This window comes from Pseudorasbora parva, chromosome 12 (genome assembly GCF_024679245.1).
Source record: "Pseudorasbora parva isolate DD20220531a chromosome 12, ASM2467924v1, whole genome shotgun sequence".
NCBI lineage: Eukaryota > Metazoa > Chordata > Actinopteri > Cypriniformes > Gobionidae > Pseudorasbora > Pseudorasbora parva.
Window position 1 is genome coordinate 10,512,504 of NC_090183.1, and position 134,653 is coordinate 10,647,156.

At 39.9% G+C, this 134,653-nt stretch overlaps 2 protein-coding genes, 2 long non-coding RNA genes and 1 pseudogene across 5 annotated transcripts; 4 read left to right on the forward strand and 1 right to left on the reverse strand.

Moving 5' to 3' along the window:
- The first annotated feature begins 3,846 nt into the window (after nucleotides 1–3,846).
- On the forward strand, nucleotides 3,847–78,728 carry LOC137093476 (uncharacterized). Of its 2 annotated transcripts, XR_010908468.1 has the most exons (3): nucleotides 3,847–4,093; nucleotides 5,225–6,100; nucleotides 78,629–78,728. XR_010908468.1 is itself a non-coding variant. In XM_067458287.1 (2 exons), the coding sequence occupies exon 2, from the start codon at nucleotides 5,240–5,242 to the stop codon at nucleotides 5,933–5,935; it is 696 nt and encodes a 231-aa protein (XP_067314388.1). In that variant the 5' UTR covers nucleotides 3,847–4,093; nucleotides 5,225–5,239; the 3' UTR covers nucleotides 5,936–6,523. The 2 variants fall into 2 exon arrangements, 1 of the variants encoding a protein (XP_067314388.1); XM_067458287.1 differs by lacking the exon at nucleotides 78,629–78,728 and having other exon boundaries at nucleotides 5,225–6,523.
- LOC137093766 (uncharacterized) lies at nucleotides 9,270–10,021 on the forward strand (annotated as a pseudogene).
- On the reverse strand, nucleotides 14,364–16,297 carry LOC137093474 (uncharacterized). Its single transcript, XR_010908467.1, has 3 exons — nucleotides 16,219–16,297; nucleotides 14,878–14,965; nucleotides 14,364–14,782 (listed from the first exon to the last, which is right to left on the reverse strand). It is a non-coding gene; the product is annotated as an uncharacterized lncRNA (long non-coding RNA).
- On the forward strand, nucleotides 68,862–69,846 carry LOC137093475 (uncharacterized). Its single transcript, XM_067458286.1, has one exon. It carries the CDS (start codon nucleotides 69,010–69,012, stop codon nucleotides 69,775–69,777), a length of 768 nt encoding a protein of 255 aa, XP_067314387.1. The 5' UTR covers nucleotides 68,862–69,009; the 3' UTR covers nucleotides 69,778–69,846.
- A 25,625-nt stretch (nucleotides 78,729–104,353) lies between the features above and the next one.
- LOC137093478 (uncharacterized) lies at nucleotides 104,354–106,311 on the forward strand. Its single transcript, XR_010908469.1, has 4 exons — nucleotides 104,354–104,502; nucleotides 104,789–104,842; nucleotides 104,957–105,010; nucleotides 105,786–106,311. It is a non-coding gene; the product is annotated as an uncharacterized lncRNA (long non-coding RNA).
- Nucleotides 106,312–134,653: the final 28,342 nt, after the last annotated feature.

Genomic DNA, 134,653 nt, shown 5'->3' on the forward strand with positions numbered 1-134,653 from the left:
AAAAATGAAAATTATTTCATTATTTACTCACCCTCATGTCATGTCGTTGGACACCCGTAAGACCTTCGTTCATCTTCGGAACACAGATGAAGATATTTTTGTTGAAAGCTGATGGCTGAGAAAGGCTTCAGAAAGGCCTCCATTGGCATTCAGTACATTCCCACTGACCCACTCACAAGACCCATAAAGGCACTAAAAACATCGATACAAAGTCCATCTCACTACTAGCCTGATGTGGTCATACTCAATTTTAGTCAGAATATGAGTCTGAAACTGCTCCATTGGGCTGTGATTATGGGGCGTGTTTCAACCGAACCAGGAAAGACATAAATTGAATAGAGCTACAACCACTCAGAGCAACGAAGCAACGCATTGTCAAATGTCAACATAGTTCAGCTGCACTGTGTTGCCAAGTCCGCTTTTTCCCCCAGCGGGTTGTTTTCTATGTCTGCGGGTTGAAGCGACTATTATGTGATATATAGACCCATGAGTGCGAATTTTAGCAGGCATCCTAATAACACACATTTTACCCCCCAAACACCATTTTTCCCCCGGAGAACCCCCCGAGAAGCTATTGTTTAGGGCTAGTAGTTGGCGGGTTTTGTTGTAAAAACATGGCAACCCTGTCTGCACGCGCGCTGAAATCAGGCTGGAATACACGATCTTTGCCAGTGTTGGAAAATAATTTAATGACACACAGAGTACTTACCCAGCATGATCATCATTTCTGAGAGAAATTGTGATGGTGAATGCGTATACAAACAAGCTCTCCGTTTAGGATTTGAAAAAAATATAATCCAAGCCCCTTTGATGACGTGATGATTACGTTACTGTTGATCATCTGTCCATCATCGTCTAAAGCCCGCCCTGATGATCTCATTGGTCCGAACAGTTTCTGTTCGGAGATAATTACTCTATGGAGCAAGGCCAGACCGAACTGCCCGACCTAAAAAATTTGTGGGTGGGGCTAAGTTCGGCTGGCCTCCAGGCTATCTCACTACAGTGGCTATACAATAATTTTACAATGCGACGAAAATAAAAGTTATTTTGCACACAAAAATCTAAATAACAACTTTATCCACTAAGTTATTGACGTGAACTCAACGCATGCGCGAGAATATGACGCAGCTCTGCCGTTCAATGCATGACCCGGAAGAGGAGGAGCGCCGTTATATCGTGAGAGTTCAGGTCCGAGACCTACAGGGAAGACAATAACTTGGCAGATATTCATTATTTAGATTTCTTTTGCGCACAAAAACTATTCTTGTCGCTTCGTAAAATTATTGTACAGCCACTGTAGTGAGATTTTTGTAATGAAGTCTTTAGTGCCTTTATGGGTCTTGTGAGTGGGTCAGTGGGAATGTACTGAATGCCAATGGAGGCCTATCTGGAGCCTTTCTCAGCCATCAGTTTTCGACAAAAATATCTTCATTTGTGTTCCGAAGATGAACGAACATGTTACTGGTGTCCAACGACATGAGGGTGAGTAATTAATTAAATAATTTTCATTTTTGGGTGAACTAACCGTTTAAGGTGTAATGCCAGTTTTTTTTTTTACACTATCCAAAAGCTGAAGAGACCTGGATGAGTGGCAAATTGAAAGCAATACAATTTTTCAGTGCAGTAAACTGTTGGCTTCACTTTTATTTTTTTCTCCCCCTTTTTTACATTTATGGTCATTCTAAATCTGACTTGGATGTAGCAAGGGTCTGGTTTAATGTGTTGTATGCAAGATGCAAAAAAAAAATATTGAGTAGACATTCTTCTTGATTATTACAATTTAATTCGCTGTTTTAAGTAAATTTAAATTCAGTTGTGCAGTATTTCCTTTGCATTTTGGAGTTGGTTCACCCTCTGTCTATTCTGTTATTCTTATCACTCTCAGATTAAATGTTAAAAATTCACCTGCTTGTTGCCTCATAAAAGGAATTCCTGGGAATTCCAACAAACAACTTTTGCTGAAAAATGAAACTATTAAGCTTACATGGCCATTTGTTTACAACACTTTATCCATTTACTCTCTACAATGTAATGTTACTTATACAAGAGAGATACGGTGTTTCTCATTTGTAGTGTGTGCAGGGATTTCCTGGAACAGAACCTTTTACTTAAACACTGTTAAAGTATATTTACACTGTTAAAAGTATATCCTAATAACAAACCATGGGTTACTAAATCTGTTAAGTCTTGCTTACAAAATAAAAAGCTTGCTTTTAATCAGGGAACAGCCTCTGATTTGAACATAGTTACAAAAGAGTACAAAATTATAAAGTAGAATTGGAGAATAAGATGGCTGCAAACAGGAGGTCAGCTTGGGCGAGTATAAAAAAGTATAGCGGGCCTTCAAAAGTTTAATAGCACTCGAGTTATGATAGATAGTTTTAACACGAATATTGAATTTGCAAACATTCTTAATAGTTTTTACTGTCGTTTTGATCATTTTGATTTTAGCAAAGAAATTCAGGAATTGAGTTAAACCTTACGGATGACCGGCATTTCAACATTGACCCTCAGAATGTTGTAAAGGTTTTTAATTCAATACATGTTAATGCCGGGTCCCGGGTCCTGATAATATATGTGGCCTGTTACTTAAATCATGCTCATAAGCTTTAAATCCAGTATTTCATGGGTTATATAGTGAGTCATTACAGACTCAACATGTTCCTAACCTCTAAGGGGAGACACTATGGTTGTTCCTATTCCAAAATGTAGTGGTCCTAAAACTATTAATGATTTCCGGCCTGTTGCTTTGACCTCACTTTTAATGAAGATTTTTGAGAAACTTAGGTCAGAGAGGCAAACTGATTAGGCACTATCCAGTATATACACCCTTCCAGTTTGTGTATAGGCCGAGGAGTGAAGGATGCTACAGTAACACTGCTTAATTTGCTTGCCAGACACATGCCAGACTTTTATTTGTAGACTTTTCTTTGGCTTTTAATACAATCTAATCCCACATTTTAACCAGAAGACTCTTAGAACAGTTTGACTTGAGCAGTAATCTGGTGGGTTGGATTCTTGACTTTTTTAACCAATAGGACGCAGAGTGAAAGTCAATATTTTGGCAGCCCCCACAGCCTCGGTCAGAAGCTCATAATTCACGTACAGTACGGTCTGATTGAAATCATACAGGAGCGAAGCCAGTCAGTTGAATTTGTGGTTAAACCTTTTTACGCTGTTTGTATATTGCTGTCTTTCAAAGCATATAATAATTCATATTCAGAAAGTAGAACTGATATGACATTCATTACAAGATCCACTCATGAATTTTGTCACTGAGGATTTCTTAAAAATACTGTGCAAAAATCTTGTCTCATTCACAACAATCTTATGTCTCATCTTGTCTCGTGAGCTAATTGTCTGTCACACTATTCATTATGCGTATTTGACAGAATTAAGTTTATTTTGTGAATGAATTAAAAACGTTACTCAGAGACTGACGTTTGGATGGTCAAAAATGCTACTTTCAGCTGTCGCAAATTTCTTGACTTGTGAAAATCAAGGTCTATGTTTTTTACTAAATGAGTGGTTTTGATGTGCAAAGTTTTTATTGTGAGGTCAAATGACCCAAAAGATATAGTGCATCCCACGATAAAACTATTGCAGAAATTCTGAACAAAACAGATGAACTTGTACTTGACATGAGTGTTTTGCAGAAACGGCAAAGACAAAAAATGAAACCAGAAAGGGGAATTTGGAAATTTTGAATTTTGACAAGCCATGACAAGTAGGAGTTAGTTAAGCTTGTATGTCCAAAAAAGGGGTGGGTGGGTGGTTGGGCTATGATGGGAGGGTTTTAATCCTGTGCTTCTGTATGAACTATAAAATGTGCTGTATATCTGTGTTTGAGGCTGAACCTCGTGGTGAAGATTACTCGTTTTTATATTGGAATTTTTTTTCTGAAGCTTTTCAAGTAAACCATCGTCTTTGAATGGGCCAATTCGTTTACCTCTCTAAAGAAGTCTCAGAGTGATTCTTTTCTTCATACCTATTATCTGAACCTGAACACTGAAACTCCATTGAGGTCCGGACCTTGGCTAAGTTAAGTACGGTCATCCGCTGATATTTCGGGACAGCGCTCTCAAATTTAAAGGTATGGTCAGATCTTCGATTTGTGCTGGGTTTGGAGATGTGTATATATAGGAAATGGTAATAAAATATGACAAGAACTCAAGAGTTAAACTGTGTCAGAACAAAATCATCTTGTTTGTTATATAACTTTGATAGAAAAGTATGTCATGGATTACAATCAGCTGTCAGCTGTTAAATTTAAGAACACAATTAGATAATACCAATTTAGGTCAACCAATTGCCAAGCAATGCTAAACTTGCTAAACCGGTTGAGTGTGTGGTGTAAAAGGTCGCATTGGCAATTAAAGGTGCACTATGTATTTTTGCAGTAAAATATTCAAAAACCACTAGACCATTGTTATATATATTTTGTTCAGTTAAGTTCTTACAATATCCCAAATGTTTCCAACTATTTGTAAATTATGAGAAATTACTATTTTACCCAAGGAGCCCAGACAGCTGAGGGTTGTCACCTGTCAATTGCGTCACATGTAATGAGTAACGTCATGACATAATTTTCAACACACTCAGATGAATCTAATATGATAAACAGAGCTGCGTTACCTCATACGGAAATAGCGCCGGCACCCGGCGACTGTGTCCCGTCATAATAAAAGTCCCGCTGCTCGCGAGGCGTGTGTTGTTCAGCTCATTACCAAACGCTCCAGTGGCCTTTCTCAGCTCCTCAACACTCGGTCCTGGTTCATACTACAGTAACGTTAATAACGGCATCCATCAACATGATTTCTGCCCGAGTCCTATCCCGAGTCTTTTTCACCGGCTGTGAGGTGAAGACCGCACATGTCCCAAGATGCTGCGCTCAAACTTGGCATCATCAAACTACACCTTTGTTTTTAATAGGTGCCCTCTAGCGGATGGAAAAGTTGCATAGTGCACCTTTAAAGAAAAAAACACTTAAATAAAACATCCTCAGGTCAAAATGTCTAAATAATTTTGGTCCCAATTTTTTAAAAATAAATTTAACTGGTAGTCCACTGTATGAAGAATATTTGGGTATAATAAGTCACAGAATGCTTTATTTTACTATCTTCACTTAATGAACTATAGTATTCTGCACCCACTAGTCTTTTTTAATAATGTTTGGTTTGACTGTAACTATAAGAGCAACACTGACTTTTTCCATTGTGTGCAGCCTGCCTGAACCACGATGAACGGAGGTACTACTCTGAAGCCTTACACTGGATCAAACAGATCACTGGATTCTTATACTGTACTCAGTATATATCACCTTTTCACTGCTGCCATACTGTCCCTGAAACTGTTATGTGTAAGCGGTGATGTGGGTTTACGCAATGAGATATTTGTGGACATGGATGAATTCTTCGAACCTCGCTTTGATTTCAATTTCACACATTTAAGTGACGAGTCAGTATGCATGCGGGGTAATGAGCCATATACACGTCCATGCGGATGGTACCGCTTTGCTCTCAAAGTCCTGGACAAGTACCCTGATGGAAACGCCTGGCTGGGCACAGACGGATGGAGGAGTCACTCAGTGGCTGGCGAGTGGCCCATGTCCTATCATGGAACCAGCATTGAAGGTGCTAAAGGTATCATCAAAACCCATTACAAAGCAGGACCTGGACAAGTCTACGGGAGAGGAATCTATTCAACATATGACATAGATCAGGCTTTTCTGTACAGCACGGAATTTACATCTAGAAAGACCGAGAAGAGATACAGAGTCCTGATGCAGAACAGGATTAATCCAAAGATGAGGAAAGCATGTGGCAAAACGGACTACTGGCTGATTGAGATTCCTGACGGCACCTCTGCTGCTAAAGAGAAGGAGATCGTGGAGAAGTCCATTCGTCCTTATGGGATTCTGCTGAAAGAGGTGTGAGAGAGGAGTCAGAACCAGCTGACCACCTCAATGTTGAGTTTCCTGAGATGATTATGACGATTGTTGTAATTAATGTTCATTTTTATACATGAGGATTGGTTGTTTAAACTTTTTGATTAGATTTATTCTACCTTTTTTACATTTCCTCTGCCCTAATTCAAATAGGTTGTGATTTTCAATGAATTATTCAGAACCAGACATTTTTAATTTCATGCACTTAATGTTTCAAGATTTCAAGTATCAAAATTGTGCTTAGTGTTCTGAGTATTCAGTTTAATATCTAATATGTAATTTTTTTTTTTTTAATAATAAAAATAAAATAAAACATAAAAAGAGTATAGTTAAAATGCATATGATTAATCATTGTCAGTGATTATGTAAACCAATATGTGTGGCTTATTGTGTTGCTGTTGCTGTTTTTTCCTAGCCTGACGTGGTCATACTCAATTCTAGTCAGAATATGAATTCTGCCCGTCCTAAAAATGTTGTGGGCGGAGCTAAGTTCAGCTGGCATCCAGGCTAGTTTTTTCCACTTTATAGCCTAATTTGGAATAATTTGTCTAAATGCAAGATGTTTCCTTGTTAATAAACTTGTATAAAGGTGTAAAATGTGCTTTATTTAAAAAAATAATAATTTTATTTTTAGACAGCTATTCAGCATCATGTTAGTGTTGAGAGATCGCACACTCTTGGGTTTTGGGGCCTTCCCCTGGCCACAGACTTGAGACTTTAAATCTTCTCCCTCAAACCACTGCCTGCTGCTGCTTATGACTGCTTTAAAGGCCATATTGCAGGTTACATTTTTTTAATGAATACAAACTTTTATTAAAATACCATATGAAAAGGTAATGCAGGATTTAAAATGTTTTAAAAAGACATAAGACCACAAATTTAGTAGATAAAATGGCTGTTTAGTAAAAAGGAAATGTTTTTTTACGCGTCATATTACGTCAGTTGTTTGCCAGGCTCTGCGTTGTCTCAGTGCAGAATAGGTTGGTATAATATGATATTTTCCACCATTTGAGATCTGATGTGTTTTCAAAGTGTTGCTTTAATTTTTTTTGAGCAGTGTATTCTATTCATGCCATGTATGTACATTCAAGTTCACTCAAATACATACTCATAGTCATTAAGTCATATACATCCGCACACTATCGGTGAATAGACATGAAATAAACCCATAACACAGAATGAATGAATAACGGATAACATGAAGCAAACACTCGGTGTCTGTGGTTCATGCGTATAAATAGTACGAGTGTGAAATCTCGTGGAATGGATACGCCAAAATGAATTTTGCCATGCAAATGCTGCGCAGTTTTTTGCGTGCATATGATACGCACTTGGGTAGGTTTAGGGTGGTGGGGTGGGGGGGTTCGTATGTATAATACGCCAGAAAGTGCGTATCATATGCACGCGAAAAACTGTGTACCATACGCACGCCAAAATTAGTTTTGGCGTATACATTTCACGAGATTGCAAACTCGTACTATTTATACGCATTTTCATGAGATCCGGCTCGTGGTTCGGCCGCCGGAAGGAGATCATGTGACGTCACGGATCTGTCAGAGATGCAGCTTGAAGAAAACATGAACTGTGCATCGTAAGTCTCGTTTTTAAACATTTGCTAACTACCAAATCAGTCGTGATGAGACACCACTAACGTTGTCTCAACTATTATATATGTTATAACTATTATAACATATATAATATATAACTTAGCATGCTGTCACAGGCTGGAGAATCCTTTATTTAAAGTATTCTGAAAATCATAAAAAAAAAAAAATTATGATTAGTTCATCATTAAAAAGTTACTTCAGCGAATTAGAATTAAGCTTTGTATCAGTAGAAACCCGGTAGTATATTTGAATGATCGGGCTTTCCCAATCCCCCTCAGACGAAAGATTTATGTATTTTATATCTGGAAAAAATCCTCTGATGATGCAAATATTGTCTTTTTACGTCATCAGAAGTTTTTTGGCCAGAGGCTAAAGACTACAGCTGGCAGAAGGAGCTATTTCCACATGTTTTCAACCCGAGCATGGGGTGTGGGATTACACTTTCAGCGCTCGGCTCAGGCAGCCGCGGCCATTCATGTAAACGGAGCGGTGCTGGGCAAAGTGAGTGATTTAACTTTTCAATCTGAAAACGCGTCAGACTGAACACACTGAATGTATGTTGCGCCCGCACTCACCTCAGCTCCTCTCAGCTCTTTGCTCTCGTGATGAATGTAATCTGACTCCGGCTGCGTTTTTGCCGTGACACTCGCTCAGCTCACACACATTATATTGAACAGACACATACATTTTTTAAATTGTAATGTCTGTTCTCTAACTGAACTAAATGATTTTATTATTATGAAAATTAACAGAATGGTAGGGGCGCACCGCCTCTACCATTCTGTTAATTTTCATAATAATAAAATTATGAATTTGTGGGCAAGTGATCCATTGATCCAGTAGCGGTGGCTTTGGGAGTGGCCTCGTAGGGCTGCAAAAGGAGTTGTCTTTCATCCACATGAAACAAAAATGCATTTTCCGGCTTTTCTCAAAGTCTGGTCTAAGGCACTAAATTCAAAATTAATTTCACATTTCCACTACATATGACCCAGTTTAAATACACATTCATCTTTCCAGTACTGAAGTCTTTTCTGAAGTTTTTACTGTGGTTGTATATTGTTATATCTTTCAGTGCATATAATTTATACTCAGAAAGTATATATATATATATATATATATATATATATATATATATATATAAAATATACATTTCAACCCATGAAAAATGCAGATTGTGTTGTAAATAATAGTGAAAATCCCTTTTAATCTGTTGTTCCATTATTAACCTGTAGCAGATTTTGACAAGTGTTTAGAATGTTAGTCAAGTGCTCCAAAAACTCAGACACAATAAATACACTCTTTGAGCCAGAGGGAAAATATTGGCTGTGATTTACAGGAAACTGAAGAATGTACAGTAGAACTGAAATACATGCAAATATACAGTTCTGTCAGTGTTTGAGAAGTACTGTGTCAGAATATTGAACATGTCACACCCTCTTTTATTTCTTTGTAATTATGTATAATGCCATTTTTTCTGAAGGCCTAAACCCCCCGAAAATATGATCACTGGTTTCTCTTTTGTAATCTCAGCTGAAACATTTAGTGCGTTATAAACAAGGTCAAGAATGTGTGTCATAATGTTTTATTGCATTGTTGCCTGTTTACAAGCTCTGCTGTAAAACAAATATAATGCATATCAACTTCCTTTTGGCCCAAATAACTATAAGAGCAACAATCAGTTTCACTTATCCCATTGTGTGCAGTCTGCCTGAACCATGTCTACGATAGACAGAGAAGTCGTTCTCGAGGCCCTCTCGGCTCTCACAGGTTCTACCCTGAAGCCTTACACTGGCTTAAAGGGGTCACTAAAGTCTGATCCTGAACTCGATATATACAATTTTATCGCTGCTGCCATATTGGGTCAAGAATTCCTGAAACTGTTAGGTGTAAGCGCTGATGTGGAGAGCACTCTTCAGTACATGAGTTTACGCGATGAGATGTTTGTGGACATGGATGAATTCTTCGAACCTCGCTTTGATTATGATTTCAGACATTTAAGTGACAAGTCAGTATGCATGCGGGGCAGTGAGCCATATACGTCCATGCGGATGGTAACGCTTGGCTCTCAAAGTCCTGGACAAGTACCCTGATGGAAACGCCTGGCTGGGCACGGATGGATGGAGGCGTCACTCAGTGGCTGGTGAGTGGCCCGTGTCCTATCATGGAACCAGCGTTCAGGGTGGTATCGTCAAAACCCATTACACAGCAGGACCTAGACAACTCTACGGGAGAGGAATCTATTCAACATACGACATAGATCAGGCTTCTGGCTACAGCAAGGAATTTACAACTAAAAAAAACGGGAAGAGATACAGAGTGATGCAGAACAGGATCAATCCAAAGATGAGGAAAGTCTGCAAAAGAAAGGACTACTGGCTGATTGAGATTCCTGACGGCACCTCTGCTGCTGAAGGAGATCGTGGAGAAGTCCATTCGTCCTTATGGGATTCTGCTGAAAGAGGTGTGAGAGAGGAGTCAGAACCAGCTGACCGCCTCAATGTTGAGTTTCCTGAGATGATTATGACGATTGTTGTAATTAATATATGAGGATCTCTTTGTTGTTGAAACTATTTGATTTATTCTAACTTTTTAAAATTTGCTCCTTAATTCAAATTAAATATGTATTCTCAATGGTAAAGAAAGGTTGTGATTTTTCCCCAAGTATAGTGATAAGATGAATGATGAAAATGATATAAGCTTTTCAATCAATTATTCAGAACCAGAATTTTTTTATTTGCATTGCTAACACCTCATGTTTCAGGATTTCAAGTGGACTGAATTAACTGTAATTTATCATTTTAAATAATACAATTAAAATGAAAAATAAAGAGTATAGTTAAAATCATCCATGTGATTAATCATTGTCAGTGAATGTCAGTTGTCAGTTGTGTACGCCTAGGCCTACTTTTATTAGTCATATACTGTGCCTTTGTTTCCACTTTATACTTTTTAACAAATTGTCTAAATATATACGTTTCCTTCATGTTAATACAATTGAATTAAGATGAGAATGTGTTTTATTTCACAGAATATAATAAAAAAAATCTAGACAGGTATTCAGCATCATGTCATGTAAGTGTCGAGAGATTGCACTCAGTGACTTGAGACTAGTGTGAAATGTTCTAACTCAAACCACTGCATGCTGCTGCTGGGTCTGCTAAAGAAATGTCTTTTTTGTTTAATGGCAATATAGCAACCTACTGGTGGTTCAGTAACAAGAATTACACTGTTTGTCTGATGCTAAATACATAAATTAAAAAAGAGAGATGGATTTCTTGCCCTCATATGGTCCTGGCATGAGCTCTCTTGTGTTCTGTTGTCATGTTTTCATTGGCTCATTGCCTTATCATTGTTTACAGGTGTGTCTTGTCTAGTCCTTAGTCCTTGTGTATTTAAGCCTCATGTTTGCCTCGGTCCTGATCAAGTGTTATTTGTTGTGACCTGCTAATGGTTAGTTTTAGCAAAGTCAAAGTCTTCATGTTTTGGGATGTTGTAAATGAAACCGCACTTGGGTTCTGCAACTTGCAGCTTGTCTCTAGTGGACTAACTGTTACAGCTATATTGTATTTCAATAATGAATAGACCTGCTTGATGACTCATAAAAAAAAGTACAGGGATTTTCCACAAATCTTTTTTGCTGTCTTGGGGGCAAAGGCTGCTCATTTTGAAACTAAAAATGAAACTATCTAAAATGTGATTTTACTTATCTTATAATCTACTTATCTATGAGAGATACTGTTTCTTATTTGTACTTTTTGCAAGGATTTTCTGTAACATAACCCTTTACTTTTGTTCTGACAATAAATAAAATGTAAAGAAAAATACTGAAATTATTACATACTTTACATTATTGACATACTTAGTCGAGCCAAGATCCCTCACGGTAGCATGGGACGGTTTTTTACATTCTTTATACATTTATACGATTTTATACATACATTATACAATGTTGAAGTGAACTGAATCAAAAGGGAAAATCTCCAATTACTTACTTAACCTCAGTTTTACAAAAAAACTTGACTCACATGTTAAACATAAAATCCAATAAACGATAATTAATTAAAAAAGTCAAGCACATTTTTATCACAGCTGATAAAAGCGTACGTCTCTCCATGCCGTCCAGAGAAAGAGAGTGCGCATGGAAATTGCTTAACCTCACACTTACGCATGAAGCACTGCATGCCTTCTTAACATTTCAGTGCAGTCATTTTGGAACAGGAAGGGGTCATCCCCAAACTGGTCCCACAAAGTTGGGAGCATGACTTTTTCCAAAATGTCTTGGAATGCAGAAGCATTAAGAGTTCCTTTCACTGGAACTAAGGGGCCAAGCCCAACCCCTGAACAACAACCCCACACTATAACCCCCCTCCACCAAATTTTACACTTAACACAAGCAGTCAGAAAAGATCTATTTGGTATCTGCCAAACCCAGACTCATCCATAGGATTCCCTGATAGAAGCGTGATTTGTCACTCCAGAGAACACGTTTCCACTGCTCTAACGTTTTCAAACGTTAGTGTTTTTTTTGTTTTGTTTAAAGACGACAACAGCGCCAGTGTTTGTGTGTGTGTGTTTTATAAAGAAAAATGCTTAAAATATCAATCACACAATTATATTGAACAATTATCTATTTTGTTAAGTAGAATTTAAGATCATAGACAAATTTTCCCACCACATGAAGATTGTGTTTTTGGCTGAACAGTAGCCTACTACTTTTTTTATGTTATAAAAACATTTAATTTAATTTAAAAACTGTTCAGATAAAGAGATAGCTAAATAAATAAGTTGACAAACAGAGTTCGAGAGATAAGGTAGAGAAACAAAAATCGTGCCCCCTGCACTTTTAATAAAATGTATTTTCATCCCTTGCACTTTTACTGGGTCTCACCATAGACCGTCTCACCCATATGGTCTCACCAATCCTTGTCGACCCGCTCCGAGCAGGATTTGAACCAGCGTTATCTGCGTGGGAGGCAGCCACGTTAACAGCCATGTGAACTTTTGTAATCACACGTTTGGCCATTATATTTTAAATGCATCATTATATTTAAACTCCAAACACATGAGTAGAGTCTCTGCATTAAAGACCAACACATGGCAGATTAACGTGCGGCTACATTTCTCTCCGATACGGTAGGAAATGAAACTGAATGTGGAGGATTTGAACTGTGACGAATCTGATGATGATTGACTGGGCAGTTAAACGGACGGGATGCACGTAACTAAGCGACAGCTGAGTCCGTTAAAGATGATGTAGCCTAGTATGTCCCGAAGCTTGCTTTTCTGCTACACACTCAAAAGTATATACTTTTTCTTCACAAAAAGAGTACAAACTTTTAGGACGTAGTATAAGTAGGCGAATTGGGACTCTTGAGGTCACAGTAACGGGCAAGTGTATTGAAACCAATGTGAATACATCTAGATTTAAATTCAGAGACAAAAATAATCTATGCATGACCTGTGGTTTTATTTGTATCTAAATATGAGGCAATCTGAACACTAACGAGTGTTAAAGGTGCACTATGCAACTTTCCGTCCACTGGAGGGCGCCTATTCTAAACAAAGGTGTAGTTTGATGACGAGTTGAGTTGAGCGCAGCATCTTGGGACATGTGGTCTTCACCAAAAAATATGCAGTATGACTATTGTCAACATTGATAATTATAATGATTTCTGAAGGATTATATGACTGAAGACTCGAGTACTGATGCTAAAAATTAAGCTTTCCATCACAGTAACAAATGACATTTTAAAATATATAAAAATGGAAAACCTTTAAAAATGTAATATTGCACAAAATTACAGTTTTTGCTGTATTTTTAGTATAATAAATACAGCCTTTGTAAGCATAAGTGACTTCTCTCCAAACATTTTGAACATGGTGTCTCAGTTTGTTTTTTATGTTGTCCACTAGAGGGCATATTGCCACTGGAGAATGTTCTCAAGACTCGGGGTCCAAGAAGTCAGGCTCAACTAAAAACAGGAAACCAGAGGTGGCCTTATCGATTAATGTGGGAGTGTTCAGGTAACACACCCTGTGGACAGCACCTCAGAGCTGCCCACTGTTCTTCAAAACCATCACTAAGGGGACATATGGCAGAATCTGCTCCGCTGACTCACAGCAAAGAACCCAAACTGAAGACATTGTGACAGTGCTGACCAAGAATCTCACTCTGTGAAAAATAAGACTCTATGGGCACAGGGATGCTGATCCAAAACTTTATCACCTTTAATCATTGAGATTTCATGAAGCTTATAAACTTACTTCAGCCAGAGAGTGTGCTTTTTTCGCCACAAGGATGGGTGATACCACACAGCAAAAAACATGTTGGGAGATTTATCACCACGGGTGTTAAAATTATCACTTTCCGGGTGAACATACAGGTCCGTCTTTGCTAGTGTTAAAACAACACTGACGAAAGTGTTCGTTATACAAACACTGTGTTAGTGTTTCTTTTTAGTCACTCAAGGTGTTAAGAAATGTATTACTCATAAGTGTACATTTAACACTTTATGGTGATTAATCTCACACACCCAGTGTATTTAATGTTTATTTAATGTAAATACTTAAATACTAAAATGGCACTGTGAATGAAATTTAAAACAATTTATATATATTATTTTATTTTTCCCCCCAAAAAATCAAGTGACTACAAATTTATTTGAATATTTATTGAAATTGTAATATATCAATTCCATTACATTTATGTATTTGGCAGACACTTTTATCCAATGCGACTTACACTGCATTCAATACCATTTTTAATAAATAAAAAAAAACATTTTTGTCAGTTCTTGCTTTCGCCGGGATTCGCTACAGTAAAGCCATTGTTGTCACACATACAATTGAATAAAACAATTTCTTGTTATACTCCAATGCTATAACATCTTACCATGATAAATCTCTACTGCGTTTCAAACAAGATTAAACAAAGAAACATTCCTCAAGTAATGTTTTAATTGAAAATACAAAAATTCAACATTGTATATATTAAATCAACCTTAATGTTAAAAAACTGTCTGGTTTGTAATTCATTCTGATAAAAAATACTATTCCTTTATAAATTAATACATTTACATTTGGCAGATGATTTTATCCAAAGAGACTTACATTGCATTCAATGTACGCATTTTTACATTTTGTCAGTTCTTGCTTTCCCAATTCATCGATCCCACGATCTTGGCGTTGATAGCGCTCCTCAAAATGATCCAAACACATAGTATCGTTCCTGTTAAAGAGACACATTTGGTTAAAACAAACACATTAAAAAAATCTAAGATATAAAGTTTCAAACATCTTCAATCAACAAGCAGAGATACTTACATAGCCTGTCTTCCTTTCAGGATCGTTTAGGTTTGTAGAGTAATAATGCCAAGGGCATACATAGATTGTGGCCTTAAGTGGTTTCCTTCTGCAAAAATAAACAATATTCCATGAAACAAAAATCCTCCAAAGCAGAAAGCAAACTAAAAGACTCAAAATAATCAGGTCACTTTGTGTTTTACTTCAGGTTATCTTTATACCAACACATAGCAAGAAAATGTTATATTCAAAACATAAGCACTACTGTTACAGATTTACAATACTACAACTAGAAAAGGCTAGAACTAAGTTGTACAGAAAAAATCGCGCATGGAAGGGCACTAATGCATGTCTGCTCAACTAATACAAAATAAGACGAAAAATGTCAAATAGTATGAGTGTGCAATGTCGTGGAATGTATACGCCAAAACTCATTTCGGCGTGCATATGATACGCACTTTATGGCGTATATATGACACGCTCTCTTGGGTAGGTTTAGGGTAGTGGGGTGGGGGGTTCGTATGTATAATACGCCATAAATTGCGTATCATATGCACGCAAAAAACAGCGTATCATATGCACGCCAAAATGAGTTTTGGCGTATACATTCCACGAGATTGCACACTCGTACTTGATCTTGAGTTTCTATATGACTGAAGCAGTTCATGAAGAAAAGCGTGTCCTACGATGTTTTCGACATTTTGGAGCGCTGTACAGAATGGTCGGCGTATGTTATCAAAGTACAACGAGAAGATTGCTAGAACACACAGAGCATTTCACTCGCAAAATGTTGCAGGCCGATCAGTATGCGCAGCGCCGACAATGATGGACCGTGCTATCCGTGGGTGCTCGGCCAGGGATCGAGCCCCGGCGTCACACAAGAAAAAAAAAAATAAGAGCAATTAATTCATTCGATTAACGTCTGCTTTCTCATTTGAATGACATTTCAAAACACCAGAATTAACTCGTAGTTACGGGGTGAAAGATATAAACGGTCTTATAAAGGTTGGAAGCCCTAAAGATACTTAACGTTATGCCAAATGAGAAGAAATAACTATCCAAGTCCAGTGAGTTAAAAAATGACACATAATGTTAATGCTGCTACATTATTACAAAATTAATACAACGAAATTAAGTCACTTACGTAAATCTCCAATCTCCATATCCATTAACGAATTTAGTGTGTTAGTGGGGGTTATTCAGTTATGTTAAACTGAATGGCGGATCAAAAGCGCGCTAAATTTAAACTGAGGTAAAAAAACAAAACAAAAACGCTAAGAGTTAAGTCATCCACATCGGCTACTCATTATACAAGCTCATTAATAAATCACAAGTTGATAAGATAATAATACTATACTATACCTTGTCCTTGTAACCGTTGTGTGTGCAGGGAAATCCATAAAGATGGAGAGACCGAAGGATGAGCTGGGGGAAATTTAAAATGCTCTGCACATGTGCAGATGTTGATTGTTAACACCCAAAGGAAACACTGTGCTTTATCACCCAAAGGAAACACTGTGCTTTAACACTAAACAAGTGATAAAGCATATAATATTTGTAAATTAACACCAGATTTTATCACTAGATGCCCAACACCAGGTTTTTATCCCTCAGTAATTTGCTGTGTACTTTTAAACATAACCGCCAATAGGGGGGCAGCAAGTGATCGCCTTAATAAGTGAGTCATTGAGTCATTCACAAAAACCTTTTTCTAAAGGCCATAATGACTATAATGTTATATTAAAATGTTAATGTTGAAAAATTTGGGAGGCACTGGCTACCTGTTTCAGCCGCATATATACCCATTGAAAATGAATGCATTTTAGTACAATGGACATATACCATATGTGTACTCTTGAGCATTAACATGTGTTTCCTGAAGCGGAAGATATGATGACTAGTTGCCTATAAGTAATGTTATCAATAACCTTTATTGGAATGTAAATGTAAGCTACATGTGTGATCAGTGTTGCCAGATTGACGACGCATTAGAGCCCTACGGACCCTGACTTTTTTTACACCCCTAAACTCATACCCACTCTCGGCCGCTGACTGCTTGGTTGTCACTTTAAAAAAAAAAAAATTAACAAACAAACAAATTATACAAACATTTTTCTAAATTAACTTTAATAAAGAATCTAAACAAAATATAACTACTTGGACATTACAAACAAAGCTGAACTATTTTAATGACTGCAGGAGTGTGTCATAGGATTGTGCAGGGCCTGTGCAGGGCTCAAAGAATATATAGTAAAATGCAATTTATTCCTGTGATCAAAGCTGAATTTATCATCATTACCCCAGTCTTCAGTGTCACATGATCCTTCACTAATCACTCTCATATGTGGATCTGATGATCAACACACATTTATGATTATTATCAGTTGTGCTGCTCATGGTGATGCTTACATTTTGTGGAAACCATCTAAACATTTGTAGTAAAATTAAAAAAGAGAGAAATTAATACTTTTATTGATCAGACATGCATTTAATTGATCAAAAGTGATATTGTTAATATTACAAAAGATAATAATTGATTTTAAAAAATGCAAATAAATGCTGTCCATTGAACTTTCTATTCATCAAAGAATCCTGAAAAAATAAATGTAGCATGGTTTCCAAAACATTTTAAAGCAGCACAACTGTTTTCAACACAGATAATAATCATAAATGTTTCTTGATTATAAAATCCTCATATGAGAGTGATTAGTGAAGGATCATGTGACACTGAAGACTGGAGTAATGATAAATGCAGCTTTGATCACATAGGGAAAAAGCTGTTTTAATTTGTAATAATATTTCACAATATTACTGTTTTAACTATTTTTGATTAAATAAATGCAGCCTTGGTGAGCAGAAGATACTAAACATTAAAAAAGCTGCATTATTCATATGATAGGCTACTTTATTGTCAATAAATAGGCTACATTCAGTGGTGTAGTCTGCGTGATACGCAGGTATACGCCGTATACCCACTAGGAAAGGATAAGGATTTCCGTATACCTACTAAAAAAAGCTTGAGGATACGTAACAATATCGTTTTGTGACCGAACTTTCTTTCATAAATTTTGACCAATCACCGCAACTTTTCTGCACTTTGATCAATTATTCGCTGCGTCCTGATTTTTACACGAGCACATCTCTGCAGTCTGAGCGCGATGCACGGAAGCTCACTCGCTCCCCAGATAGCAAGCGGATGTGGGCCACTTCAGGCAATGATGCGGCACTGCAGGCCTTCTTATGGCCCGGATAAAATGTATGTGAGCCTGATGTGGCCCACAAGTAAAATGGCAAATATGGCCCAAATATTTTAAATCACATGTGGGCCTTTTTAGGCAAAGATGCGGCACTCATGGCAATGTGTAATTTGAATATGAGCCTAAAGTGGCCCATATGATAATTAATGAATATGGCCCAAATATCACAAACCAAATGTGGGCCACCTATGGGAAAAATCTGGCAAAACCGACAATGACTAATCTGGGTGTAAACCAAATATGGCCCACATATGTTGCAGCAAATGTGGCCCAGTTATGTTATAACATATCTGGGCCAGTTTTGGCACATATGAGGGACAGTAATCACTGGCAAATCTGAATGTGAACCTAAAGTGGCCCACACTTGGCAAAGAAAATAAGGCCCGAATACTTTACATCAAATTTGGGCCACATTTGGCAAATATATGGCAAAGTCAGCACTGGCTAACCAGGGTGTGAGCCTAAACTGGCCCACACATAGTGCAGCAAATAAGGCCCAATTATGTTAAAAACTATCTGGGCCATTTTTGGCAAAGGTGAGGGACAGTAATCACTGGCGAATCTGAATATGAACCTAAAGTGGGCCACACATGGAATTTGCAAATATGGCCTGGATACATTATACAAAATTTGGGCCACATTTGGCAAATGTATGGCAAAGTCAGCACTGGCTAACCAGGGTGTAAACCTAAACTGGCCCACATATAATGCAGCAAATGCGGCCCAATTAAGTAAAAAACACCTGGCCCAGTTTTGGCAAAGATGAGGGACATTGATCACTGACGAATCTGAATGTGAACCTATTGTGGCCCACACATGGCAGAGCAAATATGGGCCGAATACATCACAGCAAATTTGGGCCACATTTGGAAAATATATGGCAAAGTCAGCACTGGCTAACCAGGGAGTGAACCTAAACTGGCCCACATTAAGTGCAGCGAATGAGGCCCAATTATGTTAAAACATATCTGGACCAGTTTTGGCAAAGGTGAGGGACAGTAATCACGAACAAATCTGAATGTGAACCTAAGGTGGCCCACACATGGTATAGCAAATATGGCCCGAATACATTACATCAAATTTGGGCCACATTTGGCAAATATATGGCAAAGCCAGCACTGGCTAACCAGGGTGTACACCTAAACTGGCCCACATTGAGTGCAGCAGATGAGGCCCGATTATGGTAAAACCTATCTGGGCCAGTTTTGGCAAAGGTGAGAGATAGTAATCACTTTCAAATCTGAATGTGAACCTAAAGTGGGCCACATATGGCATAGCAAATATGGCTCGAACACATTACACCAAATTTGGGCCACATTTGGCAAATTTATGGCAAAGTCAGCACTGGCCAACCAGGGTGTGAACCTAAACTGGCCCACATATAATGCAACAAATGTGGACCAGTTTTCTTAAAAAATATCTGGGCCAGTTTTGGCAAAGATGAGGGACAGTAATCACTAACCAATCTGAATGTGAACCTAAAGTGGCCCACACATGGCATAGCAAATATGGCCTGAATACATTACATCAAATTTGGGCCACATTTGGCAAATATATGGCAAAGTCAACACTGGCTAACCAGAATGTGAGCCTAAACTGGCCCACACATAATGCAGCAAATGTGGCCCAGTTTTCTTAAAAACATATCTAGGCCAGTTTTGGCAAAGGTGAGGGATAGAAATCACTCACAAATCTGAATATGAACCTAAAGTGGGCCACACATGGCATAGCAAATATGGGCCGAATACATTACACCAAATTTGGGCCACATTTGGCAAAAGTACAGCAAAGTCAGCACTGGCTAACCAGGATGTGAGCCTAAACTGGCCCACATATAATGCAGCAAATGTGGCCCAGTTTTCTTAAAAACATATCTGGGCCAGTTTTGGAGAAGGTGAGGGACAGTAATCACTAACAAATCTGAATGTGAACCTATGGTGGCCCAGACATGGCATAGCAAATATGGGCCGAATACATTACACCAAATTTGGGCCAGATTTGGAAAATATATGGCAAAGTCAACACTGGCTAACCAGGGTGTAAACCTAAACTGGCCCACATTAAGTGCTGCAAATGTGGCCCAATTATGTTAAAACATATCTGGGCCAATTTTGGCAAAGGTGAGGGACAGTAATTACTGGTGAATCTGAATTTGAACCTAAAGTGGCCCAGACATGGCATAGCAAATATGGCCCGAATACATTACACCAAATTTGGGCCACATTTGGAAAATATATGGCAAAGTCAACACTGGCTAACCAGGGTGTGAACCTAAACTGGCCCACATTAAGTGCTGCAAATGTGGCCCAATTATGTTAAAACATATCTGGGCCAGTTTTGGCAAAGGTGAGGGATAGAAATCACTCGCAAATCTGAATTTGAACCTAAAGTGGCCCAGACATGGCATAGCAAATATGGCCCGAATACATTACACCCAATTTGGGCCACATTTGGAAAATATATGGCAAAGTCAACACTGGCCAACCAGGGCTTGAACCTAAACTGGCCCACATTAAGTGCTGCAAATGTGGCCCAATTATGTTAAAACATATCTGGGCCAGTTTTGGCAAAGGTGAGGGATAGTAATCACTCGCAAATCTGAATATGAACCCAAAGTGGGACACACATGGCATAGCAAATATGGCCCGAATACATTACATCAAATTTGGGCCACATTTGGCAAAAGTACAGCAAAGTCAGCACTGGCTAACCAGGATGTGAGCCTAAACTGGCCCACATTAAGTGCTGCAAATGTGGCCCAATTATGTTAAAACATATCTGGGCCAGTTTTGGTAAAGGTGAGGGATAGAAATGCCTTGTAAATCTGAATATGAACCTAAAGTGGGCCACACATGGCATAGCAAATATGGCCCGAATACATTACACCAAATTTGGGCCACATTTGGCAAAAGTACAGCAAAGTCAGCACTGGCTAACCAGGATATGAGCCTAAACTGGCCCACATATAATGCAGCAAATGTGGCCCAGTTTTCTTAAAAAAATATCTGGGCCAGTTTTGGCAAAGGTGAGGGATAGAAATCACTCGCAAATCTGAATATGAACCTAAAGTGGGCCACACATGGCATTGCTATGCCTGAATACATTACACCAAATTTGGGCCACATTTGGCAAAAGTACAGCAATATCAGCACTGGCTAACCAGGATGTGAGCCCAAACTGGCCCACATATAATGCAGCAAATGTGGCCCAGTTTTCTTATAAACATATCTGGGCCAGTTTTGGAGAAGGTGAGGGACAGTAATCACTAACAAATCTGAATGTGAACCTATGGTGGCCCTGACATGGCATAGCAAATATGGGCCGAATACATTACACCAAATTTGGGCCAGATTTGGAAAATATATGGCAAAGTCAACACTGGCTAACCAGGGTGTAAACCTAAACTGGCCCACATTAAGTGCTGCAAATGTGGCCCAATCATGTTAAAACATAACTGGGCCAGTTTTGGCAAAGGTGAGGGACAGTAATTAATGGTGAATCTGAATTTGAACCTATGGTGGCCCAGACATGGCATAGCAAATATGGCCCGAATACATAACACCAAATTTGGGCCACATTTGGAAAATATATGGCAAAGTCAACACTGGCCAACCAGGGCTTGAACCTAAACTGGCCCACATTAAGTGCTGCAAATGTGGCCCAATTATGTTAAAACATATCTGGGCCAGTTTTGGCAAAGGTGAGGGATAGAAATCACTCGCAAATCTGAATATGAACCTAAAGCGGGCCACACATGGCATAGCAAATATGGCCAGAATACATTACACCAAATTTGGGCCACATTTGGCAAAAGTACAGCAAAGTCAGCACTGGCTAACCAGGATGTGAGCCTAAACTGGCCCACATATAATGCAGCAAATGTGGCCCAGTTTTCTTAAAAACATATCTGGGCCAGTTATGGAGAAGATGAGGGACAGTAATCACTAACAAATCTGAATGTGAACCTATGGTGGCCCACACATGGCATAGCAAATATGGCCCGAATACATTACACCAAATTTGGGCCAGATTTGGAAAATATATGGCAAAGTCAACACTGGCTAACCAGGGTGTAAACCTAAACTGGCCCACATTAAGTGCTGCAAATGTGGCCCAATTATGTTAAAACATATCTGGGCCAGTTTTGGCAAAGGTGAGGGACAGTAATTACTGGTGAATCTGAATTTGAACCTAAAGTGGCCCAGACATGGCATAGCAAATATGGCCCGAATACATTACACCAAATTTTTGAACCTTAAGTGGCCCATACATGGCATAGCAAATATGGCCTGCACATAATACACCAACTTTGGGCCACATTTGGCAAAAGTACGCCAAAGTCAGCACTGGCTAACCAGAGCGTGAGCCTAAACTGGCCCACATATTATGCAGCAAATGTGTTTTTGGCCAGTTTTGGCCAATAGGGACAGTAAATCTGATTGTCACCCTAAAGTGGCCCAGACATGGCATAGCCAATATGGCCAGAATACATTACACCAAATTTAGGCCACATTTGGCAAATATATGGCAAAGTCAGCACTGGCTAACCAGGCTGTAAACCTAAACTGGCCCATAAATAGTGCAGCAAATGAGGCCCAATTATGTTAAAACATATCTGGGGCAGTTTTGGCAAAGGTGAGGGACAGTAATCACTGGCAAATCTGAATGTGAACCTAAAGTGGCCCAGACATGGCATAGCAAGTATGGCCTGAATACATTACACCAAATTTGGGCCACATTTGGTAAATGTACAGCAAAGTCAGCACTGGCTAACCAGGGTGTGAGCCTGTTAATAGTTAATAACATTTACAGCCATGTTTGCCAAATATACAGTACAGTTGACATGTAGCCTGACAAGCCAGACCCACATCAAGATGTTTGGTCTGGAAACTCATAATTGGCAGCTCAATCAGAGGGGCGGATAAATGGCTGTCTGTCAAACTCCCTCTGCACGCGATAGGATAGCGCTACAACCAACCAGAGCAACGAAGGTGAAGCAGAGCTCGTTGATAGATTAAACATTCGCCGTATCCGATCGGCTAAACTCCGAACACATCATCCCTTCTTAAGAATGACTTCAGTGCTGTTCTTTGTTCTTTTCTCAGAGAAAAGCTTAACTCCAAGTCTTCCAGAGTCGCGGTCAAAGCTGATTCGAAAGACCGCCGTTCGCCAGCTTCTGTGTTTACTAGAAGCACGCAAGCGCAACTCTGGCGTCATTATTTTAAGCCCCGCCCACCAACTCTATACACGATGTGATTGGCCTGACCAGAGTTTGGCGTTTACAGCTCAGAAGGGTATTGAGAGTTGCTAGACGACACTCGCGGCAGATTAGATTTGCTGCCGCTAGGGTGTGTCTAGATTTCTAGGCTAGTTGACATGGAAAATATGCCATAAATATAATTACAGTTAATTTAGATGTATAGCTAAAAATGCCCACATTTGAAAATATGGCATAATACTTTGTAACGAAATTGGGCTATGTTTGATAGGATGCAACTCTTAATTGTACAGTTTAATCTGGACAAAAAGACTATATCAGTTGTGGATTGGCCTGCCTTGTGATAAAAAAAAGTACATAACTTTAATTGTGTGTGTGTGTCTGTATGTGTGTGTGTGTGTGAGGTGTGTGTGTGTGGGCATGTTTTTGTTAAATATCAGGACACTGATTAAATGTGTATTATGACATGGGTATGACACATGTGGGAGAGGGTGAAATATGAGCACATTACCCATGACCCCATTTTTCAAAATGCTTATAAATCATACAGGATGAGTTTTTTTTTTTTGTTGAGAAAATAAAAATGCAGAATGTTTCCTGTGATGGGTAGGTTTAGGGGCAATGTGTGTGTGTGTGTGTGTGTGTGTGTGTGTACTTGTTTATATTATATTGTAGGGACCAAACAATGTCATATAAACCTGAGATCACCAGCCAGCGGTCCCCACAATGTAAACGGATTCATAAACATACTATGTTTTTTGAAAATGTAAAACTGTAGCATGTTTCCTGTGATTAGTGGTAGGGGCAGAGTAGGGGGATATAATGTACAGTGTAAAATCCATTACGCTTATGGAAAGTCCCCACAATTCACACAAAAAACAATGTGTGTGTGTGTGGTCTAGGTAAACCCTATGTTATGGGGACACAAAAATGGCAATATTTGAAATCCTTGTCCATGTGGGGATGTTTTTGGTCTCTATGAAGAAAACTAAATTACAAATTATGCTTTTTGAAATTTAAAAAAAAAGTTTAGATTTCTGTGAAGGGTAGAAGTTTTAGGGGTAGGTTTAGTGTAGGGTGATACAATATACAGTTTTTACAGTATAAAAATCATGTTTGTGTGTATACTGTGTACACACAGACAGCTACAGTAGGTTGAAAATGTGTGTGTGTGTGTGTGTGTGTGTGTGTGTGCGTGAGCCTGTTTATGTGGTTTATGAGGACACAAATTTGTATAACTACATGGGTATGACACTGGTATTACACTATAAATGTGGTTTATGAGGACATATCAAATGTCCTCATAATTCGAATGGCCTTAAAAACATACTAAATGATGTTTTTTTGAGAAAGTAAAAATGCAGAATGTTTCCTGTGATGGGTAGGTTTAGGGGCAGGGGCAGTGTAAGGGGATAGAAAATACGGTTTGTACAGTATAAAAACCATTACGCCTATGGAGAGTCCCTGTAAACCACATAGACCAACGTGTGTGCGTGTGTGTGTGTGTGTGTGTGTGTGTGTGTGTCTGATTATGAATTGTTTGCAACAGGTCAAATTTGTGAACTGTTTATAATGTTCCTGACTTGAATATTTGGCTGAGATACATTTTGAGTTGCTGTATGTGAAAATCTTTGTCATGATTTTAAGCAGGACATATTCCTGGGTCAACATATGTATATATTTATCCTGGAACACAATTCCTGTCATGAAACATAGTCCTAACCCCCTAACCCTAACCTAACCCAGAGGGAAATGATAGGTAAATAACTAGCACCAAACCCTGCATTTAAACATAAACTTGACATAAACTTTAAGCTTGTCACTGAAATATGATTTGTTGATTGGAATGCAGGATTAACAATGTTATAAATATCCAGAAACAGCCTTGTTGAAATCACCTTCACCTGTAAATGTATGGAACTAAGGCAGTGTCATCTTATAAACCGCTTCAAGTGACCCTGATATTCTAAATTATTATAAATAAAATACTCAATTTGTCTTTCATTTTTGCTAAATATTGACTTAAATATTGAATATTATCTATATCATATATGTCCTGTCCTATAACCTGTCAGTATATTAATTGAGATATGCATTTAAGAGTAGGCTAAATGAATGACAAATCAGCAAAACCTGCTATGAGAACATTTTATTGTTATTTTGAAGCCAACTTTTTTCAACCCTTTTTTTTTTGTTATGCTTTCATTACAAAAAACATTTTTTATCCCTTGCTAAAATATATATATATATATATATATATATATATATATATATATATATATATATATATATATATATATATATATATAAAATATAATATAATATATATATATATATATATATATATATATATATATATATATATATATATATATATATATATATATATATATATATATATATATATATATATATATATATTTAAAATCAACTGGTTCGAGTTCCTATTTCCGGCCCTTTAAATTTAAAAAATAGCCGCGGAAAAGGCGCCCAAAAGACGGAGCTGCAGAGGGGGATTATTGTTTGGAGATTTGACGGTGGAAAACGGCAAAGAAAGTTAAGGTAAGATTTAATAAAAAAAATATTGCTTCGTTTTGGGGATTGCTTCGTTATATTCAGTTGGAGTAACTTACTGCATGTTATGTGATATTAAAACGTTAGCTAATGAAAGCTACAATTGTTAGCTATCAAACATTAGTTATTTTGTCAATTCAAAACTTTTGCCATTGCCTGAAGGATTTTGTAAGTGACATAACGTTAGGAATTCAAGTTGATTATCGTTAGTTCACCTCTCTTTCATACATTTGTCACGTGATTTTTGATAATTACTAACTGCTAAATAAATGGTGATAAAATATTAATATCTGTCTGTTTCATTGCTGTACTAACGTTAGTCATGACGTTAGTCTATGCGGCTCTCACGTGACAAAAGTATGAACAAGGCCTAACGTTACCAGAATAACCTAAATGAATCATCTGTTTCTCATAATTTGTTATTTTGCCTGCAATATGTATAGTTTTTATTATCATTATTTTATTATTTATTTTAAATATGAAGTTGTTATCAAAGTTTGCGCTACTTGACGTGATTGCTAAATGATTTAAAGATCCAAGTCAGTAAAATGATCTGATCTTCCCAAAAGAAGTCCTTTGAACTGAAAATCACATTGTCTTCTGCTGAAAAAAAAGCATAGACCAGCATAATTTCACTTTCACTCACTGTATACCAACCTGCAGTCAGTTCTGTATGGTCAACGTATTTTCCCAATTATAATGTTATAATTATAATGTATAATTTGAAATTCATCTATGTATAAATTTGACATTAAACTGCACTAACTAGTTGTATTACTTGTATTACAGAAACAACAGGATCACAGAGCAAGCGAGTAAGCTGTAGAATCCCACTTCAACAGATGGCTTCAAATTGCAAGTGAGACAGAGGGAGAAGAGAAAAGGAGTAACGAAAATGGACACGCAAGTAATTTACACGGTCTATTTTACTAATTGTTTGTAATCATTTGGAGTAAATCCGGGACTACACTTCACTTCACTTGTTAGGTCTATCTCATCTATTTCATCTTTGTTAATAAAAATTAGAAGAAATATGCAATAAAAAACAGTAATAGAAACTGTATATATATATATATATTTTAGGGATGCAACAATACAGTTAGTCCACGGTTCAATACATAACCTTACTTTGGTTTTTAATCACGGTTTTCCGGTTCGGTTCGGGGTTTTTTTTTTGCTCTTCTATTCTTAGGTGACAGGAACAGAAAAAGGTTAAGGAGAAAATGGTTTTTATTGCAATACTCTTTCTTTATTTTACTTAAAAGACTTGAAAACCCTTACTTAAACTTAAAACTTTACATAAAAAAATGTATACACATTCCCAGTGTATTGTATTAAATAAAATAAATATATATAAAGATTTACAGTGGCAGCTCAGAGATGTACAGTAGCATTTAAGTATGAAATTGAATGAATAAATGTAGAGTATAAACGTAAATGCGGGTAAACACCCTTAACGTTAGTGCATATGATTGGATATTTGCTCAAATCAGCGCATAGACTCAGGCAAACCATTAAAAAAAGAGCAGAATAAATAAAGAGGAATATTCAAGGGGGTAATCTAGCGCTCGGAAAGCGTTCCACCCATAGGGTGTTTAAATATTTTCTCCCGTTGCTTTTGGCTCACTATGGGCTTCTCCCCATTCTTCTATGTACTGGTACTATGTATCAGGTGGTCTTTGGTTTGAATAACAGTCTATGTGAACTTCTTCCGATCCGCTATCCCCGGCACACTTACCTCACTAGAAACACGCATATCATTACTGGTAAAAAAAGGAGATTAAAAAGCGCTGGTATGAGTGCAGTGTGCCGGGGACCGCGGATCTGGAATGAGCTGGATGAAAATTTGAAAAACTCAAGCTCAATTTCGTCTTTTAAACAAAACCTCAAGAAACATTTACTAAACTTGTATGCATCTTCCTGAATACGTACTATTTTTCACTCTGCATGTATGTCAGCAAAAAAAAATTAAAAAAAAGAAAGAAAAAAATGTTCAACCTGAAGGTATACTGTTAAACAAAATTGCATCTGTTAACTGGGATCTCTTTTCTTTTGTTGTATGAATGTGATGTATGAATTTTTGTTTCTGTATCTTTCTGTTTTGTTTGGTTTGTCATGACCCCCTAGTATAAGCTTTAGATAGCTTCTTTGGGGATCAGTTCACATTATGTTTACTTTAAGTGCATATGAATACATGTATGTATATGTGAATAATATGTATATATATGTATATATGTGTGAATATATATGTGAATGTGAATATAATGTGAATAAACTGTCACTATGTAAAAAAAAAAAAAAAAAAAAAAAAAAAATTTCAGTAAATTTCTCCCTTGACTTGATCAGACCATTGCTAACCAAGCCATCACCTGCTGTTAGCATCCCATTGACTCCCATTCATTTTTGCGTCTTTGACAGTGAATAACTTTACATCAGAGGCGTTTAAAGACTCAATTTGTCCATTGTTTATTTCTAAAGAAACTCGACGATGCATAAAAGGCTCCATTACCTTTATCTTACACTATCGCCCCGCAGAAGCTGTTTTTGTAAAAATAGGCTAACTATTGCGTCATAACCAACACGACTGTCGCACAGTAGAGAAATTACCGTATAGACCTGAGGAGACGCTCGCAGGCAATCTTTACTGTATATGAGGCAGTCGGGGGGACGAGGAGACATAAAGTCTGATAAAGTCAAGGGAGAAGAATGGGGAGAAGCCCATAGAGAACCAAAAGCAATGGGAGAAAATATTTAAACAATGTGATTCAGATTTCACTTTCCACAACTACTAGAAGACTCACAGTGCGATCGCTGCTTTCAGACCTGACCAAACGAACCGCACCAAAGAGGAACCGAACTCTAGTAGGATTCAGCCCAACTAACTACTAGAAGACTCACAGCTGTCAGACAGGAGGCTCACGTCACATCTACGTCCTCAAGCTCAGTCTGAGTCTGCGCAGTTCGCTCAGCCATCAGGAAGTGAGTGCCTCTGATTGGCCTCATTTTTCCGCCGTTGAAGTCAATGGGATAGCTCTGTCCATTTCTTTTACTGTCTATGGGAATATTTCAAACGGGGGGAAATGGAAATAAATAATTAAATGCAAAACTGAAAAAAAAACACAATTCACCAGCGCATATTGAACCATGAATGCCGTACCTAACGGTTCAATATTATATTGAGTATTGTGGCATCCCTAATATATATATATACAGCTCTGAAAAAAATTAAGAGACCACTGCAAAAAAACTAGTCCTCAGAGTTGGGGAACATTGTCAGAGCAGAAGGAAGCATGTTTTCTTCTACACTCTAAACACGCTGGGTTAATAACAACCCAAGTTGGGTTGAAAATGGACAAACCCAGAAATTGGGTTGTTTGAATCCAGTGAATGGACCTTTTCAAACAACTCAATGTGTGGGTTTGTCCATTTTCAACCCAACTTGGGTTGTTATTAACCCAGCATTTTTTAGACTGTAGGACAACCTTGTACGTGGTTTAATTCATGCGTCCTTCACAAAGACAAGTCTGCCCAATTCAAGCATTGCTGAAGCACTCCCAGATCATCACCGATCCTCCACCAAGTTTCACAGTGGGTGTGAGACACTGTGGCTTGTAGGCCTCTCCAGGTCTCCGTCTAACCATCAGAAGACCATGTGTTGGACAAAGCTGAAAATTGGACTCATCAGAGAAGATGACCATACTCCAGTCCTCTACAGTCCAATCCTTATGGTCTCTTGCAAACCTCAGCCTGGCTCTTCTTTGCTTCTCATTGATGAGGGGCTTTTTTCTAGCTTTCCACAACTTCAGCCCTGTCCACTGGGAGCCTGTTTCGAACTGTCCTCGCCGTGAACTTCACCCCAGCTGCCTTTTGCCATTCTTTTTGTAGGTCACCCGAGGTCATCCTATGGTTGTTGAGTGACATTCGAATGAGTTGGTGGTCATTCCAGTCAGTGTAGAGTCGTTTTCGCCCTCTGCCAGTCTGTAACTTTGTTGTCCCCAATGTCTGCTGCTTGACCTTGTTCTTATGAACCGCCGTCTTTAAAATTTTAAGGATGGAAGCAACCCGACGCTCACTGTATCCCTATGCCAGTAAAGCCAGAATATACTTGCAGGCTTCCATACTTGTAGAGATGCTGATTAAAGAAAAAAATTGCAGTGGTCTCTTAATTTTTTTTCCTCCCAGAGCTGTATAGATATATTTTAGTGTTTTACTTACCTAAACTTTTTAGGGAAGAAAAACAAATAATCAAATAAAATAAAAATCAATGTTTAGTCTTTAGTGTGTTTATTACAAATGAATTGATCATTATTAAAGCTACAAATGTAGTTCAGTTAAGAACAGTGAGTGATTACCTTTTTTCTTTTATTGTTTCATTAACATAAATATAAAGACCTAATTCACAGATCTAATATAATGTTAGACATCATTTCCCCAACTGCTCCCCAAATGTTCACTTAAAACTGCATTAAGTTAGCCTGACAAGCCAGAGCCACATCAGGAAGTTAGCTCTGGGAACTCACCATTGACAGGGCTCAGTCCGAGGGGCGGGATAAACGTTGTCTTTCAAACTACCTCTGCACGCGATAGGATAGCGCTACAACCAACCTTCTCGGAACCTTCTCTGCCGTCATTATGTTAAGCCCCGCCCACTGGCTCTACACACAATGTGTTTGGCCTGACCAGAGTTTGGTTTTTACAGCTCAGAAGTGTATTTAGAGTTGCTAGACTAAACTCATGGCAAATTAGATTTGCTGCCGCTAGGGTGCGTCTAGATTTGTAAAATAGCATTATGTAACATTTGCAGTAAGATATCCCAAAACCACTAGGCCAATACTACATATTTTGTTCAGTTGAGAACCTTCAATATCCCAAATGTTTCCAACTATTTGTAAATCGTGAGAAAATTGCTATTTTAACCAAGGAACCGGGACGTGTGAGGGCGTCGCCTAACGATGTCATCATATCTCTTAACCCTCGGTTTCTGGTTTTATTCTGCTGATGCGCTTTACTCCGACTGTAGTGTTAACAAGTGTCACAGCAGCCGCTGAGTGAACGCACAGAGTAACGTCATAACATAATTTAAAACTCACTCAAATGTGTTATATGATAAACAGAGCTGCGTTACCTCATACTCATTACCAGAAAAGCAGAAATAGTGCCGGCGACTATGGCATAATCAAAGTTTTTCGCGCTGCTCGTGAGGCTTGTGTTGTTCATCTCATTAACAATCACTCCAGCAGCCTTGCTCAGCTCCACAACACTCGCTCCTGCTCTGCTTCACACTGCAGTAACGTTAATAGGGATGTAATGATAAATTGTTATATCGCATTAATAAAATGTGACTATATGTATCGTTGATGGAAACGATATGATTTGCAATATAGTTGTTTTATCCAACGCTCAACTTGCTGTAGTAAGCCTATTTATAAGGTACAATTTACCCAGACACAAATTTACAAATGAACCTCAAATGTAAATTCTGTCATAATTCTCACCATAATGTCGTTTTTCGTTTAACTTCCAAACACAAATGAAGATATTCTTTATGAAACCCATTTTAAAGTCCATTACTCTCAAACTTAAACGATGCAAAAAATAAAGTAATCAAGTGGTCTAATCCAAATCTTCTGAAATCTTCAAGTCTTCTGAATAGACACATTGGCCCTCATTTATCAAAAGTGCGTACACCAAATTTCCAGCGTACACCTTGCGTACACCCAAACCCACGGTGACTTTGAGATTTATCAATATGGACGTTGGCGTACGGCACGCTCAAATCCTACGCCAGCTCAGGAGGTGGTGTACGCACGTTTGAGTTAGTGGGAAAATACGCAGAAAAACAATTCCTAACACCACAAAACGCACTGACAAGATATGCTATATGACCCACTGTTAAAAACCACAACAACAACATTCAGTGTTTATTTTTGTGCAACATGAACGTCAATGTTTAATTTGTGTGACTTTACCAAAGCGTTTGATTTGTAGGCATATGTATTCTTCCAGTCGCGAGCCTGAGAGCTTTATCTGACGTTTCAGGCCCGCCTGGCCCGGCAGCTGCGCACGGACTGGGACTAAAATAATTCAGACTGACAAAATAATAAAAATTACCTTCTTCTTTTAAATAATATTAAAATCAATAATAACGACATTCTTCTTCTAAATAACAAGCGTCGTTAAGAATAAGAATAATAAGAATAAGAATCATACTAATTGTCATGTAATTATTAATGTGAATGAATCTGACTCCACATCACATCATCATCACTATTGTACACCCCAATACATGTGCCGTGATACGAAATTAAATGCTAATTGTTTCAAAACGTGCTGTAAAATAATGCATTGTGATGGTGCTTTATCTATCATCGAACAGCTATTTAAACTGCTGGAGTGCGCTTCTCAACCCCCACACTATTAACAGTACTCGTTATTTGTGTCCATATTTTGTTTTTGTAGGTGCCTTTATTCCCACTCTTTAAACTCTCAAATAAAACAATTTCGGGGTTTTTTTTTCCACTTCCCTGGTGATGGTCTCAATGGGCACGTCTCAATCATCTCACTAGTTCAGTAGTCAGAGCACTGATCCGGGAGTCAGCCCCTTATGTCCTAATCAGTGCCCTGACTAGTGGACTCGTGAGATGACTGAGACGCGCCCGATCTCCACGTCGGAGAAGTTTCGCTTCTTTGCCGTCTTCTGTTTGTCCCTGGCGTAAAATGAGGGCGTGGGGGAGGCGGAGACTTGAATATATAGGGGCGTGTTATTCTAATGACGATCGTTTTCAGCCGCCGCATTTATCAAGGGCAGGTATTGCGTACACCTGTGTAACAACAACGAGTTTATGAGTTTAATGTCTCGGGGAATAATTAACTCAAAAGGGGTTCAATATTCAATATTCATGAATTTATGAATATAATTTGCCCGTCATTCATTACGTATCAAAAATTTCCCGATAGGGAAAATTGTTTAATTAAATACAAGTAACCCTTTATGAAATTGCTTGAAATTATCCTACTAAGTTCGTCCACCAAATTAGTTATAGACTTTTCAACTCAATTCTCCATAAGGGATCACTGCTTTACGAGCGCATAAGAAACATTAACTTTACTGATCAGGACAAGTTCAATATTTCAAATGGTCATACAGTTTACTTTACTAACATAGTAGCATAAGCAGTTAGGTAACTTAGATCGCAAGTTTCATTGACTTTGTGTATGTGGGAGAACAACAGACCCAACTCATTAAATGTCTTTCTGGAGGTTTAATAAACACAGACTAAAAATAACACTACGATTCACACAGAGAGTACACACTAAATATGCATCAAGAAAGTAGACATGTAGATATTAACGAAAGAATACATAAAAGAGAATAATGAATAGACTGAGATTAGAGAGAGATAAAAGAGAGAGATGGGGGAGAGAGAGAGATGAGAGAGAGAGATGAGACAAGGCATTTAGAGGTAAAAACACAACTTCCTTCAGTTCAACCACTACGACCTTCACGGAGCTTGTCCCAACGGGACAATACACACCTTCTTTACAGCAGTTTAAATTTTATAAGAAGAAGAATACTTGCATTTCTTTTGGTTTCGTTTTGGCTTCTCGCTTGTGTGTGTGTGTATATGTCTGCGTCTTAGGTAGTTCTCTCCGAGGTCGGGAGGTGACGTAGTTTTCCTTTAGCGGCGTTTCGGGTCTACCTCCTGAAGTAGCCCGTGGCTAGTAAGTTGATGGAACGAGGAACAAAGGATTGTTGAAGACCGGATTGTAGAAACGGAGTTTCTTGAAGAGGAGTTTCCAGAAGAGAAGAGGGAAGTCAAGAAGGGAGTCAAGAGGGCAGATTGTGGTCTCCACTGGTCTTTTAAGAGAATTAATCCACGCCCCCTTCTGGCTAATTCACCCAATCCAGAGGGTGAATTCGGTAGCGGGAAAAGTTCTCTTTGTCTCATTTTATGGCCTATTTTGCATGTTCCTGAGGTGTCGTAAAGGGGTGTTGATTTTGTATGGTTTTACTCCCAAGTCGGCTAAACATATTAATGATACATTTCACAATCCCATTTTGTGCATCATTGAGTAAGTCAAAGAAATAGGAATATTTAGGTATCAAACACCTTATGGCTGGGAGATATTAAAACAGAGATACAATTTTACACAGGAATACAAGCATTTAAAATGAGCTTACATTGTTTCTATGCCATGACTGAGTAGGCCTGAGTCAAGGAGCATGCATATACACACCAAGCTACCTCGTATACAGTCTAGAATAGTCTTAATTAAAGCTTCATAAGGAATGTGTGTGTGTGTGAGTCCTTGTGTATTGACAGGAGCCTTGGCGCCTTTCGGTCTGGGGAATGAAAAGGGGGGGGAAACAGGGTTCGAGTCGTGTGACCCGATCAGGGCCTGTGTTATTGGACGGGGTCGTAAAACTGCCGAAGTTGTCACTTCCCCCAGACTCTGTGGCGTGGCTCTTAATTTACATGCGGCTAAAAGCTATCCCCCCCTTTTTACAATCAACATAGGGTTCCTCTTTGATCCTCATTGTAAGAGACCACAGACGCTACAGTTCCCCCTTTTCATCTGACGAAGTCCGTATGACATCGTCGGATGACAGTTATCGTTTTGGTCGGATGACAGGTGGATCATGAGGGTCAAGTGGCTAGTGGTTTCTTAATTGTTGTTTTTCTTCAGCCTTCGGTTCCTGAGGTTATTCTCGGACAGCCTCCCATCACGATGGATGGATGGTAGGTGAGTCGGGCAGTCGGGAGCAGGTGTTTGTTACGGCTGGGGCGCCAGCTCGATGAGGTCCGTCTCTGCTCCGGGCGTTGTAATTTCCCTCCGGGGTTTCCATCGGAGACCCCCGGACACGGCCGTTGTGAGCTTGGCTGTGGAGGTTCTCATCTGGTTGAATTTTCTGTACAGGAGGAAAGCGATGCCCAGGGTTAGGGTATTGCCGAAGATCATAGAGACACATAGCGCAGTGTCAGCTGCGGTCCAGGTTTGGACCACAGGAGAGTTATTCAGGATGGGTATTCGGGACAATGCTTGGAGGGCTGTATCAAGGGGAGCAATGTCAATGAGCTGGGGCCCCCCTTTCTCAATCCACAATTCTAACTCGGGAGCGAGGGTGAAGTTGTGGTCCTTGAAGAAGGCGGGGATTTCCAGTTCCGACTGGTATTCTTCGCTCGGGAGGTGGTACAAGGCCAAGTCGTCCAGGTGGAGGATGGCTCCTCGTGGTACTTGGACCCACATGCTCTGATCCAGCAGGTTGATACGAGTCGCAGTGTCGTGTTGGTCGTAGATCAGTGTGGCGGTGCGCACGGGAGTGTTGACGAGCCACCTATCACCTACGATCTCTGCTTGCGTCTCGGTGACTAGGGTACGAGGCGTTGCGTCGGTGGGGCAGCGGGTATTGCTGAGCATAGGTTGCAACCCGCAGATTCCCTCCGTGTTGTCTCGGAGGAAAGGTTTGCTTGGGCAGAGATAATGAATGTCTTTGGTCAGGGTGCACATGTGTAGGTTTGGGGCTAGGTACAGCTGTGTGTCGCTGTCATGGTACGCGACTACCTGAGGAGTGCGCACCTTGAGGTGGGTGTTACCTTTCCAAAAGCCTACATTAATAATGTCTTTGAGTCGGTAGATTCGGCTCGACTCGATGATGGGTAAATTAAGGAGGAAACCCATTTCTTTCTGCTCGGGATCCACATACAGGGGAATGGCGCTTCCCAAGGAGTAGGCCAGGTGTATCTGCAGCGGGTCAGTGGGTGCGTTGATCGCAGATGCCAACACGTTTTGCACCAGGCTTAAGGGTATCAGGTACGGTGGGATTCTACCCATGGCTAAGCTGTCGATGGACGAGCTTATTTCCCGTAACATGTCCGTCATTAAGGCGGTAACTAGCTGTGTTTGGGCAAAGTCATTTTGGAAGACGGTGAATAACTGTTTCATGGAGTTCACGGTCTGGTTCAACAGGACACTGTGGGTGTTTAGAATTACCACAGTTCCTCTCAACGTCTTGCCGATAGTCTGTAGAGCGGCACTCTGTGTGGTGAGTTGCTCTTTGAGCTGTGGAAGTTCAGTTTGGATTTCAGCCACATGTCGTCTTACTGTGGCGATGTTCACTGCGTTGACACTGGACATACCAATGTTAAACAGAGTTCCGACGGCGGCAGCGGCTCCGAGCAGCGCTCCCAGGAACCGTTTGGGGCGGCGGTTGTGTCCACCTAATTCTGCCTGGGTGACGGTCATCTTCTCTAGTTGTTTTAGCATGTGCGTGACATCAGCATCGGCGTGGCGGAGAGAGTCCTCTGTCCAGCGAGCACCGGCCCAGCTGTACTGGGCTACTGCACGGGGGTAGTGTGCGTTGTAGACGTTGCGGGGGTCAAGTCGGACATACACCTTCTGAGTGTGGGTTCGGCAGTTGGTGATCAGAAGTCCAGGTTGCTCTCTCAGTACGATGCCCGAGGCTGGACCCGGTGTGATGATGTCTGGTGGTGGCTGGCCTCTGATGGTCTGGAGGCACAGGAGCAGGATCCACAGTGGCATCCTGTTACAGGCAAGAGAGAGAGAGAGAGAGAGAGAGAGAGGGAGAAAGAGAGAGTGTGTGTCAGTGAGATTTGTCCCAGGTGGGTGGGACAGTCTTCTCGTTTCGGGGACGGCGGTTGTGTTCAGCTTGCATTGGCCCCTAACTGTCTTTCTCTGTTAGTGGCCACATGTCTCTTGATCTGGTTCCTGTGAACCCATTTGAGAACTGGTTCTCTTTGTCCCTGGTTTAGCTGAATCTGGTATGCGACGGGAGAGAGTTTGTTCATAATCTCATGGGGTCCCGTCCAGTGGGGCAGAAATTTCTTTGACAATCGTCGGGAGCCTGTCAAAGGTGGCGGGTTGAAGTTGTAATACCAGACCTTGTTGCCCACCTTCAGTTCTTGGTGTGAGGCTTTGCGGTCGTAGTAGGCTTTCTGACCTTCAGCGCTCTTTTGCAAGTGTTGCTGAGCAAAGGCAAAAGTTGTTTTTAAATGTCTATGGAGCTCATCGAGGTACTGGAATGTGGTGTACGCGGTGACCAGGTTGGAGTCGCCGGGTTGGTACAGCAGGTGTAGTGGCAGAGTCATCTGCCGCCCAGTCATGAGTTCAAAAGGGGATACCCGTGTTGATTCCTGCGGGGTGGCTCTGAGGGCCATCAGCACGAGGGGGAGTTTCATATCCCAGTCTTTTTGGTTAGCAGACACGTACTTTCTCAGCATGGCGACTACTGTGCGATTCGATCGTTCAACTTGCCCTGATGCGATTGGATGGTAACTGACGTGCAGTCTAGCCTGTATCCCCAGGCATTTCCAGATTTGTTGCATGATCTCGGCAGTGAAATGGGTGCCTCTGTCTGAGTTGACTTTCAGTGGCAATCCGAACCGTGAGAAAACGTGGTTTAACAGGAGGTATGCTGTGGTCTGGGCGGTGTCGTTGGGTGCTGGTAGACACTCCACCCACTTGGTAAACTGGCACACCACTGTAAGAAAGTACTTGTTGCCTCTTGTGGACCTGGGCAGGGGTCCTACCCAGTCGATTTGTAGGTCTGACCACGGAAACGTGATTCCTCTGCGTTGCAGTGGGGCTCTGTGGTTCGGGTTTGCCGGTTGGAACTGACAGCAAACCAGACACTCTCTGACGTACTCCGCAACATCTTGCTGCATGCCGGGCCAATATGCCACCTGTTTCAGTGTGTCATACGTGGCTCTGGTGCCGTGGTGTCCCGCACATGGTGTGTCGTGGGCGTACATTAGCATCACCCCCCTTTGCGATCGTGGCACCACAAGCCGTGGCGTTGTGCTGCCATCGGGTGCAAACCACAGAATGTCGTCCTGTATACGCATCATGTGTTTGGAGTTGTATAGTTGCTTGAGGCTTGAATCCTCAGAGAGGTCAGAGTCAGAGATAGGGTGGTCGGAGGGGTCAGAGAGGTGGTCGAAAATTGTCTTAATTGCCGTGTCAGAGGCTTGCATGTCCGCAATGTCGTTGTGTGAAATCTGCGGCGTGAGCGCCAGTGACTGTGCGGCGGCCATCGTGGCGGGTGCTGGTCGCTTGCTGCGGGTTAGCACTGCCACGGCGGGGCTGGGTGTGGGGTTTGGAGGTTCCCACATCTCGCCGTGTAGTGCGCCCATCTTTGCGAGGGCATCGGTCTGGTCATTTAAGTCTTTGTCGGGGCCGGGTAGTTTCGAATGGCCTTTGACCTTTTTCCAGTACACCGTCAGTTCATGTGTACTTGTGATGTTGTCACATTCCTGGAACAGGTGTTGGTGCTTGACTGGCTTGTTGTTAGCGGTCTTGAAACCATTTTGTTTCCAGGTTGGAAGGTGGCAAATGAAACTGAGCCTGGCGTAGTTAGAGTCTGAACAGATGAGTAGTTCTTTGAAGTTATGGGCTGACGCGATCTGACAGGCTATGAGAATGGCTGCTATTTCTGCATATTGCGATGACTGGGGGCCCAGCATGAAGTGTCGTGGTGGGCACGGCTGATCGTTCACCCATAGCACACCTGCACCTGCTTTGAGGGTGCCGTCGTGGTTGTAGGAGCACCCATCGACGTAGGCCGTGGGCATGTCTTGGCACGCGTTCAGTTCAAAGTACCTGTGACAGGTGAGTTGTTGTTGTTGGGGTTCTTGTTCATCAGCGGCAGCTGTAGGCGTGTCATCAGAGCAGTTCTGGCATGCAGCCAGGCCATTACCCAGCGCAGACTTGTGGTTCTGTGCATATCGTGCCTCAACGTTGCGGCCTTGGAGGGCCATCAGCCATGTGGCGATACGTGAATTAGTGACTACGCCATCTCGGATGCGTTGGCTATTGAGGAACATTACGGGCTGGTGGCAAGTCTCTATGATAACCTTCTGCGCCCCAATGTAGTTGGAGAACCGCTGTATGGCCCACACCGTGCAGAACAGAGCTTTTTCACAGTCCGAGAACTTGCACTCCGGTGGGAGAAGCGTTTTGCTGGCATATGCGACCACCTTTTTGTCTTGGTCATGTCGTTGATAAAGGCCAGCACTAAGACAGTGGTCGGAAAACCCGGCTTCCAGGTAGAATTCCTTCTGTGGATCTGGGTAAGCAAGGCATGGGGCTGTGCATAAATGTCTTTTTAGTGCTGCCATGGCATGTTCCTGAGCTTCGGTCCAGACAAACGGTGAGTCTTTCTTTAGCAGGGCTGTGAGCGGTCTGGCAATGTCTGAATAGTTCTCGATGAATTGTCGGGAGTAATTGCATACCCCAAGAAAACTGCGTAGCTTAGAAACATTAGAAGGGGGCTTGATGTTTTGAATGGCATGAATTCGGTTAGATTGAGGTTCAATGCCTTGGGATCCGATGAGCAGGCCAACGTAGTTGACCTTGGTTCGGCACCATTGTCCCTTGTGGAGGGCAATCTTGGCACCGGCTGCGGATAATTGGTTCAAAACATAGTCTATTTCTTTCAGGTGGTCGTCCACCGTGGCGCTCTTCATGAGAACGTCGTCTACGTAGATTAAGTTGCCTCTTACTCTGGCATCCGGGCAGGCTTTGTTAAGGAAGATGTTGAACTCAGCTGGTGAGTTAGCATATCCGAACGGGCACCTGTTGAAGGTGAATTGTCGGTTGCCAAATGTGAAGGCCAGCTTGTGTTGATCTTCTGGATGCACAGGGATGGTCCAGAATCCAGAGGCCACATCAAGTGTAGAGAAGATTGTGGCCCCCCTTATTCGGGGTATTTCTTGTTCCAACTGAGTCATTGGCCACCTTGACAGCGGCACCTGTTGATTCAATCTCCGGTAGTCTATTGTTGGGCGCCAAGTGCCGTTGGGTTTGAGCACGGGCCAAATTGGGGCGGAGTAGGTGCTGTTACATGGACGGATGACACCTTTTTCGAGCATGGACTCGATAATCTTCTGCACTGGTTCGTATGACGCGATTGGAATCTTGTACTGCTTGACAAACGTGGGCGGCGCACCAGGTTGTGTTGGGATGCGCACCGTGTGGAGGTTTGTGAGACCGCAGTCTAATGAGTCTTTGGCAAAGGATTCTTTAAACTTATAGAGGACTCGTCTGAGTCCCTGACGTTCTGTCTCATTTTGGAGCGCGTTAGCGTCTCGTAGAATTTGTTGCACTTGAGACTCAAAACCGGGGTACGGTTCCTCCACCTGGGTGTCATCAGGCAGTTTGGTATGGAGGGGTGCAGCTAGTTCATCCGTTTCCATGACAGGCTGTTGGGAGACTGTGTATATTACAAGGTGACTGTCCTCTGTCAGCTCCGTTCGGCAGACCTGGTCTTTGGCCGCCGGCATGACAGATGTTATGGCGATGAACTTGAAGGGTACAGTGAACAGGGTGTTGTCTGTACATTCTGCTGGTATCAGTGCGGGCGGAATGGGCCCAATGATGGGTAACACAAGTTCAAAGTCATGAAAGTCATTGCTGATTAGCCATCCCAGTCGAAAGGCTTTTGGGATGTTGATGTCCATTGCTGTGCAGTTGTTGAACAGGATGTAAACAATACGAGATGACACTTCAGTGAGGGGTGTGGCTTCAAGTGTGAGTCCGAGTTCCACACACTCGGGTGAGGGTTGGAAGAAACTCAGTGTGTGGTTTAAGGTTTGACCACATCGCATGTTGAGCCGCACAGCGACCCCTTTGGTGTATGCTGGTATTGCAGTTCCTTGTTCACTGACAAGCGTGCAGACTTCAGGGATGGTCTGTCCCGACATGAGATTGTCAAGGCTGATGGGAAAGGGTGGCCGTGACGTTAATGGAGCCCATACCATTTCGTTACATACGTCCACATGAGCCTGGAGGCGAATCAGAATGTCTGCTCCGATGTAAACATCGTGGGGCGGGTCCGGCAGGACCAGAAAATAATGGGTAAGGCACCTGTGGTTCCATTTCAGGTGTAACGCACAGACTCCTTTGGCGGACTCCATAGAGGAGGGGTATGAGTTCAAAGGAAAGCGGGTGCGCTTGCTGGCGTAAAGAGTGTGTGGTGCCTTTTCACTGAGTGACTTGAACAGTGAGAGACTAATGGCTGAGTTATCGGCCCATAGTGCGAGAATAATGTTTGTGGTGGTGATGTCATTCAGCTGTAGGTCATTCATGACCCGGGGGCAGAAGGCATCAGAGTTTTTGGTTAGCTGAAATGTGCAGAGTAGCGAACTTGCACTTGGCTTTGGGGCTGAGGCTGGGTTGTCACAGTGTGCTGCAGGGGGTCCCGTGACCTTTGTGACCTGGCAGTCTGGCTCTGCGGGAGTTCCCGTGACCTCTGTGACTTGACAGTCTTGCTCAGACGATGTGTGTGTCTGAAGGGGCAGAGGGTCACGCACTTGAGCCCAGACTTTCAGCTGTTTGAAGTCCAGTACGGGTTCGAAGCGGTCCAGCAGGTCTTTTCCGATGAGGAAAGGATAAGCGTTCATAGGGGAGACATAGACGGGATGTATCAGGCTCATTGGTCCAATTGTCAGGTGGATGGAAGCTACGTGCTTGAGCTGGATGTCGTTTTGGCTATACGACTGCACATTTAGCTTACAAGTGTGAAGGTTAAGGGTGCGATTTTGCCTCTGTGCTTCAAATCTGAGTCTTTCAAACAGTTGGGCGGATATAAGCGTGAGGTCGGAGCCAGTGTCAACTAGGGCTTCGAGCTTAAATTCCCTTTCCATAGTGATAGTCAGATAGAGTTTTCGAGCCATCCCCTTCTCGATTAGGTTTCCCAGGAGTCTTGGTGTGGGGACCTGTGTGTTGCTTAATAAGCCGTCTGGATATGTGTCAAGTGTCTCATTATGCGTGCAAATAATCAAAACAGCGCTTTCTGGTACGCTGGCCTGCCCCATGATGCTGTCTTGATCAGAGGCTGTTGCTGTCAGCTGTTGTGTGGGTGTGCTGCTGACGTGTGGGGGTGCAAAAGTTAGTTCATTAGTCTGTGGTTGGGGAACAGTGTTCAGGGTGGATGATTCAGTTGCAGGAGGGTCAGGCAGGTTGATTTCAGGTATCATGTCTAGTCATGCTGTGCCTGGTCCGTCCTTCTTGTCTTCCTTGTGAGGTTTCTGTCGGAGGAACTCTTTCAGGGTTTTTAAGAGCTCTGTAACCTCAGAAGCAGCTGCACTTTCTTTGCCAGACGTGGGTTCAGGTCTGGGCCTGCCATTGTCCCGTCGAGGGTGGCCTCGTCGCTGGCTTTCTGGGCTGGGTGGACCCGGAGGTTCGTTTCGGCTCCGTCTGGGTTGTCGGCCAGCTTCCCAGGTGCCCACCCCCTTTTGGTTGTGAAAGGGGCGAGGCGGTTCCCAGGATCTTTCAGGGCGATCGCTCTGATACCGTGGCCGGTCGCCATTATGACCACGCTGCCCTCTGCTGGCGTGGAGTGGTTTGGACTCTCTGTTGACGGGTCGGTAACTGTGGCTCTGTTGGGCGCCCTCTAGGGTTAGCTCTGGGTGGTGCTCAGAGACAGGGCAGATGGTGGGCTGTTTTACAGTCTTTTCAGAAATGGTTTTCTGTTTGACATAAGCTTTGTGAGCCAAGTCTCTTAACTGTTGCATGTCCATGCTGCGCGGGCACGCCAGTACCCCCAGGTGGTGACTGATGGTGGGGTGCAGGTTTCGGAGGAAAAGAGTTTTGAAGTTGATGTCCTCCTCCATGCCTGGGTCGTTACGTGCCCCGAAGTAAGCACGTCGCAGTCTGTTATAAAAGTTCTGTGAGGTCTCGAGTCGGGCTTGCTTGAGTTCCATGGCAGTGATGAGCCCCTGGTCTGACTCGGGATCGGAGTACTCACGAATTAGAGCTTGTCGTAGATGCCAGTAGTCCGCTTTGATGGCCTCTGGTTGTCGATCCAGAAAGCTGCGTACGTCCCGATTAGACGTGGCCCTGAGCAGGTACAGTCTGTCCCAGTTGTTCGCGTGAGCGACAGTTTGCAAGTAAAAGTCAATGTCTTTTAAGTATGCGTGGATGTCGTGTCCTCCTGCCGGGTCTGGGCTGAAGGTAGGAATATTTCTGGCCAGCTTGTCAAGGTTCTTTGAGGCTTTGTGGCTGTCGACCTTGACTTCCTGGAAGGGCGTCCTTTCCTCTGCTGCTGACGGGGATTCGTGGAGACTGGCAGGTGATCTTTTACACAGGGGGCTGTCATCCCCCTTCGTAGTTCTTGCTTCTTGGTGCAGAGGTGCGGAGTAATCGGTCAGGGGAAACTCTGTGTTGTGTGTTTCCCCCTTCCGGTCACGTTGCACTTTATATGATTGTCTCAGTTCTCTGTGCACCATGTCAAGTTCATCTTTGAGCTCGTGTCTTTGCTGGATGAGCTCGTCAATCTCGGCTTGTGCCGACTGCAAATGTTTTGCACAGACTTTAGCGTTAATGTCTCTGTCTTTAAGTTCATCATGGGCTCTCTCCAGGAGGGCTTCGCCACGCCGAAGCTTTTCGTCGAGGTTTTTCCTGGCGTCTTTCTCTGACTGCATTCGTCGGTCGGTGTCACGACGGAGCTCCTCCAGGGTCTCTTGAAGTCTTTCTATTTCTTTTCTTTGTTCTTTGTCTGTTTCGTCATCTTTCTCTGTGTCCAGAAGCTGATCTAGACGAAGCTGGGTGAGGGCTTGGTCTCTCCGGGCCTCCTCGGCTTGAAGCTTTAGCGTTGCTGCCTCCTGTTCCAGGTTGGCGTAGCTCCCTTCGCTTAGCCGTGCCTGTGCGATGAGGACGTGGGCGAGGCTTCCGAGGATCTTGGCCACTTCCTTGTTGGAGTAGTTCTGCGTGGGGTCGTGTGTCATCAGCTGGTCTAGCTCTGTGTCCAGTTGTCCCTGGTTCAGCTGCCCCAGACTTCCTTGACTGGTGGCCGTTAGCGCTTCCAGCCATGTCGTTAGGCGGTCCCACGGGACGGCAGGGCTGGGGGCACGGGACATTACTGCGAACGAGAGAAACACAGCACACACACACACACACACAGAGAGAGAGCCAATGCAAGCTTGTTCTAAGCTAACGAGCTATCGTACGGATAGCTGGGAATTTTGGCTAACTGATGTAGACAGTTAGATAATTAGACAATTCAGACAATTAGGTGGGCGGTAGCCCTGGTTGTCACTTGGTGAACTGCTGCTCGGTCGTCCCGGGACTATCTAATTCTCCTTGGGGTCTCTTGGTGAACTGAAAGAAACACAAACGTGATAGTCCAACAGTGAGGATAGGAAAGAGCACAGTGGAAACAAACACAAGATGAATTGGTCTGTAATGAAAGGAATGTCAGCGTGCGCGCCGGGAGTGTTAGGGAAAATTAATAGGCTTAATGCTCAAGATATACTAAAATTCGGCTTGTACTATGGGTTGTCCCATTTAGCTCATCCGGGGTGAATTGAGGTCGCTCAAGTGGAAACCCAGCGGTGTGGTTGGCCTTTCAAACGCTTCCAAACACCCACTGCCGTGTCCCCGGTCCCCTGCCACTCTGTGTCGCGTTGCGCCCACTCAAACAGCTTATGACTTTAAACACAACCCGACACACCAGTCCATCAACCGCCAGCCCGCGCAGCAAAATCGGAACGTCCCCAGAACCCTCTTTTTCAAGAGTGGCCCCGCTCAGGCCCCGGTTTAGGGATTAGTCCCAGAGATTGCCTTGCGTGCGTGAGCTGAACTGGTTGACTTCTTTGGAGTGTCGAATTGCTGATGTCGCCACTGCGTGCCACAGCCGCGGACAGAGATACAAGAAACCGAGACTCACACACAGCCGGTGCCGGTTACGTCGGTCGGGCCACCCCCCCTCTGGAGACCAGCCTGTGACGATTCTCAATGCACCTCGGACGCGTGAGCCCTACAATGGATACACACAGAGGGTAAACAGGTGGAATTAAAAATGAATTAAAAGCTCCCCTGTTCACCGGATCAAAGGCCTTTTGATTGTAGGTGAGAAGGAAGTGGAAGTTTAAATATCAAGAGCAATTTAGCAAAAAGGCAAAAGTTTCTGTCAAGTAGTGATAAAACAAAAAGCACCTTTGATACTGTTTGTAATTACCAGACTGAACTTTGTTCCCGATGGGAGGGGAAAAGAAAACTTTTGCAGAGAGGGAAAAAAAAAAAAAAAAAAAATTAATAATAATAAAAAATAAAAAAAAATAAAAATAAAAAAATTAATAATAATAATTTTTAATTAAAAATTAATTAAAATTAAAAATTAAGATTAAAAATTGAAAATTAAAATTAAAATAAAGTCATAAATTAAATAAAAAAAAAAATTGAGATAAAAATAAAAATTAGAAGCTCAACTTAATTCAAATTAAATTCAAAGCAAGTTTAAATGAAATTTAACTAAGCCTGTAAGGAAAATCAAATAAAAGAAAGCCAATCAAAAATCCTACCCTATAACGATTAATCTCTAAATGGGAGTTATCCAAATAAAAGAATTAATCAGGAAGGGCGTAGGGATTTAGTGTTGCGCTGACTTAACAGGGTATAGCCACACGGTGGCGTCCTTCCTTCCAATTGGACTGTCTGTGACTTAAACCTAATTTCACTTTGGGTTAGAGGAAGTTATGTTTCTTTTTAAACTTCAGATTCGAATAAGGGTGTTTAATCAGCGAGAAAGGAGATTTGGTTGTTGCTAGAAAAATTGTATAAATGAAACTGTGTACAACAGTAAGCAATAAACAATTTATAGGCTCAAACTTATTTTGTTAAGGCAGAATGAAATACGGAGAGTGAAACTATCCGAATTTATCCACACGATGGCGCTATTGCGCCCGCCCTAGACTAGAGTTAGTTAGGCGGAAATGCTCACCAGATGGCTTTGTCTGGTTCTTGAGTCGCCCTCTGGCGGTTTGCAAGCGGCGTTGCAATTTCTGAGTCGCCTTCGCGTTTTGCAAGCGGCGTTGCAATTCTTGAGTCGCCCTCTGGCGGTTTGCAAGCGGCGTTGCAATTTCTGCGCTTTACTGGCTCTTGCAAATCATTTACAAATGACTGGTGCTCTAGATGCACGTAACAAGACGGGTGAATGCAGGAATCTTCCGTCTGCCTATTCACGCATTTTACATGGACTCCAATAGACATTTATCAATATGGCTGACGGTTTTCAGCATCTCTGATTCAAATGTTTTAGGTCTCAAGTCTTTGGTTAGCTAAGCCAGACTTAAACCAGGAGTTATCGTTTATCTTAACGATCTAATAATTATTCTGAGGCCCCTTATATTGTACAGGAGAGTCTCGCCCTGTCCCAATCTTCCGCACAGATAGAAACTTTTTGTAGTTCAGATCAAGCGGGATAACGCAACGTACGTGTCTACAGACATCATCAAAATCTCATTATTTTGATGGAACACATAATATATTGCTCGAGTCAAATGTATGGGTTTCCTACAATACATTTGTTTGGAAATCACGCGGATAAAACCTATTGCGCCTACGGCTGCAGGGGGTTTCGGAGATCACGCGGATTTTCGTACCGTTCATATTTTTATTAATATAATCCGGCTACTTCAACATTTCTCAGCATCTGTTTATGCTTGGGTTCGCCTTGCGCGTACCGTTCAATTCACAAAACAACACCAAAACAAAACGAAACAAAAACGCGCGTGCAGGTTATTAATACTCCAAAAATACACAATGAATAGAATATGAATATCATTCACACATACACAAACGTTTGAAACTTGCCCGCATTCTCCACCATATAAATGTAACAACAACGAGTTTATGAGTTTAATGTCTCGGGGAATAATTAACTCAAAAGGGGTTCAATATTCAATATTCATGAATTTATGAATATAATTTGCCCGTCATTCATTACGTATCAAAAATTTCCCGATAGGGAAAATTGTTTAATTAAATACAAGTAACCCTTTATGAAATTGCTTGAAATTATCCTACTAAGTTCGTCCACCAAATTAGTTATAGACTTTTCAACTCAATTCTCCATAAGGGATCACTGCTTTACGAGCGCATAAGAAACATTAACTTTACTGATCAGGACAAGTTCAATATTTCAAATGGTCATACAGTTTACTTTACTAACATAGTAGCATAAGCAGTTAGGTAACTTAGATCGCAAGTTTCATTGACTTTGTGTATGTGGGAGAACAACAGACCCAACTCATTAAATGTCTTTCTGGAGGTTTAATAAACACAGACTAAAAATAACACTACGATTCACACAGAGAGTACACACTAAATATGCATCAAGAAAGTAGACATGTAGATATTAACGAAAGAATACATAAAAGAGAATAATGAATAGACTGAGATTAGAGAGAGATAAAAGAGAGAGATGGGGGAGAGAGAGAGATGAGAGAGAGAGATGAGACAAGGCATTTAGAGGTAAAAACACAACTTCCTTCAGTTCAACCACTACGACCTTCACGGAGCTTGTCCCAACGGGACAATACACACCTTCTTTACAGCAGTTTAAATTTTATAAGAAGAAGAATACTTGCATTTCTTTTGGTTTCGTTTTGGCTTCTCGCTTGTGTGTGTGTGTATATGTCTGCGTCTTAGGTAGTTCTCTCCGAGGTCGGGAGGTGACGTAGTTTTCCTTTAGCGGCGTTTCGGGTCTACCTCCTGAAGTAGCCCGTGGCTAGTAAGTTGATGGAACGAGGAACAAAGGATTGTTGAAGACCGGATTGTAGAAACGGAGTTTCTTGAAGAGGAGTTTCCAGAAGAGAAGAGGGAAGTCAAGAAGGGAGTCAAGAGGGCAGATTGTGGTCTCCACTGGTCTTTTAAGAGAATTAATCCACGCCCCCTTCTGGCTAATTCACCCAATCCAGAGGGTGAATTCGGTAGCGGGAAAAGTTCTCTTTGTCTCATTTTATGGCCTATTTTGCATGTTCCTGAGGTGTCGTAAAGGGGTGTTGATTTTGTATGGTTTTACTCCCAAGTCGGCTAAACATATTAATGATACATTTCACAATCCCATTTTGTGCATCATTGAGTAAGTCAAAGAAATAGGAATATTTAGGTATCAAACACCTTATGGCTGGGAGATATTAAAACAGAGATACAATTTTACACAGGAATACAAGCATTTAAAATGAGCTTACATTGTTTCTATGCCATGACTGAGTAGGCCTGAGTCAAGGAGCATGCATATACACACCAAGCTACCTCGTATACAGTCTAGAATAGTCTTAATTAAAGCTTCATAAGGAATGTGTGTGTGTGTGAGTCCTTGTGTATTGACAGGAGCCTTGGCGCCTTTCGGTCTGGGGAATGAAAAGGGGGGGGAAACAGGGTTCGAGTCGTGTGACCCGATCAGGGCCTGTGTTATTGGACGGGGTCGTAAAACTGCCGAAGTTGTCACTTCCCCCAGACTCTGTGGCGTGGCTCTTAATTTACATGCGGCTAAAAGCTATCCCCCCCTTTTTACAATCAACATAGGGTTCCTCTTTGATCCTCATTGTAAGAGACCACAGACGCTACACCTGGATTGCAGAGGTGCGCACAGCTTCATAAATCAGGCGGTGAGAGGAGTGTACGCATAATCTTACACCAACATATACACCCGTTTCTACGCAAGATTGATAAATGAGGGCCAATGGCTTTATGTGGTGAAAATATTTAAAGCTACACTGTGTGATAATTTCCCCCATCTAGTGGTGAAAAGGTATTTGACCAACCAGTGATTATTAGTTTCTGTTCCTCTCAATTCCGATTTTGTTTTAACTCCTACAGTGGCCGATTTAGTCCAAGATTAACATGGCATCCAGTTCAACCTCGTCCATGAGTGCCATCGAGTGTTAAAACGCGAAAGGCGAAGCTTGAATTTACGGGTATGTCCCTCTTTGGCTAATGTACTTTCAAGATGGAGGGGCAACATGGCGACCGGCATTCGAACCCCTCACCCGTATGTATTTTCAATGGTATATTATAAACTTACGAGAATACTTTATTACTTGAAAGAAGTGCATTACATCACATTACATACATTAATTAGCACATATTTTTGAAAGAACTAAGTGTTTTTAGCTAAGAATAAACTAAAAAAGTTACACAGTGTAGCTTTAACACAGTGAACATTCTGTAGTAAACACAGACGTTCAAATGATTGCGTGACGTGCGAAAACAACATGAAAGTGAGGTAAAATTCTTGGATGAGCTAAACATTTACAGTTTGAGAGCGGCCATTTTGACACACTTTCTTGCGATTAGAACTGTGATTGATTGCATTGATCATCTGAAATGCATGCACTGCTGGAATGACCCTCTTCAAAGTGAGAGCGCAAACATTATTTAAAGCGGCACTCCTCCAAAGTCAAAGCGCAAACACCATTTAAAGCGGCAATCCTTAGTGAAAGCGCAAACATAATTTAAATCACCAGATCACATTTAGTTTTAGTAGTATGATTATTCAAAGCAGTTTAGATGGTTCATTCTTATACTGCATTAATAGCAGGAACAGCAGGACATAGCGAGCATGAGCAATGCTGCCTGCATTTAAAGTGCGAGTAATTCGTGAGGGATTTTTGTTTTTTAATTTACAGAGTTTCAGTGACACTATTACATTAATAATCTCATTACATAGAATCATACAATGACAAAACATAATGTTAAATATAATTAATAATAATGCAATGGGGGAATATTTGTGGGTCCTGATAATAATACACAAATAATAATATAATAACAATAAAAAAGTACAAAATAAAAATAAAAACTTTATTTCGGCTTATCGGGATACATATCGTATCGGGATACATATCGTGTCGGGAGTTCAGTATCGAGATACATATTTAATCGTGACACGAGTGTATCGTTACACCCCTAAACGTTAATAATCACTTCCATGAACATGATTTCTGAGTCCTATCCCGGTTTTTTTCCTACCGGCTGTGAGGTGAAGACCACATGTCCCAAGATCTTTCCCAAAACTGACCTGATTGTCGCTTGTGCAGATTAATATTAAGATCTGTTTGATCTTTCTGAATTGTAGAAATTAACCAAATGATACAAGGATCAGTAGTTGTTTCTGCACTGAAAGTAAATCCAGACACGATTAAAATCAACGTTTGGGAAGCCAAATTTTCAGTATTTTTTGCACAAAATAATAAATCATGTCAATAAAACCCTAATTTTAGTGTTTAGGATGTTATAATCTATATACATAAAAGTGACATACACATTTTTATATAAATATGGCAGCGATAAGGTACAGTAATGGTTTTATTTGGTGTATTCTTTGCTAACAATCTTTCATTCTTATCCCGAGGTTACCATTGTCAGCTGGATCTGCTCCAAATCCAGATCAGATGGTGGACCTGCACCTAGACATCAACGCAGCCCTAAATGTCAACAGATAACATGTCAACTAGACAACTCCTAGAGACGGATCCCCTGTGAGGAACTTGCTAACAGCCATCAACACAGATCCTCTGTCCTCTGCACAGACCCCTAAGGCCAGCTTCAACTCCATGTCGGCATGTTGTATCCTGATCTTCAAGCTGGTGGATCTAGATGAAATATTCTGAATTATTGCAATCCATAGTCTGACTTGTAATGCAGCCTGAATCATATTCACACCATGTTCGTTGGCCAGAGACAACTGGTCCCCCAACTCAGCCTGGTTTCTACCAAGGTTTTTTCTTCTCCATTTCTGTCACCTGATGGATTTTGGGTTCCTTGCCACTGTCGCCTTAGGCTTGCTTAGTTTGGGACGCTTAATATTCTACAATAGGGGTGGGCTATATATACTGGTAGATATGATTAACTGGTAGAAATGTATCAACTGCTACTGATTTTGGACCATCATCTCTATCGTAGTTACGTTGCTGTTCTGCTTGTGTGGTAATGAAATCTTATCATCTGCCTGCATTTTTAAGCATTATGGTTAAAAAACAAGGGATTTTAAACTGCTAAAGTGCAGTAAGCAGTGAAAGACACCTCATTTGACGACATGTGCACGCTGTCAGAGAGACTGTTTCTAAGCACAATTTTTTTGTATCATTGGCAGCAAGAATTACAAAATGTCTATGGTATTTCTAATGTCTATATAATATTGATTTAATTGCACGGATGCTATTGGAGGAGAACTGAACTGCGCTGGATCATGTTTTCTGCAAAGCTGCTTTATAGCAGATTGAACTGATTTCATAATTGATGAACCTTACACAGTTATTGAACAGAACTGAATCAACACTGACCTGACTTCAGCTGTGACACTATTTTCTTTTTAGGGCTGCTTTACTGCAGAATTTAACTCTGTTTGAATAATTAAATAATTATTTTCATGTTTATTCCTGTAAATCTGCTTTGAAACTTTATAAAGCATTAACAAAGAAAGGTAACTTGAATTGTGCAATGGCCCGATTGTGGACCAGATTTGGCAAACAGCATGTGGGCCACATGAGGATTGTGTAAAAGACCAACTGTGGCCCACATTAGGGTCAGTTCTGGTTTATATCGGCCAAAGCAAGGTATTAGATCTGGGCCAGACCTGGGCCAGAATTAAATTTAACTGTGAGCCATATGTGGGCCATTTCTGCTTCATGTGTTTTGTTCATGGCTGACATGTGGCATTGCTATTGCTTGATTGTGGCTCAAATCTGGGAAACAAAAGTGGACCACTCAAGTGCCATCATTTCACACGGTATGTGGGCCAGAGCAAGGTATTAGATATGGGCCAGAATTAAATTTAACTGTTAGCCAGATGTGGGCCATTTCTGCTTCATGTGTTGTGTTCATGGTTGACATGTGGCATTGCTATGGCTTGATTGTGGCCCAAATCTGGCAAACAAGAGCGGACCGCCCAAGTGCTATTATTCCATGTGGTATGTGGGCCAGAGCAAGGTATTAGATCTGGGCCGGATCTAATACCTACACATGAAGCAGAACTGGCCCACATCTGGGCAACAGTTGTGGGCCAGTTCTGCTTCATGCGTTTTGTTCATAGCTGATATGTGGCATTGCTATGGCTTGATTGTGGCCCAAATCTGGCAAACAGGAGCGAACCGCCCAAGTGCCATCATTTCACACAGTATGTGGGCCAAAGCAAGATATTACATCTGGGCCGGATCTGGGCCAGATTTCAAATAAACTGTTGCCCAGATGTGGGCCATTTCTGCTTCATGCGTTTTGTTCATGGCTGACATGCGGCGTTGCTATGGCTTGATTGTGGCCTAAATCTGACAAACGGGAGTGGACCGCCCAAGTGCCATCATTCCACGCGGGTAGTGGGCCAGATGAAAGTGTCAAGTGTGGGCCGGATCTGGGCCAGAGCAATTTTGCTATCTGGGCCAGATGTGGGCCAGTTCTGCTTCATGCGTTTTGTTCATGGCTGACATGCGGCGTTGCTATGGCTTGATTGCGGCCTAAATCTGGCAAACGGGAGCGGACCGCCCAAGTGCCATCATTCCACGCGGGTAGTGGGCCAGATGAAAGTGTCAAGTGTGGGCCGGATCTGGGCCAGAGCAATTTTGCTATCTGGGCCAGATGTGGGCCAGTTCTGCTTCATGCGTTTTGTTCATGGCTGACATGTGGCGTTGCTATGGCTTGATTGTGGCCTAAATCTGACAAACGGGAGTGGACCGCCCAAGTGCCATCATTCCACGCGGGTAGTGGGCCAGATGAAAGTGTCAAGTGTGGGCCGGATCTGGGCCAGAGCAATTTTGCTATCTGGGCCAGATGTGGGCCAGTTCTGCTTCATGCGTTTTGTTCATGGCTGACATGCGGCGTTGCTATGGCTTGATTGCGGCCTAAATCTGGCAAACGGGAGCGGACCGCCCAAGTGCCATCATTCCACGCGGGTAGTGGGCCAGATGAAAGTGTAAAGTGTGGGCCAGATCTGGGCCAGAGCAATTTTGCTATCTGGGCCAGATGTGGGCCAGTTCTGCTTCATGCGTTTTGTTCATGGCTGACATGCGGCGTTGTTATGGCTTGATTGTGGCCTAAATCTGACAAACGGGAGTGGACCGCCCAAGTGCCATCATTCCACGCGGGTAGTGGGCCAGATGAAAGTGTCAAGTGTGGGCCGGATCTGGGCCAGAGCAATTTTGCTATCTGGGCCAGATGTGGGCCAGTTCTGCTTCATGCGTTTTGTTCATGGCTGACATGCGGCATTGCTATGGCTTGATTGTGGCCTAAATCTGACAAACGGGAGTGGACCGCCCAAGTGCCATCATTCCACGCGGGTAGTGGGCCAGATGAAAGTGTCAAGTGTGGGCCGGATCTGGGCCAGAGCAATTTTGCTATCTGGGCCAGATGTGGGCCAGTTCTGCTTCATGCGTTTTGTTCATGGCTGACATGTGGCGTTGCTATGGCTTGATTGCGGCCTAAATCTGGCAAACGGGAGCGGACCGCCCAAGTGCCATCATTCCACGCGGGTAGTGGGCCAGATGAAAGTGTCAAGTGTGGGCCGGATCTGGGCCAGAGCAATTTTGTTTACATTACAGGTTTTATTGAACTAAATACATTGCAATCGGCCAAAACGAATACGCAGTTTACTTTTCTAAACAAAAGCGCTCCAAGTCAGTGTTTCACTGTTCGTGTGAATCGCGTCACAGTTCTGCACACACACACAAAATACAGGCAGTTCAATGGGGGACGGGGACGCGCATGACAGCTTTCACATTACCAATTGTTCAAAAGAACTGTGCCCTGTTCTGAACTAAACTGCCAGTGTAAAAACTCCGAAACTCAGAAGACAACAATCTTCAAGATAAAGTAAAGCTCCCATGTATAACGGATTGGCACCTCAAAATAATATATGTGTGTGTGTGTGTGTGTGTGTGTGATGGGTAGGGGTATTTGTGTGTCTGTGTGTGATGGGTAGGTTTAGGGGTAGGGGCATTGTGTGTGTTTGTTTGTGTGTATGTAATGGGTAGGTATAGGGGTATTGTGTGTGTTTGTGTGTCTGTGTGTAATGGGTAGGTTTAGGGGTAGGGGCATTGTGTGTGTTTGTTTGTGTGTATGTAATGGGTAGGTATAGGGGTATTGTGTGTGTTTGTTTGTGTGTGTGTAATGGGTAGGTATAGGGGTATTGTGTGTGTGTTTGTTTGTGTGTGTGTAATGGGTAGGTTTAGGGGCAGTCTAAGGGGATAGAATGTACAGTTTGTACAGTATAAAAACCATTATGCCTATGGAGAGTCCCCACAAAGATAGTGAACCAGGTGTGTATGTGTGGTAAACAGAATACAATTTTATATCTCCTTGTTATTTCAGATGATGAGAGAAATGAAAACTTCTGACCAGGGGTAGAGAATCACAGTATACTCACTACAAAAATCTAGACTACACCACTGGCTACATTGAGATGGCTTGAAAAACACACATAAAGCATATATTATCGCACTCGTCTGATTGTCTTCGTCACGTTTCATCACTCATAATGATTGTTTTCCTTCAGCATGACAGGGTATTACTTCTACGAATCCGCTTTTGGAATTTGGACTTTCTGTGAGCGCGACCTCCACATATTTAGATGCGAATAAAATGACAGCAGGTCATGCATAGATAATTTTTGTCTCTGATTTTAAATCTTAATGTATTCACATTGGTTTCTATGTAAATACACTTGCCCGTGACCTCAAAAAGCGCTCTATCAACCGAGATTAGAGAAGGCTGTCTTTAGCGTCCCTGTTAATTTGGCCGTTGTCGCGCAGGGTAACGCTGGTTCGAATCCCGCTCGGAGCGGGTCGACTAGAATCGGTGAGACCCAGTAAAAGTGCGGGGGACGAAAATACATTTTATTAAAAGTGAGGGGGACACGTACCCCCCGTCCCCCGCGTAATCTACGCCCATGCCACTGCCAAAATGCGTAATTCATTGATACTGTACAATAATCCGCCGACAAAAAAAATTACAACAATGCGCTTAGCTCTGACAAAACTACAGTACCCTTGTGAAGTTCATAGAACATGCACTTAGCCCAGTCAAAACTGATTCAAACCTCTTTCAGCAGCTGTTGGGGTTGCTAGTTGCAGAAGTCCTGAGTGTATGATGGACAGGAATCATGATTATATTTATAAAGAGTCTTCGAGTCACAGGTGTAATCCACGTTTGAGAGTTGGTTCACTCTCCCACTCCTTACTGTAGAAACGGGTTGTGTATATATATATACTGTATGTATGCCACTTTAGCATAGCGATCACTTGAATGTACATCTACCACGAGTTATCGCGCTAAAAACCTGGCTGTCATGAATGAGCGCGTCTGCTGCTGATCGCTGACTGACTGAAAGTGCCGTGCTCGTCCGCTGAAACCCGCCCAATCTGGCAACACCGTGTGTGATTTGTGCTTTGAATCATGTGCAGGCGCGATGGATCACGTAGTAACCAATAGGGTGTTGGAATGGTATATGTTTACACTTCTCATCCAACCACAATCAAATTCACACTATCAGGATGACGCGATTTATCTGCATTTTTTTTTTAAACTAGATGAAATGAAAGAGGAGAAACGAGGCTATTTTTAAAAAGTAAGGAGTAGAAAGTACAGATAATTGTGTGAAAATGTAAGGAGTAGAAGTAAAAAGTAGGCAGAAAAATAATTACTCTAGTAAAGTATAGATACCCAAAATTTCTACTTAAGTAAGGTAACGAAGTATTTGTACTTCGTTACTTGACACCTCTGCGAACAGGTCATTGAATCTTTGATTCAACCGATTCATTCAAACGCTGAATCATTCATTAACACACTATTGCTGTGAGATGCGTTGTGGTTCTGATGTGGAAATATGATCTGATCTTGGAATTATTTTCGCTGCTTTAATAGAACAAAAGCAGTTTATTTTGCATCTAAAATGTAAGTGACTAATTTTAATTAATTGTTTATGGAACTTAATTGTCATGAAATCAGTGTCACATTTTCAGTCGTGATGGTAGTCAGGAAAACAGCACTCTTGGTTGTCATGTGATGTTTTTTTTTAACTGTATTATACGTTATAAAATATAAAAACCTTCACATTTTGAATATTTACTGCCGTATGTTACTGAGTTTCTCTGTATGAGCAGCGTTGGTTTGTTTCCATTTCTCCTCGAGAGGCTGTGCGATTGACAACAGCACAACCGTCAGTTCATATATTAGCCTATTATTATCCATTAATTATCTGAACAAACCTTATCTCGAGCCCTAAAACCGATCAGAAAATGTAATGAAAATGTAACGAAACGTTGTAGAAATGTAGTGGAGTAGAAAGTAAAATATTTGCTGCAAAATGTAACGAAGTAAAAGTAAAAAGTAAAGTACAGATATGTGAAAAATGTACTTAAGTAAAGTAACAAAGTATTTGTCCAATATAACTGGGATATTGGTTTATTTCGAGTCAGAGAGAGAGAGACATCAAAAAGTGAAAAACTTGTGGATTAGTGCTTACTAGAGATGCAAACTGTTTGGAACGGTTCAGTCCGATTTGGTGAACTGATTCACTAAAAAGAACCTGTTCAAATTAACGATTCGTTTGCGAACCGGTCATCACTAATGTTTAAACATGCCAAATTAAACATTATCCTTCCTCAGTGTGTGTGGAAAAGCAGACGCGAATGTACTGATTGAATGCTGCATGAGATCGCGCGCAAATATCTGTCAGCGAGGCGCCACGAGCCAGCGCCCAGGAAGAGGCCACACCCCTGGTAGAGTGGGCTCTAACCCTTAGTGGACAGGGCACGTCCTGGGATTCATACGCCAAGACGATGGCATCCACTATCCAGTGGGCTATCCTCTACTTGGAGACAGCCTTTCCCTTCTGCTGGTCTCCATAACAGACAAAGAGCTGCTCTGAGGTCCTAAAGCTTTGCGTTTTGTCCGCGTTCTGTCCACGTTAGTCCGTAGGGCACGGACGGGACAGAGAAAAGCCAGGGCTGGGTCTGCCTCCTCTGAGGGCAGTGCTTGCAGGCTCACCACCTGGTCCCGGAAGAGAGTGGTAGAAACTGTGGGCACATATCCAAGTCTCAGGATCACACAAGAGTTGTCCGGCCTCGAATTCCAGGCCCGATTTGTTGACTGAAAATTCCTGCAGGTCCCCTACCTTCTTGATAGAGGCCAATGCAGTCAGGATTACTGTCTTCAGGTACAGAATTTTTAACCCAGCTGACTGCAAAGGCTCAAAGGAAGGTCTCTGCAGTGCAGTCAGCATCAGAGACCAGTCCCAAGAGGGTATAGAGGGAGGGCAAGGCAGATTTAGTCTCCTCGCCCCCCTCAGGAACCTAACGATCAGGACGTGCTTCCCTAAAGACTTTCCACTTACCAAATCATGATTAGCGGCAATTGCAGCAACATAGGCTTTAAGGGTGGCAGGAGACTGCCTTCTCTCCAACCAATCTTGTAGGAAAGAAAGTACAGCACTGATCGAACAACTTCGGGGGTCTTCTCAATGAGAAGAACACATGTCGATAAACAGGTTTCACTTTAATGCATAGAGGTGCCTCGTAGAAGGCGCTCTAGCGGAAGTGATAGTGTCTAGCAAAGCCTGTGGTAGGTCACCTTGAACCTCCGTGTCCTATCCAGGGACCAGACATGGAGTTTCTAGAGGTCTGGACGCGGGTGACAGGGTGCTCCGTCTCTGAGTCAGGCTGTCCTTTCTCAGAGGAATGGGCCAAGTAGGTGCTGTTGCGAGGAGCACTAGTCCCGGAACCAAGTCCTGTTGCTCCAAAACGGAGCGACCTGCTTCTCGTCCTCCATGACCTTGCACAGAGTCTGTGTGAGAAGTCTCAATGGGGGAAACGCATACTTGCGTAGGCCCCAGGGCCAGCTGTGTACCAGGGCATCTGTGCCGAGGGTCCCCTCGGTCAAGGAAAAGAATAACTGGTAATGGGCTGTGTCTGGGGCGGCAAAAAGGTCTACCCGTGCAGTCCCGAAGTGGCTCCATATCAGCTGGACCACCTGGGGATGGAGACTCCACTCTCCCGGGAGCACTGGCTGTCGTGAGAGCTTGTTGGCCGCACAATTGAGCAGGCCCTGAATGTAAATGGCACGAAGAAACTTCAGATGCTTCTGACTCCATAACAGGAGGTGGCGGGCGAGTTGTGACATGCAACAGGAGCGTAGACCACCCTGTTTGTTGATGTACACAACGGCCACAGTGCTGTCCGTACGGACCAGAACGCGCTTGCCATGTAGCGGTGTTTTGAAGCGGCCTACAGCAAGACGAACTGCTTACAACTCCAGGCATTTGATATGCCATTGCAGTTGAGGCCCCATCCACAGACCTGAAACTGCAAGCCCGCATGCCTGGACACTTGTTCTAGAGGCACTCCTGCCTATAGAAATGAAGGGTCCGACAACGGGCTGAAGGTTTGGCGGCACCTCTGCATCACTGAGACACAGAGGGAACAGCTTTGCCATGACCATCTCGAGACTCAGTTGTGTAGCCAGCGTTGAATCAGTGTAATATGGAGCAATCCAAGTGGTGTTACTGCGGATGCCATATGCCCAGAAGCCTCTGAAAATGTTTCAGTAGGACCGTTGTCTTGCATTTGAACGAATTCAAGCAGTTCAACACCAACTGGACATGCTCCTCAGTGAAGCGCGATGTCAGGGCGACTGAATCCAGCTCCAACCCGAGAAAAGAGATCCTCTGCGTGGGGCAGGGTTTACTTTTTCCCAGCTGACCCGAAGCCCCAACTGGCTAAGGTGACTGAGCAACATGTCCCTGTGTTCGCACAACTGCTCTCGCGACAGTCGCCACAATGTCTCACACCCTATTTTATTTCTATATAATGTATATAAATCATTATTGAAATACATCCAAAAAGTAGCCTAGAAATCTAGACGTACCCTAGCGGCAGCAAATCTAATCTGCCACGAGTGTCGTTTAGCAACTCTCAATACACTTCTGAGCTGTAAACGCCAAACTCTGGTCGGGCCAATCACATGGTGTATAGAGTCGGTGGGCGGAGCTTAACATAATGACGGCCGAGTTGCGCTTGCGTGCTTCTAGTAAACACAGAAGCTGGCGAACAGCGGTCTTTCGAATTGGCTTTGACCATGACTCTAGAAAACTTGGAGTAAAGCTTTTCTCTGAGAAAAGAACAAAGAACGGCACTGAAGTCATTCTTAAAAAGGTAAGATGTGCTCAGACTTTTGCCGACCGGATACGACAAAAGTTTAATCTTTCAACTAGCTCTGCTTCACCTTCGTTGCTCTGGTTTGTTGAAACGCTATCCTATTGCGTGCAGAGGGAGTTTGAAAGACAACCGTTTATCCCACCCCTCAGATTGAGCTGTCAATGGTGAGTTTCCAGACCAAACATCTTGATGTGGGTCTAGCTTGCCAGGCTAACCAAAAAGGTGATAACTGGCTGAAATTATTTTTATTTAACTCTTCAGACTCTACCTGGCATTTCCCAGATCACAGTGTGGCAAATATTAAAATATAAAAATAAATAAAAAATACAGTGAATAAAGATGCCAGCAGTAATTGGAAATTAAAGGGTTACTTCAGCGATTAGCATATGGCTTTCTATCAGTAGAAACCCTGCAGTATATAATTGTGCTCCCCCCTCTTATATCCCCATGAGACGAGAGATTTATGAATTTTATTTCTGGAAAAATTACTCCGGTGACGCAAATATCATCAATTTGCGTCATCCGTAAAATGCTTGGCCAGACGCTAATGACTACAGCCAGCAGAGGGAGCCATTTCCACATGTTTTCAACTTGCACGGGATGGGGTCGCACTCACAGCTCAGCTCACAGCCTGTAAACCCTAATGTTGTCTTTACTTAAACAAATCAAGTAAACTTGACTAAATATTACTAGTTTAGTCCAAAAACTCAAAAATATAAGTTAGTATAACTTATTAACCTGCAAAATACATAAACTTAAGATTTCAAGTTGAATGAACTCAAAATCATAATTAATTAAAATAGCTTACTCTGGTCTTGCTTTGATGTGATTGGCCATGCAAGGAGTTCTGTCTGGCAACAAGAACTAATTCACTGATTGGAGGACATTTACAAAAGGTGATCCTTTTTTGTTGCTGATTCAAATTAAGATGGAGACTTTTTCATTGTGTGCAATCTTAAAATCGGTAAGTAAAAATTCGTAAGTACTAAACATAATAATAATCTGTGAACTAACTTATAACTAACCAGACTGACTTTATTTCTTTTTTAATGGAAATAATAATTTTGTTTGAAGTCACCATGATTGAGATAAGTGTTTGCTTTAGTTGGGCTCTTGACCCTTGACTATGTAATATTAGTGTTTCTTTGGCTGCTTTGTGTTTGTGAGGCACATTTGCTATGGAACACAAAGTCAAGAGAAAATATAATCAAGTGATGTTGTTTATTTATTGATTATGATTACATCATCCCTGATCTCATGCAGAGTCTAATGCTCTGGTTGTCAAATCAGTTTTGTAATATTAATAAAAATATCCATGAGATTCTTTACTCTCTAGTGGCAATTGAACAATTTATTATTTTATTTTTTGTGCACAAAATGTTTAAACCTACGGCATAAGTTAGACATGCACAGACATCAAGAATCCGCATATGAATCTACAATGGTGACAAAAAAAAAAAAATCCGATAAACAGGTCAACTCTGAACATAAAACAAGATACAAAAACATCAGAACAAATGAGCAAAAGTAAAAGCAAATAGTAAGAATCAAAGAAAATGTGTCACAATTCAGATGTATAATTTATTCATGCTGCAATGCATGTTGAAGTTTTGATTGGTTGTACCCAGCATGATGTACTGAACTTCTGGTTTACCCAGTTTGGTGAACTTAACAATTTAAGTACAGTGAACGTGAGCACCAAGTTAAGTGAGCTTAAATATACAAGTTTTGGGAGACTCCATTACTCAATTCAATTGAGGGAACAAATTTACTCAAATCAATTGAGTTCAGTCAACTTATTATGGTTTTCATATTAACGGTGCGGCCAGCAGAGCAAAGTCGGTATTTTTTCTTCTCAAGTTAATTCCAATGAAAGTTAATCTTTCAAAGGCATGAACTGAAAACGTGCCAGACTGAACACACGCTGAGAACTACTGCCGCGAGCGTGGACGCGTTTACTTGCCCTCTCATCACGAGAGCTCATTCAGCTCATCACGAATGTATTTAATTTGACTCACGAATGTATTTGTTTGTGACACTTCCTCAGCGGCTAAATCACAATATATTGAACCGAAACGTTCAGTTTTTAATTGTAGTGTCTGTTCTCTAACTGAACTGATTTTATGAAGATGAACGCGGTGGTAGGAAAGTAAAAGTGATTCAGCAGCGGTGGCTTTGGGAGTGGCCTCACAGCTAGGGATGCGAAGCATTCTGGGAATTGTAGTCTTTCATCCCCATGAGACAAACACATTTTCTGTCTTTTCTCAGTCTGGAAAGCACCAAATTCAAAAATAATTTCACATTTCTACTACATTAATGACCCAGTTTAAATACAGATTCATCTTCCCAGCGCTTAAGTACCCCTTTAAGGAATTGAAATAGCATACAAATACACTGTAAAACAAATTAATGTTGCCAATTGAACATATTCTAGTGACTGATCACATCTAAATTGGCCAAATTGAATTTCTGTGAATTGATGCACTTTAGTTCAAATTCAATTTGGCCAACTAAAAAATGTATGTGATCAGTCACTAGAAAATGAACAAAAAAAAAAAAAAAAAATTTTGTTCAAAAGTGTATGTAAAGAAGATTAAACCCAAGCCCTGTTTGCTTTCATTTATAAAGATATAGCCTAAATGAGCTCCTTCCTTATTGTAACTCATTAATGTCTAGATTTAATTTAGCACATACACAGTAAAATCCCCAGTGTTAAATCAACACTGCTCAGAGTGTATTTGGTCCCACTCCACAGAGAGTTAAATTAACACTGAAGCGGTGTTAAAGTTAATGAGATAATTAAGAGATGAATTAAGTGGTGATTGAACAATTAGTGATGAACACCTGATGATAACGAGCATAATCACTGAAGGAAAGAGAATCACAAGATCTACAAGTGACTTCAGCCACAGCTTTAGATGATACTGAAGATAAAAGAAGACATTAAATCTCTGAAGATCTCATCAGAGGATTAAACAACTGCACAGTTATTCCTGTCATACTGTTCGTCTACATAAGCTCTTATTGAGAATTAACAGGTTTAGATGTTGATGTTTTATGGAAAATATTTGGTCACCATTATGCTGATCACTGTTTCCTTTAGTTGGGCAGTTTGACTTGGCTTTTTGAAGAGCGGTGTTGCTAACAGTGTTTTCTACACTTACTTAGTTACAATGGAATCCAGAAGCAAATCAGTTCATATGGTTTTCATAATGAAATGGAATGATATACTAATCTCATCAGTGACCAAATGTGTGAGTGTATATATATATATATATATATATATATATATTTGCCACGGGTCAGATTTTGAATTTAGATTTTATTTTATTTTTTTCAAAAGTTACAGAACCAATTATTTTAGCAAGACATCAAGAATCAGCATATGATTCTCAACAATGGTGATATGCTTCATGCTGCAATGCATGCTGGGAGCCATGAGTTTTATAATTGGTCGGCTCCCAGAAATGCATTGTGGCATAAAAACATGTCACCATTGTTGAGATTCATATGCTGATTCTTGATGTCTGTTTCCAAATACCCCCCCCCCCCCCCCCCAATTAAGTTATCTAAATTCTGTTTAATTTGTGCCAAGATTTTCACATTGATGATCAATTTACTTAAAAACAAACAACTGCTTTTGTTCAGTATAAGATTGGTGAGCTTGATCTTTAAAACTTGACAACAAACTGTAACAGATGCATGATGCATGTAACAAGATCACATTTCTTTGCAAAAAAATGTGTTTTGGCAAAACACTGTTACAAAGATTGAAATGTTAATTTAAAGTCAAACTGCTCAACTAGATGAAACACTACCCAGATAGCATGGTGACATTGATTCAATGTTGGAATTCCATCAGAATCATCATTTTGGTTGAGGTTGAAACTTCAATGCTAAGTAATATTAGATCAATGTTGAAAATTCAATGCTAACACCATACTGGGCCAATGTTGAAAATTCACTGCTTAATAATATTGGATCAATGTTGATAATTCCATGCTATTCAGTGTTGAAAAGACAAACATTGAATCAATGCTGATGTTTGGTCATCTTAATTCTCCACCGGTGAGGCTTACGGTCAATCTATCTGTCCCATTATTCAACATGTTAAGGCAAGTCCAAATCAATTGGGTACATTTGTGTGAATGTGAGCACATTTATTATCCTCAAAGGATACGATGAATACACCAACGAGTATGTGGATTCACAAAGAATACATAAATGTAAATTTTGTAATTGTAAGCCTTTCTTTAATTTTTTCTGGAAGAGTTAAAATTGTATGCGTGTTTGATTTCTGACTCTTCCAATAAGAAAGCTGTAAAAACTATGAATCTTTTTAAAAGGTATATTATTTTCCTGCTTACTGGCATGTAATGTCATTCTGTGTTTCATGTTATTATAATAAAAAATGTAAAAAACAAATAAAAAAACAAAACAAAGAACTTCTACCATAAATTTAGTCTATCAGTTTTAAATAAATTAAAATTTAGCCTATTATTATTATTTAAATCATGTAGAATGTACATGTATTTCATTATTTATCTAAAGAATACAGAGTTAATAAAGAATTTAGAATATGTGTCCCTATCGAATGCGCCACAATCCAATCCAGCAGGTGGCGGTAATGCACCTTAAAGACATCCACCAATCAACCAAAGCAAGCGCAGCTGAACAGACTTCAATCGCGAAAAAGGGACACAGGACAATGACCATCTTTTTTAGAGGTAAGTGGCCTACAAAAATATAATTATAAAATTCATCTCAATTTTAATTTAGTGTTTTTATTCATCTTTATGTTTTACAACTTGTGTGCTTCTCCTCAGCGAGTTAGAGTGAACTGCAATGTTAATAATAGTCACATGAGCGCCCTCATAAGTTACACAACCACCGGCCAGGATAATCTTAATACATTGAGTTTCAGTTTGTTTTTCACCAAACCATATCATATTTGTATTCATTTTTTTTTTCTTTCTTAAGATTGGCATATATACTGTGAATTGCGTCCGAATTCTGACTCGTGCAACTTTTTTTTGTCATGCGTCGTTTGTTGTGAGGTGTTCATCTATTTTATGAGATGATTTTAGTATTAAGATAATTCATCTGTGCGAGTAAAATGTGCATCTGTGGAAACGGTGCTGCACATGCAGTCATTGACTTGTGAGTAGATCCTATTTGATTCATTTGGATTTTGAGGCCATATAGGATCGACTCACAAGTCAATGAATGCGCTGCGCGGATCCACAAACGTATCTTACTCGTTGCACACAAAGATGAATCATTTAGAATCATCCTATATTCGTCCAGTGTATAAACGAGAGGCGATCGGAAGGTTAGATGAATTTCTGGCTTGTCAGTGATTGTGTTCGCCACTCGTGAGAGTATCTCACAGCTGAAGCAGAACTAGAACTGATTGACCTGTTAGCGCGGTGAGGGGAAATACAATTAGTTCAGCTTCAGCTGTACGATATCATCACGAGAGCAGATCACAATTACATCATTAGCTACAGTTTAATCTTTAATGCAGCAAGAAAAGAGTGAGATCTTTAGGCAGCTATATCAAACTACAGAAATTTAGTAAACAGTTGTCCCTCCAGTTCGTGTTGTAAATGGAAAAAAAAAATCTCTTCCAAACCACCATGTAGCCTATACAGCTCCTCTTTTATTTTCTTAATTTAGCTATTTAGTCATTCATTTACTTGTTTCATTTTCACACTTTATTTATGTACTATTAAATACAATAATATTATTAGATAAAACACCGGATATAGTCACTTTGCTTTTTCATTCATTGTGTGTCCTCTAAAGGTCCTCTAAAGTCTATTTTAAAATGCATTAAATAGTCCTGAATTTAATGTTACCGTTTTAACTGGGATATCAAGATTTTGATAAAATTTCAAGTTTCACTTCATTTTGTAGTAGGCTATATTTGTAATGTATAATTAATCACATTTCCAAATATTTACTAACTTCTTGTTGTTTTAGATGCTGTGAATGCTGATAAAAAGAAGGCATCAGAGTTTATTTTTGCTGGGACGGTGCATAACTGGCTCCATTACAACCTGAAAGGCTTCGGGGCATTGCCCAGATAGCATGGTGACATCGATTCAATGTTGAAATTCCATCAGAATCATCATTTTGGTTGAGGTTGAAACTTCAATGCTAAGTAATATTGGATCAATGTTGAAAATTCAATGCTAACACCATACTGGACCAATGTTGAAAATTCACTGCTCAATAATATTGGATCAATGTTGATAATTCCATGCTTTTCAGTGTTGAAAAGACAAACATTGAATCAATGCTGATGTTTGGTCATCTTAATTCTCCACTGGTGAGGCTTACGGTCAATCTATCTGTCCCATTATTCAACATGTTAAGGCAAGTCCAAATCAATTGGCTACATTTGTGTGAATGTTAGCACATTTATTATCCTCAAAGGATACAATGAGTACACCAACGAGTGTGTGGATTCACAAAGAATACATAAATTTAAATTTTGTAATTGTAAGCCTTTCTTTAAATTTTTCTGGAAGAGTTAAAATTGTATGCGTGTTTGATTTCTGACTCTTCCAATAAGAAAGCTGTAAAAAATTATGAATCTTTTTAAAAGGTATTTTCCTGCTTACTTGCATGTAATGTTGTCATTCTGTGTTTCATGTTATTATAATAAAAAAATGTAAAAAAAACAAATAAAAAACAAAAACAAAGAACTTCTACCATAAATTTAGTCTATCAGTTTTAAATAAATAAAAATGTAGCCTATTATTATTATTTAAATCATGTAGAATGTACATGTATTTCATTATTTATCTAAAGAATACAGAGTTAATAAAGAATTTAGAATATGTGTCCCTTTCGAATGCGCCACAATCCAATCCAGCAGGTGGCGGTAATGCACCTTCAAGACATCCACCAATCAACCAAAGCAAGCGCAGCTGAACAGACTTCAATCGCCAAAAAGAGACACAGGACAACGGTCGTGTTTTTTTAGAGGTAAGTGGCCTACAAAAATATAATTATAAAATTCATCTCAATTTTAATTTAGTGTTTTTATTCATCTTTATGTTTTACAACTTGTGTGCTTCTCCTCAACGAGTTAGAGTGAACTGTAATGTTAATAATAGTCACATGAGCGCCCTCGTAAGTTACACAACCAACGGCCAGGATAATCTTAATACATTGAGTTTCAGTTTGTTTTTCACCAAACCATATCATATTTGTATTCATTTTTTTTATTTAAGATTGGCATATACACTGTGAATTGCGTCCGAATTCTGACTCGTGCAACTCAGTCATTGACTTGTGAGTCGATCCTATTTGATTCATTTGGATTTTGAGGCCATATAGGATCGACTCACAAGTCAATGAATGCATGCGCGGCGCGGATCCACAAACGCATCTTACTCGTTGCACACAAAGATGAATCATTTAGAATCATCCTATATTGTCCAGTGTATAAACAAGAGGCGATCGGAAGGTTAGATGAATTTCTGGCTTGTTAGTTATTGTGTTCGCCACTCGTGAGAGTATCTCACAGCTGAAGCAGAACTAGAACTGATTGACCTGTTAGCGCGGTGAGGGGAAATACAATTAGTTCAGCTTCAACTGTACGATATCATCACGAGAGCAGATCACAATTACATCATTACAGTTTAATCTTTAATGCAGCAAGAAAAAAGAGTGAGATCTTTAAGTTCTGTAGGCAGCTATATCAAACTACAGAAATTTAGTAAACAGTTGTGCCTCCAGTTTGTGTTGTTAATGGAAAAAATCTCTTCCAAACCACCATGTAGCCTATACAGCTCCTCTTTTATTTTCTTAATTTAGCTATTTGGTCATTCATTTACTTGTTTCATTTTCACACTTTATTTATTTACTATTAAATACAATAATATTATTCGATAAAACACCGGATATAGTCACTTTGCTTTTTCATTCATTGTGTGACTGCTGGTCCTTTAAAGTCTATTTTAAAATGCATTAAATAGTCCTGAATTTAATACCGTTTTAACTGGGATATCAAGATTTTGATAAAATTTCAAGTTTCATCTTTTTGTAGAGGCTATATTTGTAATGTATAATTAATCACATTTCCAAATATTTACTAACTTCTTGTTGTTTTAGATGCTGTGAATGCTGATAAAAAGAGGCATCAGAGTTTATCTTTGCTGGGACGGTGCATAACTGGCTCCATTACAACCTGAAAGGCTTCGGGGCATTGCTCATGGTGGAACCCCCTGAGTTTATAGTATTATTCTTTCTTCTACCTTCTTTCTTTCAGTAGTACTGTGTCATTTCTGTATTTATTGGCAAGTTTACATTTGTATTTACTTCCATTTTGCAGATGCACGTTGTCATGTTTTTCCAGGCTCTTCTCATTTGTGTCATAAATTCAGATGTAATTGTTTCAAGTCAATGTGAGATTTCCTGTTGTAACTGTGGGGGCATAAATAAATACATTTGCATCTAAACTGAAGGATGTTATTTACTTTGAGTGACTTTTTGATGCAAAATCATATCGACTGCAGCCACACATGGTCTCTGATTAAAATGAATAAAATAAAGAGACAAATGAACTGGCATAGAATCCTGCTGTACATAAAGCAAGATTGATCTATTTGTCATTGTTGAAATAACATTATTTCACGGTGCAAACCTGATGAAAAATCAATGTTAGATTTCAATATTGATTCAATGATATTTTGATTGATGCATTAACATTGATTCAACATTGATTCACTTAAATAAGTGGTTTAATTTTAGTTGGAAAACTATTGATTTTAAGCCCATCTTGATCTATTTTTCATCGTTGAAATAACATTATTTCAGGGTGCAAACCTGATGAAAAATCAACATTCTCAACATTGACATCTCAACATTGATTCAATGATATTTCAGTTGATGCATTAACATTGTTTCAACGCTGATTCACTGTTTGTCTGCTATCTGGGTGCTCATGGTGGAACCCCCTGAGTTTGGAGTATTTCATTCTTTCTTCTACCTTCTCTCTTTCAGTAGTACTGTGTAATTTCTGTATTTATTGGAAAGTTTACATTTGTATTGTACTTCCATTCTGCAGATGCACGTTGTCATGTTTTTCCAGGCTCTTCTCATTTGTGTCATAAATTCAGATGTAATTGTTTTAAGTCAATGTGAGATTTCCTGTTGTAACTGTGGGGGCATAAATAAATACATTTGCATGTAAACTGAAGGATGTTGTTTACTTTGAGTGACTTTTTGATGCAAAATCATATCGACAGCAGCCACACATGGTCTCTGATTAAAATGAATAAAATAAAGAGACAAATGAACTGGCATAGAATCCTGCTGTACATAAAGCAAGATTGATCTATTTTTCATTGTTGAAATAACATTATTTCAGGGTGCAAACCTGATGAAAAATCAATGTTATATTTCAATATTGATTCAATGATATTTTGATTGATGCATTAACATTGATTCAACATTGATTCACTTAAATAAGTGGTTTGATTTTAGTTGAAAAACTATTGATTTTAAGCCCATCTTGATCTATTTTTCATCGTTGAAATAACATTATTTCAGGGTGCAAACCTGATGAAAAATCAACATTCTCAACATTGACATCTCAACATTGATTCAATGATATTTTAGTTGATGCCTTAACATTGATTCAACGCTGATTCACTGTTTGTCTGCTATCTGGGTAATCACCACAATGGTGAAAATGATTTCCATAAAACATCAGTATCTAAACCTCTGTTCATTCTCAATAAAAACATATGTAGAAGTACAGTATGACAAAAGTAATTGTGGAGTTGTTTAATCCTCCTTCAGAGATTTGATGTCTCCTTTTATCTTCAGTTGATTTCATCTAAGGCTATGGCTGAAGTTAGTTGTAGATCTTGTGTTTCTCTGTCCTTGAGTGATTCTGCTCGTTACCATCAGGTGTTAATCATTAATGGTCAATCATCACTTAAATAATCTCTTAATTATCTCATTAACTTTAACACAGCATATTTCAGGGGTAGACAATCTTCTCCGTCTGTTTTGATCTGCTTGGAAAAAAAGCATTCATTTGAAACGTGTTTGACCTGTATTGATACAAAATTTCTCATTTCTTTCCATATAAATAGAAAACTTTTTGAAACTTATGCATTGTGTGCAGTCTGCCTGAACCATGTCTACGATAAACAGAGAAGTCGTTCTGGAGGCCCTCTCGGCTCTCACAGGTTCTACCCTGAAGCCTTACACTGGCTTAAAGGGGTCACTAAAGTCTGATCCTGAATTTGATATATACAATTTTATCGCTGCTGCCATATTGGGTCAAGAATTCCTGAACCAGTTAGGTGCTAGAGGGGATGTGGAGAGCGCTCTTCGGTACATGAGTTTACGCAATGAGATGTTTGTGGACATGGATGAATTCTTCGAACCTCGCTTTGATTTCGATTTCAGATGTTTAAGAGACAAGTCAGTATGCATGCGGGGTGACGAGCCATATACACGTCCATGCGGATGGTACCGCTTTGCTCTCAAAGTCCTGGACAAATACCCTGGTGGAAACACCTGGCTGGGCAAGGATGGATGGAGGAGTTACTCAGTGGCTGGTGAGTGGCCCGTGTCCTATCATGGAACCAGCGTTCAGGGTGCTACAGGTATCGTCACAACCCATTACACAGCAGGACCTAGACAACTCTACGGGAGAGGAATCTATTCAACATACGACATAGATCAGGCTTCTAGCTACAGCACGGAATTTACATCTAGAAAGACCGGGAAGAGATACAGAGTCCTGATGCAGAACAGGATCAATCCAAACATGAGGAAAGTGTGCCAAAGAACGGACTACTGGCTGATTGAGATTCCTGACGGCACCTCTGCTGCTAAAGAGAAGGAGATCGTGGAGGAGTCCATTCGTCCTTATGGGATTCTGCTGAAAGAGGTGTGAGAGAGGAATCAGAACCAGCTGACCGCCTCAATGTTGATTTTCCTGAGATGATTATGACGATTGTTGTAATTATTGTTCATTTAAATACATCTCTTTGTTGTTGAAACTATTTGATTTATTCTACCTTTTAAAATGATCTGCCTTAAATCTAATTGAATATGTATTCTTAATGGTAAAGAAAGGTTGTGGTTTTTTTTTTTTTTTTTTTTTTTTGAAGTACAGTATTAATAAGTTGAATGATGAAAATACATCTGCTTTTCAATCAATTATTCTAAACTAGAAAATTGTAATTTGCAAAGTAAAATTGTAAGTTTATTTTTCTCGGAAATCAGGTTAATATCTGCAATTTTATAATTTTAAATAAAATGTTTTTTTTTTTTTGTAAAATGAAATATGGTAAAAATGATTAATCTCTGTTTGATTGATTATGTAAAGACAAATATTTGCCTGATTTGCTTTTTTGTGTACACCTATAGCCTACTTTTATTGGACATATAGTTGCTTTTGTTTCCACTTTATACTTTTGAACAATTTGTCTTATACAATATGAATTATCTTCATATTAATAAACAAATTGAATAAAGATAAAAATGTGGTTTATTTCAAATGAGGCTATGCTTCCTGAAAGTTTCCTCTGTTTGCAACTAAAATAAGACATGATCAAAACTTAGTAACTCCGTAACTTAGTATGTCACATAACCTGCTTTCTCCAATACTGAGTCTGGAGTCACTTTGTAAAAATCACACCAAAATTTTCACTTTATAAAACTTTATATGATTTCACCATCTTATAAAGGCCTACACACAGAAGAATGGACTTCACAATAACCTGTCAAAATACAGGTTTGGTTTCAAAAACACAGAGGAATGTTCTTCTTAAAGTAGTAGTAAACATGAGCATTTATGCTGGAATGTGCAGTACCTCCTTTGCATTTTGCAGTTGGTTCACCCTCTGTGTATTCTGTTATTCTTATCACTGTTAGAAACGAATGAATGTTAAAAATCGACCTGCTTGTTTCCTTATAAAAGGAAATCCTGGGTTTTCCAACAAATGACTTTTGCAGGCTTGAGGCCAAAGGCTGCCCGGCTGCTCATTTTGAAACTAAAAATGAAACTATTAAGCTCATGTGGCCATTAGTTTATAACACTTTTTCAATTTACTCTTAACGCAATTTTACTTATCTATCATACAAGATAGATACTGTTTTTTTCCTTTGTGTGCCATGATTTCCTGGAATATAACCCTTTACTTTTTTCTGACTAGAAAATCTAAAAATAACACTGAAATTAAATATAAAATTCAAAAATGTGGTGTCTCAGTATAAAACTGAGAATGAAGCACTAAAGAGATTGATCCTTCAGCTCCATCCACTTGTTCCCTCTCACCTGAGTATTAGCACTTCATGAGAACACTGCACACACTCCCCTGTTGTCCGTTCTCCTCAGTCCCTGCAAGAGAGTGTGCCGACCTGACTACACACCTGTGACTCCTGAACTCCCCAGTCCCCACAGCCTCAGTCAGAAGTTCTGGAAGATTATACTTCACGTACAGTGTCGTCTGAAGAGACTGTGAAATCATACATTAGAGAAGCCATGTCAGTTGAATTTGTGGCTGAACCGTTTTACGCTGCTTGTATTGTTGCCTTTCAATGCATATAATAATTCATATTCAGAAAGTAGATCTGAAATGACATTCATTACAAGATTCAGTTATGAATTTCGTCATTGAGGATGAGCGAATAGTCTCATCACATCTATTCATTATGCTTATTTTAACGGAATTCATTTTATTTTGTGGATTAAATAAAGGACGTTACTCAGAGACTGATATTTGGTTGGTCAAAAATAGTTACTTTCAGCTGTTGCAAATGTGTTGACATTTTTAAAAATTAATGTGGTGTTTTTTTAACTAAATGAGTGGTTTTAATGTACATTTTTTTTATTGTGAGGTCAGATGACCCAAATGATATAGTGCATTCTCACAATAAATCCATTGCAGAAATTCTGAGCAAAACAGATGCATTTGCATTTGACATGAGTGCTTTGCAGAAACAGCAAAGACAAAAAAGAATACCAGGAGGTAGTTGGAAATTTTGACTTTTGACAAGCCATGACTAGTAGAAAGTAGTTAAGCTTGTGTGTCCAAATAAGATCTATGATGGGAGGGTTTTAATCCTGTGCTTCTGTATGAACTATAAAATATCTGTGTTTGAGGCTGAACCTTGAGGTGAAGATTACTTGTTTTTATGTTGGAATTTTTATTCTGAAACTGCAAGTAAACCAAAGCCTTTAAATGGGCAGGTTTTTTTTTTTTTTTTTTTTTTTTTTACATCTTTAAAGATTATTTTCTTCATACCTATTATCTGAACCTGAATACTGAAACTCCATAGAGGACCGGACCTTGGCTAAGTTTGGTACGGTCGCCCCCTGATATTTCGGGCAGCGCTCTCAAACTTAAAGGTATGGGCAGATCTTTGATTTGTGCTGGGTTTGGAAATGTGTACTGGATTATTTAGTCATAGAAAATACTACAAAACCAACAACCCATGAAAATTCAGAACTGTGTAAAAATAATAGTGAAAAAAAAAAACTGAAATGAGAAGTGTTAGAACATTGAACATGTCACACCCTCTTATTTTTTTTATATATATATATATATATATATATATATATATATATATATATATATAGAGAGAGAGAGAGAGAGAGAGAGAGAGAGAGAGAGAGAGAGAGAGAGAGAGAGAGAGAGAGAGAGAGAGAGGAATGCATTAAAAACCATCCCCAGAAAAATATGATAATTAGTTTCTCATTTGTAATCTCAGCTGAAACATAGTCCATCATAAACAAGATCAAGAATGTGAGTGTCATAATGTTTTATTGCATTATTGCACATTTACAAGCTCTGCTGTAAAGCAAACGTAATACATATCAATTTCCTTAACTTCCTTTCAGTTAATATACAGTAAAACCAAAATGTATTCGGTCACCTTCAACATCACTGTTTATTCGCTATAGCTTAGAAAATGATAAAATATGACAAGAACTCACGAGTTAGACTGTGTCAGAACAAAATCATCTTGGCTGTTAGATAACTTTGATAGAAAAGTGTAATTTATTACAATCAGCTGTCAGAAGTTAAATTTAAAGGGTTACTTCAGCGATTAGCATATGGCTTTGTATCAGTAGAAACCCTGGAGTATATTCAAATGATCGTGCTCCCCCGTCTTATATTCCCCTGAGACAGATTTATGCATTTTATTTCTGGAAAAGTTCCTCTCCTGACGCAAATTGATGATATTTGCGTCACGAGAGGAATGATTGCCCAGAGGCTAAAGACTACAGCCAGCAGAGGGAGCCATTTCCGCATGTTTTCATCTCGTGCATGGGAAATGGAGATCACACTTACAGCACAGCTCAGCTACAGGCATTAATTTAAACGGATGCTAAGCAATGTAAGTGTTTTAACTTCTCAAATTAATTTCTATGAAAGTTAAGCTTCCAAAGGCATGAACTGAAAATGCGTTGTGAATGTATGCCGCGAATGTGGTCGCGATTACCTCAGCTCTCATCATGAGAGCTCATCAACTCATTTATGACGTTAAATGTAATCTGACTCCTAATCTGAGTCTGCTGTGAGACTCACGCGGCAACTCGATCGTTATATTGAACACACGTTCAGTAGTTAATTGTACTTTCTGAACTCAGTCACTGTAATCCAGTAGCGTTGGCTTTGGGAATGGCCTCACAGGGCAGCGAAGCATTCTGGGAATTGTAGTCTTTCATCCCCATGAGACAAAAATACATTTTCTGTCTTTTCTCAGTCTAGAAAGCACCAAATTCAAAAATAATTTCACATTTCTACTACATTAATGACCCAGTTTAAATACAGATTCATCTTCCCAGCGCTGAAGTACCCCTTTAAGTACACAATTAGATAATAGCAATTTAGGTCAACCAATTCCCAAGCAATTCTAAACTCTGTTCAGTCTGTGTCAGCCTGGGTGTACGGGAAAAATACACAGAACCCAATAGCGATTTAGAATGTTTATTGACAAGTCTCACAAAAAGGAAGATTAACAGGAAGTCTCAAGCAGCAGGTCAGACAGGATCTCAGGCAGGAGATGCAGGCGTGCAAGGCTGTGACGCAGGGACGCAATTGGCAATTCAACGACGAACAAGCCTCCAGGAAAGAAGAAGACCAGACCAAGAACCTCAGAGATCAGGAACGTGCGCACGCGCGCGCACAAGGGAAGTCTGTAACGATGTGGCAATGATAATGAGAGAGAGAGGTGAACAAATAGGGGAGATAATCAGGTCCAGCTGGGGATGATGAGGAGATGAGCAATCAGTAGCCACGCCTCCAACACCACCACACAAACACAAGGGCCCTCATTTATCAATCTTGCGTAGAAACGGGTGTATATGTTGGCGTAAGATTATGCTTACACTCCTCTCACCGCCTGAATTATGAAGCTGTGCGCACCTCTGCAATCCAGGTGTACGCAATACCTGCCCTTGATAAATGCGGCGGCTGAAAACGATCGTCATTAGAATAACACGCCCCTATATATTCAAGTCTCCGCCTCCCCCACGCCCTCATTTTACGCCATGGACAAACAGAAGACGGCAAAGAAGCGAAACTTCTCCGACGTGGAGATCGGGCACGCTCAATCATCTCACTAGTCCACTAGTCAGGGCACGGATAAGTCAATGGGCTGACTCCCGGATCAGTGCTCTGACTCGTGAACTAGTGAGATGATTGAGACGCGCCCATCGAGACCAAGCCTGCAGTCTCCCTCTTATTTACTGAAGCTTTCGCGCCTCGATCGCCCCCCGGTGACCGGTCCCAGTATAGCCGCGCCTCTGTGATTTCTAATGGACGCGAGGCAAACTAAATAATAAAATTACACTTCAAAAATTTTCCCCCAAAGGTAGTTTATGTCACTGAAGGCAGTTATCATCACGATGATTTCATTTCAGGTGTTCGTTTTTAAAATAAGTTTAGTTTTAGTTAGTTATTTGATGCTATAAAAACGGGGGTGTGACGTCATGATTGAAAGCTGAGACTGACGTCTTCTCTGAGTGAAGTTGTCACTGAGGCACTAACGGACTTTTTTCGAAATTTTTGGGAGCAGATTAGAGCTTTAGCTTTAATTTCTACATTTCCATAACTGTTTATTTCACACCAACATAATTAATTGTTCTGCATCTGCGAGAGTGTGGGCGGGCTTTTGATATCGCGACTGTACTTCCTGCTCTACTTCCTGCGCTCTACTGCGCAACTCCGGTCCCGAAATCGCTACTGCGCAGACTCGGTCCCAAGATGTCCGCGCCGTGCAAGGCTGCCTGAAAGCTTCAAATATGGCAAGCGGAAACGGATGATGTCGAGTCGTCCATATTTTTTTACGGTCTATGATCGAGACCATCACCAGGGAAGTGAAAAAAAAAAAAAAACGAAATTGTTTTATTTGAGAGTTTAAAGAGTGGGAATAAAGGCACCTACAAAAACAAAATATGGACCCAAATTACGAGTAGCCTACTGTTAACAGTGTGGGCGTTGAGAAGCGCACTCCAGCAGTTTAAATAGCTGTTCGATGATAAATTACCATCACAATGCATTATTTTACAGCACGTTTTGAAACAATTAGCATTTAATTTCGTATCACGGCATGTATTGGGGTGTACAATAGTGATGATGATGTGATGTGGAGTACCATTCATTCACATTAATAATTACATGACAATTAGTATGATTCTTATTCTTATTATTCTTATTCTTAACGACGCTTGTTATTTAGAAGAAGAATGTTGTTATTATTGATTTTAATATTATTTAAAAGAAGAAGGTCATTTTTATTATTTTGTCAGTCTGAATTATTTTAGTCCCAGTCCGTGCGCAGCTGCCGGGCCAGGCGGGCCTGAACCGTCAGATAAAGCGCACAGGCTCACGACTGGAGGAATACATATGCCTACAAATCAAACGCTTTGGTAAAGTCACACAAATTAAACATTGACGTTCATGTTGCACAAAAATCAACACTGAATGTTGTTGTTGTGGTTTTTAACAGTGGGTCATATAGCATATCTTGTCATGTGCGTTTTGGTGTTAGGAATTGCTTTTCTGCGCATTTCCCCACTAACTCAAACGTGCGTACACCACCTCCTGAGCTGGCGTAGGATTTGAGCGTGCCGTACGCTAACGTGCATATTGATAAATCTCAAAGTCACCGTGGGTTTGGGTGTACACAAGGTGTACGCTGGAAATTTGGTGTACGCACTTTTGATAAATGAGGGCCAAGGAGAGAATGAATCACTGAACCCATAAACCGTGACAGTCTGTGGTGTAAAACGTCGCATTGACAATTAAAGGTGGATTATGTAGTATTTTTGCAGTAAAATGTCCTACTTACAACATTCCAAATGTTTCCAACTATTTGTAAATTGTGAGAAAATTGCTATTTTAACCAAGGAGCCGGGAGGTCAGATGACGCCTGTCAATTGCGTCATATCTGCGTTACCCTCGGTTTCCGGTTTTATTCTGCAGAATGCTTTACTTTTAGCAGTGTGCAACAAATGTCAAAGCAGCTGCCGAGAGAATGCACAGAGCAACGTCATAACATAATTTTCACCACACTCAAATGTATCTAAACAGAGCTGCCTTACCTCATACGGAAATAGCGCCGGCGCTCGGTATATGTTGGATTGACTTTGTTTACTTCTGTTGTAAAGATGATCAAAACAGACAAAGCAGACTAGCTGACAGCCTGCCATGTACCCAATCGGAGGAGAGCCCTTCTAGCCAATCATAGACAAAGGATCGGTACCTTCCCCTACTAGCCTGGAAATCTAGACACACCCTAGTGGCAGCAAATCTAATTTGCCCGCGAGTGTCGTCTAGCAACTCTCAATACACTTCTGAGCTGTAATCGCCTAACTCTTGCCGGGCCAATCACATCGTGTATAGAGTCGGTGCGCGGGGCCATAATGACGACGGCCGAGTTGCGTTTGCGTGCTTCTAGTAAACACAGAAACTGGCGAACGGCGGTCTTTCGAATCAGCTTTGACCACGGCTCTGGAAGACTTGGAGCTAATCTTTTCTCTGTGAAAAAAACAAAGAACGGCACTGAAGTCATTCTTAAAAAGGGAAGATATGTTCAGAGTTTTGCCGACCCGATATGGAGAATGTTTAATCCATCAAGAGCTCCACTTCTCCTTCGTTGCTCTGGTTGGTGTAGCGCTATCCTTTCGCGTGCAGAGGGAGTTTGAAAGACAACCGTTTACCCCGCCCCTCTGATTGAGTCCTGTCAATGGTGAGTTTCCAGACCAAACATCTTGATGTGGGTCAGGCTTGTCAGGCTATTCCCCTACTATCCATAGAATATCTCTGCCCGGTGACTGTGTCCCGTCATAATAAAAGTCCTGCTGCCCGCGAGGTGTGTTGTTCAGCTCATTAAAAATCGCTCCAGCAGCCTTGCACAGTTCCACAACACTGTCCTGCTCTGCTACAGTAATGTTAATAACCGCATCTGTCAATTTCTGCCCGAGTCCTATCCCGATTCTTTCCCACCGGCTGTGAGGTAAAGACAACATATCCCAAGATGCTGTGCTCAAACTTGGCCATCGAACTACTCCTTTGTTTTTAATAGGCGCCCTATAGCGGATGGAAAAGTTGCATAGTGCACCTTTAAAGAAAAGAAAAACACTTAAATAAAACATCCTCAGGTCAAAATGTCTAAATAATTTTGGTCCCAATTTTTTAAAAATAAATTTAACTGGTAGTCCACTGTATGAAGAATATTTGGGTATAATATGTCACAGAATGCTTTATTTTGCTATCTTCACTTAATGAACTATAGTATTCTGCACCCACTGGTCTTTTTTAATAATGTTTGGTTTGACTGTAACTATAAGAGCAACACTGACTTTTTCCATTGTGTGCAGCCTGCCTGAACCACGATGAACGGAGGTACTTTTCTGAAGCCTTACACTGGATCAAACAGATCACTGGATTCTTATACTGTACTCAGTATATATCACTTTTTCACTGCTGCCATACTGTGCCTACATTTTTTTTGGTTTTAGCGGTGATGTGGGAAGCTCTCTTCAGTACATGCAGAGTTTACGCAATGAGATGTTTGTGGACATGGATGAATTCTTCGAACCTTGCTTTGATTTCGATTTCAGAAATTTAAGTGACGAGTCAGTATGCATGCGGGGTGATGAGCAATATACACGTCCATGCGGATGGTACCGCTTTGGTCTCAAAGTCCTGGACAAGTACCCTGATGGAAACGCCTGGCTGGGCACGGGTGGATGGAGAAGTTACTCAATGGCTGGTGAGTGGCCCATGTCCTATCATGGAACCAGCATTCAGGGTGCTACAGGTATCGTCAAAACCCATTACAAAGCAGGACCTGGACAAGTCTATGGGAGAGGAATCTATTCAACATACGACATAGATCAGGCTTCTAGCTACAGCACGGAATTTACATCTAGAAAGACCGGGAAGAGATACAGAGTCCTGATGCAGAACAGGATCAATCCAAAGATGTTGAAAGTATGTAGCAAAACGGACTACTGGCTGATTGAGATTCCTGACGGCACCTGCTGCTAAAGAGAAGGAGATCGTGGAGAAGTCCATTCGTCCTTATGGGATTCTGCTGAAAGAGGTGTGAGAGAGGAGTCAGAACCAGCTGACCGCCTCAATGTTGAGTTTCCTGAGACGATTATGACGATTGTTGTAATTATTGTTCATTTTTATACATGAGGATCTCTTCTGGCTACATTTTGATTTGATTTATTCTTCCTTTTTAACATTTTCTCTTCCTTAATTCAAATAAGGTAAAGAAAGGTTGTGATTTTTTTCCAAGTCTGATTTTCAATCAGTTATTCAGAACCAGACATTTTTAATTGCATGCACTTCATGTTTCAAGATTTCAAGTATTACAATTGTGCTTAGTGTTCTGAGTATTCAGTTTAATATCTAATATGCATTTTTTTTTTCATTTTAAATAATAAAAATAAAATAAAACATAAAAAGAGTATAGTTAAAATGCATATGATTAATCTTTGTCAGTGATTATGTAAACCAATATGTGTGGCCTTGTGTTGCTGTTGCTGTTTTTTTCACTTTATAGCCTAATTTTGAATAATTTGTCTAATTGCAAGATGTTTCCTTGTTAATAAAATTGTATAAATGTGTAAAATGTGCTTTATTTAAAAAAATAATAATTTTATTTTTAGACAGCTATTCAGCATCATGTCATGTTAGTGTTGAGAGATCACACACTCTTGGGTTTTGGGGCCTTCCCCTGGCCACAGACTTGAGACTTTAAATCTTCTCCCTCAAACCACTGCCTGCTGCTGCTTATGACTGCTTTAAAGGCCATATTGCAGGTTACATTTTTTTAATGAATACAAACTTTTATTAAAATACCATATGAAAAGGTAATGCAGGATTTAAAATGTTTTTAAAAGACATAAGACCACAAATTTAGTAGATAAAATGGCTGTTTAGTAAAAAGGAAATGTTTTTTTACGCGTCATATTACGTCAGTTGTTTGCCAGGCTCTGCGTTGTCTCAGTGCAGAATAGGTTGGTATTGTAAGGCCGCCCAAATCGTCCCAATGGAGGCTAACGATCGGCGGTTGAAGGTCGCTGCGCGTTCGTCTTTTCAGCGGGGCAAAGGGGGATTTTATTCCAATTCCTCGTTAATCTGACTCCATTTAATCATAATTTAGAATTTAGGTTGGAATGCCAATTGGTTATTTGGTCATTTATATTTAATAGTTTAAGTACACATTTAATTATTCCGTTTAACCCTTTGTTGAAATTATGTCTGTTCGTAACCTGAATAATTCCAGAGCAAGTCAGAAAGAATCAAAGTGTAACAATAAATTTATTAACAGTCAGGTAAATGTATAATGCCAATTACATAATAAATTCAAAGGTATACTTCACATCAAATACTCTGAAGTAAAGAATGAGATGTATACCTGACTTATCAAGGTTACATAATGCTGCATGGGTTAAAACGTCCAGCATTACGGGCTGACCTGAGTACAGTATCGAGCCCTGAGCTCTTTGCAACATTTCCTTAAATACCCAGAACCAGATACCTACCCAGAACCATTTGAAACTCTTTCAAATGGAAACACGAGTTCACAATAGGAATTTGCATTGATCAGGTCCTATAGACCTGATTAGAAGAGAGGCCAAATGGCTGAAAGCCACACCCACCATACACCAAGGAAATATATCTTTAAACCCTTAACACATTTATGATGTTCTAGTTTACTTCTGTGGAGTAGAGATATTTGTACCAGTCGCACTGAGACATTTCAAATGATATCAAACACATATAATACTGTATCGTGAGGATTGACATTGTAACAAAGAGATTTCTGGTGCATTTCAGGTGATCTCAAGTTTGGGGGAGCAGTAGTTTGGGGGAAGTTTCATGTGAAAGGAAAGGCATGTAAATTAGAGTCATTCATAGATGGTTCACTCAGTGTGATGTCGTCTCGGACAGAGACTCTAACTGTATGAATGAGTTCAGATGCTAATGTCCTTTGTTTTCTCAGAGCGATTAGAAATTTCCAGCATCTACTAGTTTTCTCCAGCCTTACAGATTCCACCTCTTGATCCCGTTGGGTCAAACTCTGGTGGTCCTATGGGATCATAGTTAGATGTTGGTTTGTAATCCTTGAGATGTAGAAATTGTCTTTGTAATGTTAGCAGCTGTAGAGACCGTCGGAAGGCTCTTTGTTCACCTGCAGGACACCGTCTCACCAGGTGTGTGTAGCTTGAGTTTAAGCTGGTGGGTGAATGTGTTCAGGTGTTCTACCTGTAGTCCAGCACAGCATATTCATAGAGTCAGTCTCGGACCTTGGTGAATGTTCAGTTAACGTGTCACTTCTTCATGGGGAAGCTTCTGCTTCTGTAGCACCTTCCCGATAATCTGACTCTCCTTGTGTAATCCTCACACCTCCAATGGTGTGGTTCACTGGGTAGCCTTCAATAGGTGGAAGGCTTCTCCGTAGTTGACACCTGAAAAGAGTCTTAATGGCCACTTAACGACTGAACACTGATGAACTTGAAGCCGTAAAGAAATGCCTAAGAACATATAATGCAAGAAAACATAAAAGAAAGAACAATGTGGGTTCACGTCAGCAGTGCGATTGGTACACCTTCTCTCAAATGTTTTTTAAGGTCATAATTGGTGGGGTGGATTAAATATATTTAATCACCTAATTCTTCACTGTCACTGGGATAAAGTGATAGCGGAATTTAAGTATTCTTGGTCTGAATTACTTAAGGAAATGCAGCAAAAAGTCAGTGCAGTTTATATATTTAAATAGATGATATGCATATATAATAACATCAATAATATTCAATATTCAATCACAATTATGAAGATATACATATATATATAATAACCACTGTGTTTGTTCAGGAATCTTCCAATGCAATTAAGGCAGATCTAAATATGTTTAGTCATACAATAATGGAGATTGTGTATTCCTTGTCACAGTGTGTGTGTGTGTGTGTGTGTGTGTGTGTGTGTGTGTGTGTGTGTGTGTGTGTGTGTGTGTGTGTGTGTGTGTGTGTGTGTGTGTGTGTGTGTGTGTGTGTGTGTGTGTGTGTGTGTGTGTGTGTGTGTGTGTGTGAGCAGTCCTATGAGTTGGTAGGATGTAGTGAATAGCGTTTGCTATGTGTGTCTTTAATAGACTGTCATCATGGGACCAACTATACTGTCCTGTGTGTTTGAAGCTATTTGGATCTGTTGGTGTGAAAAGATGGACAATAGATCTTTAGTGAAGTAACACTTTTGGACTCTATGCCATCTTTGATGTGTAGTGTACAGCCTGGATAGATTTGATCTGTTTCAGGTGATATGAGGGTGTAGTAAAGAAAGTGTGTGTTCCGTGTTTGTTTTTGGGAGATGGGTGGAGTCTTATCAATAACAATCTGTGTTGCAAAATTTAGTTCCAGTGCTACACTGGGAGGTCATATATACATTTTGTGAAGTGTGAATGACCCCATCAAGTGTATTCGCACCCATCTCCCTCATTTCAAGTTGCTCTGACAATTCCATTGTTGAGTTTGCCCACTTTGGGGTGTTAGCCCCTTTCCAGCGTCCGTTCTCCAAGGAATTGCAGTTGTAAACCTGAGACAAAAATAATGCAGAGAATCACAGTTAATTCTGACATTATCAACAGCTTCACAGTCAGGTGTGGATTTATTTGAATGGCACTATTATGCCTGATGCAATTTTCATCCTGGCTGTCACATGAAACAGAGTTTCATCGGCCAGGTCTGAATTGCTGCTGTTGTTTTAGTAAAGTGTGTGACACCTTAAAACTGTTCTTACAGTCGAGCCTTCACAGTCTGCTGTGAGCATTAGAAACCCCAGTTCTGCTGGAGAATTTTTCTGGATTAATCAGAGCTTTTATCGCTCATACTGTCTCGAATTCCGATGGGTTGGTTCCCATGGTTTTATTTCCAGTTGCTCTCATTACAGTCAGATCTGTGGGCAGAAATTAATTCACCTGTTTTGGTGTTGTCTGCTTACGATGTCACATACACATTTGATTAATTAAGGTCTCTGTGACCTGTAAAAAAAAAAAAAAATAGGTACTTCTGCATTTTAGGTGTTGCACCTCGGTGACGGTGAATTGGTTTGCTATTATCAGTGCCACACATGTAGCTCTAGCTGTGTTCTTGTAAAGGCAAAAGATAACAGCACAACCCCTCCCTTTTGGCACTGGGAATTGAACCAATGCAACACAACAATATTAAATCCAATACATGTATTTATATGTATTACCTCGTTATTTCATCTGACTCCATAAAATGAACAGGTTTTAAATGATTATGTTAATCATTAACTTTAGGTTTCTATTTTCTTTCAATTCAATTCTTATACATTGTGTTATACTCAGTAATCAAGATTCCGATAACATTGAGTCTCGCACCGGTCAGAGTACAATCTCTTTCGCAAACTCGTCAGTCTTGGTCATTCAGTAGAGGCCAGTGACTGATATCTTGGACGCCCGTGCTACACGTTGATCATTCCAAGATATTTTTTTTCAGTCCCCTTGGATTTGAATTCTCGTAATTAATGTAAATTGCTTTAAATCAGAGGCCCATGACCACAACCACAGAATCAAGTGACCAACTTACTATCTCTAATAGTGACTTTCTATAATCATGCCGTGGTTTTCCACGTCTACGTAATTAGAGCAATATTACAACAATCAGGAATTAGGGTTGCCCTATTTAGATTGGTCTAACAATTTGTTATTGTTCTAAACGGAAGACGTCTTTAGTCTTTCAACCCGCAGTCCAAGTCTACGTATCTGAACGCCAATGTGCTAGTCGGAGCTCTAAAACATCAGCCTGGTGTGCTTTAATGCTCCACCGAAAAACTGTGTTCTAGTCCGTGTTACTAACCTGAGCGTAGTCTTGTGGTGTCATGGATGTACATGATCACCTGAGTTATTAACACAACATACGTTATAGTATTTTCATGGTTAATGCAATTGTAAATAACACTGTAGCCACATGGCAATCCTATGCTCCACTTGGGAGACAAACAAATTCAACAAAGAAACACATTTATTCTGTTTTTACAAGATACATGGTCTAGAATGCATAGCATCTACAACCTTTATCCTAAGTGTTTCATGCACTTACAGTAAAGCAATCTTGTTTTTAAAGAATAAACTTAAATAGCCTAGGTGTTTTTATTAACACAAAAAACTATAATGTGTGTTCAATGCGCACATGTTTATTTACAATTACAAATTTGAAAATACAAGCAGGATCACTGCAATTTGGATGTTTTATCTATTAAACTCATTGCTATTAGGCTACTAGCCCACCAGCAAGTGAGGTTAATAGGTGAAGGCCTTGCATGACCAATGCAGTTAGCTCACTGAGAGTTGTACCTTCAAATAAGCGATTATCTTTACCCTTAGAAAGGAATTTCCTGTTTTTCTGAAAATAAGGTGGCGGTCTACCCCTGCCCAATGACCAGCATGTTACCTCTGAATGGCCTATTTTCTGACAGGAACTGCAAAACCTGTTCTCTTTGCCATAGGTTTGACTGCTTTGTTCTCCTGGAGTTTGAGGATTTTCATGACTCTCTAATGCTTGAGCACCATGCGGTCTGGTACATGACTCTGGGCTATTGCAGTGCTGCATCACCTTAAGAACTGAAATAGGCACACTTCCTCGAGTTGCACATGCATTTTCTGAACTAAACATTTCAGATTCATTAGAGCAAGTCACCTCATCTAAGAAATGAACATGCTTTTTAGTCCCATCACTGTTAAGCGTTTTGGGAGGCATGAACTTTTTAGCTACTAGTTCAGCCTTGAGATCTGCAATGGTCTCCTCCTGATTTTTACACTTCTCTGTCAGGGCTAACAGCTCAGTTAGTAATTTATTTAGCTGTGTTTGAAGATCTTGAATCTTTGCCTTAGACTTTTCTGCTTCTGTGTTTTTAGAATCCACTTCTTTACATCTAGCATCTAGATTTAATAATTGAAATGGTTCCACATTACGTAGACTTTTACAATCTCTGAAGTTTAAAGTCTCAGTTTCTGCAGCAGGTTTTGACTTCTTTTGGAGTTTGTCATTACACTTTGTGCGAGTCTTTACCGGGCATTGTTCTTTTGGTTCATCGTGCCTTAACACAGGAGCTCGGTTACGAGTTTCTCTCTGTGGCTTGAATGTTAATGCGGCATCATCATCATTTTGATTCTCAAGATCACAAATGTCATCCAGTGCTGCTTGTTTAACTGCGGCTACTGGAAATCCTACATTATCGCAACAATCTTCGAGAGCAGATATGTAGTTATTGCCGGTTTTCAGTTTTCTTTGGAGCTGAGCGATTTTTGTTGCCATTTCTTCGCGCTGTCTAGCCCAGCCTCGTTGCTCATATGTTGCCGCTTCGACTTTTGCTCTTAACATTTGTAATTCGTCCGATCGCAATCTTTCAATTTCTTTGATATTTGTTATCGTTCGTTCATTCTCGGCCATTGTTTTGAGGTCGTTACGACGAAGCAAATAAACAATTGCAGCGGGAATTCTCTTGTATTTTGATTTTGATTTTAGTTGCGCGCCCTTAGCAGAATACCAGGATATAATTTCGTTATTGGTCCACTTCATGTTAAATCCTTTGTCGCTTAATTGAAAGAGGAGATCTTGTAGTTGTACGCCTAGTATTCCCATAATTTCCTCATCTACACTACAGCTGTGCTGTCCCTGGAAAGTCATGTTTCACGTCTAATTCTTACACAATATCGGATTTCTACGGTTCCGATCTATAGTGGGTATACCGACCCGTTCTATAAATATGTCTATATGTGAGTTGCAGGTAAACTTTCCCTCAACAGTTCTAAAAGGCAATGAAAATGTACTTACCACAGCAGTTGAAGAAAGAGAAGCTCAAACCTCTTGTTGGTTTTTAAAATCCAATACTTCACTGAAAAGACGTTGCTCGTAAGAGAGTTGCAACATCACGTCGCCGGGTCACCAAATTGTAAGGCCGCCCAAATCGTCCCAATGGAGGCTAACGATCGGCGGTTGAAGGTCGCTGCGCGTTCGTCTTTTCAGCGGGGCAAAAGGGGATTTTATTCCAATTCCTCGTTAATCTGACTCCATTTAATCATAATTTAGAATTTAGGTTGGAATGCCAATTGGTTATTTGGTCATTTATATTTAATAGTTTAAGTACACATTTAATTATTCCGTTTAACCCTTTGTTGAAATTATGTCTGTTCGTAACCTGAATAATTCCAGAGCAAGTCAGAAAGAATCAAAGTGTAACAATAAATTTATTAACAGTCAGGTAAATGTATAATGCCAATTACATAATCAATTCAAAGGTATACTTCACATCAAATACTCTGAAGTAAAGAATGAGATGTATACCTGACTTATCAAGGTTACATAATGCTGCATGGGTTAAAACGTCCAGCATTACGGGCTGACCTGAGTACAGTATCGAGCCCTGAGCTCTTTGCAACATTTCCTTAAATACCCAGAACCAGATACCTACCCAGAACCATTTGAAACTCTTTCAAATGGAAACACGAGTTCACAATAGGAATTTGCATTGATCAGGTCCTATAGACCTGATTAGAAGAGAGGCCAAATGGCTGAAAGCCACACCTACCATACACCAAGGAAATATATCTTTAAACCCTTAACACATTTATGATGTTCTAGTTTACTTCTGTGGAGTAGAGATATTTGTACCAGTCGCACTGAGACATTTCAAATGATATCAAACACATATAATACTGTATCGTGAGGATTGACATTGTAACAAAGAGATTTCTGGTGCATTTCAGGTGATCTCAAGTTTGGGGGAGCAGTAGTTTGGGGGAAGTTTCATGTGAAAGGAAAGGCATGTAAATTAGAGTCATTCATAGATGGTTCACTCAGTGTGATGTCGTCTCGGACAGAGACTCTAACTGTATGAATGAGTTCAGATGCTAATTTCCTTTGTTTTCTCAGAGCGATTAGACATTTCCAGCATCTACTAGTTTTCTCCAGCCTTACACTCTAAAAAATGCTGGGTTAAAAACAACCCAAGTTGGGTTGAAACTGCACCGACCCAACAATTGGGTTGTTTTAACCCAATGGTTGAGTTGTTCTTACCCCGCAATTGGGTTGTCTTAAGCAACATTTAACCCAACCACTGGGTTAAAACAACTCAACCATTGGGTTAAAACAACCCAATTGTTGGGTCGGTGCAGTTTCAACCCAACTTGGGTTGTTTTTAACCCAGCATTTTTTAGAGTGTACAGATTCCACCTCTTGATCCCGTTGGGTCAAACTCTGGTGGTCCTATGGGATCATAGTTAGATGTTGGTTTGTAATCCTTGAGATGTAGAAATTGTCTTTGTAATGTTAGCAGCTGTAGAGACCGTCGGAAGGCTCTTTGTTCACCTGCAGGACACCGTCTCACCAGGTGTGTGTAGCTTGAGTTTAAGCTGGTGGGTGAATGTGTTCAGGTGTTCTACCTGTAGTCCAGCACAGCATATTCATAGAGTCAGTCTCGGACCTTGGTGAATGTTCAGTTAACGTGTCACTTCTTCATGGGGAAGCTTCTGCTTCTGTAGCACCTTCCCGATAATCTGACTCTCCTTGTGTAATCCTCACACCTCCAATGGTGTGGTTCACTGGGTAGCCTTCAATAGGTGGAAGGCTTCTCCGTAGTTGACACCTGAAAAGAGTCTTAATGGCCACTTAACGACTGAACACTGATGAACTTGAAGCCGTAAAGAAATGCCTAAGAACATATAATGCAAGAAAACATAAAAGAAAGAACAATGTGGGTTCACGTCAGCAGTGCGATTGGTACACCTTCTCTCAAATGTTTTTTAAGGTCATAATTGGTGGGGTGGATTAAATATATTTAATCACCTAATTCTTCACTGTCACTGGGATAAAGTGATAGCGGAATTTAAGTATTCTTGGTCTGAATTACTTAAGGAAATGCAGCAAAAAGTCAGTGCAGTTTATATATTTAAATAGATGATATGCATATATAATAACATCAATAATATTCAATATTCAATCACAATTATGAAGATATACATATATATATAATAACCACTGTGTTTGTTCAGGAATCTTCCAATGCAATTAAGGCAGATCTAAATATGTTTAGTCATACAATAATGGAGATTGTGTATTCCTTGTCACAGTGTGTGTGTGTGTGTGTGTGTGTGTGTGTGTGTGTGTGTGTGTGTGTGTGTGTGTGTGTGTGTGTGTGTGTGTGTGTGTGTGTGTGTGTGTGTGTGTGTGTGTGTGTGTGTGTGTGAGCAGTCCTATGAGTTGGTAGGATGTAGTGAATAGCGTTTGCTATGTGTGTCTTTAATAGACTGTCATCATGGGACCAACTATACTGTCCTGTGTGTTTGAAGCTATTTGGATCTGTTGGTGTGAAAAGATGGACAATAGATCTTTAGTGAAGTAACACTTTTGGACTCTATGCCATCTTTGATGTGTAGTGTACAGCCTGGATAGATTTGATCTGTTTCAGGTGATATGAGGGTGTAGTAAAGAAAGTGTGTGTTCCGTGTTTGTTTTTGGGAGATGGGTGGAGTCTTATCAATAACAATCTGTGTTGCAAAATTTAGTTCCAGTGCTACACTGGGAGGTCATATATACATTTTGTGAAGTGTGAATGACCCCATCAAGTGTATTCGCACCCATCTCCCTCATTTCAAGTTGCTCTGACAATTCCATTGTTGAGTTTGCCCACTTTGGGGTGTTAGCCCCTTTCCAGCGTCCGTTCTCCAAGGAATTGCAGTTGTAAACCTGAGACAAAAATAATGCAGAGAATCACAGTTAATTCTGACATTATCAACAGCTTCACAGTCAGGTGTGGATTTATTTGAATGGCACTATTATGCCTGATGCAATTTTCATCCTGGCTGTCACATGAAACAGAGTTTCATCGGCCAGGTCTGAATTGCTGCTGTTGTTTTAGTAAAGTGTGTGACACCTTAAAACTGTTCTTACAGTCGAGCCTTCACAGTCTGCTGTGAGCATTAGAAACCCCAGTTCTGCTGGAGAATTTTTCTGGATTAATCAGAGCTTTTATCGCTCATACTGTCTCGAATTCCGATGGGTTGGTTCCCATGGTTTTATTTCCAGTTGCTCTCATTACAGTCAGATCTGTGGGCAGAAATTAATTCACCTGTTTTGGTGTTGTCTGCTTACGATGTCACATACACATTTGATTAATTAAGGTCTCTGTGACCTGTAAAAAAAAAAAAAATTAGGTACTTCTGCATTTTAGGTGTTGCACCTCGGTGACGGTGAATTGGTTTGCTATTATCAGTGCCACACATGTAGCTCTAGCTGTGTTCTTGTAAAGGCAAAAGATAACAGCACAACCCCTCCCTTTTGGCACTGGGAATTGAACCAATGCAACACAACAATATTAAATCCAATACATGTATTTATATGTATTACCTCGTTATTTCATCTGACTCCATAAAATGAACAGGTTTTAAATGATTATGTTAATCATTAACTTTAGGTTTCTATTTTCTTTCAATTCAATTCTTATACATTGTGTTATACTCAGTAATCAAGATTCCGATAACATTGAGTCTCGCACCGGTCAGAGTACAATCTCTTTCGCAAACTCGTCAGTCTTGGTCATTCAGTAGAGGCCAGTGACTGATATCTTGGACGCCCGTGCTACACGTTGATCATTCCAAGATATTTTTTTTCAGTCCCCTTGGATTTGAATTCTCGTAATTAATGTAAATTGCTTTTAATCAGAGGCCCATGACCACCACCACAGAATCAAGTGACCAACTTACTATCTCTAATAGTGACTTTCTATAATCATGCCGTGGTTTTCCACGTCTACGTAATTAGAGCAATATTACAACAATCAGGAATTAGGGTTGCCCTATTTAGATTGGTCTAACAATTTGTTATTGTTCTAAACGGAAGACGTCTTTAGTCTTTCAACCCGCAGTCCAAGTCTACGTATCTGAACGCCAATGTGCTAGTCGGAGCTCTAAAACATCAGCCTGGTGTGCTTTAATGCTCCACCGAAAAACTGTGTTCTAGTCCGTGTTACTAACCTGAGCGTAGTCTTGTGGTGTCATGGATGTACATGATCACCTGAGTTATTAACACAACATACGTTATAGTATTTTCATGGTTAATGCAATTGTAAATAACACTGTAGCCACATGGCAATCCTATGCTCCACTTGGGAGACAAACAAATTCAACAAAGAAACACATTTATTCTGTTTTTACAAGATACATGGTCTAGAATGCATAGCATCTACAACCTTTATCCTAAGTGTTTCATGCACTTACAGTAAAGCAATCTTGTTTTTAAAGAATAAACTTAAATAGCCTAGGTGTTTTTATTAACACAAACAACTATAATGTGTGTTCAATGCGCACATGTTTATTTACAATTACAAATTTGAAAATACAAGCAGGATCACTGCAATTTGGATGTTTTATCTATTAAACTCATTGCTATTAGGCTACTAGCCCACCAGCAAGTGAGGTTAATAGGTGAAGGCCTTGCATGACCAATGCAGTTAGCTCACTGAGAGTTGTACCTTCAAATGAGCGATTATCTTTACCCTTAGAAAGGAATTTCCTGTTTTTCTGAAAATAAGGTGGCGGTCGACCCCTGCCCAGTGACCAGCATGTTACCTCTGAATGGCCTATTTTCTGACAGGAACTGCAAAACCTGTTCTCTTTGCCATAGGTTTGACTGCTTTGTTCTCCTGGAGTTTGAGGATTTTCATGACTCTCTAATGCTTGAGCACCATGCGGTCTGGTACATGACTCTGGGCTATTGCAGTGCTGCATCACCTTAAGAACTGAAATAGGCACACTTCCTCGAGTTGCACATGCATTTTCTGAACTAAACATTTCAGATTCATTAGAGCAAGTCACCTCATCTAAGAAATGAACATGCTTTTTAGTCCCATCACTGTTAAGCGTTTTGGGAGGCATGAACTTTTTAGCTACTAGTTCAGCCTTGAGATCTGCAATGGTCTCCTCCTGATTTTTACACTTCTCTGTCAGGGCTAACAGCTCAGATAGTAATTTATTTAGCTGTGTTTGAAGATCTTGAATCTTTGCCTTAGACTTTTCTGCTTCTGTGTTTTTAGAATCCACTTCTTTACATCTAGCATCTAGATTTAATAATTGAAATGGTTCCACATTACGTAGACTTTTACAATCTCTGAAGTTTAAAGTCTCAGTTTCTGCAGCAGGTTTTGACTTCTTTTGGAGTTTGTCATTACACTTTGTGCGAGTCTTTACCGGGCATTGTTCTTTTGGTTCATCGTGCCTTAACACAGGAGCTCGGTTACGAGTTTCTCTCTGTGGCTTGAATGTTAATGCGGCATCATCATCATTTTGATTCTCAAGATCACAAATGTCATCCAGTGCTGCTTGTTTAACTGCGGCTACTGGAAATCCTACATTATCGCAACAATCTTCGAGAGCAGATATGTAGTTATTGCCGGTTTTCAGTTTTCTTTGGAGCTGAGCGATTTTTGTTGCCATTTCTTCGCGCTGTCTAGCCCACCCTCGTTGCTCATATGTTGCCGCTTCGACTTTTGCTCTTAACATTTGTAATTCGTCCGATCGCAATCTTTCAATTTCTTTGATATTTGTTATCGTTCGTTCATTCTCGGCCATTGTTTTGAGGTCGTTACGACAAAGCAAATAAACAATTGCAGCGGGAATTCTCTTGTATTTTGATTTTGATTTTAGTTGCGCGCCCTTAGCAGAATACCAGGATATAATTTCGTTATTGGTCCACTTCATGTTAAATCCTTTGTCGCTTAATTGAAAGAGGAGATCTTGTAGTTGTACGCCTAGTATTCCCATAATTTCCTCATCTACACTACAGCTGTGCTGTCCCTGGAAAGTCATGTTTCACGTCTAATTCTTACACAATATCGGATTTCTACGGTTCCGATCTATAGTGGGTATACCGACCCGTTCTATAAATATGTCTATATGTGAGTTGCAGGTAAACTTTCCCTCAACAGTTCTAAAAGGCAATGAAAATGTACTTACCACAGCAGTTGAAGAAAGAGAAGCTCAAACCTCTTGTTGGTTTTTAAAATCCAATACTTCACTGAAAAGACGTTGCTCGTAAGAGAGTTGCAACATCACGTCGCCGGGTCACCAAATTGTAAGGCCGCCCAAATCGTCCCAATGGAGGCTAACGATCGGCGGTTGAAGGTCGCTGCGCGTTCGTCTTTTCAGCGGGGCAAAAGGGGATTTTATTCCAATTCCTCGTTAATCTGACTCCATTTAATCATAATTTAGAATTTAGGTTGGAATGCCAATTGGTTATTTGGTCATTTATATTTAATAGTTTAAGTACACATTTAATTATTCCGTTTAACCCTTTGTTGAAATTATGTCTGTTCGTAACCTGAATAATTCCAGAGCAAGTCAGAAAGAATCAAAGTGTAACAATACATTTATTAACAGTCAGGTAAATGTATAATGCCAATTACATAATAAATTCAAAGGTATACTTCACATCAAATACTCTGAAGTAAAGAATGAGATGTATACCTGACTTATCAAGGTTACATAATGCTGCATGGGTTAAAACGTCCAGCATTACGGGCTGACCTGAGTACAGTATCGAGCCCTGAGCTCTTTGCAACATTTCCTTAAATACCCAGAACCAGATACCTACCCAGAACCATTTGAAACTCTTTCAAATGGAAACACGAGTTCACAATAGGAATTTGCATTGATCAGGTCCTATAGACCTGATTAGAAGAGAGGCCAAATGGCTGAAAGCCACACCTACCATACACCAAGGAAATATATCTTTAAACCCTTAACACATTTATGATGTTCTAGTTTACTTCTGTGGAGTAGAGATATTTGTACCAGTCGCACTGAGACATTTCAAATGATATCAAACACATATAATACTGTATCGTGAGGATTGACATTGTAACAAAGAGATTTCTGGTGCATTTCAGGTGATCTCAAGTTTGGGGGAGCAGTAGTTTGGGGGAAGTTTCATGTGAAAGGAAAGGCATGTAAATTAGAGTCATTCATAGATGGTTCACTCAGTGTGATGTCGTCTCGGACAGAGACTCTAACTGTATGAATGAGTTCAGATGCTAATTTCCTTTGTTTTCTCAGAGCGATTAGACATTTCCAGCATCTACTAGTTTTCTCCAGCCTTACAGTATAATATGATATTTTCCACCATTTGAGATCTGAAGTGTTTTCAAAGTGTTGCTTTAATTTTTTTTTGAGCAGTGTATTCTATTCATGCCATGTATGTACATTCAAGTTCACTCAAATACATACTCATAGTCATTAAGTCATATACATCCGCACACTATCGGTGAATAGACACAAAATAAACCCATAACACAGAATGAATGAATAACGGATAACATGAAGCAAACACTCGGGTGTGAGCATGGGGTGTGGGATCGCACTCACAATGCTCGGCTCAGGCAGCCGCGGCCATTCATGTAAACGGAGCGGTGCTGAGCAAAGTGAGTGATTTAACTTTTCAATCTGAAAACGCGTCAGACTGAACACACTGAATGTATGTTGCGCCCGCACTCACCTCAGCTCCTCTCAGCTCTTTGCTCTCGTGATGAATGTAATCTGACTCTGGCTGCGTTTTTGCCGTGACACTCGCTCAGCTCACACACATTATATTGAACAGACACATACATTTTTAAATTGTAATGTCTGTTCTCTAACTGAACTAAATGATTTTATTATTATGAAAATTAACAATGGTAGGGGCGCACCGCCTCTACCATTCTGTTAATTTTCATAATAATACAATTATGAATTTGTGGGCAAGTGATCCATTGATCCAGTAGCGGTGGCTTTGGGAGTGGCCTCGTAGGGCTGCGAAGGGAGTTGTCTTTCATCCACATGAAACAAAAATGCATTTTCCGGCTTTTCTCAAAGTCTGGTCTAAGGCACTAAATTCAAAAATAATTTCACATTTCCACTACATATGACCCAGTTTAAACACACATTCATCTTTCCAGTACTGAAGTCTTTTCTGAAGTTTTTACTGTGGTTGTATATTGTTATATCTTTCAGTGCATATAATTTATACTCAGAAAGTATATATATATATATATATATATATATATATATATATATATATATATATATATATATATATATATATATATATATATATATATATATATATATATATATATATATATATATACACACACATTTCAACCCATGAAAAATGCAGATTGTGTTGTAAATAATAGTGAAAATCCCTTTTAATCTGTTGTTCCATTATTAACCTGTAGCAGATTTTGACAAGTGTTTAGAATGTTAGTCAAGTGCTCCAAAAACTCAGACACAATAAATACACTCTTTGAGCCAGAGGGAAAATATTGGCTGTGATTTACAGGAAACTGAAGAATGTACAGTAGAACTGAAATACATGCAAATATACAGTTCTGTCAGTGTTTGAGAAGTACTGTGTCAGAATATTGAACATGTCACACCCTCTTTTATTTCTTTGTAATTATGTATAATGCCATTTTTTCTGAAGGCCTAAACCCCCCGAAAATATGATCACTGGTTTCTCTTTTTTGTAATCTCAGCTGAAACATTTAGTGCGTTATAATCAAGGTCAAGAATGTGTGTCATAATATTTTATTGCATTGTTGCCTGTTTACAAGCTCTGCTGTAAAACAAATATAATGCATATCAACTTCCTTTTGGCCCAAATAACTATAAGAGCAACAATCAGTTTCACTTATCCCATTGTGTGCAGTCTGCCTGAACCATGTCTACGATAGACAGAGAAGTCGTTCTCGAGGCCCTCTCGGCTCTCACAGGTTCTACCCTGAAGCCTTACACTGGCTTAAAGGGGTCACTAAAGTCTGATCCTGAACTCAATACAGTATATACATTTTTATCGCTGCTGCCATATTGGGTCAAGAATTCCTGAAACTGTTAGGTGTCAGAGGGGATGTGGAGAGCGCTCTTCGGTACATGAGTTTACGCAATGAGATGTTTGTGGACATGGATGAATTCTTCGAACCTCGCTTTGATTATGATTTCAGACGTTTAAGAGACAAGTCAGTATGCATGCGGGGTAATGAGCGATATACACGTCCATGCGGATCGTACCGCTTTGCTCTCAAAGTCCTGGACAAGTACCCTGATGGAAACGCCTGGCTGGGCACGGATGGATGGAGGAGTTACTCAGTGGCTGGTGAGTGGCCCGTGTCCTATCATGGAACCAGCGTTCAGGGTGCTACAGGTAGGCTATCGCAACCCGTTCTCACTCCCAAGGCGTCAAAATCCGAAGCATAGTCAAGTGCCTTCCGCGTCACAATTAAGACGCTAAAGGTGCCCCTGGGCGTCATTTTGCGACGCGCTGGGTGCTCCATTCATTACAATGATAAACCTTTGGCGTCATAAACAGACGCATTTAATTATTTGCGTTTATAAAAGCAGACATGATTTTATTAATATTTAAAGGCTACTTTTATATTTCGGAGCAACTAACTCCACTCCTACCCTAAACCTACCCATATCTAAACAATATAAAACATATAACAGGCAAATAAATGTACAGACACAGGTATTTATTGCAAAAACTGACCAAAGCAGTATAAAAGTATTAACTCATGTTGCATTCCAAGTCTTCTGAAGTCACACGATATCTTCATGTGAAGAACACAGTCGATCTTGATGTTTTAATCGCTGAAATGAATGATGATCCCGCTGCCCCGTGAACGAACTCATTCATTTCTCATTCAAATAATTCAAAAGACTCCTGAGCATGACGCAATCGGTCACAAGACACACGAGAGCCAATGACATTTTACAATCAATGCTGACGTAATGACGCAATTGGTCACAAGACATACGAGAGCCAATGCAATTTCACTATGAAATCTCACGTAACCGGCGCCAATATTTGAAATTTGATTGTGTTTGTTGATGATCTTCTGCGGATGGAGATGCTGATCGCTTTTGGGGATTTTCTTCATACAAATCAATCGTTTGGCCTCGGAAAACTTGGATTATTTAACTTTTTTGAATAACTTGTGTATGCAGTCGTATATGTCAGGCTATATCCTGTGTTTTATATCATGTTCAGACAAATGGGTAGGTTTAGGGATGGGATGGGGTTGGGTTACATGTTAAGCATGTCTAAATAGCGTAAATAAAATAAATGTAAATAAAATTATGCTTGCTGATTAAATTGAAAAACACACTCCAACATGTCATAATAGCAAAATTATAAACTAATACAATTTCACCATGACGATAACATTACTAATACCCAGCGCGTCTGTGTATGACGCCAAAGGTTTCTCACTGAAATGAATGGAACACCCAGCGCGTCGAAACATGACGCTTCGGGGCACCTTTAGCGTCTTTATTGTGACGCGGAAGGCACTTGACCATGCTTCGGTTTTTGACGCCATCGTCAAAACCCATTACACAGCAGGACCTAGACAACTCTACGGGAGAGGAATCTATTCAACATACGACATAGATCAGGCTTCTGGCTACAGCAAGGAATTTACATCTAAAAAGACCGGGAAGAGATACAGAGTCCTGATGCAGAACAGGATCAATCCAAACATGAGAAAAGTGTGCCAAAGAACGGACTACTGGCTGATTGAGATTCCTGACGGCACCTCTGCTGCTGAAGGAGATCGTGGAGAAGTCCATTCGTCCTTATGGGATTCTGCTGAAAGAGGTGTGAGAGAGGAGTCAGAACCAGCTGACCGCCTCAATGTTGAGTTTCCTGAGATGATTATGACGATTGTTGTAATTAATATATGAGGATCTCTTTGTTGTTGAAACTATTTGATTTATTCTACCTTTTTAAAATTTGCTCCTTAATTCAAATTAAATATGTATTCTCAATGGTAAAGAAAGGTTGTGATTTTTTCCCCCAAGTATAGTGATAAGATGAATGATGAAAATGATATAAGCTTTTCAATCAATTATTCAGAACCAGATTTTTTTTATTTGCATTGCTAACACCTCATGTTTCAGGATTTCAAGTATTAACTGTAATTTATCATTTTAAATAATACAATTAAAATGAAAAATAAAGAGTATAGTTAAAATCCATGTGATTAATCATTGTCAGTGAATGTCAGTTGTGTACGCCTGTAGGCCTACTTTTATTAGTCATATACTGTGCCTTTGTTTCCACTTTATACTTTTGAACAATTTGTCTAAATACATACGTTTCCTTCATGTTAATACAATTTAATTAAGATGAGAATGTGTTTTATTTCACAGAATATAATAAAAAATGTAGACAGGTATTCAGCATCATGTCATGTAAGTGTCGAGAGATTGCACTCAGTGACTTGAGGCTAGTGTGAAATGTTCTAACTCAAACCACTGCATGCTGCTGCTTATGATAGCTGTCAGAGCAGGGGTTGGGTTCTGCACTTGGGTTCTGCAGCTTGTCTCTAGTGGACTAACTGTTACAGCTATATTGTTTTTCAATAATGAATAGACCTGCTTGATGACTCATAAAAAAAGTACAGGGATTTTCCACAGACCTCTTTTGCTGTCTTGGGGGCAAAGGCTGCTCATTTTGAAACGAAAAATGAAACTATCTAAAATGTGATTTTACTTATCTTATACTCTACTTATCTATGAGAGATACTGTTTCTTATTTGTACTTTTTGCAAGGATTTTCTGTAACATAACCCTTTACTTTTGTTCTGACAATAAAATGTAAAAAAAAATACTGAAATTATTACATACTTTACATTATTGACATACTTAGTCGAGCCAAGATCCCTCACGGTAGCATGGCACGGTTTTTTACATTCTTTATACATTTATACGATTTCATACATACATTACACAATGTTGAAGTGAACCGAATCAAAAGGGAAAATCTCCAATTACTTACTTAACCTCAGTTTTACAAAAAAATTGACTCACATTTTAAACATAAAATCCAATAAACGATAATTAATTAAAAAAGTCAAGCACTTTTTTTTATCACAGCTGATAAAAGCGTACGTCTCTCCATGCCATCCAGAGAAAGAGAGTGCGCATGGAAATTGCTTAACCTCACACTTACGCATGAAGCACTGCCTTCTTAACATTTCAGTGCAGTCATTTTGGAACAGGAAGGGGTCATCCCCAAACTGTTCCCACAAAGTTGGGAGCATGACTTTTTCCAAAATGTCTTGGAATGCAGAAGCATTAAGAGTTCCTTTCACTGGAACTAAGGGGCCAAGCCCAACCCCTGAACAACAACCCCACACCATAACCCCCCTCCACCAAATTTTACACTTAACACAAGCAGTCAGAAAAGATCTATTTGGTATCTGCCAAACCCAGACTCATCCATAGGATTCCCTGATAGAAGCGTGATTTGTCACTCCAGAGAACACGTTTACACTGCTCTAACGTTTTCAAACGTTAGTGTTTTTTTTGTTTAAAGACGACAACAGCGCCAGTGTTTGTGTGTGTGTGTTTTATAAAGAAAAATGCTTAAAATATCAATCACACAATTATATTGAACAATTATATATTTTGTTAAGTAGAATTTAAGATCATAGACAAATTTTCCCACCACATGAAGTTAACAGCCATGTGAACTTTTGTAATCACATGTTTGGCCATTATCTTTTAGATGCATCATTTAAACTGCAAATACATGAGGAGAGTCTCTGCATTAAAGACCAACACATGGCAGATTAACGTGCGGCTAAATTTCTCTCCGATACGGTAGGAAATGAAACTGAATGTGGAGGATTTGAACTGTGACGAATCTGATGATGATTGACTGGGCAGTTAAACGGACGGGATGCACGTAACTAAGCGACAGCTGAGTCCGTTAAAGATGATGTAGTATGTCCCGAAGCTTGCTTTTCTGCTACACACTCAAAAGTATATACTTTTTCTTCACAAAAAGAGTACAAACTTTTAGGACGTAGTATAAGTAGGCGAATTGGGACTCTTGAAGTCACAGTTACGGGCAAGTGTATTGAAACCAATGTGAATACATCTAGATTTAAATTCAGAGACAAAAATAATCTATGCATGACCTGTGGTTTTATTTGTATCTAAATATGAGGCAATCTGAACACTAACGAGTGTTAAAGGTGCACTATGCAACTTTCCGTCCACTGGAGGGCGCCTATTCTAAACAAAGGTGTAGTTTGATGACGCCAAGTTGAGCGCAGCATCTTGGGACATGTGGTCTTCACCAAAAAATATGCAGTATGACTATTGTCAACATTGATAATTATAATGATTTCTGAAGGATTATATGACTGAAGACTCGAGTAATGATGCTAAAAATTAAGCTTTCCATCACAGTAACAAATTGCATTTTAAAATATATAAAAATGGAAAACCTTTAAAAATGTAATATTTCACAAACTCACAGTTTTTGCTGTATTTTTAGTATAATAAATACAGCCTTGGTAAGCATAAGTGACTTCTCTCCAAACATTTTGAACATGGTGTCTCAGTTTGTTTTTTATGTTGTCCACTAGAGGGCATATTGCCACTGGAGAATGTTCTCAAGACTCGGGGTCCAAGAAGTCAGGCTCAACTAAAAACAGGAAACCAGAGGTGGCCTTATCGATTAATGTGGGAGTGTTCAGGTAACACCCTGTGGACAGCACCTCAGAGCTGCCCACTGTTCTTCAAAACCATCACTAAGGGGACATATGGCAGAATCTGCTCCGCTGACTCACAGCAAAGAACCCAAACTGAAGACATTGTGACAGTGCTGACCAAGAATCTCACTCTGTGAAAAATAAGACTCTATGGGCACAGGGATGCTGATCCAAAACTTAATTTTAAGCGGGAATATCACCTTTAATCATTGAGATTTCATGAAGCTTATACACTTACTTCAGCCAGAGAGTGTGCTTTTTTCCCCACAAGGATGGGTGATACAACTGTTGTCTTCATTTTATTTTTTTAACAGAAATCATCACAATACTGTATGGAAAATTACACGGATATTCTTAATTATGTGCAGTTATTTTATAATTCTTTAATTCACTCAAAAATAAAATCCTGCGATTACTCGCCCTCATATCATTCCAGACTGTAAATGAGTTGTTCACATCTAATATTCCTGTTTTTTGAAGCTTCCATCTAGCTTGTGTTCCCATCCAGGTACAACATTCATAATTAACTGAACTAAAGTTCACCCAAAAAGGAAGATGTTATGTTTATCTCCTTACCCCCAGGCCATCCAAGATATAGGTGACTTTTTTTTCCAGTAGAACACGAATGAAGATTTTTAACTCCAACCGTTGCAGTCTGTTCGTCGTAAAATGCATGTTAATGGCAGCAAAATCTATGAGAGTAAAAAAAACATTCACAGACTAAGCCATAATAAATGCTGCGGCTCACATTGATGTCTTCTTAAGACATGAAACAAACTGTTTGTGCAGGAAACCTAACAGTATTTATACAACACTGCACTCTAAAAAATAATTCAGTGGCTTAGTAATTATCACAGTAATAATTAACTTTATTAACTTAATAAAATCTCTCAATATCATTTACTTGATGGTTTTAGTTAAACATACCAAAATAATTGACTAAAAATCCAACAGTTAATTTTGTCTAAAATGTATAGTTATATTTAAGTTTTTTTCACTAAAATAATTTAGTATTCAAATAACCAATTATTTATTTTAAATATACTTAATACATTTGTGAAATTTATTTCAAAATATTTGAGAATGGAGAATTAAACCGATATGTTTTAAGAACCACAAATATTACTTAATTAAAATCAAGATTATTAATATTTAACACACACTGAAGAAATTGAGTAAATTTACTCGATTAAAACAATGCACCCCTCCCCCACCCTCTGACACGAGGACAGCTCGACGGTTGAGTGAGTGCAGATATTTGAATTCTCCTCAGTCACCAGAGCAGTTTCTTCTTCTCAGCGTCGCAGAATTGGGGCATTTCCTCTGTGAATTCAGGTTTGTATGTTTTGTTTTATCTATATAATCATTACTGTGCTAAAAGGCATTTTGTTTCATTCAAAACAACATCTAGGGACGCAGTGTGAGTCACCTTAAGTTAACGTGTGGCGTTGGTCTTTGAAACGCCTGCTGTGTTGCTCAAAACACACAACTTTATTCGTAAAGATAATGAATATAATGAATTTGGATGATAAAATCTTATTTAAACTGGGCACTGTTTGTTTATTGTCAGGTTATGGAGTCTGGCGCCTCGCAGCATCTTTCAGCTACGAATGAAACCGGTCTCAAGTTCAAAGTCCACCCGCAGACCGTAACGTTAGTCCATCTCAGGCTCGAGAAACAGCGCTGATACGGTGGAAATGGGATAACAGACCGGTTGATTACACTTGAATTACTTTTAAATGTTTCATTTTTACTTCTAAAATGTCTGTTACATGAGTTTAAATGTTGTAAAATAACTTATTCTTAACATGTCAAAACAGTATATGCTGTAACGTTATTGCTGTAACTTAAGTTACTTGTCGACAATAAAGGCCATGTCATGTATGTGTTTGTGTGGACTGTGGAGTATTTTACAAAGGTTTAGAGGAAATTAAAGTTATACTATACAAGTTAGTAATACTTATAAGTAAAAACTTCATATTAGTCATAAATATTGGTTTTTAAATGCTTTTTACCCATTTTTTTCTACTCAATTGAATTTGTTAATGTAACAAATGCCGTTACTCAGATCTACTTCATTTTTTTTACTTACATTTACTCAGTTTATATGGTGTCTATAATTGATTTCACTGCTTTAAAATTTACTCAATTTTTTTAGTGTAAAAATGTTTCACCAAAAAAATTGAGTAAATCATAGTATTAGTTTTGTCCAACAGTCTTCAATACCCGATCATTTTCAGTGAGTGAGTTCAATGTACAATGTACCGATCTGGCGTAATTTACACAGGCGCCGGAAGTGATCTCTCACGCGTATCTCTAAGCCAGGTCGTGTTCTTTGACCTCACAAACATAACATTTTCATTTTTGTGTGAACTATCCCTTTAATGCACAATTTAGGTCTGGATGAAAGCGTGAGCAAGATGCATGTTTCAGTTCAGATTATCAGTGAATAGCCATGTACATTTTCATCAGTTTCTCATCAAGCAAGTTTATATTTCTGACTTTATTTCTGAGAATTGCAACTTTTTTTAAATCTCACAACTCTGAGGAAATAATTCGCAATTTTTTAATATTTTTTTTCTGCAGATGCAACTTTATATCTTGCAATTCTGACCTGTTTTCACCAAATTATGAGAGATAAATTTGCTATTGCAGTTATACATTTAAGTATGGAGAAAAATTATTCTCACAATTGCAAGAAAAAAGTTATCTTGCAATCTGACTTTATTTCTCAGAATTGCAACTTTATATCTCACTATTCTGACTTTATAACTTGTGATTTCAGGTTTATATCACAGTTCTGAAAGAAAAAGTCACAAGTCAATGAAAGTGAGTGAATAATGATGATGATGATCTCCTCAAATAATATTTGAGGTTTCTTTTTCCATTTGAGGTTGTTTAACTAAGAATGGTTTCTTGCTGACTGTGTGCTAATAGTTTACAGAAGTCTTTAAGCCTGTTTGACCAATCACCTCTGCCGCCTCCTCTCCCACTACCACCTGCAGGAAATAACGCAGAAAAGAGAATGAAATACTCAAAATAACCCAAAAACTTTAGCCCTCTACATTCGAGAATTCAACAAGGCTATAATACTGCATATCCCTGTTACTGTTGGTGCACAAACAAGCAAAAAGAAAATCCTCTCCTGAATCATGGAATCATGTTTGTTTCTGTTGCCAATTTGGTTCTGAGCACAAACGCAACTTTAAGTGCTTAAAGAAACCATGAATTAATGAATTAATGAATTGCATGTTTAGTTAAATATTGGTTGCCTTGTTTCCAATAAAACTTTTTTTTTTTGCAATAGGAATGTATTTATAAAATGTCAACCAGTTTAAAAAGAATTGAGTGTAAATGCCAAATTAGGTTTAACTAATCATTTTCATGTTTTATTTTTTTCTTCACATGAATCAAATTAAATTAAATTGGTGGTAAACATATATTGATTCTGTAGTAATATTCTCATCAGTGTTCAGTCAGCTTTAACAAAGGCCTACTTAAATCTGCATATTTGTGATATTCACCCCAGGGCGTTATTTAATTTTATAAAGGCCATTTTTTAAAATCTTATTAAATGCATGCATCATGTTAATTTCTTACATTTGATTAATAAATTCAGTTATAATAGTAAAAACACTAAATAAAATAAAACTTTTTAAATAAAACATGCAATCATACTTTTAAACATAACCGCCAATAGCAATAATAACCAACTGCAGAACCGCAGAACCCATATACGTCACTCACAACGCTCTGAGGACGACAGTGCCATGCCACAGTCTCATGCCGGAAGTGGGCGGAGTTCACGAAAACTAAACAATCGGCACGGCGGAAGAAGAGAACACGGTAAACAGCTGTTTTGTGTTGTGGTTTTAATCTATCAAGTTTATTTGTGTTGTGTATTTGATCCATCGTTGTTGTATTAACACTTTATACAGAACGTGGCTCTATTTTTTTCTAATGTGCTCTGCTTTACGATGTCTATCGCGTCTGTTGATATGGTCTTGGTTTAAGTAACAATTGTTTGTGATTTTATTTTGTTGTTGGCGCCGTATTTTTTATTTGCTTTTATCTGATACTGACCAGTAGCGATGGGCAGACCGAGGCTTCGTGAAACACTGAAACAATTGAAGCAAATGTGCCGAAGCTTCGAAACAACACCCGACACTCGTCTCTATGACGCCATCTAGTGGACACTTGCGTGTATTTATCTGAAATAACCTTGAAAGTGATCTACTACTAACAAAACAAAAAACACGTTTTTAACATCTGTCTGACAACTACTTGGCTTTGTAACCTGTAGCCTCCTCATTGTTAATAACTTTAGTCTTTTGTTTTTGTTTTTTGTCATGAAAAAATAAGATTATTAAAAAAATAGAATGTGTCATTTGTTACATGTATACATTTTTATTCAAAAATATGAATTGCTCTGCTGGTGAAGGATTTAGTCAACTTGTGTGTGTGTATATATATATATATTCCAGCCTTTGAAAAAATTGGAATTATTAAAAAGATTATTAAAAGAAATAAAATGTGTCATTTGTTACATAACATTTTATTCAAAAATATTAATTGCTCTGCTGGTGAAGGATTTAGTCAACTTGTGTGTGTGTATATATATATATATATATATATTTCAGCCTTTGAAAAAATTCTCTCACAAGACGGGACACTTGTTGCTGGCATGCACAATTTTTTTTTTTTTTTTGCAAGTACATACAAATGAGGGAAAATTACTGAAAATTAAGTTAATGGATCATGCATTCTGGGCTAATAAAATACACACTACACACATCTCACTTTATGTGGTGTTTCCAAATGGAAACGCTCCCACACCAGATGTAGTGTCTGTGACATCTCTTATGTGGAGCCTCCATATCCAGACTATCTATATATATATCACTTAAGAATATCTTCTAAATCTATATATTCTATATTATATATCTATAAGTCTAACGTAGCAGACTTATAGATATATAAAAACCTATCGTAACCTATCAGTCAACATATCTCATTTAAATCTAGCTTAAATATAACTAACCAAAGTGCACTATAAATCACAAAATCTCTCTTCTCTCACAAAACCCATGAGGTGAAGATGGATTATCTTCACTTTTAAACTGTGGGAATGAGGTTCATTTAGATGTGTGACTGTGTGGTTTGTTCCCGCCCCTTTTAATCAAAACAGTTTCGACAGGCGCACCTGATGAAACACTTCAGTGCTTCGTTTAGCGGTAGTCACGTGACATGGGTGTGTCGAATCACAGCTCGGAGCAGCGTTTCGAAACATCTGCGCTTCGGGATCTCGACACAGTGTCGAAACGGCAGGTTCGCGTCAGCCATCCCTACTGACCAGTGTTTTATGTGTTTTTGCCACTAATTTATTGAGGCATTACGATTTGGAGAGGATCAGCTTTACTGCATGTACATCAATGCAAGACATTCTGCAACAGTTTCTACTGCCCAGTGTTTTAAACTGACCAGATGGCACAGTACACCTTCAAAGTCACTTCAAAAAGCAGCTGTCCATGGAGGTATGAAGGTTTTGAGTTATTTACACAGTAGCAAGAAATAGTATTTATTTGTTGTCCCTTTTGAATTAGTTGGTTATAAAGTTTCAAGTGTGTGTGTGTGTGTGTATATATATATATATATATATATATATATATATATATATATATATATATATATATATATATATATATATAGTGCTTAAGCTAACAAAATGCAAACACTATTTCATGTGTTTGAATGTGTCCCATTAAAATTAAATTAAGTACACAACCAAGCATTATATATATCTGTTTGATTTTGTTGCAGTAAATTGACAATCAGAATGTCACCCCAGGATAATGGAAGCTGATCAAAAACAAGGTTAGTTTTAAAAGGCTCTAATAAAGACATAAGCTACTTATACAGATAGTGTGTTGTTATATGTCACATTTTCCAGGAATGTTCTTCTATTCTATAATGTTCGAATTGTTTTAGACTGTTCCACAACAGTTGGATGGCTCTATTGACAGTAGGATCTTCATGTTAATGGTAAGAAAAAGAAGGAAAAGGTCTTTTTTTTTTAAATACAAGCTTCCCTTCATTAGGATAAAAAACATGAGGGCTTTTCACACTTGAAATAGTAAACTCCGGGTATACAGAATCTTGGGTTATCTGGCTTCATGTTTCACACTGATCATCATTTACCCGAGATGAACAATCAATCCTGGGTATTCATACACTGCCGTTCCACATTGTACTTTAATAAACCATGGGATAACATATGTGCAGTATCAGGGTCACTGACAGACACTGCACTGCACACAATATGTTTTCATAAATGCTCAAGCTTTGCATGTCCTTGTATTACAAGTTTATCCTGAATGGACATTTCAGACTATACATTAATTTAAATGGTCTCTTCTTCGCTGCAATTGCGTTTTTTGTTTGCATTTGATGTTTTTCCTCTTCGATGCTGACTTTATTATTTATATAGAGTGCACAGTGTTTCAGTGACTGTCCAAAGCACGTAAATATAAAAGTGTGAAATGTTACTTTACCCGAGGTTAAAAGTGTGTTTAGAATGACGATAAGCTCAGTGTGAGAAGCCCCATGAAGTGCTTGCCTTTAATTTCTGTATACATTTTGAACTGAAAATGGTTAATTAATTTGATTGTGACAGGGTATCATTTATGTCAGAAATTTAGACATGAGAAACTGAATTTCACAACTTTATTATACATGCTACATCCTGACTTCAACACACGATATTGTTAAAGCACTTCCAACATTTCATCCTATTTTTTTGTACCCTTGTCTCATGAAGGAGCCACGGATCACAGAAGACCTCTGCACTGCAGTGTAAAGACTGTGGAACAACCAAAAGTTTTCAACAGTTTAGTGGAAGAGCCCTGATTTCTGAAATGTGAAAGTGGAAGACTAGGAAAAAGCCCTTCAACTTTCACAGGCTGAATGGTTGACCGACAACTGGCTAAAGAGACAGTTGTCAATGTTTATAGAGGTTACATTTATTTTAGATTTAATTTGTCATGTACCTGCTGTGCAATAACTTTCAACTTAGTTCAATTTATTCCCCTTGGTCTGATTGTGTATTTTTTTAAAGCAAACCCAAGCTAGTATATGATCCCTTTGCTACTTAAGGGGATTTTTAAGGAACATTTTATAAAATTAAACAATTTCTGTGTGTTTTGGGGTTTGATTAATCTGAATCATGCATAACAGTGTAGAATTGTGTAATATATATTATCTACTTTGAATAAAAGGTTTATTCTGAGATGCTTGAGTAAAAAACAAATATATTGTGTCATAAAAATAAATGTTCAAATGCTCAATCTTTGTTTTCATTTTGTGTGTGTTAAGATTTGTGTTCAGTTTATCTAATATAATATTTAAGACATAATATAAATAAATAAAAAATAATAGCAACTTTTTACTTTAAAAACGTTACAAGGTTTTTTTTATGAATACATTTTTTAACGTAAATTATTTTATTTTGTATTAATATCCAGTATTGTTTATTTTAAAACATATTTATATGATTTAACTATGAGTGAGTATATCTATCTAGCCTATCTATCATCTCTCTATCTATCTTCAATTAGAACTTATTAATTAAATACTTGACATTATTAACCGTTTAAACTTTGGGCTTGAAACGCTCCAAATAGAGCAATGTATGCGAAGATAAATCAGCTCCGCCCACTTCCGGCATGAGACTGTGGCGTGGCGCGGCGCTGTTGTCGCCCTCAGACTGTTGTGAGTGACGTATATGGGTTCTGCAGTTAGACCTGTCTCGCCAATAGGGGGGCAGCAAGTGATCGCCTTAATAAGTGAGTCATTGAGTCATTTATTCAAATGATTCATTCAAAACGCTGAATCATTTAGTAACAAAACACCGCTCTGAGTGTTGCTTTCCTCTGGAACTATTTTCATCGGTGAAATCATGGGTGAAATGGAACAAAAGAAAGGTTGTTTGGATCTAAAAGTAAGTAACTTAAAAAGTAACTTAAAATTTATTAGGCTACTTGTTTATTGAACTAGGCTACACCATTCATGCTACACAATTCACGATTGCAAAGTCGACTCGTGTTATTAACAATATCATAAATCATAAATATCAACAACTACAAAAAACTCAGTTTTACCCCAGTATGTTTCTTCTATGAGTTTATATTGCTGCTCAATTGTTTTGATTTCTCCACGAATGTCTCTCACAAAGAGACAGGCAGCGCGAGCATCAACGCGACTTGTTAACGTACCAGAGGCAGAGATACACTCATCAATCACTGTTTACATTGAATATAATAAAAACAACAAAAAAATCTGAATCATTCTCACGTTTCTGGTCATTTTTATATTTTATTTGTCCCATTTGTCCCAGATAAAAAATGTCAAGCCCTTGGCTTAGGCTACAGACAGCCCTGTATTCTCCTGTGACCAATGGTTTGTCTGTATGTGTATTCAGAGGCAGTGAGCAACGGCCTTTCAATATAATAATAAATAACTACGTTAATGTTCGATAAAATAATTGTCGGCGTTAATTAATTAAAGGTAGGGTAAGTAGGAATTGGTTAAAAAACTTTTTTTCCAAATTTGTTTAAACTTTCTTTAACTATCAATACATAATTAAAATGTAAGTACTCTGAAAAAGAAAGTATAAAATTTGAGTGTCTGTAGACCTCTCACGACTGTTTTAAAGACAGCTCATTATTTCCATTCACTCCACCTTCTCCCTTCTGGGGTCTTTCCAAAGCCACGCCCCCAAAATACATAACCATGCCTCACCGACCGCTCAGCTGGAAGACGCATTATTTACCTCAGACGAGCAGTGTGCATGTAGGGAAATCATGTCAGAATCACATGTAATAAAACATCTAACTTTATCAGTATGAATATAAACAAATAAGATGTCTTTTAGTTCTCACTATCAAGCTAGAATACCGATACTGGTAAAGTTTAAAATATATTTTTGTTTGATTTGCTAATGAGCTAGTTATATTTATAAGGCAAAGAAAACGGGTAGCATAATGTTTTTCCAATAACATCAGTTAAACTGTGATGAAGATGAATTTCGTGTAAGGTTCATAACATATACTGTGTTTTGCAGGTAAGAGTTTCTATGATGAAAGCATTGTTGATTAGTAGCAGCTAAAGCTAACTTAGTTCTAAAAAAAAGTTCCTGGATGCGGTGCACTAGATTTTACACATGCATTTTGTTATCTAAAGTTAAATTTTGCGAAATTCAACACAACAGCGATCAACTTGAGCTAAACATATTGAGTATTTATCATGTCTACTAATGGCTAAGTGTATACAATTGTAACTTTATGCTAAGTAATGTTATGTTAGCTATATTAGGCAGCTTCATGTGCTAGTTGAACATGCTTCATGAAAACATAAACCAAATTTTTTTTTTATAATCAAAATGAAAGATTACCTGTCCAGCAGAAATACAGCCAGCAATTAGTCGTTTTTCAGGTCCCTCAGTTCTCACCATTGTTGAAAAGCCACGCAGATATTTACTCGCGTTTGATTTCTTTGTTTATCCAAAGACTTTCTGTGCATTGCCTTTTCTCGTACTGTCTTCCTTTTTTTCTGACTGTAAAACCCTGCACTGTGAATTTTGAATGCTCTTTCTCTGCCATTATTTTGCCGAGGTTTCTTGCCTCTTGAACTGCTTAAATCAAACGAGCGCACACGTATGTGGGCAGATCCTGTAGCGAAAGCGGTGGTCGCCATGGTAGCGTGAGAGAGTGACAGTCGCCCAAGCCAATCATGTGTTTCGTCCCGACTGAAAATAATGAGCAGTGTTTATTGCAGATTAAAAAGTCAAGAGTCACTCGATTTTTATACTCTCCTTTTCAGAGTACTTACATTTTAATTATGTATTGACATATAAAGAAAGTTTAAACAAATTTGGGCAAAAGTGTTTTAGATCAGTCCTACCTACCCTACCTTTCATGTGTTAACGGGATAATAACGCATTAACTTTCCCAGCCCTAAAAAAATGTAAATAACAACAAGCATATTTTTTAAAAATAAAATGCAAAATTAACTCATTGGACAAACAACAAATATTGAATTGAGAGCAGGAATTCCATCCAATGAATTTGTATATATAGTGCCCACAGCCTAAACACAGGCACCAGTCTTCTGCATAATGGTAACCACATAATTACAGAAACTCCTCAATGTCCAACATAACTAAACATTAAACACTAACATAAACTAATAACATCTTTCCCTTTACTGAAAAACATAAAATAACACTTTATTGCAGACATTTTCCCTTGCAAAGCATGCTGGGAACTACAGAGCCATTGCCCAGTTAGTTAGGTCAGCACAAATATTTCATGTAGTTTTAATGCAAATGAATTAAGTAAACTTTAGTTTTAAATATATTATAGGCTGATTGAACACATTTCGACACAACTTAATTTAATTAGGTACAGTAAGGTAAAGTAGTCTTATCTATGAAGGGCCTGAATATTTTTTTTTTTTGAGTGTGTGTGTGTGTGTGTGTTAGGGTGACCACCCGTCCTGCAAATTGAGACAGTGTCACGCATGATTAATGCTTGCTCAAAACAAAGTTGGTCACTCTACATCCTCGTGCCTCAGGCAGCCAAACCAACATTACTTGACAGTTCAGCACGCTACTGTTGCCACACCCACCTCTCAGTTGAACTGCTATTGTCAACTTTTTCGTTATTGTCATGACAGTGCACGCACGTGCATACCAGACACACTCTGAACTTTTTAGATGCGCACTTTCCTATTCGAAAAATGGAGTCTGAGGCACCGCAATAATCACTTAAAAAGAGAAGGAGTGGGTACAAGAAAGACTGGGAAAATGAATATTTGTGACTGAAATGTTGAGGTGTAGCCTAGAAATCTAGACGCACCCTTGCGGCAGCAAATCTAATCTGCCCGCGAGTGTCGTCTAGCAACTCTCAATACCCTTCTGAGCTGTAATCGCCTAACTCTTGCCGGGCCAATCACATTGTGTATAGAGTCGGTGGGCGGGGCCATAATCACGATGGCCGAGTTGCGTTTGCGTGCTTCTAGTAAACACAGAAACTGGCGAACAGCGGTCTTTCGAATCAGCTTTGACCGTGACTCTAGAGTTAAGCTTTTCTCTGAGAAAAGAAAAAAGAACGCCACTGAAGTCATTCTTAAAAAGGGAAGATGTGTTGGGAGTTTTTCCGACCGGATACGGCAAAAGTTTAATCTATCAACGAGCTCTGTTTCACCTTCGTTGCTCTGGTTGTTGTAGTGCTATCCTATCGCGTGCAGAGGGAGTTTGAAAGACAACCGTTTATCCCACCCCTCGGATTGAGCCCTTTCAATGCTGAGTTTCCAGACCAAACATCTTGATGTGGGTCTGGCTTGTCAGGCTAGTTGAGCTGGATACCGAGAGAGCTTTTTGTGACCTTTGCAAAACGTCTTTCTCAATCGGACATGGAGAGTAAAATACGATGTCAAACGACACAGACTCACACTTTAAAAAATGCTTTTCTTACCCCATTGGCATATTATTTTGCAGTTAATTTTTACCAAAACAAGGCAATAATTTTTACATGTCTAGTAAATGATTCTTAATGTAAGAATTTTTAGATATTTAGACTTGAAACAAGACAAAAATACGTCCCTCCAGCCGAGATGAAGTCCGGCTTTTACAGGCCTTACTTCATTGTACCGAAGAAATCCGGTGGGTTACGACCGATCCTGGACCTTCTCGTCCTGAACCGATCCCTGTACAGGCTTCCGTTAAGGATGTTGACTGCGAAACGCCTTTTTGAATGCGTTCGTCCATGTGATTGGTTTGCAGCGATCGACCTGAAGGACGCGTACTTCCATGTGTCCATCCTTCCACGACTCAGACCGTTCCTACGGTTTGCGTTCGAAGGGCGGGCATATCAGTATGCCGTACTACCATTCGGGCTAGCTCTGTCCCCTCGCGTCTTCACGAAGATTGTCGAGGCAGCCCTGGCGCCACTCAGGCAGCAAGGGGTTCGCATCCTCTCGACGACTGGCTCATACTGGGCCACTCTCAGGACCGGGTGTGCAAACACAGAGACCTGGTTCGCCACCACTTAGCTCGTCTGGGCCTTCGGGTCAACTGGGAGAAGAGCAAACTCTGCCCAGTGCAGAGGATCGACTCGGTCGCCATGTGTGCGCAGCTTACCGGCGTGCGCGCGCAGTCACTGCTGACTTGCCTCCGTCAGAGCAAGAGTGCGGTTCCATTAAAACTGTTTCAGAGGCTCCAGGGGGATATGGCATCTGCAGCCGCGGTGACGCCGCTCGGATTGCTTCATATAAGACCGCTTCAGCACTGGCTTCGCGATCGAGTCCCGAGATGGGCATGGCAGTCTGGCACGCTCCGGGTCCCAGTGACTCGGGCCTGCAGACAGACACTCACCCAGTGGTTGAACCTCAGCTTTCTACGGGCAGGTGTGCCCTTAGAACGAGTTTCCCGGCATGTTGTTGTGTCAACAGATGCGTCCACCACGGGCTGGGGTGCCATGTGCAATGGACATGCAGCCGCCGGCTCTTGGTCAGAGAGCCAGAACCGCCTGCATATCAATTGCCTCGAGTTGCTGGCAGTACGGTTCGCCCTGCACCGCTTCCTAGCGTTGTTGAAGGGTCAACACGTTCTAGTCAGATCGGACGACACGGCCGCGGCCTACGCTCCCGCCGCATGTCTCAACTCGCCTGTCATCTCGTTCTATGGAGTCAGAAGCGCCTGAGGTCCCTTCGTGCTGTCCATATCCCGGGGATCCTGAACCGTGCAGCCGACGAGCTCTCATGGTTTCAGCCAATCCCTGGGGAGTGGAGACTCCATCCCCAGTCGGTCCAGCTGATCTGGGATCAGTTCAGGGACGCACAGGTAGATCTGTTTGCCTCCCACGACTCGTCCCATTGCAGCCTGTACTATTTCCTGACCGTGGGCACGGTCGGCACGGATGCACTGGCGCACAGCTGGCCGCAGGGCCTACGCAAGTATGCGTTTCCCCCAGTGAGCCTTCTTGCACGTGTTTTGTGCAAGGTCAGGGAGGACAAGGAGCAGGTCACGTTGGTCGCCCCGTTCTGGCACGGCCGGACCTGGTTCCCAGAACTAGTTCTCCTTGCGACAGCCCCTCCCTGGCCGATTCCTCTGAGACAGGATCTCCTCTCTCTTAGAGACGGGGCACCCTGTGGCACCCGCGTCCCGATCTTTGGAACCTCCACGCGTGGCTCCTGGATGGGACGCGGCAGGTTTGAGTACCCTACCACCTGCGGTGGTGGCTACCATCACTTCCGCTTGGGCCGAGTCCACGAGACAGGCCTACGCGTTGAAGTGGACCTCTTCGTCAATTGGTGCTCTTCTCGCCAAGAAGACCCCTGGAAATGCCCCATCGGGTCTGTGCTCTCTTCCTCCAAGAAGGGTTGGATCGAAGGCTGTCTCCATCCACCCTGAAGGTTTATGTGGCCCCTATCGCCGCTTATCATGACCTCTTGGACGGTAAAATGGTAAGTAAGCAAAACCTGGTCATCAGGTTCCTGAGGGGTGCAAGGAGACTACATCCTCCTCGTGCTCCTCTCGTACCCTCTTGGGACCTCTCAGTAGTTCTAAGTGCTCTGCAGAGGGCCCCATTTGAGCCTTTGCGGTCAGTAGATGTTAAGTTCTTGTCTATGAAGACAGCGCTCCTGACCGCATTGGCCTCCATCAAGAGGGTTAGGGGACCTGCAGGCATTTTCGGTTGATGAAGCGTGCCTGGAATTCGGGCCGGCTGACTCTCACGTGATCCTGAGACCCCGGCCTGGATATGTGCCCAAGGTTCCCACCACTCCGTTCAGAGACCAGGTGGTGAACCTGCAAGCGCTGCCCTCGGAGGAGGCAGACCCAGCCTTGGCATTGCTCTGTCCAGTACGCGCCCTTCGCGCTTACGTAGACAGGACGCAGTGTTCAGGACCTCAGACCAGCTCTTTATCTGTTATGGTGGGAAGCTGAAAGGGAAGGCTCTCTCAAAGCAAAGGTTGTCTCACTGGTAGTGGACACCATTGTTTTGGCTTACCAGCAGCAGGGACGTCCATGTCCCCTTGGGGTCAGGGCCCACTCCACTCGGAGTGTGGCCTCCTCTTGGGCTTTAGCACATGGCGCTTCGCTGACAGACACCTGCAGAGCTGCAGGCTGGGCGACACCAAACACATTCGGCAGGTTTTATAACCTCCGAGTGGAGCCTGTATCCGACTATGTACTCGCCTCTACAAGTGGCCGGTAATGGATTGGCTCAGGTGTCTTTGCTTGCTCGCCATTCCACTCCACGGATACGTGCGATATTCTTCTCAGGTGAGCTCCCCGAGAGCCCTGAGCTCCTCCAGCACTGACGACGCCGATGCCAGTAAGTCTGCCCTTAGCCCAGACACTCGTGTCTGGCCAGGTGCCCCGTGTGCATGGTTCCCCTCCGGTGACCCCCACATGTGTATTCCACCTTAAGCCTCCCTGAGCGGGTGTATTCCCTTGGCAACTTGCCACCCCTGGGGTTAAAAATCCACCTGCGGCTGGTACCCCAGTGATCTTCCATATGCAGCCCCTCGGGTCATACGTGTATTCTTAAGTCCTCCCTACGGGTAGGCATCTTGGCGCATATCTCCTTCTGGAATATGCCTCCCAGTGTACCTTGGTATTCCTGCGTTAAGTAGAGGCCTTTGACCGTCCTAACTTGCATCAAGGCTCTCACGCTTGCGCAGGGCACTGGAAGACAGCCGAGTGGCGTTATTTCATTGGGACCCCCATTCGTCAGTCACTGACATTACGTCGGAGTGACTGAACGAAAGGGAACATCTCGGTTACGTATGTAACCCTCGTTCCCTGAGGAGGGAACGGAGACGTAACGTCCCGCTGCCACTTCCGCTGTACCGCTGGAACGGCCGAGAGTTCAGTCTTGGCTCCTCAGCAGGTAACATAATGCGATTCATGCCAGCTACTTCCTTATATACCCAGGTGGGTAGGCGGAGTTACACATACAAATCTCGCATGCCCATGGCATTGGCACTGCCATTGGGCGTTTTCTAAGATCTCGAAGATGATTGGCTTCTAGGCATAACCCCCATTCGTCAGTCACTGACGTTACGTCTCCGTTCCCTCCTCAGGGAATGCGGGTTACATACGTAACCGAGACGTTTCATGTTTAAAAGTATGATTTAATTTGATTGGTAACAGCCCTATGTGTCTTTACTATTTTATCTGAATTTATGAATCAAATGTAAGAATTTAACATGAAAGATGATTAATACGATTTAAAAAAATTGCCTTTATAAAATTAAATAACACCCTGGGGTGAATATCACAAATATGCAAATTTAAGTATATATAAAAGCTGATAAAACACGGAAGAGAATATTACTTCAGAATCAATATATTTATAGCACCAAAAAAAAAAAAAAACACATTGTACAGTACATACAATTTGATATGAACTCTACCTGACAGGCCTGAAGTTAATCAATATAAAATCAAATTTTGAAATTTGTGACTGCCCAGCGCTTTAGTGTAAATGTTTTTTTACTTGAAGCAAATGTTATCTTTTACCTTTATTTTCTTGTCAGAGTGCACCAAAATGTTTCTGGACTTTATATATATAAGTGCTGGGCAATATAGTATAAAATTCATGGCTCCCAGCATGCATTGCAGTATAAAGCATGTCCCCTTTGTTAAGACTTATATGCTGATGTGTCTCCCCCCAAAAATAATCACAATGATCAGTGATGAAATTTATATATCGAGTTCAGGATCAGAATTCAGTGATCCCTTTAAGCCAAAGGCTTTAGAGTAGAACCCGTGAGAGCCAAAAGGGCCTCCAGAACAACTCTGTCCGTCGTAGTTCAATCAGGCAGGTTGCACACAATTAAATAAAAAATCTGCTCATGTTATGGACAAAAATAAAGTTGATGTTTGTTTGTGCCTTCTGTTTTGCAGACCATGAAATCAAGGGTGTGTGTCAAAAAGGCCATAGGGATTTCTAGTGAATTTTCTCCATAGGTAGAGCATGTCACCATGCAAGAACATGAACAATGAAACAAGTCACACACATTCTTGAACTAACACCACACCCTGCGCTAGAAACAAAACTGAAAGTTAGAGAAAAAGTCACGCAGAAGTCACTGCACTTGCTAAACAGTGGACAAAGCCAACAAGATGGAGAAAACGTATAGATGATCCAAGCAAACACTTACTCATAACAAAGAACTTTGACCTTCAAAACAAAAATTGACATTTTCATTGTTTAAATTAATGTTTAAGTTGATATTTACAAGAACTATTGTAACTGTTACTAACTTTTAACTGCTGTAAAAAGCACCTTATTTGTTTAATTAAAGTGTTTGCAAACCATATGTTTTTGCACTTTTGTTCATTTAGCAGCACTTTTGTATTCATTATTGAATTTTGCGCATACTGCGATTAATCACGATTAATCACAGAAACTCATGCGATTAATCATGATTAAACATTTTAACCGTTGTCCAGCACACAATTTTTTTAACGGCAAATTAAAATGATTACAGTGTTCACCTTGCATAATAAACTTTTATAATTTGATACATAACATAATTAAGTAAATGGCACATAAATATTATGTAACCAATTTTTTAAGTAAATTCAACAAGTCATTTTTTTGAGTGCCAAATCAGTGCAATCAGTAAAATGTTGTGAGATGTCTCATCATTTTTCCGTCAATTCATTCCCATGTTACTAATGCTACTCAGATTGCTGAGAAAAATGCCTCTTTATATTCATCAGCAACAATCTTTGCACAACCGTGTGATCTTTGCAGAACCTGCTCTCACAGCCGTCATTTTGGTCCACCATCCGTTAGCCTAAGAACTCAATCTAATGGCCTGGTGAAGGACTTCAGCCAGACCATTCAGAAATGCAGATTATCCCGAAATGCTCTAGCTCCAGTCACTGAGTCAGAGCCAGTGCTTGTGCCAGTTCGTAGTTGGTTCGACTAAGGAGCCTTCTAAGAACCGTTTGCTTTTCCACACGCTAAAAGCCACAAGAGAGCCAGGTCTTGCGTCACTGTATACGTCTCCTCTTTCTCAGCAACGCTAGCGAGCTTTCTGGGAAGTTTTCTGGGCTTTCTTCCTGCCCCAGAACCCCTGTCCAAAGGACGGAAGGTTCCTGCTGTAGGGTGTCCCCCTCCCGTGGCTGCCCAGCCCATGTGTTTAGTGGACGATGTGTGTTCCCCCCTGTTCAAAGGGATTGTCGTGAGGAAAAGTTCAAAAGCAGTGTAACCACACCGCACATACTGTGTTCCCCTCACCCAAATAATAAAGGCTTCGGCCCCAGTGTTTCCCAGAAAACACAACACACACAGAAACACAAAAACACAATAAATCTAACGAATCAAATGAATTCGTCACAGCGAGATACCCTCTTAATGTAGGGAAATACCCTTTCTCTCGTAATGGTGAACCTGCACGTGTCGTCCCTAGTTTCTCCACTAGAGGGCGCCATTGCATCACAAATAAGCCAGCTAGGCATGATCGAAGCCAGCACGGCCCGGACGAGCATTCACACGAGCTGTGTGTCAGCCTGGCTTACTGTATTACGCATGATATTACAGGGCTATCGCCTGCAGATTGCTATGAAACATCCACGTTTCAGCAGCGTTCTCTTTTCTCACACAGAAGACACCCCGAACTTTCTGTTTGCGTGTGGAAGCGGGCTTCACTCCCCTAAGAATGTCTGGTCTACGGATCCTGACATACATATGCGATTGGCTCATCATAGCCGATTCGAGGGAAAAGGTGTTGCAGGACACCTCCCGTGTGCTCGTGCACACCCGATCTCTGGACTTCAGGGTGAATGTGAACAAGAGCAACTTTACACCCAGTCAGAGGGTGATCTTCCAGGGCATGGAGCTCAACTCAGTCTCCATGCGAGCACGTCTCTCTCAAGAGCGCGTTCTCTCTCTGACGAACTGTCTGTCACAGTTCAGAGAGGGGGCGAGGGGGCGATATCGCACATGTCTCAGGCTACAGGGTCTTATGGCTTTAGCTATCCAGTTTTTGCCAACTATGACCCCCGAGGATGAGGGCGTTCATGAAATGGGTTTTGTCACTACATTTCAGCCCGTTACACGATCTTTGCCGCTCTGTAACAGTGACGCGCACCTGCGCTGCAGCTCTGCGCCACTGGAAGAGCGCAGACTTTTACGCACAGGGTACCCCTCTGGGGACTGTCATGTTGCGGAGAGTCGTGACGACGGACGTGCCACCCAGGAGGGCAGAACTGTGAACGGTTTGCGGCCGAGCAAACTACGTTCAGAGCACATAGATTATTTAGAGCTTCTAACCAATTAGAAGGCTCTGAATCATTTTCTGCCTCGTCTGCAGGGACATCATGTGCTCGTACGCTGCGACGATACCACGACAGTGGCTATCAATCGTCAAGGCGGCGCGCGCTCGCCGAAGCTTCATGCCCTAGCTTACAAGCGTTTGGTATGGAGCGGGCGAGTTTTCCTGTCGTTACGCGCGACTCATGTTCCGGGAATTCTGAACAGAGGCGCGGATCTTCTATCGAGGGGGAACCCGCTCTTCGGAGATTGGCACCTCCACCCTCAGATAGTAGACATGATATGGATGAGACTACGGGCGCCCGTAGATCTGTTCGCCTCGCGCGAAAACAGCCATTGTCCTATGTTCTTCTCGCTAAAGGACTTGGACGCGCCCCTCGAGGTGGACACACTGGCCCACCCGTGGCCCAGAGTGCTGCTGTATGCCTTTCCTCCCCTGTGCCTGATAATTCTCACACTGGCCAGGGCGAGAGAGGGGGGTTTTTCTCTCATCCTGATAGCACCCAGGTGGCCCAAAGCGCCGTGGCTGGCAGAGATAATCCCTCTGTTGTATGCCCAGCCGTGGTGCCTCCCCCTCCGCATAGACCTATTGTCTTAAACGAACGGGGAGATTTATCACCCACACCATGGTAGCTCTCTGGGCTTGGCTCGTGAGAGGACGAACCTAAGCGCGTTAGGGCTTCCCCCGCGCGTGGTGGCTACTATACAGAATGCCAGGGCCGTTTCTACACGGTCCTTGTATGGCTGTAAGGGGCAGGTGGTCGATGAGTGGTGTGATGGGCGGGGTCTCACGTCATATCAGTGCTCAGTCGCTGATATCTTGTGTTTCCTCCAAGACCTTATGGATAAGGGCAGGTCTTTTTCCACTATTAAGGTCTATCTGGCAGCTATCTCTGCTTGTCATGTGGGTTTTGAGGGCTCAACGGTTGGGCAGCATTCTCTAATCCGCAGATTTATGAAGGGCGCCCGTCGCTCCTTGCCAGTCATTAGGAGAACGATCCCTGAATGGGACCTCTCCATGGTGCTGGAAGCTCTGTCTCAATTCCCTTTTGAGCCTCTGGGGAATATTCCCCTTAAGTTGCTGTCCTTCAAAACAGCCTTGCTCTTGGCCTTGGCGTCAGCCAAACGTGTCAGTGAGTTACATGCACTCTCGGTCCACCCCTCGTGCATCAATTTCTCTCTGGGTGGAGATAAGGTTTTCCTCAAGCCTAATCCAGCATTCATGCCGAAATGTTTCCCTGCGTTCACATCGGAGGTGTTGGAGCTATCCGCTTTTCACCCTCCGCCCTTTTCCTCCGCGGAGGATCAGAGGCTAAATGCCCTGTGTCCAGTCCGTGCGTTACAAACGTATGTGTCTAGGACCAGCGCGTTCCGGAAGAGTGACCAACTCTTCGTTTCATGGGCTCCTCCTCGCAAAGGGGATCCCCTGTCTAAACAACGCCTCTCACATTGGCTTGTGGACGCTATAATCTTGGCATATGAATCAAAGGGAGTGCAACCCCCAGGGAACATCAGAGCTCATTCCACGAGGGGCTTGGCCGCCTCTTGGGCTCTGTTCAGGGGAGTATCACTGCAGGATATCTGTTCTGCGGCCAGTTGGGCTTCTCCCCATACGTTTGTGCGTTACTACAGGCTGGATGTCACCAGAACCTCAGTAGCACATTCGGTCTTGGGGGTGGGGTCTTCCTAACCCTGCCTTCTTTATGTGTGACACACATAGCCTATGTTTCATGTCCTGCTTCACACCGCAGTTACGCGGTTGCGTCGGTGTGGCGAGTTCATGATTATGAGACGCGTCGTGCACCGCCCCTCGGGGTGACCGTCTTTTTCTGGCTAACAGGACCTCACTGTGAGTGTATTGGGCAATCGGGGAGCTGTCCATGTCTCTCCCATAGGTGGATCTCGAAACGAGATGATGAAAGAGAACAATAGGTTACTATCGTAACCCCGGTTCTCTGAAACATCGAGTGGAGAGATCCACCAGCGTTGCCCCGCTTACCGCACGAGAAGCGAATATACTTACTGATGTACAGTAGCGTATGCAGCCCATATATGCCCGCTGGTAAGGGGTGGGGCCTTACTGGGCATTGGCTGCGCACTCCTGCCTGTCTTGTCAGACTTGGTGCAATTGGATGCTTCTGCAGAGGTCAGGTACGGATGCCCTTCCCATAGGTGGATCTCTCCACTCGATGTTTCAGAGAACTGGGGTTACGATAGTAACCTATTGTTTTGAGTTAGTGCAAAAATTCGCAGAAAAACAATTCCTAACACCACAAAACGCACCGACAAAGATATCCTATATTATGACCCACTGTAAAAAAACAACAACAACAATCGTAATTATAAACTTCAGTGTTTATTTTTGTGCACAGACTTCAATGTTTAATTTGTGTGACTATACCAAAGCATTTGATTTGTAGGCCTGTATTCCTCCAGTCGCGAGCCTGTGCGCTTTACCTGACGGTTCAGGCCCTTGGCTTACAGACAGCCCTGTATTCTCCTGTGAATGGTTTGTCTGTATGTGTAGCTATATATATATATATTAGGGCTCTCAATAGATTAATTTTTTTAATCGTTAATAAACATGTACTGTGCGATTAATCGCATCCTTATTATGAAATTAAGCAGTCGCCATTTATCTTATTAAACACATTAATTTTGGCATAATTGGCTATAGCTAATGTAACCATTACACAAAACTGTATTTTCTGCAAGCTTCAATGATCATTGGAGACTCCAAAAGGAAACCAAATAACCAAATATAAGGAGTCCATGTAATTCTATAATATAGTGGCGAAACTGGCGAAACTGGCGAACAGCGGTCTTTCGAATCAGCTTTGACCGTGACTCTAGAGTTAAGCTTTTCTCTGAGAAAAGAAAAAAGAACGCCACTGAAGTCATTCTTAAAAAGGGAAGATGTGTTGGGAGTTTTTCCGACCGGATACGGCAAAAGTTTAATCTATCAACGAGCTCTGTTTCACCTTCGTTGCTCTGGTTGGTGTAGCGCTATCCTATCACGTGCAGAGGGAGTTTGAAAGACAACCGTTTATCCCACCCCTCGGATTGAGCCCTGTCAATGCTGAGTTTCCAGACCAAACATCTTGATGTGGGTCTGGCTTGTCAGGCTAGTTGAGCTGGATACCGAGAGAGCTTTTTGTGACCTTTGCAAAACGTCTTTCTCAATCGGACATGGAGAGTAAAATACGATGTCAAACGACACAGACTCACACTTTAAAAAATGCTTTTCTTACCCCATTGGCATATTATTTTACAGTTAATTTTTTACCAAAACAAGACAATAATTTTTACATGTCTAGTAAATCTTTCTTAATGTAAGAATTTTTAGATATTTAGACTTGAAACAAGACAAAAATACTAAGTAACAATGCTTTTTTTTTTTTTTTTGCAGTGCAGACTTTAACATGGAAGTTCACCATCCGTCCTCCCCTTCTCGTTCCGTGAACCTCTGGAGTTAACTTTACTTTTAGTTTAACTTTAACAATTTTTTTTTTACTGTTCCTGTGGTGTTGAGCAACTACAATTTCTGTTAATCCTATAATTTTATATTATAATTTATTTAAAGTGAATAAATTGTAATGAAAAATAAGTAAAGTAAAATAGCTAAAGTAAATCGTAAGTGGAAATGCATTTGTCAATTCATTGAATGTTCAAAATATTATGTTATAAATACACATTGGTTGGCCTATTCATGAGCATACATCAGCAATTAGCCTACACATGATTAGGGGAATAGGGCATTATTATTGTACCATGTAAGATGCTATGTGCTAAATGGGTAAACCACTGCCCATCTGCCCGTGGGGTGGGGCACCGCCGCGCCAGGCAGTGTCCCACATTGTCCCTCAGAAACATACCCTTTTTTCCCCCTTGGGCTTATTAGCAGGTGGTCACATAGCCTCTGGTAACAAAGTCACGTGGAGGCTCGCGCTTTATGAGAGACATTCGTGGAGATAACAAGTGAGCAGCAATATAAACTCACAGAAGAAAGGGGTAAAACGGATTTTTTTGTAGTTGTTGATATTTTTTATGATATTGTTAATAACACAAGTCGACTTTGCAATCGTGAATTGTGTAGAATGAATGGTGTAGTTCGAACTATGATACATATGATTGATCAATAATCAAGCCTAATACATTTTAGACCCAAACTACTTTTTGTTCAATTTCACCCATTTCACAGACGGAAATAGTTCCAGAGGAAAGCAACGCTCAGCGCAGTGTTTTGTTACTGAATGATTCAGCGTTTTGAATGAATCATTTGAATGAACGACTCAATGACTCACTTATTAAGGTGATCACTTGCTGCCCCCTATTGGCGGTTTAGTTTCATGTTTAAAAGTATGATTGCATTTTTTTTTTATAACTTTATAACTTTTCTTTAAACATTATTTCTTGCAGCTGTATTTTTTACAGTTTACATTATTTAATTTGATTGGTAACAGCCTATGTGTCTTTACTATTTTATCTGAATTTATGAATCAAATGTAAGAATTTAACATGAAAGAGGATTAATACGATTTTTAAAAAATTGCCTTTATAAAATTAAATAACACCCTGGGGTGAATATCACAAATATGCAAATTTAAGTATATATAAAAGCTGATAAAACACTTGAAGGGGGGAGTGGGCCGACACCCTTGCCTCTTCATCATATGCATCTTCATCATATGCATCTTATCCTTTTGAATGATTTCGACTCTATGTCTGCTGTATGGTGTCTAATTTGCTTTCCAGAGATGGGCTGACAAAGACAGTCTAACCCCTATCTATATGCCCTGACATAGATAGCCTGACCTCTATCTCTGGGTCCTGACCAACAGGGCCTTGGAGAGAAAGTTAGAACTTCCAAGAGGTGAATCCTGCCTGTTGTTAGTAACCCCAGAACAGGAAGGGGTGGGAGGATTTGAGTCTCCCAATTGTGATTTCTTCCCATTTATATAGTGTGATTTTTCCCACTGATAGAAGTACATTTTTGTCTTTATATTTCTTTATATTTCTTTATAGAATGAGGTAGATGATATAACTCATACTTTTCTTTCTGGAGATCTGTTTGTCATGTGGTGTTGATATCTTGTTCTGTTGATAAGCTCACTGCTGCGCTAACCTTGGAGGAGAGATGTGCCCTAGAGTCTTGTGTGTGTGTGTGTTACATGTTCTGTGCAGGTCTATGGAATGGATTGGACCCCTTTTCTCACACCCTAGACCTCTTGGCGTCTTTCTAGGACTCCCCTGAAGTCAACACTACCCCAAATCTTGGGATTGTCTGATGTATACATCCTGATTAACAACAACAACATCTCCTATCTATTCTCGCGTGACACATTGTTTAGACTTTATGCCAATCAGTAATATTCCATGTGTTTGTAATGATGTAAATCATGCCCTTGAAATTGGTATAACTGGTGTGGTAATTTTGTGGAGAGTCTGGCCTGACACCGCCCTGAGAGACTCTAAAGCTGACTCAACTGATGAAACTGCAAACTATTCTTCAGTAAAATTCTCTCCGATGATTGAACATCCTGACTCCTGGTCTTCATTTCGCATATCTGGTCTATGGGTCAAAACTGTAACCCCTAACACACTGAAGAGAATATTACTTCAGAATCAATATATTTATAGCACCAAAAAAAAAAACACATTGTACAGTACATACAATTTGATATGAACTCTACCTGACAGGCCTGAAGTTAATCAATATAAAATCAAATTTTGAAATTTGTGACTGCCCAGCGCTTTAGTGTAAATGTTTTTTTACTTGAAGCAAATGTTATCTTTTACCTTTATTTTCTTGTCAGAGTGCACCAAAATGTTTCTGGACTGAGGCTCTAGACATAACCTGTTTTTTTTTAAATACCAAACCAAACAGAACATTAATGCCATGGCAGTGGCAAATAGTTTTGGTTTTATATTTAATTTGATTAAATTAATGTTTAAGTTGATATTTACAAGAAATTTTGTAACTGTTACTAACTTTTAATTGCTGTAAAAAACACCTTATTTGTTTAAAGTGTTTGCAAACCATATGTTATTGCACTTTTGTTCATAGCACTTTTAAAATAAAATTATGCAATAAGCTTGAATTATATATATATATATATATATATATATATATATATATATATATATATATATATATATATATATATATATATATATATATATATATATATATATATATATATATATATATAAAGTTCATGGGCAATATAGTATAAAATTCATGGCTCCCAGCATGCATTGCAGTATAAAGCATGTCCCCTTTGTTAAGACTTATATGCTGATGTGTCTCCCCCCAAAAAATAATCACAAAGATCAGTGATGAAATTTTATATATCGAGTTCAGGATCAGAATTCAGTGATCCCTTTAAGCCAAAGGCTTTAGAGTAGAACCCGTGAGAGCCAAAAGGGCCTCCAGAACAACTCTGTCCGTCGTAGTTCAATCAGGCAGGTTGCACACAATTAAATAAAAAATCTGCTCATGTTATGGACAAAAATAAAGTTGATGTTTGTTTGTGCCTTCTGTTTTGCAGACCATGAAATCAAGGGTGTGTGTCAAGAAGGCCATAGGGATTTCTAGTGAATTTTCTCCATAGGTAGAGCATGTCACCATGCAAGAACATGAACAATGAAACAAGTCACACACATTCTTGAACTAACACCACACCCTGCGCTAGAAACAAAACTGAAAGTTAGAGAAAAAGTCACGCAGAAGTCACTGCACTTGCTAAACAGCGGACAAAGCCAACAAGATGGAGAAAACGTATAGATGATCCGAGCAAACACTTACTCATAACAAAGAACTTTGACCTTCAAAACAAAAATTGACATTTTCATTGTTTAAATTAATGTTTAAGTTGATATTTACAAGAACTATTGTAACTGTTACTAACTTTTAACTGCTGTAAAAAGCACCTTATTTGTTTAATTAAAGTGTTTGCAAACCATATGTTATTGCACTTTTGTTCATTTAGCAGCACTTTTGTATTCATTATAGAATTTTGCGCATACTGCGATTAATCTCGATTAATCACAGAAACTCATGCGATTAATCGTGATTAAACATTTTAACCGTTGTCCAGCACACCATTTTTTTAAAGGCAAATTAAAATGATTACAGTGTTCACCTTGCATAATAAACTTATAATTTGAACATAACATAATTAAGTAAATGGCACATGTAAATATTATGTAACAGTGAAAAATTCGAATGGTTTGCATTTACTCAAAGAAATTATGCAAGTTTTGAATTTGTCTGTTCATATAACTAAATTGTTATTTGTAAAAATTGCTCAATATAGTTGTGTGCAACCACTTACCACATATTTTTTAAGTAAATTCAGCAAGTCATTTTTTTGAGTGCCAAATCAGTGCAATCAGTAAAATGTTGTGAGATGTCTTATAATTTTTCCATCAATTCATTCCCTTGTTACTAATGCTACTCAGATTGCTGAGAAAAATGCCTCTTTATATTCATCAGCAACAATCTTTGCACAACCGTGTGATCTTTGCAGAACCTGCTCTCGCAACCAACATTTTGGTCCACCATCCGTTAGCCTAAGAACTCAATCTAATGGCCTGGTAAAGGACTTCAGCCAGACCATTCAGAAATGCAGATTATCCCGAAATGCTCTAGCTCCAGTCACTGAGTCAGAGCCAGTGCTTGTGCCAGTTCGTAGTTGGTTCGACTGAGGAGCCTTCTAAGAACCGTTTGCTTTTCCACACGCTAAAAGCCACAAGAGAGCCAGGTCTTGCGTCACTGTATACGTCTCCTCTTTCTCAGCAACGCTAGCGAGGCAGCGGGAAACACAAACACACACACACACACACACACACACACACACACACACACACACACACACACACACACACACACACACACACACACACATACACGTCTATATTACCAAGAGGGGACTATCACTCTACACTATCCAAGAGGGGACCTGTGTTTCTAGTCATTTTGAAGAAACAAAAATCACATACAAAATTTTCTTTTAAGGTCCTTATTCACAATATAACTTCAAATAAGCATTTTTTTATTTTTTAAAAAACATGCCAAGAGGGGACCTGAACGATGTCTACCTATCCAACAGGGGACCTCCATAGACTCTAATGGAGCTGTGTGTGTGACCGATGTCTACCTATCCAACAGGGGACCTCCATTAGTCTGCAGTGGAGCTGTGTGTGTGTGAATGTGAAGTGAGCTGGCAGTCAAGTCTGTCTTCTATATATATATATATAATGGTGGAGATGGCATATATATATATATATATATATATATATATATATATATATATATATATATATATATATATATATATATATATATATATATATATATGTCTTTACAAATAAATAACATTGTTTTTTAAATGATAATAAATGCAGTTAAGCTTCGTACAGACTATATAATGTCTCAAGTAATAATATGTCTTTTTATAATAACTGTGTTCTTTTGAATGTACTGAGAAGTATTTATTTGTAACCTAAAATATACTTTAATGCCATTTATTTTGAAGCTTATTTTTAAATATATTTATTACACAGTCGCAATAAAGTTACAAGATGTAACATCAAGTAACACACTACACTTAGTTAGTCCACAAGTCTTCTTGTGCTTTAGTATGTTAGTCAACACATTAAAATAAGTTAACTTGTTTACACAGGCATCTGGTATCACAATAGGCACACACACACACAATATACCTTAGACATAAGACGTAATACATTACAGAAAAGTCATTTCTTTAAGAAATACCTTCTCTGTTGTGTCTTCATAATTACAGTATATGATCAGTCCACATCTCTCATTTAAGATTATTGTCAGGTACACCAATGCATTTACATTTGTGCCCGATTGTATTAGCTGCCTATTCAAATATAGTTTCTGCTCTCTAAAATCCCCCCGAAATACTGTGTTCTTGAGATTTTAAGAGTGAGATTTGATTTCTTGCACCATCTACAAAAATAAAATAAATCAAGGACTGGACAAGCAGAAATTGTTCTTTAGGGTTATAAGGTCCCCTGTTAGATAGTAAATCACGACGCCTGTGTGTTTGCTGTGACATTTCTTATCATCACAAACACACTGTAAAGATTTAGAGTTTTTACTGCAATAACTGAGTTTAAAGGGTTAAATCAAGCAGAAATAGCTCTCTAATGTATTAAATGCAGGTCATTATTGAATAGTGATTACGTTACACACACACACTGACTCAGGTCCCCTGTTAGATAGTAAATCACGACGCCTGTGTGTTTCTCTCCTCAACCCCCACAACCCCCCACTCACAATTTACATTTCAATAAAGGAGACTTGAAAAACCAGTTTGTGAACCACAGGCCAATAGAGCTCAATATACCAATGTGGCAGAACCCTTCTCAAATAAACTAGAGAAGATGCTGGGATTTGCCCTGCCAAATTAAACTAAATTACAGTTTTTACAATCGCTAGGCCACATTTCTCAACACTTTGGTCATTTTCAAAATCCTTCACACAGTTCTCCAAACCAACTTTCTGCTGGAGTTAAATACAGCAGTTATTTCACATTCAAAATCCACAAAAACTAACAAAACACTTAATTCATGTCTCAAATCAAGTGCCAATGATCCACAGTTTAGCTTGCACAGACTGAAGTTGTGATCTCTGTGTGAAGAGTTTTGAAAAAGTGTGTTTATTATTGAGAAATGTTTTGTAAAAGAAAATTTTATATCACAGCTTAACTGTGGATCAACATTGCTTTAGCAAAAAATGCATTCAATGGCAACATCTTTCAATTGACCTGAAATCTTTTCTCACTTTGACACAAACACAATCAAATCTTTGTTCTACAGGCCAATTCGCACATCATTACATGCTGTTTTCCAAAGTGTTAAACTTATGGACAAAACAATAACATAATACAAAACTGAATGAGACAGCAATTTACAACATTTATACAGTAATATTGTAATGCAATTTATCCTGCTAAAAAAATCAAACACTATCAAAGCAACTTTTATGAAACTGAACACCAACACAAGTGTTAGACCATTACCATCCATTCAAAAGAGGAAACTTAGGAATAATGTTGTACTGTAATGTAAGCATGCAGTGAATTATGAGCAGTACAGTGTCATTCTAGTTTTGTAAAGACATTTTAATTGTATAATGTTCCTGATGTTAGTGTTGGATAAACCTGTGCTGCCAGTGCTCTGGAAGAATGAGTTGATTTGTAAAAGTAAAATTAACTGCTGTGAAGCTGAAAGTTGGTTAACAAATTTATAAACTCCTCACTCAGTTCTCCTAAAGATTGGGAAATGTGTCCTAGCGATTGTAATTTCATTTCATCATGTAATTTTAATTTATTTTTGGCAGTGTATTTGGTCTAGGACACAGGTAACAGTAGTGAGGTTCTTTGTCTCACCTGTGAGAGTCTTCATGCATTGAAATGTAAATTACTGGTGGGGGGTTAAGCAGCAAACTCAACACACACTATTCTCTATTCCAATTTCAAGAGCACATCTAAACCACTAGCCCAAACACATTACAAGTGAAAGCACAAATAAATACAAAAGATATGATACAAATGAAATAAACAGTGCTTTTCAGGACGGTCTCTCAGAAGTTGTAATATAACACTGTCCTCACTGTAAAAAAAAAAAAAAAAAAAAAATTAAATATATATATATGTGTGCTTCAGATGTGCTTCAGATGTTTATGCATATAGCACGTGAGTAATGAAGAGCCTTCTGAAGCAAAGTGGCACGTTTGTGTAAGAACAATGTCCATATTTTAAACTTTATAGACTAAACAAACTATTTTTATTGAAAGATATTGTGTTTTAGTGTTATTATGAAAAGAGTAACCCCTGACGCTAAGTTTTGTTTAGCTCTATCTTCTCTCTTCTGCGTTTGTCAGTGCACATACGTCAAGGATTCATGGGTGAAGAAGGGTTACTCTTTAAAGGACAACTCCGGTGAGAAATGACCCTCGGGGGAGATGGTGGTTACAGAGTAGATCTTTCTGTGGGATGCGTTTTCATGGAAATCAAGTGTAAAGAGTTTTATCTCTAAAAACAGATTTGAGTGACGAACGCTGTGCTAAGTGATGAACTGTGACTTGGAATCTCATATGGGCCATTGTTTCCGGAAGAAAGCACTGAACGCAGTAGAGAAAAAAAAGAAAAAAAAGTCCATGTAATTAGATTTCACAAACTTAATTCCTATCGATCAGCTCACTTAGCACAGCGTTCGTGGCTCGACTAGTCGAGACTGTTTTCCAAGATGGCTGCAGTCTGTAAACGTGTAATGTACTGTCTTTATAAAGTACCTTCTTATTAAACCGTTTGTACTCTAACAAGTTCTCAATGCTTCGTTTGCATGCAGGGACCCTCATTATGCTACCGTGTGTGAGGATATGTTGAGCCTTGTTCGTGGTATTAACTAGCGATTTAATTTCACTTATTCCATGCCCCATAGACAAACATTATAAGCTAATCTGTGTTTAGAGATAAAACTCTTTAAATTCGATTTTCATGAAACCGCATCCCAGAGAACGATCTACTCGATAACCATCTGTTAATTACCCCTAGGGTCATTTCTCACCGGAGTTGTCCTTTAAGCGCAATGTGATTCGTGTGGCACTGAAAACCGAAAGCTAGTACTTTAGTCTATGGATCAGTTACTGTGTGGATCAGTTATATGATGGTTAGATGCACTTTTATGGACCGACAAGGCACTGGCATTTTAAAGCTGGGAAGAGCCAGGACTTTTTTAATATAAATTTAAATAACTCAGATTTTATTCATTTAAAAAAAGAATGTCATATACACTTGGGATGACTTGAGGGTGAGTAAATCATGGGCTAATTTTCATTTGTAGGTGAACTAACTGCTGTAAACTGGGCCCACAAACACAGTAGATCCACACAACCCCCCACACACACACACACAATTTACATTTTAATAATAATAAATAAGGGAAGACTTGAAAACCCAGGGCCCTATAATTTCCGCGATCACGGAATCGCGGACGGAATCGCGGAATTGGCATATTAACGCGGAATCTGGTGTTAACGCAGATTTCCCCGGAATTTTACATATTTGTAATGAAATTCTGTGTCGTGTGGGTGGAGAACGTATGTCTGAGGAAAGTGCAGACCGGGGGAAGCAAATCTTCGCGACACAACCCCTCCCGTCATTTCAGCTCGCCCTTCAAAACAATGAAAGTACAGCGAAGTTGGTCTCCACGGCTCTGCTTTCGGCAGCGAAAAAGTTAAGAAACTCGACGCTAACGGCGGTTTCACACTGCACGCGCAGGCGACGCAGAAGCTTTGCGTATGGAGAGCGGGAGCCGCGCTCGTGTATTGCACAGACAGACAAATATTGTCCATTCTGTCAGATTTTCCGGTGTTCTGCTCGACCCCTGTCATCTCGTGCTTTGATTTATAATGGGCACATTAGGCAGCAATGCATATCTGCTGCAAATGCGACCGTTTTCCCCTCTGTTCCAAACATGCATTTAACATGCTGTAGCCTATGGGTAGTTTACATGATAAGTAACCTTAAAGTTAAAATTAAGCATCTAGTTTTAATCATTTAAAGGGGCCTTTGAAGTTGGGGAAAAAAACTTCAGGCAGTGTTGTGTTTTCGTGTATTTTTATTTTTCACAGCTCTGGATATCATAATGGTGATTGTTAAACACACAGAACAATTCACTACATGATTTCATGGTGAAATGTGTTTTTTATGTTAATTTTCAAATTTAAATGTTTTACTTAAGAGTACTTAAGAGTACTGTAAAAGATGATTCTTATGATTTTTTTTTTTTAGTTCTTTTAAAAAAAATTTACTTGAAAGAAAAAGCTAATGGAGCACTTTCATTTTAACTTATATAAACTATTATAATTTATTTTACCGGAAAGTTAATAGCTAATAACCATTAATATTTGAAGTATTTGAAGTGCAGTGTTATGTTAAATATCAAATTTGTCCTAAAAAGTAAATGTGATGTTTGTTACCTCGATAAATTTAAGGTCATTCCTATTTTTTGTTTTATGTTGTATTATATTAACATTAAAAGCACTCTCTTTTTTCACCAAAATAACAGTAAAGGGTAAAAAAAACTGAATTACCAAACATTTTAACGGAAAAAAAGGAATCTGCAAAAATTAAAATGGAAAAAACGGAATTTGCAAAAATTTAGACGGAAAAAACAGAATTTGGGAAAAAATAAAACGGATTTCATTGGGCCCTAAAAACCCAGTTTGTGAACCAAAGGCCAACCTAGAGGAAAGGAAAATCAAACCTGAGATCTCCTTCTCAACTCACATCTTTCTCCTAGACAGAAATGAGATATTGAGACATAAGTCTAAGTCTCCTGCTTCTCACATGTTTATCCTGAGACAAAAAAATGACATTCTCTCATGTTTATCTCCTCTAAAGTTTCATAAGAGATCTCAACAACATCACATACTATGTTCTGATTTGTCTCCTTGGCTAGAGAGACTGGATTGCTCATATGTGTCTCCTCTAAAGTTTCAGAAGAGATCTCAACAGTATCGCATGCTGTGCTCAGAATTTTTTCTTCAGCTCGATACTCTGGAACTCTCACTTTTGTCACCTCTAAAAAGTTTCATAAAAGATCTCAATGACATCACACACTGTGCTCAGAATATTCTCCTTAGTTAAAGTCTCTGGCACTCTCAAATTTGTCAAACAAATGTTGGTCACTTTTTCAAAACTCTTCACACAGTGATCACAACTTCAGTCTGTGCAAGCTAAACTGTGGATCATTGGCACTTGATTTGAGACATGAATTAAGTGTTTTGTTAGTTTTTGTGGATTTTGAATGTGAAATAACTGCTGTGAAGCAGAAAGTTGGTTTGGAGAACAAGTTTTGAAAATGACCAAAGTATTGAGAAATGTGGCCTAGCGATTGTAAAAAATGTAATTTAGTTTAATTTGGCAGGGCAAATCCCAGCATCTTCTCTAGTTTATTTGAGAAGGGTTCTGCCACATTGGTAGTTTGAGCTCTATTGGCCTGTGGTTCACAAACTGGTTTTTCAAGTCTCCCTTATTGAAATGTAAATTGTGAGTGGGGGGTTGTGGGGGTTGAGGAGAGAAACACACAGGCGTCGTGATTTACTATCTAACAGGGGACCTGAGTCAGTGTGTGTGTAACGTAATCACTATTCAATAATGACCTGCAATAAATACAGTAGAGAGCTATTTCTGCTTGATTTAACCCTTTAAACTCAGGTATTGCTGTAAAAACTCTAAATCTTTGCAGTGTGTTTATGACAGCAAGAAATGTCACAGCAAACACACAGGCGTCGTGATTTACTATCTAACAGGGGACTCGAGTCAGTGTGTGTGTAACGTAGTCACTATTCAATAATGACCTGCAATTAATACATTAGAGAGCTATTTCAACTTGATTTAACCCTATAAACTCAGGTATTGCTGTAAAAACTCTAAATCTTTGCAGTGTGTTTGTGATGATAAGAAATGTCACAGCAAACACACAGGCGTCGTGATTTACTATCTAACAGGGGACCTGAGTCAGTGTGTGTGTAACATAATCACTATTCAATAATGACCTGCAATTAATACATTAGAGAGCTATTTCAACTTGATTTAACCCTATAAACTCAGGTATTGCTGTAAAAACTCTAAATCTTTGCAGTGTGTTTGTGATTATAAGAAATGTCACAGCAAACACACAGGCGTCGTGATTTACTATCTAACAGGGGACCTGAGTGAGTGTGTGTGTGTAACATAATCACTATTCAATAATGACCTGCAATTAATACAGTAGAGAGCTATTTCTGCTTGATTTAACCCTTTAAACTCAGGTATTGCTGTAAAAACTCTAAATCTTTGCAGTGTGTTTGTGATGATAAGAAATGTCACAGCAAACACACAGGCGTCGTGATTTACTATCTAACAGGGGACCTGAGTCAGTGTGTGTGTAACAATCACTATTCAATAATGACCTGCAATTAATACATTAGAGAGCTATTTCAACTTGATTTAACCCTATAAACTCAGGTATTGCTGTAAAAACTCTAAATCTTTGCAGTGTGTTTGTGATTATAAGAAATGTCACAGCAAATACACAGGCGTCGTTATTTACTATCTAACAGGGGACCTGAGTGAGTGTGTGTGTAACATAATCACTATTCAATAATGACCTGCAATTAATACATTAGAGAGCTATTTCTGCTTGATTTAACCCTTTAAACTCAGGTATTGCTGTAAAAACTCTAAATCTTTGCAGTGTGTTTGTGATGATAAGAAATGTCACAGCAAACACACAGGCGTCGTGATTTACTATCTAACAGGGGACCTGAGTCAGTGTTTGTGTAACATAATCACTATTCAATAATGACCTGCAATTAATACATTAGAGAGCTATTTCTGCTTGATTTAACCCTTTAAACTCAGGTATTGCTGTAAAAACTCTAAATATTTGCAGTGTGTTTGTGATTATAAGAAATGTCACAGCAAACACACAGGCGTCGTGATTTACTATCTAACAGGGGACCTGAGTGAGTGTGTGTGTAACATAATCACTATTCAATAATGACCTGCAATTAATACATTAGAGAGCTATTTCTGCTTGATTTAACCCTTTAAACTCAGGTATTGCTGTAAAAACTCTAAATCTTTGCAGTGTGTTTGTGATTATAAGAAATGTCACAGCAAATACACAGGCGTCGTGATTTACTATCTAACAGGGGACCTGAGTGAGTGTGTGTGTAACATAATCACTATTCAATAATGACCTGCAATTAATACATTAGAGAGCTATTTCTGCTTGATTTAACCCTTTAAACTCAGGTATTGCTGTAAAAACTCTAAATCTTTGCAGTGTGTTTGTGATGATAAGAAATGTCACAGCAAACACACAGGCGTCGTGATTTACTATCTAACAGGGGACCTGAGTCAGTGTTTGTGTAACATAATCACTATTCAATAATGACCTGCAATTAATACATTAGAGAGCTATTTCTGCTTGATTTAACCCTTTAAACTCAGGTATTGCTGTAAAAACTCTAAATATTTGCAGTGTGTTTGTGATTATAAGAAATGTCACAGCAAACACACAGGCGTCGTGATTTACTATCTAACAGGGGACCTGAGTGAGTGTGTGTGTAACATAATCACTATTCAATAATGACCTGCAATTAATACATTAGAGAGCTATTTCTGCTTGATTTAACCCTTTAAACTCAGGTATTGCTGTAAAAACTCTAAATCTTTGCAGAGTGTTTGTGATGATAAGAAATGTCACAGCAAACACACAGGCGTCGTGATTTACTATCTAACAGGGGACCTGAGTCAGTGTGTGTGTAACGTAATCACTATTCAATAATTACCTGCAATTAATACATTAGAGAACTATTTCTACTTGATTTAACCCTTTAAACTCAGGTATTGCTGTAAAAACTCAATCTTTGCAGTGTGTTTGTGATGATAAGAAATGTCACAGCAAACACACAGGCGTCGTGATTTACTATCTAACAGGGGACCTGAGTCAGTGTTTGTGTAACATAATCACTATTCAATAATGACCTGCAATTAATACATTAGAGAGCTATTTCTGCTTGATTTAACCCTTTAAACTCAGGTATTGCTGTAAAAACTCTAAATCTTTGCAGTGTGTTTGTGATGATAAGAAATGTCACAGTAAACACACAGGCGTCGTGATTTACTATCTAACAGGGGACCTGAGTCAGTGTGTGTGTAACATAATCACTATTCAATAATGACCTGCAATTAATACATTAGAGAGCTATTTCTGCTTGATTTAACCCTTTAAACTCAGGTATTGCTGTAAAAACTCTAAATCTTTGCAGTGTGTTTGTGATTATAAGAAATGTCACAGCAAATACACAGGCGTCGTGATTTACTATCTAACAGGGGACCTGAGTGAGTGTGTGTGTAACATAATCACTATTCAATAATGACCTGCAATTAATACATTAGAGAGCTATTTCTGCTTGATTTAACCCTTTAAACTCAGGTATTGCTGTAAAAACTCTAAATCTTTGCAGTGTGTTTGTGATGATAAGAAATGTCACAGCAAACACACAGGCGTCGTGATTTACTATCTAACAGGGGACCTGAGTCAGTGTTTGTGTAACATAATCACTATTCAATAATGACCTGCAATTAATACATTAGAGAGCTATTTCTGCTTGATTTAACCCTTTAAACTCAGGTATTGCTGTAAAAACTCTAAATATTTGCAGTGTGTTTGTGATTATAAGAAATGTCACAGCAAACACACAGGCGTCGTGATTTACTATCTAACAGGGGACCTGAGTGAG

Bases quoted from the DNA above. Each gene is read 5' to 3' on its own strand.
- LOC137093476 (XM_067458287.1), top strand. From the start codon at position 5,240: ATGAACGGAGGTACTACTCTGAAGCCTTACACTGGATCAAACAGATCA.
- LOC137093475 (XM_067458286.1), top strand. From the start codon at position 69,010: ATGTCTACGATAAACAGAGAAGTCGTTCTGGAGGCCCTCTCGGCTCTC.